Genomic DNA, 144,179 nt, shown 5'->3' on the forward strand with positions numbered 1-144,179 from the left:
AGACCACCTCCAGAGCGTGGCCATTTGCGAGGCCAATTTTGGCCTTGCATTTGGCCTTTTGCGCGTTTACACTGAAATGAAGGTGGGTTCAGCCGCGGCCGAGCCGCGGCCGAGCCTCGCACTGTAAACGGGGTCTATGTCTCTCTCTCAAAAAAAGAAGAAGAAAAAAAAAGGACATAGGAAAAATGAACCATGAGAAACCATACACAAGAGCAAAATCCTCCATCATTGGCACAATACCTTCATAGGTTACCACTGGACTAGGATCACAACAATGGATAATGAAAGAACTGAATGGAGCCAAATCACTTTAGCATTAAGAATAAAATCAGCTTTCAAACTTTTGGAAGCATTTTTTTTTTTTATTGGATACATAAAGTCATACTTATATAAATGTCATAGCATAAGAGTATTTCCACACATTGTTAATTTTGTTAGGTTGACCAAGGCATTGATACACAGAGCATAAAGCCAATATAACAATGACTTTTGATAATATTGCCACAGTACAGTGTATACATTTCACACAAACAGCAAGTACCTAGGACAAAAAAAAAAAATAATAACGATGATAATCATACTAATCAGAGCTATAGCAAAACTATACTTATAGTAACAACTCTTTCCACCAGACCCAGCTTTTTAAAAGATAACATTAGAAAGAACAGAGCATTTTAACAGCGTCTTGGACCATTCCACAGCACTGACTAAAATTCTCAAACGCATAGGACTTTTACATGCCACAATAAAGCATGCATTTTGCCTTTTTGTGGAATATGATGTATCAAAGCCTCGTTAGTATCCGATTCCCTACAATTTTGAATCAGGATCTATTACAAAATATTCTTACCACAAGAATATATTTGATATAAACGTACATGTATAAAACTGATTGAAGCATACAATCAGAGTAATGAAACTTTGCAACTGAGGACTTACAAACTTACATTTTGATACGCAAAATATATTATTGATTCCGTAAGACAAATATATTGGTATACTGGAATGTTGATAATTAATGCTGTTAAGATTTGTATGAAAGACTGGTAAAGATATTAGGTCACAAAATGTATTATTTCAGGGCACTACAATTCCTAAACAAATCATTATTAGAAAAATCAGCACCTAGGTTTCTACTTCATATGTTTGTTCTTCTGCTCGTTGTAATCTCCACTATTAATAGCTGATAACCTCTTTGGCAAAATCTAAGGCATAATATCCAGTACACATTGTTAAATGAATGAGGTCACATAAAATTCTGTACATGCATGAGCAATTGCCTATATATCATTTGATCTGAAAGACACCAGCAAAAAAAAAAAAAGGATAAAAAATCATTGTATCATACCTACATATTCAATTGTCATTACCTATATCAACATTGTTTGTGTTTTATTTATATTTCAATTCCATTTTAGTATACTTTTTCTCAATTTGTTCTGTTTTCGATTTGTTCTGTTTGAATATCACCATTGAAATGGAAGAAATCATTAGCACTTTTTGTTAAGATGATATAACAACTGTAAATGCATGGGAACCCCATCATTACAATGTTAATTGGAGTGCCAATCTTTTCTTGTAAGTGGCAGCTATTCATATTTTTTTTTCCCCTGGCATCAATTTGTCTTTATAGATAAAAAGAACTACCCAAAGAGCTTGTTAGAGCTCGTTATGAGAAATTAAAATTTCTCTTTGACTGACAAATAATAAAAAAAAAAAAACCCTCATACCAATAGCATGAGGCTTCTTGCTATGATAAGGTCCCCTGTATATATATCAATTTCCATTTCTCACACCTCAATCATGACTCGCTAATAAGTAAGAAAATGGCTATGATATAAATGTATGCAATATGTTGTATTCTCCAACTTCAGCACTGCCACCACAGGACGGATCATGATAATTAAATATAATAATTATAAAAAAATGAAGTAATGATGACAGAAGTGATGTATCAATGGTATCAAAATAGTAACACATTCACTGACACTGATTAGACTGAATCACATGGTTTACTTCACATATAAACACATTTTTCGTACTTGATACTTATGCAAATTCTATATGCTAACATGATCTCTGCATTCTTTTCACAATCAAGGTGATATGTGGCCATTATATTGCAATTCCTATACATTCACATGGTTTAAAAGCACTTCAGGAATACATGTATGTTGTATCTCATAATTGATGAATAGAGAAAAGGTACAAAATATGTCATATACTGTGGGAGAATACTACTTCTGTGAGTTGGGACAATTTTGAGAGCAGTTGAATTCGCGATCGTGATCACAGTGATGGAATGAGAAGTAAGCATTATACCCTTTAGGGAAAAAAATTAACAATTCCCACTGGTATGGAAGTGATATTTAGGGCAGTTTTGTTATGTGTTTGGAATAGTCAAAAATTGGCAAAGTCAAAGAAATTTTTTACCCAGACAGAATGAAACATGTGCTAATTCTATTGTCTATTTCAAATTTCACTGAAGTGAAAGGATTTTTCTCTGTTCCCTTTTGGATTTGACTTAGGTGAGGTTGACTGTACTGTGACTTCTTTCTCATCTCCATCATCAACTCTTCTGACTTTGAACTTGGAGCGATGACTGATTCGGAAACTACAATATGACAGACCCTACGATGTACCCTCTTTTCCTCTCAAAGAAAGTTTGACCTACAAAATGTGCAAATCGCTTTTCATACTGTACATTTAATGTCTTCTCTTCTTTACGTCTGCATCATCAACGGCATCAAACATTTGAAGGACAATCACCTTGAATGTTCTTTGAGTTCATGACTGGACCTTCCAAATGCTATGCCTCCTTCTGCCCCACCTCCCACCTTCCCTTCCCCCTCCCCTCCCCCTCCCAAGAGTTGACTACCGCCTCAACATCGCTTCCCTGACCGCGAGCCGAGCCTCTTCGATCTCCTTCACCGTCACCGGCTTGCCGACGATGTCCTTGTGGATCTTGAGAAAGAACGGGATGTAGGAGAGGAACTCGACGAAGTCGATGGTCCCGTCATCGTCCTTGTCGATGGTGTTGTGGATGTACTGGACGACGTCCGTGTCGGTGCCGACCTCGGTGCCGACGGAGAGGGAGACAATGAGCATGATCTCTTCCATGGACAGACGGCCATTTTGATTCTGGTCAACAGTCTCAAACATTTCCTACACAACGAGAGATCCAAATCCAAATGATGGCAACCACATGTGCAACTAGTACATCATTTATTCCACGTAATTTTCATTAACGATAACAAAAGATGTGGATATATATCAGGAGGAAAAATGATCACAAGTTATCTGAATTGTACAAAAGAATTTAAATGGAGTCAAAAGGGGCCTCAGCTTGCGATCCTAGCAGAATCTTCATCAGAGGCAAAATGACAAGTAGGGTAAGCGCACACATATATATGGACTAAACACTATCAACATGCACAGTCTGAGGGCAAGGGACACAGAAGAAAGATTTTTCTTCATATAAATTTGATTTATCATATCTTATTTCAATCTATCTCAATCTCATTGAATCAAGAGTTGGAATACAGAAGGTCATCTATGCAATGTTGCAAATATTTTGTGCCCATAAGCCACTCATCCACATCACTGCTTTGACCCTGAAGTTAATTTCAACGTGTGACTAACAAATTGAATGCAAAATGTTTTGCTATTCCTTATGCCTCAGATAAACCTGTTTTCTGCCTACAATATTCCACATACAAAATAGCAATTTTTTACAGGGATATTCCTGGGTTGTTGTTGTTGTCTTTTTACCTTGTATGCTGTGATGTGAAGAGAGAGTTTCTGCAAATTGAGTTCCAGTGGGTCATTCTCCGATTCAATCTCTGTACCATTTAACTTGTCGTTCAGCGCTGCCACGGTAACAAACTCTCTCTGGTCTATGGTCTTGTCCTTGTTCAAATCAAATACCTGTGAGAAAAAAGGGAATACATAGCAATATTTACTTACTGGAAGAGTCAACTGACATGGTAGTGGTTTTTTTTTTTTTGTTGTTGTTGTTGCTTAGAGTCAGGAAGCCATGTCATTTTGCTTCAAACCCATCAATGTGGCAGACGAGTTTGGGGGGTTTTTTTAGATATTTTTCTCAGATATCTAAATGGGAGTACCATAGACTGTTTGACTAGAAGGATACCCATGGTCAAAGAGAGAACACAGCAACATCCCCTCATGTTCCTCACTTTATCTGTGAAGTGGTAAAATTATTTGAATGCAACCTATGATAGAAACCTCCATCAATAAACTCTGACAGGATAGAAACAAGCCCATTGATTTATCTTTTGGGAGGGGGGGAAGTGCAGGAGAGTCATTCTAAAATGAAACTAGAAATGTTGCTACAGCGACTGGTTATACCCCCGCCAAACAACATTTGATAAGCTTTGGTCAAAACAACATTTCATAAGCTTTGGTCAAAAAACTGAGGAAGTAGTTAAATCCGCAAGATCTTTCCTTGATCTTCTGCCATTGATATGCCGTTACCATGGCAACGTACTTTCGGGTACTGTCGAAAAATGCGTCTTGCACATCTACAACCAAAGGCACACATCTGTACCAAGTTTCATGGAAATTGGGCAAAAACTGAGGAAGTAGTTTGCAACACAAATCTTTCCATCATTTTGGCTCATAATATGTGAGCTGTTACCATGGCAACATACTTTTTGTCACTGTCAAGAAATGTGTCATGCTGACCTATATCCTAAGACAAACATTCAATATGAATTCCATGAGAATTGGAAGAACACTGATGAAGCAGTTTTGCCATGAAGCATTTTGCCCTATATTTTACCAATAACATGCCGTCACCATGGCAACGCACTTTTTGCCACTGCGGAAATATGTGTCTTGCACATTAACATATTCAGATGAACATCTGTACCTAATTTCATAAAAATTGATCAAAAACTGTGGGAGGAGTTCGCGACGCAAGATTTGTACCCATTTTTGCCCATAATATGCCGTTACCATGGCAACGTACTTTTGGGTACTGTCAAAAAATACGTCTTGCACATCTACAACCCAAGGCACACATCTGTGCCAAGTTTTATGGGAATCGGTTGAAAACTGAGAAAGTAGTTCGCGACGCAAGATTTGTACCCATTTTTGCCCATAATATGCCGTTACCATGGCAACGTACTTTTGGGTACTATCAAAAAATACGTCTTGCACATCTACAACCCAAGGCACACATCTGTGCCAAGTTTTATGGGAATCGGTTGAAAACTGAGGAAGTAGTTCGCGACGCAAGATTTGCAACGGACCGACCGCCCGACCGACCGCCCGACCGACCGCCCGACCGCCCGACCACCCGACCGCCCGACCGCCCGACCGCCCGACCGACCGTCCGCTGATTCCTATATACCCCCTTCAAACTTCGTTTGGCGGGGGTATAAAAAAGAAAAGAAAAGAAGAAATGACTGAACAGAGAAGCAAGTGTAAATCAGGGTAAAGGAGGAGGGTGGTGAGAAAGTTCACGGGCCCAATATATATTTTTCAACTGCATCATGTCTTTTGGTCATGAGAACGTATTTGAATAAATCATTCATGCAGGATGCCGACTCTAACATGAACTTTTATGTGAGAGTCACATACATGGACAAAACCCTCAAGAACCCAATTCATTTCCCAGAGTCGTTACTCATCATCATCTTTTGATAGAAGTTGTATGCAAGACTGTGGTCACATTAAAAAAACAAAAAACAAAAAACGAAGACCGGCATCATACGTACATTCCCAAAGACACCCACAGCATCACAATCCTTCACACAAAATATGTGTATCTCTCCACACAAACTGCATATCAAGCTTGGCATGCAGTTGCCATGGCAACAGATGACTAACCTTGATGAGTTGCTGTGCGTCCTCCTTGGACGCCCCCTTGTGCATCTTGCGAGTGAGCTCCTTGACGGTGATCTTGCCATCCTTGTTGGAGTCCAGCTCCTGGAACTTGTGGGTGAAGATCTCTCGCTGCCTGCTGCTGATGAAGTTGTATATCTCAGCAATCTAAGAGTTAAAAAGAAATCAAAATAAGAGGAGATTTCAATGACTGGCTCACATAAATTGCACACTCAGATCCTATTCACATCCATGGGAGATGAGACAGCGTTTCCTTAAGGCAGCAAATTGCATTTTAAGGCTGATATACCTGATACCACATACTGAATAATGTGGTGTGGAAATCTCAATCAGCACATGTGGATCATAATGCCATGTAGTATCTTAGAAAGAATCAATAAGTCACAGACTCCCCAATTCTCTCACTTTTGGCAGGAAATCCCTTGCTTTGAGGCAAATTCGCAAAATCTCCCTCTTTCCTGTTTGAGAATGAAATGGTTCCACTCTTGCTGTGAGTCTCTGGCTTGAGACATGCTTTCTCGCACTTAACATGTAGCTTTCTCTCATCAACTTTTATTTCATCATGAATGTTCAAATACAAGGCTATAAAGATAACATAAAAGAGCATCTCAAACCCTAAAGCTTCCAGGATACTCAAGCAGGCCATGGAACCTGGCCCCAAGAGACATCACGCTTCGCACTGTGTGCATGACATGCAATCACAGTCGCCAGTTTGATTAAGAGATGCTTGGGATTGGAGTCTCTGATAAGTCAACACAATTAATATCCAGCAAATTTGCTCACAACAGAACACTGACTCCTGAGGCTCAACTCTCTAAAATGCACATATAACATACAACCTCCTCAGGAGCACTCTCCCACAATCTTCTGATGACAGTGTTTCGATCGGAGTCCAATGATTACACATCAGTCTCTATGCCAATGATTTGGCTGTTGGACAGCAAATTACATGGCCTCCAAACACTAATGCACAACAGGAGAACAGGAACACTATTGACCTCACTGCTTCTGTCACCATGTACTTTCAAATCTGCAATAGACCACTAACAAAATCGATTCTCCAAGTGAGGAGCTTGAATATAACAATACTCACCTTAAATTTGACCCTGGGAGTCCTCTTCTTGGCCCACGCACTCTCTGCCTTCTTCCTCTCCTCCATCTCCTCCTGGGCGGCTGCCTTGGCAGCGCTCTTCGCCTCCCGTCTCTCTCGTTTGAGCTGCTCAGCACGTCTCCTCTCCTCCTCGCTCTTCACCTTGGCGAAGACTCCGGCGTCGAAGCTCCGCCCGTTGGGATCCTCCTCGGGGTCAAAGTCGGAAGGGTCGTAGCTGGACTCCGAGAGGTGACCCACGTCGTCGACGTTCTGGGTGAGGGCGTCCACCCGCTGCAAGTTCTGCTCCATGCTGGCAATCTCGTCGTCATGGCTACCGCTGGCATGGTGATGCAGATCACCAAGCTCTACATCAGAATCTCGTCTGTTGGGGTTGGTAAAGTCTGTCAGGTACACGCTAGAATGAGAAATGGAAATCAGAGTTGATATATAAAGCACTATGTGACAGATAAATGGGAAAGTTAGGATGAGAAATAAGGTGTGATATCACATAATATTAAATGGGTTAGTCAAATACCGGTTAGTGATTGCCTAAACACAGTCACGTGATGGAGGAACATTGGTTATGTTCGCCCATGGGAGAACATTTTTGTAATGTTCTCCCATGGGAAAACATTTTCACGTAACAAATGACAGACAGACCCGCGCATGCGGGCACAGTAAATTTGGCTCTGCGCGAGCGATCGAGTGTGTTGTGCTGGTGGTTGACATTGACGTATTTGACTAACCCATATAATATAACAGATGATGACTTTTGTTGTCGGGAACACGTACCAAACGTTCCACCCGAAGGGTTTGAAATGCTATTGAGGGAGATAAGGGATGGCTAGTAACTGATCAGTGGGAATCAGTGGGAATGCTGGGGGGGGGGGGGGGGAATTGTCCCAATTCTTGTGGGATTCATTTAAGAGTACATTATATATCTATTGTTGTGTGAAAATTATTTGCTTCAGAACGGTCTCATATTCAAGTAATGTGCAGTTTATTGCCCTGTCACTGTACAGGCATGCTATTCTGGAAACATTAACCTGCACATTACTTGAATATGAGACCATTCTGAAGTAAATAATTTTCACACAACAATAGATATATATAATGTACTCTTAAATGAATCCCACAAGAATTGGAACAATCATCCCCCAGCATCCCCACTGATTCCCACTGATCAGTTACTAGTCATTCCCTTTATAACCTCCCTCAATAGCATTTCAAACCCTTCGGGTGGAACATTCGGTATGTTCCCTCCCCCGCCAGTCATCATCTATATAATGTCATAACCTGGCATAGCAGGATCACACAACATTCATATTTTGTTTGGGTGTTGACATCATTATATTGCTACAATGTGATGAGAAGAATATGATAAAAACATCAAAGAACGATTGATGATCCTTTTTTATACCATCAGTAGCTTCAGTTTCTTATGAAGAGATGATAAAGTGATTCTGATTAAAAACACAAAGATAACTTAAATCCACGAACTGAAGAAAAAAAAAAAACCATTGATCAATCAAACTGACAGATTTATTCCATATAAAATTCGATAGAACAGAATAACTCATATCTTCTTCTTGAAAGGATAAAGTTGTTCATACATAAGTAAAGACAATGTATCTTATTACAAACCAACTTGAATTTTTGTAATACCATTATACTGCATGACAGATCATGCAAATAAAATATAACACATTTTTGCATGAGTACATTCAGTAACACATTTTTGCATGAGTACATTCAGTCTAATCTTTTATCCTCACATCATCTATCTCACAAGTTTATTGATTTCTATTTTCACACCATTAGCACCTTACACTCTTGAATGCTAAAAAGCAATTACTGAGAAAAAAGAATTAGTAAACAATACTCAATGTCATATTATATTTAATACACTTACCCAGCTTTCTTTTTCTTTGATTTAGAGGGAGTATATTTTAAGGAAAATCATTAAATACATAGTAAATGCAAAGGGTGAAGAAAGGGACCCCCCAAAAAACAACAACAACAACAACAACAACAACAACAGCAACAACAACAAACAAACAAACAAGAAACTCACTCTGATTTCTTCAAGGTGACTGGTGTCTTGTCAAGCTTCAATCCAGGGGCAATGCTAGAAATAAAGATTTGAGTTATTATGATTATCGCTATTATTCTGCCAGCAATGTAAGAATATTTGCCCCCAAAAAAGTACACATTGAATAAAGAAAGGCCCAAGAAAACAGTAAACTCATATGAAAAAGCTTTCAAACTCTGTAGAATTATGTCACGACAACATTTCAACTTTGGGATCAAAATCTGAGATACTGTGACAAACCCCTTGTGAGGTCATCTTCTGCTTGCCCCTCATGTTTCTTTGAGAGCCAGATCTTCATCGCATTTCCAATGTTTAAAGCATTCTATTTCCTACCATTATACATTTAGACAGATATGTTTCATATTGCATAGGTTGGCATAATATATACATATTAAAATACTTCAGACATCGTCTGTTGAGAATATGAGAAGGGCGCTAAGTTGTCCCGAACACTATGGGTTTAGAGGCAGCTTAATGCCCTTATCATTCTCAACTGACGACATGAAGTATTCAAGCAACTGTGGCTGTTCTTGTAAAGATTCACTCTAAATTTTCATAAATAATTGTTATGTTAGAAAATTGACCTTCCACAAAGAAAAGCTGAAGAAAGGTGCTAGATCTCATTGTCACCAAACCATTTTAACACCATAAAACTGTATTTTTAGAATATCATGATCAACGAATGGAAGGTAGACCCTTTCCTGGCCTTGCAAAGATGCTAATGGGTCTGTATTACTATCTCTCCCTCTCTTTGAAACTTCCTTTGATGAGCACTAATGGAATCTTCATAATAAGATGTGATTAAATTACCGTTGTACACATGCTAATTATGACAGCATGAGTATATAAATCTTTTCAATGATCCTTACATGAGAATACCTCTTTTATAAAGATGCCTCAGGAAATCATTTTCTATGAAATTTCAATAGCGCTTGGAAAACAAATTACATGATTACATAATGTTGTCTTCTCACTTGTATCTTTTATCAAGTAGACATCAAGCTCACCTTTCTAAATGCTCGTCTTGTGGATCATCACCTGATGTTGAATTCTGGACGACACATTAGCAGCCAAAATTACACAAAAGGGGGGAAGGGGGGGTTTGAGGAGGGGCAAACAAATGGAGAAGCCGTACAAGGAGGAGATAAAAAGATAATTCAAACCATGCAGCAGAAAATCACACATTTAGGGCCTACATGTACAGTACATAGACTGGTAGCAGATAAACACATAAACACAGAGATATCATTACTAGTTAATTGATAGATGTATGGATTGGAGGGATAGAGGGCAAGATGTATTGATTGACAGATAGATGGATAGATGGATTGATAGATAGATGGATAGAAAGATAGACCATATGAAAAAGATAAATAGATAGATAGATATATAGACAGAAAGATAGATATATAAACAGATAAATAGAAAGATAGATAGATAGACAGAAAGATAGATATATAAAAAGATAAATAGAAAGAAAGAAAGAAAGATAGATAGATAGATAGATAAGATAGATAGATGAAAAGACTGATAGATACTATCAATAGAAATGTGTAGCTAGATGAATGGATGGATGTATGGAAGGACATTTTTCGAAGATAGATAGGTACACTGATGAAGAGATAGATTTGTTAAGAGGATGGAGCAACTGCCAAATTGCCAATTGAGTGAGTGTTAGACATGTCTTTTAAGGATAACAGGCAGGAGGCAATATACTTGATTATGTGCACACCAGAAGTACAATGTATGTGACATACTCATGAAATTTACTGAAAATGATGAGTACAGTTGGAGTAAATGTTAATACAATGTAGTTACAGCCATTTCAAGAGGTAAACAGAAGCAAATATATTAAAATGCAGTTACAGTATCTATGGTCAGGCAAGGGATAGAAGCAGCAGATTAAAGTAAAATTTGAAAGCAACAAAATCTATCATTATTATCTATCAATCTTTAAATCAAAGCAGCTAGGGAGACTATAGGATAAATCATCTATAAGTAGGCCTATAGATACCACCACCACAAACATCTAAAATCTATGGTCAATTTTATTCCTTTTGGCACCAATGTTACAGAGCCGAATATGCACAAGGAAAGATAAAGACAAAAGAGAAATGAACAAATAAATGTGAGAATATAGTATGATGTGATCGTGCTGGTGATGATGATAATAAAATAATTGCAATCCCACACTACCCATTATATTCTACAAGATCTACACCTTGAAAATAACAGTTTAAGCATACTTCTGCTCCTTAGTATAGATATTTCCATGGAGAATTGCACCAGAAACCATTGTACCAGAAAGCTTGGAATGGAAGAATACGGCTTGGTAATAAGTATGCACTGTGTTTCACAGCTGATCTAAAATAAAAACCCCAAATGATTAACCAAAATATGACTGTGACATTATAACAATGAAAATTGTGATATTTGTCATGCATAAACATTCAATACATACATGTATACTTGAATTGATTAATACATTTAGTAGGACAATTGTGACGTGAAGACTTGGTAAGGTGGGGATGCATGGACTGGGAAGGTTGGCCCAGCTCGGATACATTGGAGAATCCCTTTAATGAACTGTGTACACTTTTACCACTGATCTCTGTGTATTAGTACCCACAAACAGCTGAAGAATATCCACTGGATTTGACCATTACCAATGAGATCATGCTTTGCTGCATATATTCGCTGATGAGTGCTACATGTATTCGTGTTTTTTTAATGTACCTCCTTGGGCAGCAAATGATTGGACCATTCACGAATCCCCACGCTATCAGGTCTTTAAGCGTTACAAGTGATCGCAAATAATGAAATAGTCATGTCATGAGGAATTACGTGTACATAGATAATGGTAATAGAATGATGACTGTGCTGTGATAATATCAGTGGAGACAAATGCAACATCAATATCAAAATGGATACAAGAAACAATGGATGAAGAAATGTGCTCAGAGGACGTAAGGCACAAACAAATTACAATAACCAGTCAGTCAACCATATGGACATAAAAAGCAAGGCTATACAGTAAAATTCAATCCTGTACTTCCACAAGCCTTGTAAAATTCATCAAGGCAAATTTATATCACATTGGTTTAATTCTCAGAAGTCATACATGTCTGGTCTAATTCCCTTGACATACTACATAAGTATGCATCAAAATTAAAATGTCTGAGTGGTAAAGATTGAAATTCATTTGCAGTGAATCAACATGTCAATAATAACAATAATACATTGCTGGAAATACAGAAGTACAATTTGTAGAAGAGAAACTAGTTTGCCCCCAATGAGCATGGCAAATGCAAATGTACATTCAAGAAATTCCTAAGTATAGTGTTTAAAAGGATTACTGTCCACAGCACAACATAATATCTGTTATCTATAATCATTACGTGTCTAATACTCACCTCTCCTTTCTCTTCCTCCTCTTTTCCATCTAAACTGGCTTCTCCATCCTTCCCCTCACAATCTGCTTCTTCATTTTCCTCTCTGTTTGTTGCCACACCATCTGAGTCCTTGGAGTCTTCCCCGCCATTTTCCACATTAGAACCACCATCTCCTGCAGTGATGCTCTCACTGCCATTCTCGACGGTGTCTCCCGCTCCTCTCGACTCATCATCTCCCGCTGCGGATTTGTCCACGCCAGCATCATCATTGCTGGTAACTTGGTCTCCGTGACCACCATCCACTCCACCGTCTTCATCCCCGTTGCCGGGATGGCTGGCGTCAACTGTTCCCTGCGCATCTTGCTCTGCATCTGCATTTCCTTCTGACGAACCACTTTCGTTCTCCTTTCTCGCACTGTTTGACTCAGATTCGACGCCCGACCCCTCCCCTCTGTCATGTGCACCATCTCCGGAACCACTTCCATTACTGTCTTTGCTTGTCGCTTCTTCAGATGCACCGGTAGGTTGATGTCCATCTTCCTTCCTCCCATCCTCATCACCAGTTCTTCCATCGCCCTCTCCTCCATCTGTCCTGTGGGGACTTGTCTTGGCATTGGAAGCACTAGTACTCTGTTCAGTTCCTGAATGCACACTGTCCTCCTCTTTATGGGTTTCACTACCCTGCTCATCCTTAGTCTGATTTTCACTTTCTCCTGCATGTCATGAAAAGGGAGAAATTAATGAAACTTCAGAAAATGGAAGTGCTACCTAGTATATAATCATTTTACCAAACATATTCTTTCTATGGAGTTGAAATGGTCACAAAGAACAGGGAGGTCCAGACCAAGTACCTAGATGTGGAATATGATATATTATGCTGTTATACATGTACTGACACACATCATGCCACAAACCACTGATAACCACTATGGTATATGACTCGTTGTGTGCTGTGAGTGCTGATTGGCTCAGAAAACCCTGTAACATTCTATAACCTGACAACTACACTGGAACCTCGTTATTAAGAGGTTATATATAACAAACCCCTCTTATAGCAAGGTGTTTTAGGAGGTCCCATCTCTTTACACTCTTTTTTTTTTTTGTAAACTATCCTGATATAATGGGAAACCTAATACAACAAGGTGAACACACGTTTTTTAGCTCCTTGTTATGATGACATTCCTCTGCATGATGTACTCAACACTTACTTGTGCTTGACACTTTAGCGATAATTTGTTGCATATCTTTGAAATTAGCACAAATTTATTCAATCAATCAGGAAAAAAAAATTATTGTCAGTATCAAATCTCCCTGACCTTGATCGCCACTTTCTTGAGCAGCCAGACGATCCTCAGCCCCACCATCTTGGTTTTTCTGCGATGTTTCGTCAGATGCTATCCGATCGCTGGCCTCATCACTCTTGGGCGGAACACTACTACCCTGCACACTCAAATTAACACTGCCATCTCTTGACAAGGGCGTATAGCGTTCTGACCCACATGGTGCAATGACCCCCTGCATGATATGGAGTGCAACACACAGTAAATAGGGGAAAAAAAAGAATATCAGACCTTTAACTGCATGAACACAGTCATGTGCAGCAAATACAACATGCAATAACAAGTAATAGTAATTCACCAATTAAATCAACAGATATGTACATCAAAAGTGAGCATAGGCATTCATTCAACGTTGCATCAAGATGAATTCCATTCAAAATAACATACACATCACAGTAAAATCTTTTCAACACCAACAATCATCTCTGTAAGGGATGACTTTCAATAACTACACACCTTGTAAAGGATGACATTCAATAACTACACACCCTTAAAAAAAAAACAAGAATAAACAAAGTACCATACAATAAAATGAAACAAAACAAAAAACAAGAATTCTTCTTGATGAAGTTTATCTCTAGGACATACCGGTTCGTCAAACTCTGAGAGATAACTCGATACAGCATGGCTTCTACCACTTCTGACACTGGATCGGCCGCTAAGAAACCAACAAAGCACAAAAATCAAAACACTAGTATTAGTTAGAAAGCATAAGTCAAAAAACACATTTTCACAATATCTATTAAATAAACTGCCTTGGACACTGTAGACCATAGATCTATGAAAAGCCTACTATTTTCTTCATCAATAACATCCTCTCGATATTATGTATCCGTCAGGGTGAGTTTTTGTTAATCTAAATCGACACATAAAGCAAATATGTGGTATAACATTTCCACAATTACTCTTCATCACAAATCATAATAAATTAATGTAACATGGGGCCATTCAATAACTTATCCCTCCATTTTTTTATCTAAACACATATCCATCTATCTATGCTCTATGCAACAATAGCAATGCCCTGTTTACTGTCCATCTATCTATCAATCCATATCTTGATCTTTCAACTTGTCATTCAATCTACCTTCTTTCTATCCAACCTGCCTCAAAGTATCTCAAAACAGATTGGAGTCACAATACCTCCCCCCCCCAAAAAAAAAAAAAAAAAAAATCCATTTATGAGGTAACAAGAGATCAGGAAAACTCAATAAATGAGTACCAACAGAACTGATCAATTTATTGTCAGATTAATCCCTTATGTGCTCAGGTGCTTAGCTTTTCTTTATCAGCATTCTGTAATCCATCCAGACTTGACCTACATGTAGTTGTGAAGTTAGCAATTCCACTCAGGTGTAGCAATTTGCCTCAGCAGGACCAAAAGGAATGTCATAGTAACACAACAGCGATGAGGGGGATTAAGTAATCTCTATTTATTTACAATTTATGTTTCTAGATATCTGTGCCAAATGGTGAGAATTACAGCACTCTAGCATGTGTTCCAATCGGCGAAGAAAACATTTCCTACCTGTTCACTCTGTTGGCATTTCTCATCCTGGAATACTCTCTGAGTTTCTCCAGCTCCGCTTCGTCCACCTGATACTTTCCTCTGGCCGGGAGATTGGAGCCACACAGGTAGTACATTCTATCCACTCTGTGAGACAGGATCTACATAGCAAACAAGTAAACAAGACAATGACAGTATTGACATCTTTGCAATAAAACAATATAAATTCTCTTCCAACCCCCCCCCCCCACCACCATCTGCATAATTATCAAACAAAAACTTCTTCCATGCAGACAAATTACACACCTGAACGGCCATATCAGAGCAGATGGTGAGACTTACTGTATATAAGTATGATATATGAAAATTGAATGGCTATTAACATTAATAGGACAAATATGCCACGTGCAAAACAAATGCCAATTTTGAGGCATGCATGATCCTCTAGTAGTGAGCACAAATTGACATGTACAAAATGAAACAAAAGTATGTCTTCATATTGCAAGGTTTTCTTTACCATTCTATTGCCATCTTTTTGAATAACTCAACTCATAATACTTGGATGACTTTACATCGTATCAAAATCAAACCTAATTTTCAAAGGATGAACGTATTTGGCAAGTGCAACAAATACAGCTATTGAACCTGCTGCTGAAGTGGAACTTGAAACATTGCCCATATTTCGCAAAAAATGAAAACATTTTCTTTATATCTATAATATCCAAGAAATTCAACAAACAAATATTGTCATTCTGGTACTGAAACTAGAAAAAGGCCCACCTCTGATTTCCGTTTAAGGGTCCGGGAGATGTGGAGGTTGGACTGCTCATCCTCAAACCGTCGCACCTGTTCCGTCTTCGGCAGCGAGGAGACTTTGTATTGAGGGTAGGACTGATGAGTGACGGGGCTATAGATTGATGAGAGTAAGAAATCTTCATGGCATTCACGCTGTTATTGTTATTGTTTATATGCAGACAAAGCATGGTGTTAAATACACTTTCCAGATTTTCCAAACATTGTTTTGGATCTGTTTTGAATCAATGAATAAACATCTCATATGTACAATACTCTTGGTCCACACTTATAAAGAACTTTCTGAAAAGTCTTGTTAGGATAGCCTAACATCAAAGCAATACAGTTCTGTTGATTTGCATCTGAATTAGATAAATATTGCAAAGCAGTAAGATCTAATTCCATTGACTGAATTGATTAATTCATTATACATACACGTTGTTCAGGACAAATATATTACAAACTAAACCTTCAAATCAATAAAAGTGCACAGACTTGTCTTTCAATGATGATGTATATTTTCTAATGTTAACTGAATAAGTCCTCCATACCTATTCTGGATTGGCTGTGCCTTGACCGTCCCCAGATAGCGGTCACCACTGATGGAGACATTCTTCATACCCCTGGGCGTGGCAGTGCGACCAAACTCCTGGCTCTTCACCTGGGGCAACGGCACCTGCTTGAGTCTTGTCGTTGAGCTGTTACCATGACAACAACAATAACTTGGGTCTGATTACCTTTCCCCACATTCTGGTACAAGTTCTTCTCCTATCATGTCTTATCATTCATACTAAAGATTATCAATTTCTGTGAAAATATCACAAAATGTACTATTCCTCTTCATCTAACAAAAAAAAATCCATGCCTGTTGGGGTTTTGTGAGTGTTGTTTGTTTTTTGAAAGTCAATGTGAGATGTTTTTCTTCAGGTGATGAGACTATGAGGGTTATAACAGGCATTCGTCGCTAGGGTGACAAGACCTTGTATCTGCAATTTTGGTGAAAATGACTTTTTTGGATTAAAGGGTGTGTACAGTTCTGGTCAAGGTGAGGATTTAGCTTTTAAAATTTTGCGAGGTATTCAGAAACCACTCTATGAGATGTCAAAGAGCATGCAATTCTAAGGGGTATCAAAAGTTTATTTGATGAAAATCGGTTTTGAAGTGGCAGAGATATCCCAACACAAGGTGAAACAAAGAGATCCTAATAAAGTTGGGGCATGTAGTCTTTTATTATTATCACTTTTTTGGATATCTCAGCCATTTGAAAACCAATTTTCATAATAAATGTTGAATCCTTCTCAAGTTTACATGCTCTTTCATATTTCATAAGAGGTTTCTCATTATCTCACTTAGGAATGTATAAACCATGAATCCCCACCTCAACCAGTACTGTACAGGCCCTTTAATGGTCAAATAATGGGTTAAGTGATATTCTGTCCAAATCCCAACTGTCTTACTCGAAAAATGAAGCCACCACGGCATGTCAAAGGAAAGGCTATCCCATTCGCCACAGTGCATTGGCCGCCATGTTTTTTTGCTCTCCTGAACATTTGACATTTCGTAGATACGAGGTCTTGTCGCCCCAGCGACGATATATGAAGATCATAGCTTTCTTTTAACAGAAGCTCACACATGGTAAAAATTACATTTTTTTCCAATGGTATTGCTAAGGACTTGTTCAAACTAAATCAAAGACACCACTTTCTTAATGAAATAGCTTGTAGACTCTCACAAAGAGACCAAGTATCAAAACAATACTTCATGACGAGGAACAAAGTTGTAAATTCATTAAAGCGTTTGTGATACGCTGAAGAATTTGGCCACTCAAACGTCAATACAATTTTTTCTCCTGCTCTAACTAGGAGTCAAATGGTACTGATTACACTAGTAATATGACTTTCTTTCAATTCTGATCACCACTATGAAAAAAAAAATACAATGTTGGGTTTTCTGGTCATTGAGCACGAACTGGTCTCATTTCTGTTGCACTGCAATTCTTGCCTTTCTATTTGAAAATTATCTGACTTCAGTCACTAAAACAAAGATGTTTACCATAATTACATAAACATTATGCACACACATATATCAAAGCAATCCATACATTTTTCAAAGACCCACACACACACTCACACACACACACACACATACACACACATATACACAAACAAGAATGCAGACACATATTGCGTGCTTGCGAAGTTGAAAGGGTACTGCAAAATTTCACAAAAACAATCCAGCAAGTGAAACTCTTCAATAGAAAGTGTGAAAAACACACAATTTAAACAAAGAGGGATGAAAAGCAGTGCATATGGTACAGTGTATTGGTTGTGGACTGTTTTATCACACTCATAACCACACAATAAAAAACAAACGAATTTATGCAGTTGCAATATAAGTAGCTTTTTCACGGATTATGGTTCATTAGGCATGATGAATATTATTTAGTCAGCAATATGAACTGATTGGTAGTCATAAGTGAGGTGATAATGAGGTGAAATTAAACACACATTAATGTGTGATGTATGATAATGAACATGCATCCTCAGGGTTAGAAATGAATTGTATTACAATCCACAATGTAGTTGAAGACATCATTGATTAAGAGCTGTTATATGATGAGCTGTAACAGCATAATGTAATAATCAACCTTATAAAATTACAGTAAGCTAATAAAACAAAACATTTAAAGGGTGTGTACAGCTCTGGTCGAGGTGAGGATTTACAATGTAGCTTTTAACGTTTTGCGAGATATTCAGAAACCACTCTATGAGATGTCGAAGTGCATGCAGTTCTAAGGGGTATCAAAAGTTTATTCGATGAAAATCGGTTTTGAAATGGCTGAGATATCCAAAAACAAGTTGAAACAAAGAGATCCTAATAAAGTTGTGGCATGTCGCTTTTTATTATTAGCACTTTTTTCGATATCTCAGCCATTTGAAAACCAATTTTCATCAAATAAACGTTGAATCCTTCTTAAAATTACATGCTCTTTCATATTTCATAAGAGGCGTTTCATTATCTCACTTAGGAATATTCAAAACATGAATCCCCACCTCAACCAGTACTGTACAGTCCCTTTAAGCTATAGAAGACATGGGCATTAGGATGTCAGCCAAACACAGAATGATGTCAGACAAGTTGACATGCCAGTTGCAGTGAAACACTGCTTTCCATTCTTGGTGTACACAGCACAAAGTGAACCTTTGTGACTTCATAGATTATACAAAGCCTGAGAGACAAATAAAGAATAAACAAAAGTCTTGTAAACAGGCTAGATGTCAATTTGAAGACAGAACTCGCGACACGAAAACTCCACAAATGTGCTTCAAAGACTCCTCTTGCTTCCATAAAACAGTGATAACTTACTGAAAAGTCCATGGTACAGAAAGTGGGGAGCTGATGAAATCATGGATGGAATATATTTTGTCTGTATTAACCCAGAGTGAAAATATATAAACACAATATATCATCCCTACCATAAAAGTCATGTGATGACACTTAATACCATATACATATGTTCTATGTAGAAGTAGCTGAATTATTCAATCATAAAAGATTATAAAGAAAAGGGGGATTACTATTCTTTTTGTTCTATTATGATGATAACAACTAAATGTTGTTAGGGTGTTCAATTTTCGCCATCAGCTTGAGGAAGGAAATAAGAAAAGTCAATTCCTCATTTTCTACTGATGTAGCTGCAAATCAATTGCCTTCAATAAGCATCCTCCAAGGATCTAAAGAGATAAGGCACTGTAGCTCAAAAAACTATTGTGGTACTATGGACCCATCTTAATCATGCCTATGCAAATACTGATTATATTAGACTAAGAGGGTCATAAAGTATTCATTCATTGGCTTTTGGTATCTAATATTGTTTCTGAATGCACCTGTAAGAAAAACAAAACAAATACTACATACAATGTACCACATACAACTTAAATGGAATGTCACATACAATGCTTCAAGATGGCCATGATAAGAATTATGCTTGACAGGTTCCAAATGAAGGGATAAAACTATGAAATTATTTTGCTTGAATTAGTTACCATCTATCTACTGTGGCTACATATGGGATATGTGAATACTGTATGTTTCTAACTGTTAGTAATGATATGGTAGATGTAAACTCATACAAAGTCACTCTCTACAATGAAAATGAATGATGCATTTTAAAAAATCTAATGTTGTACAGCTATCATGAATTAATACTAAAGGCACATACACTACATGTATGTTGAAGCTTTGAAAGTGAATAGTAACTGTTATACAAACCAGTACAAAAGCTATATGAATGCACTAAATCATTGTAGGCACTGAAACATTAATACATGAATTCCAATAATTATAATTATTATATTTAATATCTTTGAGAATGAAAAGATGGTTGCTACTAGTAAGGCAAAAATGCAATTGCAGTTTAATATTGGCTGATTATGAATGCTTGAAATGTTTTGCACACACTATTGAAAAAAACTTCAGAAAACTGTGTGAGGGTGAATATGAAGAATGTACTTACATCACTGATAATAAATGCTCGAGTATATGAGTATAATGGGTACATATGTATGAAAACCAAAAATAAATAATCTAATAAAATAAAAGAGGATAGATTGGTATATATCTTACCTGAATGAGTTGGTAGCTGCTGTTCTATGCTGGTTTGATGCATCATCCTTATTTGGTTGGTACTGTATGTTGGAGAGAGAATGACATCAAAACACAATTTCCAGAACATGAGACATTAGATCTCTTTCAGTACAACTGGTAAGAGATATTAAACGCAAAAGATGTCTTGAAAAGTTGTCCTCCATTAAACATATCCTATTAAAGATAATAACAGTTCATTATGTATATAAATTTTATGTCAATACCATCAAGATTCAGGACTCAAAAAAGACTTGAAAACTTCGAAAACAAAGTTGTAAAACAATTAACCTCATCTCAACAAGATGACTAGACAGTGCACATTGTGTCAAACATATAAATGTACTGAATTCAAAAGTCATTTTGCACAGGCATGTTGAGTAAAGACATGTAATCCTTTGTGAGATATAAAATGTCAGATATCAATCCTACACAAAACATACATGGTGCCTCATTGTGGAAGAAATCAAGTTTGAGGCAGACATTGGTCCAGAGCAATGTCCGCCTCAAACTTGATTTCTTTGACATGTATTGATATAGGCCCTATACTGTATTTTCACACACGATCGGCCACATGACTCACAATATCTATTGGGTGAATATCATTTGCTGAGATTATTTTCAGTCTGCGAATGTACGCGGCCCTCTTGGCAGCATTGTTCGCTGCCTGCGAGGATCTCGCCTCCACGGCGCTCCACGTGCTTCTCGCCGAGTGTGCCCTCACGTGCATGCCCCTGACCTCCGCCGATTTGGCCCTTCTGTGTCCAATCATCCCGCTGGGCACGGCTGGCAGGGAATACTTGCCCTCCACCCTGCTCATGGTCCTTGATTTGTGTACACCACTGTGTTTCAAAATAATACCATGGCTGCGAGGTTTTGGTAACACAATGGTCACTGCCAACAGCTAGTGTTCTAGCTACGGTTGCGTCACGATCATGACTTTATCACATGCGTAATCCTGGTCGAGCCCTGGGTGTAAATTCAGAAAGTATTGAAGCTCACGTTCCCATCACCAACTTTGTGGACAATTCAAAGCACAGCAAATGTCACTTCAGTCGTATTCTACTGTCTTGAAGTCACAGAATTCAGGCTTTCCATGGTTGAAAGGTTATTATCACAAACTATTACTGTATAACTATAAGTTTCAGAATTTTGGTCGTGTCCCCAAAATTGATATAGCCACAGGTTTCCACTCACAGGAAGAACTATGGACAAGTATTAGAGGTAATATAATTAAGCTCCATCACACCAATAAGTGTTCTTCATTGAATCAATTACTGTCTTCTGCTTCCACTCTGCACGGTGATCTTCCGCACTTTGCCAGTAATTACCACAAAGCCTGGTATGGAGTGCATGCACAATAGTCATATCCACAGACAACTTTCCCTGCCACGAAGATGGGCGGTTATTCTTTGCCTTCTTCACACTAGCAGCATCCGGCTCATTATGAGCGTGACGTGCTGTAACCATTAATTACAATCCACGCAGTCAACTTTCAGAGACCCTCCTATTTATTGACAGCTGAAATTACACCGATGCCAGCTAGGTCCGCGTGAGTTTAACTCCAGCCCTTTCTCTCCCCTTCGCACTGTCTTCTTAAATGGCACATTAAACAGATTGTTGTCTTACAGCGGAGTCGCAAGCCCCACACAGCATATAGAAAGTCAAAAGGCAGGTAAAGACGCCGGCACAATAGCGCGCTCGGGGCTAAACCATAGTAACAAGGCTCAGGCTCTTTTGATGCGGGCACAATGCAAACACAAGGACAAATACAATTGATCCACCAAAATGCACAGGAGATTCTCTGACTGTCTTATCTCCAAATACCGGTAAAGATGGTCTACATATTGTGTAAAACAAGATCAAGACAGGGTCTTATACAGGAGGAGGGGGAGGGGCTGTAATTAAGGGCAGGTGTCCCTCTTTTGGCTTACACAAAATGCCTTTTTTATATATCTTTCAGACACTTTAAAATACAACATAGCTGTGTACTTTCTAAATGTCCCAGATGACTAACATATAATAGGTAATCTTCAGTAATCAAAAGTGCATCAAACTTAGAAATATCTTAAACATCTAGTATCAAGAGCATGCATATGGCTAAAGAGGGTACTTTTGCCCCCTTCATACACCCCTGATATACAAACAGATAAATTGTTCATTAACATAAAATTATACCTGTGGTAGACCTTGATCACCATTTGGGCATGCATATCAGAACAATAATTGTCTCAATTTCAAAGGTCAAATCGTAATAATGTCTGCAGAAATGTATAATACACAGAGGTTTTGCATGAAATTCAGGTTACACGAGTTCAACACAACTATATGTCATTACCGCACTACAAAAAGTTTATGAGATCTTTGTCAAGTGTATACGTCACAGTCAGTCTACAAGCATTTAGGACTATTCATAAAACTATTCAAAAATACATTTAACATTTTTATTGCTTTTGTTGTTTAGTGTGTTTTTCTTCTTTCTTGTCCTGAAACATGTCATAGGCACATTAAGAAGAATGAAAGGTAGCATACACTTCTGATAGTGGTGTTGTTTCTGTGGAGTCCTCTGCACTATTGGCCCATGTCATAAACTTTGCTATGAAAACCCTGCATCACACCTTGAAACATCCTGCACTCGAAAGTCCAATCTTGCCAAATTTCCACATTTCTCTTTCCAAATGATATATTTTCTTTCTATCGACTCACTTCAACCATTTATACACATCATAATTCCATATTCATGATTCTAGATGAAAGGACCAATGACAGACAACCTCAGCCAAAGCAGCCGACTGATGACTCCTTGGTGTTCGCTGCTGTGCAGAAGCTCCAAGGTGAAACCTACAAAGCACAGACGGGTGCGTCGCCTACTCACTTAAAGACGGATCAATATTTGGGGCGATGCCGTGAAAGAATTTTTTTCCTCAGGAGTGCTACAAGTAGTCTACTCTTGAAAAACTCCATTCTTTTCATCTTGTAGGCAATGATTCAAAAGAAGATGCAGAGAGTTTAAGAGTACTTGGAAGAGCTGGTAAACAACATGTCTGAAAAGACCATTTTACTAGATTTAGCAGGGATAATAACAGGTGAATCTCTTCCATCACCAAAGGAGTTGGGACTGTTAACATCTAAAACCCTGTGACACTGCAAAAATAGTAATCAAACAAATGATTAGTGTTGAGAATCTTTTTTCAAGCGAATGATTGTTTGTGGCACTTTGTGGTACAACAAAATTGTCATCCTATGACTGCAACCATCCTTGCAATGTACTCTTCAACAGATGTTTTGCAAGAAAAAAAACACACCAAAAAACATAAATATTGCATTTATATATTTGTTTCTTTATTCTTAAAAAGATAACTGTGTTAGCATTCTTCTTCAGTTAAGAAGGTTTTTCAAGGATACAATTCTAGTATTCAAATATATATAACTGGTTATGAATAGATAAATAAATCCTTGAAAACTTGAGTGACGTTTGTGACATTCTAACATTTGAGTAAAAACAGTTCTAAGGTTCATCACACTTATGATTACACAGCTCCTGTCTGTATAATGTTGAAATTTTTGTTAAAATTTATCAGATTTATACAGCTCTTGATTTAAAGGTCCAGTTTACCTTTGGGAGAAAAGATTTCAAAAATGTTCAAGATATCACATTTGATGCATATGTGTAGGTCTGTTGTATCACAAAACATCCTACCATATACAATTTTCGCGATAAAGCCTAAAATATAAGGAGATGTCAGTGTTTTTCTCAATAAACCGTAACTGTATGCGGTTTAGTCTGGAAACATTTTATTATAACTATTGTTCACATTTTGTGTATCTAACAACACTTAACATCGATTATACGGATTCACATTTTTACATTGGTTGTTTCTATCCCTAAATCACATTTTAGAACTATTTCGAAGCACTAATGCTGGGTTTTTGTTTCAAGGTCTGCAAATGGTAAATTATGCCTTTAAGCAAATAAGTGACATTGCATTTACAGTAATAACTTGACTTTACGCTAAAATGACCCCACCCCCACCCCTGCCTGATATAATAGATCATAAAACATCACATACATTGTAGCAACCATGATTGCAAATGTTCTAAGGTGTTCATTACACACCTGACGCCAATGCATTCGTGCATCAATGGTAGAAATATTTTGCCCAACTCAAGAAATATCAAGTGAACAGTTATCTTGACAATAGTAGAAAGCTACTATGACAAATATACGACAAAATATGCACAACAAAAGATCACAAATGACCTCACGCTGTCCATGAGGTGGCCAAAAGCAAAGGATTTCAGACTACGTGGGAGCCAATTATTGATTATTTCTGGGATTCACCTGAAAAGAAATGGCAGGTGTGCGTCTTGTTCGTCACAATGATAAGGTAAAGACAATAAAAGCCACCAATGCTCAATGCTCCCAGCTGCACAGCTGTGCACATGGCTTTGATCAGCCAATGGTGGGCCATTGTCTGCCAGCACATTCCATGAGAAAAGCAAACATATTGTGCTCAAGACTCTATGATCTCAAAAAAAGCAATGTTCATAGACCTCTTCCTGATGTATTCTCTGATTATTTTACCCTGAACAGTTCAATTCATGATTATGATACCAGAAATGGTCAGAATATCCATCTCCCATTAAATCGCACATCTTGTACACAGTCATCAATATTTCATAAAGGTATTATTTTATGGAATAATTTGAATATAGTTTTCAGGATCAGTAAGACCATAAGACAATTCAAAAGATTATTTTATAAACAACATCTTTTTGATGCAATTAAGTTACAAGTTGATGAATAGTTGAATATGGAGTTTTCTTTTTTTCTTCTTTTCTTTCATATACCACGTATCCAGTTTTGTTTTTTGGGATTGATTTCAAGTTGTGAATCTTATCGCATTTTGTATTTATGTTTGTTTCAATTCAATTACAAATGATTATAAATGATTACACATATTTACATCACATTTCTTAAGGGATCATTTTCAATAAGCGTACTTTGTGCTTCTCATGATTCCGCCACTATCATTATTTGACACCATGTATTTTTGTTTGTTTGTTTGTCTGTTTGTTTTTAATGCAAAGTTTGTAAACCAATTATGAAAGTGGAAATTATGGAAGTGACCTCCATATAGAAAGTGAGTCTACAAAAATATGTATAATGCATCTTAGATCAACTTTGACATATAAATATATACACACACATATGATAGATTGTACAAAAAACACAAAACACAAAATACAAAAACAAAAACAAAAAGCAAAAAACAAAGCCTGGCATCATTCATAGCAAACAAACCTCAAGTAAGAAAAAAAAAAGCTCATGCACACAGAGCTCCATGGAAATTGAGCCAGCAGTGTACATGTACATAGGAGATAGACTTTCATAGTATTATTAGTATGAAAGTGACAATATCAACAGACTCACACTAAATGTTATCTCTGAGATTGACGCAGCTTGTGAGAAGCACACTTGTAGATGTTTTGTGGGGTGGTTTTTTTTCCTTCTGAGTTTCAGTGAATGCATCTGGTAGGGCAATGCAACATCCAGTGACGAAAGCTGATTAACTGTTCCTTGAAATTAGAGAACTACATTGTATTGGCGGCGTGAATTCCCTGATATAAATGACTGCTCATGCACACAGAGTTCTATGGAAAGTTAGCCATGCAGATTATGCATAGCCTAGACAAAGTGTTCCCATCAAATTGTCAAGTAATCAACAGGCTCACGCTTTATGTTCCTCTGAGACTAGCTGGCAGTATGATAGGAGACAGTTTTCTAATTTTTTCTTTTGATTTTCTATGAATGCCCACAGCTACATCTGTATGCCAAGATTAACTAAGAAATGCCAGTAAACTTTTCAAAAGAAACGATACCACAATTTGAAAAAGAACCATCTGTGTTACTCATTTAAAACAAGGAATCAAAAGAAAGAAAGGAAACTACTTATGCACTCATAACTGCCTGGAAAGCTAGCCCACACTGACTTTGTACAAATGTTCACATTGTCTCCAAATCAACAGGCTATAATCTCCAGACAATAAAGTGAGACGACATCCATGTACTGGGGAAGGAGCATCAATCATGAACAATACATGGGGAGGGTATATCTCTCAGACCCACTCTCGCCAACCGTTTTCTGTGCAGCTACATTTTCTGTGACACAAAAGGAACTATTGATGTCCTGATCTCTAACATGAGACTTAATCTTTTGGCAAACATGAGGATTATCACACATCGCTTGCTGTCCATTGGATCCAACTAAAAATCAATCGGTGCCATTGGAGACCCGTTTCAGACTGGATAGATACATACATTGTATAATGAAGGCTCAATCTGCACACGGCTGGCTCCTTCATTTCTTGTACTTACTAATAAAATTCTTTGATGGAGGGTGCTCGAGAGGAGCAGACACCCATTATTGTGTGGCTCAAGATAATGACTTGCATGTCAGTGCACATTACAACATGTATCTGATTTAGAAATTAGCATTACTGGTGAAAGATGACATCTCATTAATATCAGCCCTTTCATCCTCCACAGACACAAATTTGCCCTAAGCATTCAAGATGTGTTAAAGGAATTTGAAAACAGATATAACCTTTCAATGTTAATTTGGAAAGACAAGTTGAATGAGATACACTTGTAAGTTAAAGCCGTTAAAGATATCACGTTGATCACCAGATATTTGATAAGAAGCATAGATCTGCATATGACGGTACATTGCAAATGTATTCATCTTGTAAAAATTGGGAGATGTTGCAAAGAGGGCTACCGATTACATGAACACCGGAAGTTGCCATCCAAGCAAAAAATGCTATCGAGCATTTACAGTGTAGGGCACTTCTCCAATATTGCAATTGTCTTACTTAAATAGTGTGAACAGGGCCACGGCTCCTGGTAGCTCTGCAACACATCCAGGACATGTATAGCATTTATCTGATGCAGTGTCATAAGATCGAAGAAGCTAGTATTTGTGGCACAATGAACGTTAATACATAATTATATACACTGCAATTGCAAGCAGGCACTTCATGAGCATATCAATCTGGTAAAGAATTGAAGGTGTACAGCTTTTGTTCACTACAAAAATCCTTTTCAAGTTTTCTAGGCTTTCTCCCCAAAAAGGCAGCCACAAAGTTTCTCAAAATTGGCATAGCAAATACCATACATTTGTAGCTGTTACAAAAGCAGCAGATAAATCTTCTCGCTCCAAGACACTGGGCAGTATTTGAAACGAAATTCCACAGCAGCAAGTTCTATCATCTTCTGAATACACTTAATGATGCCCATGGTCCATAGGGCACTAGTGTGGTTTCAATTCACACTGTAGGCCCTATTGATTTTCTTATTACGTATTTGGTAGGTTTCCCACCCTTGTTAATACCTGTACAAGTGGAATCTAGATAGGATGCAACATTTCAGTCCCTGATAGCTAAACCAATTCCAGGCAATCAAGATCCAACTTGTTTAATCTGCTTTGTCTTGAGATTATTGCTACAGAAGCTGATCATTAATTCTGTTGTGTAAAACAAAACTGCCATAAGGGAAAACATCAATTGACAAAATTAGCTTTTCTTTGTTTTGTTTTGTTTTTTCTGTACAGTGTTCTTTCAATATATGTGAGTTAACTTTCATTGGTGATTTTTAAAGGGAGAAAAGAGTTGATTCAAATACACATGACTAAAGTATTGAAAAATGTTTTATACTGACTGGTTGGAATGAAGCAATATTCTGCAAACCATAAATGAAGATTTCAAACCATTTCATTTCGGAGAGCCATACCTATAAAATGACATCCTCCCTGCAGACAAAACTACCTAATCTCTGTCATGTGCTATTTACTTCCATTTCTGTAACTACTTTTTACTTGCTTAGATGCATGTCATACAGATATAAAAGTGTATGAATTTACTTGTTTTCATGTGATAAGAATGAAAATAACATCCTACGCTTTTACACTAAAAATCAAGAGTTGAAGAGAATTACTAATCATGAAAAAGCAGTGCTTATGCATTCAACGCTCATGAACGGAGGTGCAATTGTAGAGTTTCATTGCAAATTGGGCTAGGCGCCATTTTTAAACATTTCAAAGTAAGTCCATCATCAGATAGAGCAGAATAAAACTTTCCCAGTGATACCGCACTCACAACATAAGGAATATTCTTGAAGTTATGATTAAAGATTTCCCATATTTTCTTATCATTTTATTTCATAGTTTTCTAGCATATTTAATCACAAATATCTCAACTTAAAAAGAATGGAGTTAGCTCCTTTTGCAATGAAAATCTCTAAATCTGGAGCCTACATGACAAGAACAAGGATCATTTGAATTGCTATCCAGTAACCTGCCAGACTTGTTTGTTTTACTACTACACTAATCTCTTTACATAAAACAGGAATAGATACACACAACATATCCATTTCAATGTCCAAGAGCGTATTGTTTGCTAGCAGCAGTTGCACTGAGCTTAACTGTTTGCTGTTAAAAACAAGCGCAAACAAATACAACAAAAAGCAGTTCTGGACTCTCTTGGATCTTGGATGCTAATAAAAGGTGCAGACTTGTGGGTACAAGAGACTTTGGAGATACGATAGAATTGGGGTTTCCCTTCTGAGATAAAGAACACACAGCAGTCCCTGTATTACGCGTGTGCTTTTACCAGACATGTATACCTTGAAGCAGAATTTTCACTTTAAATAGGATCTTACACATAACAGTGGCAATGTTGTTCATACTTCAAGAGGTGCAATGTATTTCCACTCATTCTCAACATTACTTCTTTTGCACATTAAAATTTTCTGAGAGACAAATGAGAAATGGACACATGTATAACTAAGGAAGATATACAGACAACAGTGGTAACAGTATACAGAAAATATCATACAAGGAGATATAAAAGCAGGGCACCCAATAAACACCTAAAATGGAGCAATTTGCTTCATGTGACTCAGTTTTAACAATAATATAATAAGGACTATTACACTGTAATCCAGGGTTGCCTCTTCAGTGTTGCCATCACTGCTCTACCAGAGGGTCCTGTCATTATCATTACCCCAGCGTTGCCAGGTACCCATTTATGCACCTGGGTCAAGTGGGTAAAATCATCTTGTCCAAGGACATAGCACTGGGCCGGAATCGAACTTGTGTCCTCCGATTGGAAGTCAAGAGTCTTATCCGCTATACAACAGTAGTATGCTACTCCTCTTTGCTTTGTTTTCTTTTCTTTTCTTTTCTTTTAGAATTAAAATTAAGGTTATCACATTCACAATGGTGAATGGACTCATTGCAAAGGACACTCTCTTCTTTTTAATTCCTGTGAATATATGACCAAGCACTGACTCTTGGTCTCCAAATGGAGGTAATATGGTGTACGTAAGCAAGAAGCCGGAGAACAATCACATTGCGAAAATCAAAATGGAAAGAAAGAGTCGAGATGATATATAAAACAAGCACTTTGAGATTTTTTCCAGAATATAGTGATGGTGGGGGTAAAAATTCACTTATCAGTTTGTTCAAAAAGGGTGACTATACCAACTACATTTATCACATACAGTAGCATCAGTGTTTCTACATGAGAACTACAGTTCATGCATGTTTTACATATATGTAAGAAAAAACAACCCAATTTCACCTTCTTCGTCCAGTTATAGGAAGCCCAAATTCTTATAGTGCCCTCTTGTGGTTAAATGTGTGCATTGGTTTAATATAGATCTCTTGAATTGTCTATAATTTCAACCCTGATTACTAACATTTGGAGTGTTTCCTTGTTCTACCACCTGTATGAATAACAAACAGTTGTTCTGCATAATGATATGCTCTTCAAGCTCAAAGGTAACAAAGTCAATGAACATGATATGATATATATCTATTTGGCAAAGCACTGAAAGACAAATTGTATGAGCTAGTATCAAGATGCCAAGTTTATGAAAATGTACTTTAAATATGAAACACAAAGAAGAAGATCTATGTTTTATAACGTCTACGGTTTCAAAGATTTCTAATCAGACCAAGCGAAACAGAGGTATCATCATTAAACAAAGGATTAATTTTTGCATACAGAATTATCTCTAGTATCAGATGCAATGGGCCCCTTAAGAGGGTTATAAGCTATAACTTCAAGTCTGATTTGATATGTCACTCCAACAAGGTAATGCATGAACATAGTACATTATGTACTCCATAATATAAATGTTTGATTGAAGGTGCTTAGTTCTAGGTTATCATAGTCAGAAAAGTATATTTGTCGTAAAATATTGTTGGAGAACTCCTTATATTCTGTCTTCTTTTAATGAAATGATAATCATACCATCATACCACATATATTTTTTATTATAGTTTAACCGAGGACAAGCTGACTTTGCTATAACAGGCATTTACCATAGACACCTACTTGAGAATACTCAAGACTAGTCTTCAACAGGTTGAGAAATAGCATTCTGTAAACTTAATCTATTATTAATCCTATTAGATCCCATTCTTTCTCCCTCTCTCTCTCTCTCTGAACTTTGCATTTTCTTGCATTTTCTCCATGACCTTAACTAACAAGCTGTACAAGTTGTTCAAGATTAATATACAAGCCTGTGGTGGCACCTATGGAAAATTAACACTCCTTATTTCTGTAAAATGTATTTCTTGTCTTTCTTTCTCTTTCTTTGTTGTTGTTGCTGATCATGCTACAAGCAAGCAATTGCAAGCACAGAGGTATACAGATTTTTGTTTTCATTATGGTGATAATACAACATTATACAGTGTATATGTCTTTTTTTTTAATGAGAAGTTTGTTCGTTCAGTTATGGTAATCATATCTAAATGCACCTAGCACTGCCTGATACTGTAAAACATGATATATTCGCGGCATGAATTTTTCGCAAATTGGAGCCGAAGGCCTTTTTTTCGCGGAATGGCATTCAATGCATATAGTGTAGACAAGAACTTTCGCATGCATTCTAATTTCACGAATCTTGGTGCTCGCGAAATTAGAATGCATGTGAACATTCCTCGTTTTACAGTACCGCATGACGAACAGCATAATGATAATCAACTCACCATGATTTGCCCAATCCCTAAGTCCATTGCACTCCGCGTCATTCTAGTACCAACTTGAATCTTTGGCAGTCTCGTCTCCGGAGGTACAGATGCAGGCCTATCGAGGGCGCTAGTCAGGATGAGAGAAGGGGCCGTGGGCGCCGGCAGGGCCGGCTGATGGCGGACATAGCTGTGGCTGGCGTGGGGTACGGCCCGGAAGCTACCCAAACTGGGCTCAACCACCTTCTGGTAAATCCGCTCCGTCGGATTGGCTGAAGGGTGAGAGACACCAGAATTTCTTACTGATTTTAATACTGCATTTTGCAGAAGACAACCTTTCCCATTAATTCTTCCTCTATATCACATCTCCAGGGCAGCAGGTACAACATCAAAATGCTTGCCTATACGGCAATTATCTTACTAAATGTAAAACACCTGTTGATATTTTATTTTGAACAATCAACTCTTCAATTTTTAGAGCCTAGATCTCGAACTACATCAACTATTTCATACAAACATCATGACAAACATATACTAAATCATGTCAATAAACACAAATATTAATTGGTGCAGGATATAGAGTCTAGTTGCAATTCAATGTAAGCCACAACAGAAAAGGGATATATACCAATACTTTATTCAACCAGCTGTTCAGCGAGAGAAAGAGAAAAGTCAACTGATTTTGGAGGAAAGCATCATGGAACTTCACATGCATTGTAAACCCAATACCAATTTCCAATGACCTCAAGAACCCATGCACTGCACTGCGCTGACTGTACAATGGTGTCAATGTATATATGAACAAGAGGAAATACACGAACTCACCTCTTTTATGCAACATTGTTGAACGAGAACTGTCACTTCCTGCTTTTGGTGCTAACGTTCATCATGTCGAAACATTTGCCATCGATAACTGGGGCAAGCAGACTTTCGCGTTTCTGAGGGCAAAAACATCGCAGCAAGCGAGTTGAGTTTACAAGAATCGGCACCAACAAATGGAATCAAGACCAGTTACACCAGCACAGGCAGGCAGAGCGTACCGTTGTCGACAGCAACGTAACGCTTTACCCCCGCGGTGCTGATGTCCTGATTTGCCAACATACACGTACACCTGTTATATGGTGACACCGAACAAGTGAAGTGTAGCACATGGGAGAAAATATCGGATACAGTTGAGCGGCGCTCAGCACACTCGAGTGTGTGCGAACAAATAGTTGATCGATATCGAGAAGTTGTTGCGGACTCTTCTATTCTTCTGTGGGGTAAATAAAAAGTTTGTTTGTCGGCTGTAGCACAAACAACTTATGACATGTCAGACATTATGCCAAGCTTTTGAAAGTCTTGCAAATAATCTGGGATTGGGAATGAAAGATGAGATTATGTTGATATTACAACTATAGTTAGAGATATGGGTCCCCTTAGATGTCAAATTTTTAGTCAATGATGTCATAATTTATATCATCGCATATTAAAGCAGAAGAGTCACATTGTTTAGTTCCACTGGCTAAAATGCAATTTTATGCAAATACATACAGATTTTAGGGTTCATATGAACATTTCGTAGTGTGTTACTTATGGGCCGTTGTGGAAAAAGAGAGCAAATAAACAAAAGCATAAAATCATTAGCAACCTCATATAATTTGGTCCCATACAAGCCATTTTATGTATTATTTTGTAAACATCAAAGAAAGCGGAATGAATAAATCCAAATTAAGCATGCAAATAAAAGCCATTTGATATTCATCCACAATTTGCACATTATTTTGACTTCAACATTAACCAATATTGAGTGAAATCTATAGCAAATTATGTTGATATTTTTGCACTTCATCATGAAATTGCCCGTACAGAAATATTATGAAATATGAAATTATGAAAACATTGCATCACATGCTTTCCTTTTATTTCACGATCAAAAGAACCCTTTTCCTACCAAAACCGGTCTCCGATCGGTATCTAGCCAAAATCTGACAACCATTAGCCGACGTCAGAACAACATTATTACACTGATCTCTGACAACCATGCAAATGTAGACCGGTGGTTTCAGAAGTTTTAGGTCGGCAACCGGTCTTCGCTTATGTGTGACTTATCTTGAGAAGAATTTATATGTTGATCACAAGTACGTGAAGGTTTATCGTCGAAACATTTTATGACAGATCTTGACATCATACCTAGGGGTGAGCAGAGTAAATTGCATATTTTCTCTCCGACGCGGAAGTAAACCAAATACATCTGCATGGTTAATATTTGTGTAATATCAGTGAAATGTATGACTATCTTAAGCTTTGGGAATGAAACATGAGTTATTCCGTGGTGTCAATCTACGATATTCCGGTTTTCTTACAACATATCTGCTGACAAGGTCAATAAAAATTGTTCTCTGTGTTTGTTTGTTTTTAATAAATAGGAGAGAACACTTAATCCCTTGCATGATATTATGATAATAAGGAAATCTTGGATGTGTTACGTGCTCTTTTACATCAGATCACCGGGCATTTGCTAAAACAATCCATAGATGAAGTACCCCTGATTTATATCATAAAGTATGAAGCGGTGAAATGCCAATGATTACAAATGCATTGGATGAAAAATCTGAGTACCCCCAACACAGTACATTGTGGCATTCATTGGTTTTCTCTGTCAATTGTCTCTCTTTCATTTTCCGTAAAGGCTTTGTGTGGAGATACAGGATAATGATGCTACGTACTAAACATCTGCATAGGGTCCTATAGGCCTACATGTTGCTGGCAGGTTCACACACTCTAAAAACACAAATGTTGAATCAGCATTTAAAAGGGCCGAGGAGAGACAACATTTTCAAAGTGTTGGTTTTCCTGCTAGATTCAACATTTAAAATGTTATCTTAAAAGTTGGATGCAACACTTCAAAAATGCTGTCACTCCTCGGCCCTTTTAAATGTTGATATTCAACATTTGCGTTTTTAGAGTGCATTATAAATTTTTACATGAGAAAGGTGAAATTTAGAGAAAGTTCTTACACAGAAAGGTAATGAGAGGGATAAGTAAATGATATATAATGTGTATGTCCGTGACAATTAAAAATGCATCGTCGTAATCTTATGTAAACGGTGTGTTCTGCATACATTATCTGCGTGGTAATCTATGTGATCTTAGAGAGTCCTTTCAAAATGTTCTTTCTTAGCGTTAGGTTTTTTCTGCTTCAGTATTCAGAATGTTCTTTCTCAGCGTTAGGTTGCTTCTGCTTCAGTATATTATGAGCAATTAAACAAAGAATTATAAGAAATACTTTTTTTTTTAATTCTCGCATGTTGTTTTTGCAAACCCCCGATGATTAGCATTACTATAATGGGTGTAACTGCAAAATTCATGTCAGTAATTTTGTTGTTGCTGTTGTTGTTGTTGTTGAACAGGACAAAGATAAGAATAAAGTACAGGTTATGATGTTCTCGTTTTCCAAGAAACAGTAAAAATCACATATGAAGACAAAACGAGGCGTATAAGTCATAGACTTATCAACTCCATTAATCATACAATTGTGTTTTTTAGGCCATGTTAATAACTTGGCACTATAACCCTGACTCCCCTCGTGAGTTGCTAAATCATTGCAACTGACGGCGTAATGACCAAATTAATTTATGTCACGCAATGTTGTGTAAGCATTTGTTATATAGATAGCTGTCTTGCAAATGAATGCGCATTGAATGGTTTATATTTATACTATATAAAAAGTAATCTAGCTCCTCGGTTTTCAATTTATAATTGAAAAATAGTTCGTTTCAATATATAAGAATTTTTAAAGGGTTTATTTGATAAAACCCTTTTACATTTATTATCATAATCATAGACAAAACCTTAATTCAAAGGAAAAGGAAATTTATCTTTTTCTCAAAATATAGTTGACCAAGAGATGGCAAAATTTCCTTGGACGACATAATATCACATAGCATGTCGTGACAGTGTCTGTGGATGTGTTATGAGTAAGACAAGCCAAAATAATGGTTGCAAATTTCAAAGTTTCTCGATTGTTATTCATATTCTTGATGGACATGGTGCAAATATTTCAGTGTGTGTGTGTGTGCGTGTGTGTGTGTGTGTCTGTGTGTCAGTGTGTCTGTCTGTCTGTATATGCCTTTGCCTGACTCTCTGTGATCAACTTCGTTGACAATGTAGAAAGAAATTATACACGTTGTCTTGAATTTCAAGAACAGCACGTACTGCATATGGTGACACATCCGCTTATTATAGTCGCTCCAACAAGCACTCATGCAGGAGAAGCGAGTTCATAATACATCAAAGTGACGAACGGGGGCCAACGAATACTCGGACTCTCCACTTGAATCACAGTGCCTCGCTCATGTAAAATCTATTAACTTTCAATTTGGTGCATGTTCATGTATTATTCTTCCCTTTCTGCCACTTCTTTTTCTTCTTGTAATTCCTTGCTCAATTTCGGGTTTTTTTTTTTAATACATTACATGAAATCGTTTTATATAATCTATCAAATTGTTATCAAAATTTGCTGAAAACTTAAACCTGTTTTGTCTTTGCTGCCCTTTAGCTTTCACAACCAGGTTCTACCATGCGTCCGGGGATGACGACCGAGAGACGAGTGTTTGCCCTGTTTGGGATATTTTCCGTCGCCATTCGCTGTATTGGTAGGATATTATGCTCTAATACACTACTTGTCATCGGAATCAGCTGTGGATTATAACCAGTGTCCATCTGTTTCATCTTGTGTGCTTGTAAATGTCAATTTTCCTTTTATGAAATTGTGCCTCCATGATGAAAAAAAAAAGATGACGCTATAGAAGACTACATTCAAAGACAAGATAGGACAGTATTACATCAAAAAATTGTAGGCCTAACAATCGAAATTTCACTTCACCTTAGTTCTTCCTGCACATGCATCTCTTGTGATTTAGATTTTCTTCTTTTTTTTTTCTTTTTTTTAGTCCATCAGGCCGCATCAGTCTCTTGTATTCTTATCTTTTACTGGCTCACATAGGCGGAATAAGCGTGACTCTCGATGTACCAAGCCCTCTGACACCAAACGAGGAAGTGACAGCTGTGTGTACAGCCGATAAAGTGTTTGGCTCACAACACCTGATCTGGTACCTAAATGGCGAACGGATTACCGATGGCGTGCAAACGACCAGTACCGTGGATAGTCTGATCCAGTGGAATGCCTGGGTTCTGGCTGCAGATCGGAGTTTATACTACAGATTCAGGGGAAGTCACTGCACAAGACCATGCGATGGGAGATCTGGTGACTCCCAGTGGTGAGTTCAGCAATTAAAGAAATTGGGACGATGTTCGTTATTCCGAAGGTTCGTTAATCCGCAAATGACATAATAAGGTTCGTTATTCCGAAATACGCAAATTCCCTATAGCCTACCTAGATGTTCGTTAAATCCGAAGAAGAAAAAAGGTTCTTTAATCCCAACATTTGTGGCGTTATTCTGAAGGTTATTTCGAAGGCTTGTTAATCCGAAATGAAATAGGGTTCGTTATTCCGAAGGTTTGCTTATCCGAAAATGAAATAACGTCCGTTATTCCCAAGGTTTGTTATTCCGAAAACGAACAGACGGTGCGTACTAACGAACCTTCGGAATTACGAACCCTGTTTCGTTTTCGGGTTAACGAACCTTCGGAATATTGAACTTTCGGAATAACGAAATGTAACCTTTACTCTAACAATGCTTTACTTTTCCTGGGTTCCAGTCGAGTATTTTGATCTACTTGTCAAATACTACACCGATTTCACTTCGGCTATTATATACAGAGTTTAAGGTAAATCAAAATAATGAGAAAACATGACTGAATCGAATTGATGCATCGCGATTGTCATGTGAAAAAACGTTCTGAAAACGCCCAGTCACCAGGAGAGGCACACATCGAGTTTTACGTGTTCCTCGAGGTGATTATAATTTAACATCGCATCACATGAGAGTTCATGTAAATATCAGAATCAAGATGTCATTAACCATCATCATTTAAACAGCAATCATTTCAAGGCAAATAGTGTAGTAGAATTTATTGACCTGTTGGAATTATTGCTCTCGTGTATATATCAGTAGATAGAAATTTGTGTAGACCTGCCCACTGGGCATTTTACCCGATATTACCCGGTATGATGTAACCGATATTTCCAGCATTTCCACTGATGTTATTACCACCCGATATTACTGCATTTGCCCAATATAACCCTGCTATTATTGCATTTACCCAATATTAGGCCTACCCGTTATAATGAAACTGATATTTCCGGCATTTCCACGTTGCCAATATTACTCCATTTACCCAATATTACCTGGTATGATGTACAGTTGTAACCGATATTTCCAGCATTTCCACGTTATTACCACCCGCTATTACTGCATTTCCCCAATACCCAGTATGATGTAACGGATATTACCCACAATACCATGTTATTATCACACGATATTATTAAAAATAAAGATTAAGGGTTGAATTGGGCATATTATTGCATATGAGATTATGTTAGACACAATATCGGGATTAATATGGCCTACTCCAGCCTAGTCCTGATCCTATCATCCTAACCTAACCTGTTCCTAATGTCTTACCATCTAAACCTACTATACATCCTATTCCTAAACTGCTCTATCACATTCTGTATATACACCTGCAAAATGTTGTAATGCGTGAAGACATGGTTACTAAAATTAGGTCACACATTTTTTCATTTGAATATTCATGAATATGCATAAATGTTACTGTAGTATATTAGTATATTATGTAATCAGGCTAGACTCGGACCAGACAGGGTGTCTGAGCTCTGTCGGCCAGAGGGCTTAATATCACATCACTCGTATATCGGAGGGATTAAAGGGACAGGTGTCCTCACATCATGGTGGACCACCATACTGGTAGTAGCAATGTACCGATGTATTTATGACCAGGCAGTCTCAGTGTTTTGGTCAGTCTGTCTCGAGCGTTGGCTGAATGCAGCTCTTCCAATAAAGTCAATCTCTCTCTTAACTCCGAGTGTGCCGATCGTTCTCTATTTGATTGTGCTCATAGCAGGTCACTTCACTGGCGACGAGGATATTTTTTCGAATGCACCTATATCTGTACTGTATAGGATGGCTCTCATCGGGAAAATTGAGGAGTTTCTGGAGGGGAGAGAGGAATGGTCGCAGTACGTCGAACGGCTGGACCTCTATTTTAAAGCCAATGACATTACATCTGAGGGAAAAAAGCAGGCGACATTGCTCACAGTCATTGGGCCTTCGTCATACAAATTGCTACGGAACCTGGTGGCCCCAACCAAGCCCTCTGCCATGAAGTATGACGATCTCGTAGCAGCGATGAACGCACATCATTGCCCGATTCCAAGCGAAATAGTGCAAAAGTGTAAATTCAACAGCCGGTTTCGCATGGATAATGAAACGATAGCGGGCTACATGGCGTCACTTCGTTCTCTGGCAGAGTTTTGCAATTTTGGGACGTCGCTGGATGTTATGCTACGTGATCGCCTGGTTTGCGGCGTGCGGGATGACCGCATCCAACGTCGGCTTCTTGCGGAGAAGAGCTTAAATCTCGGGAAGGCGGTGGAAATCGCCACCAGCATCGAAATGGCTGCCAATAATGTTCGGGATCTCCAGACAGCGCAAGCTCCAAGGGAGGAAGTACACCAAATGGCTTCCTCGCCTCAGCCGAAGCAAGCCAGGGCCAGAACGTGCTTCCGGTGTGGAAAGGGCGGACACACACCTGACAAGTGCAGGTTCAAGGACAGCAATTGTCATCATTGCCAAAAAAGGGGACACATTAGCAGCGTGTGTCTAAGCAAAAGACGCGGAATACCGCCCAAGAGCAGTGGCCAGGTAAAAGCGTTAAAAGCCGACGACGATGACGCCGGCACGGAATCGGCGGACGAGAGTTTGGCTTCACCACCAGCGGAGTACCGCAATCTCAGGCTGTATCGAGTGGACGGCAAGTCAAATGTGCCCCCACTGAAAGTAAACGTCAATATCGACAGCCAAGAGGTCGGAATGGAAATCGACACCGGTGCATCTATTTCGCTCATGTCGGAGACGACGTTCCGGACATATTGGCCTAAACGACGACTAAGCGCAACAACTATGAAGCTGCGGACTTATACCAACCACGAATTGGACGTCGTGGGCGTGGTCGAGGTGCACGTCGCTCACAATGGACAGGTGAAAACGCTCCCGCTCATCGTGGTCAAAGAAGATGGTCCCAGCCTCCTTGGTAGAAGTTGGCTGCATGAGCTCAGGCTGGATTGGGCAAGTGTGCATAACATGAACGCCGCAGCCACAACCGACGTCAACGACATCCTGCAACGTCACGACGCAGTATTTCGTGAGGAATTGGGCAAGTTCACAAGTCTGCAAGCCACGATTCACGTGAACAAGGATGCAGCGCCCCGCTTTTGCAAAGCACGGGTGGTGCCGTATGCAATGCGGGACCTGGTGGAGAAGGAGTTGGAGAAGTTGCAGCACGACGGGGTAATCGAACCAGTCCAGTTTTCGGAATGGGCCGCACCCATAGTGCCCGTGATGAAAGCTGATAAGCAGTCGGTTCGGATCTGTGGCGACTTTAAAATGACAGTCAATCGCGTAGCGAAGTTAGACAAGTACCCACTCCCGAGAATTGAGGACCTGTTCGCATCACTTGCAGGGGGACAAAAGTTCTCGAAGCTGGATTTGTCCCAAGCGTATCAGCAGATCGAGCTCGACGATGACTCTCGCCAATACGTAGTGATCAACACACACAAGGGGCTATATCGCTACAACAGGCTCCCGTTTGGGGTGTCGTCCGCCCCAGCCATATTTCAACGGGTAATGGAGAATTTGCTACGCGATATTCCCCACGTCACGGTATACCTCGATGACATCCTCATCACCGGAGTCAATGACCACGACCATCTTTCGACAATCGACATGGTGCTCGGGCGGCTGGAGGACTCTGGGCTGCGCTTGAAGCGAAGCAAGTGCAAGTTCATGCAGCCGTCGGTTGAGTATTTGGGTCACACCATCGACGAGCAAGGCCTGCATCCGACTTCGGGTAAAGTTACAGCGATCACGAATGCCCCTGCACCCCGCAACGTCACTGAACTGCGAGCCTATTTGGGGCTGCTCACATACTACGGCAAATTTCTCCCGAATTTGTCAACCACGTTAGCACCTGTGTACGCCCTCCTCAAGAAGGGGACACCGTGGAAATGGAGCTCAGCTCAGCAAACGGCATTCGACTCGTCCAAGAAGCTGCTGTTATCGTCACAAGTTTTGGTACATTATGATCCAAGCCGAGAGCTGGTCGTGTCCTGTGATGCCTCGCAATACGGCATCGGCGCGGTGATCGCGCATCGCATGGAAGACGGGTCAGAAAAGCCGATTGCGTTCGCCTCGCGAACGCTTGCGGAAGCCGAGAAGAAATATTCGCAAATCGAGAAGGAAGGTTTAGCTTGTGTGTTTGGTGTAACACGCTTTCATTCTTACCTGCATGGGCGCCACTTCACGCTCGTCACCGATCACAAGCCCCTCCTCGGCCTGTTCAACGAGGACCGCCCTATCCCTGCTCAGGCATCAGCTCGCATTCAGCGTTGGGCCCTCACTCTCGCGAGCTATGAGTATACACTCCGTTTCAAGCCGACAGGACTACACGCTAATGCCGATGCTCTCAGTCGTCTACCACTCGCCGATGTGCCGCCCACGGTGCCGTTGCCGGCGGAAACGGTGCTCCTCCTCGATACGCTTGCATCATCCCCCATCATGACAGCCGACATTCGGAAGTGGACGCGCCGTGACCCGGTCTTGTCTCGCGTGTTAACCTACGTAGAGCGCGGTTGGCCTGAGCAGCGAGAGGAAGTCGATGTCGACATGAAGCCGTATCATGTGCGCCGCGACGAGCTATCAATGCTAGATGAGTGTGTGCTCTGGGGAAATCGTGTGATAGTTCCTAGGCAGGGGAGGAAGCAAGTGTTGGAGACGCTCCATGCGGGACATCCAGGCGTGTCTCGGATGAAAAGTTTCGCGAGAGCGTTTGTGTGGTGGCCTAAAATGGATCACGACATCGAAAGTACATCGAAATCGTGCAGCAAGTGCCAGGAAAATCAGCCGATGCCGGCACCTACACCGCTTCATCCATGGCAGTGGCCAAATCGTCCATGGTCACGCCTGCACATTGACCACGCTGGGCCGTTCATGGGGAAATATTTTCTCATCGTGGTCGATGCGTACTCCAAATGGCTTGAAGTGATCCCAGTTGCTTCGACGACGACAACGTCGACAATCGCGAAGTTACGGCTACTTTTCGCAACGCACGGATTGCCAGATAAAGTAGTCTCCGACAATGGTCCCGCCTTCGCTAGCGCGGAGTTCAGCGTCTTCTTGAAGAAAAATGGAATCGCACACTCGAAGTCGGCACCATATCACCCAGCGTCTAACGGCCTAGCAGAACGTGCCGTTCGCACGTTCAAAGACGCGATGAAGCGCACGGGAGATAGTTCGTTGGAAACAAATATCGCGAGATTTCTTCTGCAATATCGCACAACTCCACACTCGACCACAGGAATCTCGCCCTCCGAAATGCTAATGGGCCGTCGTCTGACGACCGCACTCGATCGTTTGAGACCCGATATCGCGTCACGCGTGCGTGATCGTCAGGAACAGCAAAAGCACACGCATGACAGCAGCTCGAAGTCGCGTACCTTTGCTGTGGGAGACAAAGTGTATGCCAAAAACTTCACCTCGAAATCTCCCAAATGGTGGAGGGGAGAAATCGTTTCGCAGAATGGGCCGGTTTCATTCGAAATCGCTATCGCCGACAACAGCGGTCGGGCAATTAAACGTCACGCGGACCACATTCGCAAGCGTTACAATTCTGCGATATCGCCCTCGAGTGGCGGTACATCTCGACTGGCGGATACCGCACGCGACATCACCAACGATGAGGGACTAGATATCCAAGGAAGTGTAGACGCGACCGCGACGACCGACCCACCAGCGGAGCTACCACCCCCGGTCATGTCGCAGAACGACAGCGAGCTCCAACGGCAAGACCAGTCAGCGCCGAACCGTAAAACCTACCCGACCAGGCAGCGGAATCCACCTGACCGATATGGATTTCCATAATGCCGACAAACTTTAGGTGACACTGTGTTATATCAGTTGAGTTGTTGTTGTTGTTGTTTTTTTTTTTTCCTTTCCTTATGTGCTTTTTGTTGTCTGCATTCCTACACAGAAACGAAGAGTAATATCTAGGCATGCCTTCATTTATACTGTAAGTTCCGGATAGTATAATCCCAAATGCAGCGAGTATGTTGAAAAATTTACTTGAAAATCGGCATTTCATGTCAAGTTCATGTTTGTTTTAACTTATTTGTGCATAGTCATGAACATTTAAACATTATAACAATGCCTTCACCCACCCCTTCGTTCTGGGCGAGTTTATTGTAAAGGTGTACTTAATTGGCAACTACGTTTTTGTACACAGTTTGGGGTTTTAGTTTCGTTGTGTGTATACACGTCGTGAGTGTGATGGTTTGGAAGTTATATTCTCTCCCTCATCATCTCTTCAGATGCTATGATTATTATTATTATTTGGGTATGTTTTATTCATTCACACAGTTGTTATGTGATGACATCCTTATTTGGTTTGTTTGGGCAAATGTCTGACAAATTTTTTGTTTTGACTTTCTTTCGTATATCGGAGGGATTAAAGGGACAGGTGTCCTCACATCATGGTGGACCACCATACTGGTAGTAGCAATGTACCGATGTATTTATGACCAGGCAGTCTCAGTGTTTTGGTCAGTCTGTCTCGAGCGTTGGCTGAATGCAGCTCTTCCAATAAAGTCAATCTCTCTCTTAACTCCGAGTGTGCCGATCGTTCTCTATTTGATTGTGCTCATAGCAGGTCACTTCAGTTACTGTTATTACTTAAGTTCGCAATGTTATAACCAATAAAAGTCATTCAAGATTACCTATAGTACCCCTCATCACCTTGTTATAACTCGGTAATGTTGGTTTCAACACGGTGATGACAGTAATTTTTTGGAATGAAAAATTCGCTGGGATTGCTGTAAGTCAGTGGCGTAACTACGGGGGGGGCATGGGGGGGGGGGCACGTGCCCCCCAAATCCGCTGGTAAAAAAAAAAAAAAAAAAAAACCTACCAAAATGGTAATTCAAGGGTTAGTAAACTGCTTTTGAAATCGACATGAAAGGGTGATCAAGCAAAAAGATATTTTTCTAAGATTTCTTTTAACCATACAATTAATGAGGTACTTATAGTGAAACATTGTTCAAAAAGCCCGGAGACGACAAAAGATTGTGATTCAGCTTGATTCCTGGTTGGTATTTTGAATATAAGCAGGATGTGCGCAGTGTACTCAGAACATCGGAACGGCAAAAAGAGTCGCTGCAATGTTGCGCAATGTTTGATAGGTTGTACACATTTGCTATCAAAGCTAGATCATTGATTTTGCAGTGTTGCTTTACATACTCGTCTATATTAAAATGCCTTGCATTACCAATAATAAGACTTGACCTTGGCTATTTCCTAACTTTTCCATCTACAATGTATGTGAAACACACACACTCACAAACACAAGCAATTAGGGGATGCTCTATATAAAGTGCAGATTTTGGACATCCTTCTCCCGCTTGGTCACTTCGACGCCCCCTCGCTGGTCATACCTCCCCCAATCATGAACATAAACCGACACCCTTGACTACCAGTGGCGGATCCCCTCCAAAGCGAAAAAAAAAAATATATACATGATATTGTAGCTACAAACGACAGTTTTTGGACAGTAAAATGTCAATATTTTCAAGCTCGCTCGCTTCGCTCGCTCGCATTTAACCGTTATGCCATTCTCCTGATGTTACTGCCAGTATTAATGCCAGCAGTTGCCCCCCCCCCCCTGAATTTCCAAAGCGAAAAAATATAGCTAAAAAACGGCAGTTTGGGGACTGTAAAATGTCAAAATTTTCAAGCTCGCTCGCTTCGCTCGCTCGCATTTAATCGTTATGCCATTCTCCTGATGTTGCTGCCAGTATTAATGCCAGCAGTTGCGCCCGGTGCGTCCCCTCCCCTTAATTTCCAAACCGAAAAAATATAGCTACAAACGGCAGTTTGGGGACTGTTAAAATGTCAAAATTTTCAAGCTCGCTCGCTTCGCTCGCTCGCATTTAATCGTTATGCCATTCTCCTGATGTTACTGCCAGCAACTGCCAGCAGTTGCGCCCAGTGCAACCCCCTTAATTTCAAAAGCAAACAAATATATATATATATATATATATATATATATATAGCTAAAAACGGCAGTTTGGGGACTGTAAAATGTCAAAATTTTCAAGCTCGCTCGCTTCGCTCGCTCGCATTTAATCGTTATGCCATTCTCCTGATGTTAGGCCTACTGCCAGCAACTGCCAGAAGTTGCGCCCGGTGCAACCCCCTTAATTTCAAAAGCAAACAAATATATATATATATATATATATATATAGCTAAAAACGGCAGTTTGGGGACTGTAAAATGTCAAATTTTGAAGCTCGCTCGCTCCGCTCGCTCGCATTTAATTGTACCGTTATGCAATTCTGATGTTGCTGCTATGAGGTGCCCCCCCCCCCCAATATCTTGACCCACGGTACGCCACTGTGTAAGATTACCGTTATTACTGAAGTTTGCAATGTTATAACCAATCGAAACCAATCAACATAACCCATCTTACCCCGCATCACCCTGTTGTAACTCAGTTAAAGGGATGGTACAACAATGGTGGAGATGAGAATTGGGCTTCTAATTTTTTGCGAGATAGTAAGAGCATACCATTTTAAGAGGAATTCAAAGTTTATTTGATGAAAATCGGGTTTGGAATGACTGAAACATCCAAAAACAAAGTAAAACAAAGCGATCGTTATAAAGTGTGAGACCCACACTTTATTAGAATCGCTCTTTTTAGATATCTCAGCCATTTCAAAACCAATTTTCATCAAATGAACGTTGAATTCCTCACAGAATTACATGCTCTTTCATATTTTTAAAGAGGTTTCTCATTATCTCACAAAAAAAAAAATTGTTAGAAACCTGATATTAGGTCTCAACCAAAACTGTACGATCCCTTTAAATGTCGGTTTCATCGGGGTGATAACAGTAATTTTTTTTTATTTTTTTTTATTTTTTGGACTTGAAAATTTCGCTGGGATTGCTGTAAGATTACTGTTATTACTCAAGTTTGCAAGGTTATAACCAAACGAAGCCTTTCAACATTACCCATACCCTTCATCACCCTGTTGTAACTCTGTAAAATGTCGGTTTCATCAGGGTGATAACAGTAACAGGCATATAGATAACAATGTCAGCAGTAGGCCCTATAAAGCATCCGATTGAGTGGGATATAACATAGGCCTACCCTTGTAGTTGAAAAAGTTAGGAGACACAAATTGTTTCCCGCAGGTCGTGTGTCTCCTTAAAGTGATTATGAGCAAAAATGTCTCCCTAAAGCTGGATCCATGGTAATTATTTATAAACAGAGAGAGAGAGAGAGAGGGGGGGGGGGGGGGAGAAAGAAAGAGGCCCAGGGTAGAGAGTGAAGGATTGACAACATTCTAAGTACTAGTACAGTAATAGTATTGGCAATTGCGAACTTCACCTACCGGTGTACATACCACCATCGAAGGATGAAACATAACTCTCGTCGTTAGTGGCGCTTTTTTCAATCAAGATATTCACCGTTGATCATGCATGCGATCAACAGTTGTCAATATAACTCAAAATCCTATAAATGTCGAAAAACAATATCCTTTGACCTTGATTATAGGCCTAGCTAACGTTAGTGATCCATACAGAATACATACGAGGGAGCTTAACCTCATGAATTAGGAGTCGGAGAAAAGTACTCTCGTTCCTCGTTCCGTAACTTCCGTGAGTATGGAAAACAATATTTCAAATCATTCACCACTTTTTAAGCCTACACTATTAAATTTTATCGTACACATGTAGGCCTACTCTCGTAGGTCTAAACACCGGCGGGGCGCTTTGGCCGGGGCGCCGCAGTTACCGTGTAGGGCCTAAGCCTACTCGTCGTAGAGTCGTAGATCTATAAACGACGTACCGTTCTAACTTTATCTGTTACAGTACAGTAGTTAGGCCCTAACGTTTCGTGTTTCAAAGAGGGCATGGCCAAGGTACCAGGACAGGGATGCACATAGAAATCTAGTAGTAAATTTATAACGTTAGGCCCCAGATCTAGCTGCTAGTCTAACTTATGCCTCCTAAAAAATAGATGTTACTAGACCTACTTACTAAGACAGTACCAGGTAACTGACACTTGTGGATGTCTAACCAGTTAACACTTAACGTTAAACGTTAGTGGGCTGGTAGTGGCACGTGCAACAGTGTAACGTCAGAGACCTCTTACTCTTAGTCTTAACCATGTGTTAGATCTAACAAGTTATGTTAGGTCTAACGTTACTCATTAAAATAATAAGGGATGATTAAGGTTGGACACTGACACTCCATACAGTAAATAGTTAATTGCAACAACAAATTAATGATTAGCTCTAACTTGGGTTCTATGTAAATCTTAACTATTATTCTAGTGCTATAATGTCTTGAACTTTTTCACTGCAGACAATCTTTTACCCAGTGCATGCCGTGTTGCCATCTAGAGATCTAGCCTATTGCAAGTTTGATGGACTGGGTGCACTGCAATACATGCTTCAGGCAGCCAGCAGGGAGTGGGCCTAAGTTTGCCCTCACAAACTGTGGCCACATCTATTGCAGTGACTGTGTAGGAGCAGGTAAGTCTAACACGTTACTTCTGAATTAGTAGATAGTACAAATTTAAGATTTAGAAAATGTTGTGCAAATTTTGACTCATTGAATCGACATAAATGCATGTGTGCTACGAAGAGAAGTGCAATTTCTACAAAATGTTGACCCAAGTTTGCTGTCCCAAACTGTATCCACATCTGTTGCAGGGACTGTGTAGCTGTAGGAGCAGGTGAGTCTACATCTAAGTTAGATAGTAAAAATTTAAGATTTAGAAAATGTTGCAAATTTTAACTCATTGAATAATGTACTGCACGTGTGCTACAAGTTGACGTGTGGACCCAAGTTTGCCTTCACAAACTGTGGTCACATCTATTGCAATGACTATTTACATGGGAGCAGGTGAGCCTATGTCTAAGTTAGATAGCATTTCCGATTTCATGAAAAATGGAGAAAAACTATGTCTATAATTAGTACAGATTTAGAAAGCCAAATGAATCTTGTGCAAACTTTGACTCATTACTGATGTACTGATGTCCTGCACATGTACTCCATCGTTCATGTAGGTGTACTAATTAAGTACTAAGAGTAAGATCACAAAGAAGTAAGGGTTGAATGAGCATGAATGTTTGCGAAAGGAAAGCATCTAGTGAAGTGGATTTAAAGGAAACATAGGATGTAAAAATTGAGTGTGTGAAGGGGTCCAAGGACAAGAATGGATAAAAAAATATTGATACAAAATTCAGTGGGGCATCTACAATGATGAGCAACATGTAACAGCAAAATGTGTATACAGTGGAAATTGTGGGGTATTTTTTTTTTCCGCAATGCATAACAAATTTATTTTGGAATGCCTACATTTGTACATTAACTTTCTGTTTCCATTTTCTTCAGAACATTGTATAACAAATTAACATATTACTACATCTAATTGCTTACTACATCATGGTTCAGATGTGTGCCGAAAGTAACGGTACCGGTAAATAGCCTGTATGATAAAATGCTGTCTATGAATATTACTGATACAGATTGTATCACCTACACAAGGGGGGGGGGGGAGAGAGAAAATGGGGACAAAAAACCATGAGCTTTCTTGAAACTACTTTCACACGTTTGCTCACATGTTAACAATACAAAAATGTGTAGCGTATTTGTCTATTAATTTCCAGTTTTTGTCATTTGTTATCATGTCGCATAAGGTACCAAGGAAAAATGCAGGATGTGCGGCAACTCGTGCACAACAATGACATTGTCATCTCAGGTGAGATGTGTTTCCCTTTAACCTTGAAATATAAAATTTCTTTCTGAATTACTAGTTGCTGGCATTCTTGCAATCTGGATGGATATAATGAATTTTTTCACTATATGCTACAATGGTTAGCTTGTACATTTTGTTTCAGTTTTATGTTGGTTACCAAAACTATCAATTTCAAACCAGTAGTTTTACAAGCTTTCTGTACATTAATTGGCGCTTATTGCTCTGTATAAATGTATGTTCTGTAACCTGTTACCGAGGGACAAATGAGTATCATTATAATTGTGACATCCAAGTGCATTTATAAGTGGTAATTCACATTAAATGAGTATTATAGTTATGCAGTGTATAATCAGATAACCCACAAATACTTTAAAACAAGCACATATATGACATGAAATCCTGAAATATTTATGTGCTTGGCATTTTCAGATGAAGCCAGATGTTGAGCTGTTCTTCACCGATCCTGCAGAAATTGTAAAGAAGCAGCAGAAACAGCTTATAACGGTGAGCTCAAACCTACTCTTAATGAATACAAGATCTTACCAAGGTTTTGTGTGTAGGGGCAGCTCCATTTTGCATGATTGCTGCACACATGTGTGTTATCTTCTTCAAATGACAAATGACACTGAAATGTGTTGTCTTCTTGTATGTTTGTGTTTCATAGCAGGGCACTGTATTCAAAACATGAGCTTATCTTTGCGTGCCTTGCTAACTACCATCTCTCAATGAATCTCTTTGATTTTATATCTTCTCTTCAGGTTCTGGACTTCCAGAAGAATCACAGACAAAGACTTACTGCCCACAGGAGAGAAGTGGTAAAGTTCAATTATGCAAGAATCAAGATGATATCATCTTGATTTACAATATTGCAAACATGCATTCCAAACTCCACTTTAGAAAAATGTAAAAAAAATGCCGTCTTGCCTATTTGTAGAATAGATCTAGAAGAAATACAACAAAATTAAAGTAATATAAAGTTTAGCCATTGTTACTTGAGGATGTTCAATGACACACTCAAATAGTTTTATAGCACAAAGTTTATTAAATGTATGGTTTGTTCTTGCGAAGTGGGACTGCCCCAGTTACATGGAATATCTCATAATCCAGAGTTGTTATCTCACAGTAATACTTAATGTTTTATCCCCGTTTCACAGCAAGTGAAGCACATATCTATGCTGGAAAGTGCCAAGAACAGAATGAAAGAAATGGAATGGTGAGTATAGTACTACTATTAGTAAAGAGGGTTGCTGTTAAGAGCATATTATGGGATACGTTCTTCACTGTCTCGGTATGTATATGGGCATGTCCATCTGTCTGCTTGCATGTATATGTATACAACATGGTCTTCATACAGAATGTTTGTTTTGTTTAGACATCAAAATGCAGAACAAGTTTTTTTCGGCAAGAATTCTGTAATTCTATGAAAGAGACTTCCACGGATGATAGCACCCATGCATGCACTCGTTATTCGATGAATTTGATATTATGTTTGAAATGATTTCTCAAAGAAAAACAAAGCTTTTGATCTCTAATCCTTGGTTATAACATCAAAGTAAACATGAAAATAGGTCATGATAAAGGTAACTACTGAAATCAGCAGTTGTATCTGATCACTCTGATCATAATAGTATCTTTAGTGTGTGCTTGGTTTGCTTTGATTCACTTGTAGTGAAATAAACAGACTGAGGGAAGAGAACAAAAAACTGAGAAGCCTGATCGGAGGATCACCTGGACCATCAAAGATTTCACAGCGGTGAGAGATGACAAAACAATGTCACAATTTTTTCTTTCTCTATGAATAATAGGATGCAATGATAACAATCATCACCTCAGTTAAAGGGTGTCCGACTGTGTACAGTTCTGGTCGAGGTGAGGATTTAGCTTTTAACGTTTTGTGAGATATTCAGAAACCACTCTATGAGATGTCAAAGAGCATGTAGTTCTAAGGGGTATCAAAAGTTTATTCGATGAAAATCGGTTTTGAAATGGCTGAGATATCCAAAAACAAGGTGAAACAAAGAGATCCTAAAAAAGTTGTGGCATGTCGCCTTTTATTATCAGCACTTTTTTGGATATCTCAGCCATTTCAAAACCAATTTTCATCAAATAAACTTCGAATCCTTCTTAAAATTACATGCTCTTTCATATTTCATAAGAGGCTTTTCATTATCTCACTTAGGAATGTTCAAAACATGAATCCCCACCTCAACCAGTACTGTACAGTCCCTTTAAACTCAATATGATACGTATGACACAAATCGATCATAACTTATCACCATCACAGAGTACTTGCCAGTTATTAAACAGAGAGTGTTCACAATTATTTAACTATTGACCATCAACCCGTATATTAGAGTTTTCAACCATGTTGAAAAGTGTTGTTTAAAAATCTGATGTTAATGTTTTTTAATCACATACTGATCTAAAAGTAATCAAACTTTGTTGTTTGTTCAAGTTTTTTTTTTTCCTGGTTTTTTTTTTTTTTTTTGGGGGGGGGGGGGGGCTGTCCCTCCTGCAACCATTCATAATGATGTCATCTTCCATGCAGTTGTGTAAAAAGAAGCACATTTGTAAATACTTTTTTCTGGTGCTTTCAAACACTATCATCCTGCTTTGACAGGAGAGCATGAAAAGGAAAACAAGGTTAACTGTATATAAAAAGAAACAAAACGTACACAAATCTTTCATAAGCAATGACACTTATTCCTTTATGATGTTTCATGAACTTTGTGACATATTCATCAAGAGGCTGAAAATTTTTCCTCCAATGTAATGTCTGAGTTGCCTAACTTTGATGTCATCCTTAACATTTTTCAATTATTCTTTGTATATGTTTTTGTATGACTCTAGTTCCATTTGACAATATTTTGAAAAGAAACTCAGACTCAACCTACTTGAAGAACAATATGCAAATCATCTTGTTGCTAATGTTAATTCAGTGTCAAATTATGATTTGTCAAAATATGTTTGTAATACACTATGAATATGTAACAAATATTATTTCTTCTTTATTGTAATTGTAATTATTTTTCCTTTTATCATCATTGTTATTATCGTGACTATCTAAATTTTTACCATCATTATTATCATTATCATCATCATCATCATCATTCTTATCCTTATTTTCATTATCATTATTGTCTTGAATCTACTTGCCATTTAGACCAAGCTCAGGTGGTAGAACAATGAGAACCTCCCAGGCATCATTATCAAGCAGTGCAAATTGGATGGGTATGTCTTCCTCATAATTCTCAGTGCCAATTATGTTAAATAAACAGTGGTTGCTTTCATATATTTCATATCAAATTTTGATATATTTTGCACATTCTGTGCACTCAAAGCTTAAAGGTAGGGGATACCTTTTACAGACCTCCCAAAATGCAGCAAAACATTAAATATGAACCTCAGAGGACTTGTTTAGGCCACTGCTGAGAAATTTGGAAGTCAACATTTATCTACAATTTGAATAATGCACAAAACTCAACTACTCAGTAGTTCTGTGTGTCAGCCACACTTAAGCCTGTTTGTTGCAGTCTTCTGTATCTTTTATCTATAAACACAAATCTAAAAGTATAAGAGCTGATGAAATAACATATAGAGTGTGTGGCAAGAATGTATATAGAAATGTTTGTAAGTTTGGATGAACTTTCTTCACAAAATATACATGATGGACACACATGCAGTGCATGGGTCTGCAAAGGTAGCCTAGTAATGTACTGGAATTTACGGTGAGCCGCGAAAAAAATTCAATTCAAAATCTAACGGTCAATAAAAATGTACTAAATGTTACCTTCCACTTTCAATACTTCATGGGAGTTTCTAAAATGATACTCTCTTCAACATACCACTGTATTTATACAACTCTTCATTTAAGGCATGCAAATGGGATTCCCTACCTTTAAAGCCTTGTTTTCAGTATTGTACCAGACTTGATTTTTTTTTTCCTCAAGAAACCATGGAATGCAAACAACAACTAGAAATGTCTCTATGGTGACTGGTATGCCTCCGCCATAATACATGACTCTCCTAATAGGTCTATAGTACATGTGGACAATGTGTGATGAAATATTCACAAAATTGGCAAAATTAGCCAATTTTCACAAAATTGGCAAAACAAGTTTGTCACAAATGTGTTGAATGTTCACCTTCCTTGACCTAGGTTTAATTGGATGAATAGGAGAGCATGTATTTGGGATTTAAATACTTTAACTTGACTTTGACCCATTCATTTTTATGCATTGAGTAATTTTCAAGGTATGGAGAAAAAGTGCAATTTCTGTATTGAATAGTAAATTGTTACCATTTTCATCTGGCCTTTGACCCTAAAATTCATAAGATAATCACTGTCAGGCAGAACATGCATAAGTATGTAGTATGTTTCAAGATAACTTGAGCCACTTCCGAGATATGGAGGAAAAAATTAGTTCAGCACTTTCACTTGATCTTTGACCTTTTGACCTTTGAGGCAAAAACAAAAGAAAAAAAAAAACTTTCCAGATGAGAATCTCTGTTAGGTTATACATGCATACACCAAGTGTAAAAATAATCTTGCTGCCATTGCATAAACATGAGGGAAATAGTAAAATTTTGAAGCGTTGCCCTTGACCTTTGACCCCTGACCTTTGACCCCATGAACCCTTAATTAATTCTCTAGATAATCACTGCCAGTCAGTACATGTATATATACTATGTTCCATGAAGATACCAAGGTACAGAGAAAAAAGGTGAAGTTTTAATATTTTTACTTGACCTTATGACCTTCGACCTTTGACCTCATAACCCAAACTTTCACCAGAGAATCTTAATTGGGTAATACATGTATACACTAAGTTCCAAGAAAATATCTTCAGGCATTGCATAGATATGGTGGAAAAAGTGAAATTTTATGTATGTGACCTTGACCTTTTGACCTTTGACCTTGAGCATGTGCACCCAAAAGTTAATGGGCACTTCACCTCCTAATACACGTACATGCCAAGTTTCATTAGGATACCTCAAAAGGTTTTGATAGTTACCCTGTCCACAAAATTCATTACGGACAGACGGAAGGATGGACGGACGAACGGACAACCCGAATACATAATGCCTCCGGCACCACTTCGTGGCGGAGGCATAAAAAACCAGTACAGTGTACCTCTTTTCTCTGGTTAATTGTTGCTGTATATAAAGGCTGACTGTTATTCTGCTGTAATTCTGTGGTAAGTGGGGCATTGTCTGTTTTGCTTATGTTCTTTGTTAAAATTTTCTGCGGATGAATAATGAGTAAAGTATCATGTGATAAAAAAATCTCATAATTCTATAATTTTGGTTGTCATCATCATGGCAGCTTTCAAGACTCCTTCACCTTCCAAAAACAGGACATCCCCATTTAGCAAATCATCTCAACCTACAACGTGAGTACCACATTTGATCATACATCCTGGGCCTTGTTGCATAAAAAGATGCAATCAAAAAGAAGTCAGAAAATCAGTAGTCAGTTAGGTCAGGCGTCAGCCAATCAGAATTGAGTATCTGTAGACTTAGGTTTGATTTTCTGACTAATGATTGATCTCAACTTTGATGCTACAGGGCCCTGATATCAGTAGCAGCAGGGGGAAGTGGGTAGCTGCCTATGCTAAGTGGAACTCCACTGTTCTTTCATGTATGTACAGTGGACTCCCATTATAACGAAGTCCTCGGGACTGGCAGTTTTCTTTTATTATATCGAAATTTCGTTACAACTGAACGAATAAACAGTAAAAACCATAGAGCTGATAATTTTGCGACCTGGATTTTTATTTCATTATAACTGTGTTTGTTATAACGGGAGTGCACTGTACAAAAAGCCATGATTTACACTATAATACATAGGCAAGTAAGATTTTGGATGCAGTTTTTTGTTCTTGCAGTCAAATATACTGAAACACTTGTTTCTATACAATCAAAATCAAATTGCATTCAACCTCAAGGTAGAACCCTTTTGGTACTTTGAAGCTGATATAATCTTCCACACACTTTTCAGTTTTTTCATGTTGAATTTACTTTTCCTCATAAGGAACATATGGGAATTTCACATTTAGCCATAGAGTATTATATGGTTTCAGCAAAATACATAAAAGAAATAAACCGTGGAAACAGTCAACAACTTTCTGTTCATGGTAGATGTCTAATTGAGGTGACAAATCACATCAATTCATCCTATGCAATGTGAAGATGCCTGACATATTAGACAATAAAACAGAACAGTAGTCTAAGTATAAACTCCTTGCACAAGTTAAACAACAAACAAAAAGATTCTTTCAGCTGAAATTTGACATCATTGTAATACCACCATAGATATGATGTGATACCAAAGTATTTTATGATTGCACACAAGACATGACTGCTTCATTTAAAGCAGGGCTCGACACTAACAGTGGCCCGGTGGCCCGGGGCCACCAAAAACGCAAGTCGGGCCACCAAAATTTCAGAAATGAAGAATTTGGTGGATTGATCGGGCCACCAAAAAAGGTCGGATGTTTGCCTTTGGGCCACCAAAAATAAAAGTTAGTGTGGAGCCCTGTTTAAAGGCAAAGTTAGTCCAGGAAATAATCTTATCTATTACCGAGATTAGTGATATTCAAAATATGCAAGATATTTCTGTATGTGATAAGTTGGTCTGACACAAGGATTCACCTAATAGTTGAAATACATTAAACAAAAAAAAAAAATGTTTCTTTTATCTATTTCCCAGACCAAACCCTATGGATGTTTCCAGAGGGGTAAGTTAGTAAAGGCCTAAATGAGTTCAGTGCTGCCAAATAATTCAAATCAAACTTGAAAACACTTTATCTCAACTTGAGAGAAAGTTGAGATATCTTTTTGTTCCATGTCAATTCATGTTCAGCAGTGTATGATTAGTGATGAGTATTATTCATTTTACCCATTCATGGAGTGTTTTGTTTTCCTTTTGAATTTCAAAAGTCTTGGAATTGCTAGTGAGTTGATATCTAAACCAACTGATCAATTGTAAATAGTAATTGTTTGCACACTATGTGCAGTTTTTAACTAAACCCATGCTTGGCATAAACTTCTTCCTGTTGGAGATAATTCGAGGTACGTTAGTTATGTTGGTTGTCACCTGGTACATTTAAAGTCAGATCTTGGCTACCATGGGAAATGTCCTATGTTCTATCATTGGTACATTGTCATTTTTTATATAATATCTAGAAATACAACTTCTATCGTAAATTTTTTGCACTGTACATCTTGTGTCATTGATGAAATCAAAACTGATAGTGATCTGACCTGCACAATTACCATCAACTTAACAAAAAACAAACAAAAAAATCTCTCTACAGCCTAGCTTTGCAGTATGACTGTTTCGTGAACGGTTACTTTGGTCAGTTTGAAATAGTGTGCATCGCCAACTCTCTTTTCTTGTGTTCCAGAGTCCCCAGGTAAATGCAGGACCAGCTAGGTATAGTGTGCGAACACCGCCCTCAGGAGGAAGAATGGGTGAGTACTACAAAGCATTTGTACAGTATTTCTTCCTATATTGAAAATTCATTGAGAATATTTAATGTTTTTAAATATCATAAAGTGTTTCATCCCTGTTGAGTGATGAACAATTTATGTATGAATAATATATGAACAGATTTACAGTTCTGTGGCATGATAATCATACATTATTGGTACATGTTTCTGCTGTGTGTGTGTTTGTTTTTTCTTGCAAACAAATCATCAGATACCTGGGAAAACAGTTAACATGGAGAATATTAGAGAAAATAAAAGTTTGGTCTTCTGCAATTATGAAGTGTGCTATTCCTAAGATAAAAAGCTTTGGATACACACAATATTCAATTGAATCTTAATTCATGAAGAAAAGAGCAACCTTAAGCTGAAGAGCAAAATTTGCACAGCTCTTTTGAAGTTAGTGAGTCTGCAAGCATTAATAAGTTGTATACTGTATAAGCGGCTATTTTCGTGAGGGCTTAATTTTTGCGAATTTTGCGAATCATATTTGGATCACAAATTTAACAACACACGAAAATGTCGCCATGCACTCGGGTAACAATGCATGTAAGATAGCGTTGGTGTCAATTCGCGAAAACAACATCTCGCGAAAATATCTGTAACCCTCTAATTCGCGAAAATATCTGTATGCGAAAATAACAGCTTATACAGTACGTATTACCTTATATGTTTCATTCACGTGTAATTGCCCATAACTCCAGGGAGTGTTGATGTAATTGTACATTGATAAAGGCATGACACTTTCATATCATGACATGGAAATTGAAGAATGCTCATGACCTCAAATGTTGGCATCTGTTAACTCCACATTATTCCAAGGTTTGTGAGATGGAGTTTGATAACCTGTCTTCATAATATTAAAATTGCTGTATTTCACAGGAACCATCATTTCACCTATCGTGGTTGGAGGCTCCCAACTGGTTGTACCGAAGAGTGCCCATGTGAGGTATGGTGGAAACATGTAAATCCAAAGTGCAAGGAATCCCATTATAACAAGGTCATCAGGTCTGGCTGATTCATAGCATAGTATTTGGAGCCTCGTTTCTGTACACTACATACATAACATTGATGAACTGGTAAACGGGAAATGCAGTTGGATAATGCTTGTTAAGAGTATTCTCACAAAAATAAAGAGAGAAAAATACTATTCTCAACACTAAGCTTGTTGTCAAACATCACAGGTTTAACAGATGGGATGGGTGAACCTTATACAAATTAAAGGAGAATAAAACCCAAGCATACATGTGGATTGAGTGAATGCAGCAACATTAGTCAAACACATCAGTGAAAGTCGGAGGAAAATCAGACAATCCGTTCAAAAGTCATAATTCTTTTTCTTTAAGTTTTGGTGCTGCTACTGCTGGATGAGAAGACTACCACAGATCATGGTATCATATATTGAAACAATACACAGGAAATGTAAAGAAAATTCCACAAAATATCATTTTATATGAAAAGTGCACATTCCCTTGACTTGCTTTTGACGTATGTCAAGGGTAATATTATTCCTCCTGCTTTGTGAAAGAGGTTAGTGCTCGATATGCTAGAAAAGCATAATCAGAAAGTTGACTTTTTTTTTTTGCAGTTTCCCCTTTAAGTTTACTGAAAGTATTGATCAAGCCTACAAAACACCCACTTTTGATTTCTGTCTCTTTTTCTTTATTCCCATCAATCTTTATGTAATGTTCTCCAATATGCATGCTCTTTTCTGTGTACTGCCAATTATACCAGTCTGCTTGTTTCAATTAATATGCTCCTACTGGCATGAAGCTGAAAAATAATGAAAGCCATTTCCTCCTTTCGATGAACGCACAGCCGACACTCTGGGAGCATGGCATCTGCAGAGACACCTGGACGCCAGTCACCTAGGGGTTCCAGCCCTCTCCATCTACACAGGTCAGTGTGGAAACACATATATTCCGACTCTTTAGCGGGCCTACAAATAATCGTCTGGGGGTGGGGGCGTATGTTGGTTTGGAACTCTTGCATAAACATTACTAGACTTACTTCCATTATAGCAGTTATATATCTGATGGCACTTGTTGCTGTACAGGTTTTGTCATGGGACCAAAACAAATTCCATGGTAGAAGAAAAATATGAATAAAAGTTGATATTTCCTAAGAGGTGCAATATTATTCAAACAATTCCAGAGACTCCAACTCTCCCGCTTTCGACGGGAGATCTCCCGCCGAAAGCCAATTTTTGCAAAATCTCCCATTCTCCTGCTTGAGATTTGATTTCTCCCTCCCTGGCTCTGTGTCTCCTGTTGGAAAAGATTTCTTACTTATTGCCATATCTATGTTGAAAAATAAACCTTAGATAGCGCGAGAGAGCATCGAGAACCCTAGACTGGACCCTGGCCACAAGGAATTTCGTTCTTCGTGCACATCAACTTGGAGTCTCCCGTTTGCTAGGGGTTTCAGGCGGGAGAATCTCCAGATCAGAAGGTGCTTGGGGTTGGAGTCTCTGCAATTCAGCAGTCTTTTTTTTTTTTTTTTTTCTGACCAGAATAAGCAGTCTGATGGAAGGTCCTAATTGTTCTAAATTCTAATCTCCAGCATGTGCTGATTCCAGTTATTGATACGGAGATATGCCAACTCTAATACTCTTGTACAGTGTTTTAAACTGTTTTTAGGTAAAAAAAAACATTGCAGGTTTCATGGAAAATACTGTTTTTCCCAAATTGTATCATTAGACATGTCAATTGCAGGAGAGATGAAAGGATCAAAAATATGCTTTTTCAGCTCATAGAATATTGCAGTGCTGTTTACAAAGATGGTATCCATACAGCTGTTGATGTGAAGACTAAAGGAGCAAATGGCCTAGCCTGTTGCAAATTAAATGTGTGGACAGGAAACGTCATAGCAGAACATGTCTAATATGTGAATGTCTTTGGCATAGAAGTAATCAAAACCAACTTTTCACTTCATTTCTCTTCAGGAGCAGTAATTCTTCAGCTGACCATATGAGTGAGTAAAGTTTGTGTTAGAAAATAGATATGGTGCCAGAATAGTGTAAACATGTACTTTACTTTGTCCAGGATACCAATAATGCCAAATGGCATTGTAAAATGTGAACATCCACAGGCCTGGGCCAACAAATTATCTGCTTTAAATTGATCTTGCTGGTGAAGAAATTTGAAACTGTAACGGGTAAATTTTATCTCTTGAGATATGAGCTACCAAAAATTTTCATCCGGTTGCAGATGAGCAGTTTTTATGTCAGTAGCAATCAGGCTTTCACTAGACACAACATGGAATTGCTCAGTATAAGTTCTCAGTATGATTGCAGTCTGTGTAAAACAACAGAAAAACTTATCCGTAAAGCAGATGCTTTAAGTGGATCAAAGTGGAACAACCGTACCGATTATTAGGTGTGTATTTGTTCTCTAGAGCATGCTGACTGGTGCTATTGTGCATAAAATTGTCATTCTAATACACTTGGGGAGTAATTTACATAATTATATTATAACCATGTGTTACGGCAGAATTGCTTGTTTGGTTTAGCTTACTTTTTACTTTTGTGTTTGTTTGTGTTTTCAAGCAAGTTGGCCCTATATCAGAACAGTAAATGCATTGCTTTAGTAGTTCTCTAGTGACATCAAACTAACATTGAAGTATTTCTCATACAATTCTAGTGCGATGACCATGGATGGAATGCTATCATTACACAAGATCACACCATTTTGGCATGAGACTTTCAGGTGTGTTGTGCAGATGGGCGTTTCTGTGAAATACAGTATCAGTTTTATTCTTCATGATGTATTAGTCTGTTGTGAATAGTCTATGCTAATTCCTCCCAAACATTTTTGTTTTATGTTTTCTAGATGTGCCTGGACCTGGGGGTGATGCCACAGGAAGAAAGCAAATCCAGGTATGTGAGCTTTTTAATCTCTACAGAATGAGACTTTCTGCAACTGCATAAACTTCAGAGAGGGATCAACATAAAACTGCAATTAGATCTTGATGAAATAAATACACAAAACAGTGTAAATTGCAGATAAGTGTCTAAATTCTTGAAGTTGCTTTATTACACTTATGTTTTCTTTTTGTAACGTTAGGTGGAAATTGTAATTCAAATTCAATGAATTGTCTACAAGTAGTTCAGTTTCTTCATTAAAAAAGAAAAGAATATATTTTTCACTTCTGTGATGATGCAAAATCAAAGTTTTGTCACTGGGTCTTTCTTCTTCCAGCTTCTCCATACACCTCACACAAGAACTCACATGCTGTAAGTATATATGCTACATAAATACATGTATCACAGCTTCGGGAATGAGGTAGATACAGTGGACTCCTGTTATAACGAAGTCCTCGGGATCGACAGGTTTTTTTTTTTTTCGTTATATCGAAATTTTGTTATAACTGAACAAATAAACAATAAAAAAACAAAGAAAGAATATTCTTATGGCCTGATTTTTTATTTCTTTGTAACCGGAATTTCGTTATAACCATGTTCATTATAACTGGAGTGCACTGTACACATAATACAAGACTCTTGCTCACCCATAAAGATTTTAAGTACAGTTTTGCATGGTCATGGGTAGCAGACTTCAGACTTTCTGTGTATAGTTTTAAGTTTTCCAACTCTATGTTGTCAAGAATTTTCAATATATAGCACAATTAGTTAATCTTAGTAAAGAACATGTCATTGTGAAGCACACAAATGTGCAAAGTCTTTTAATAGCCTGTTTTATGCCGAAATTCTGGCAATCTTCATGCTGGAGACATTTCAAGTTTGCATTGTAATGTAATACCCTTTTCATAAACTCATCCTCCAATTATCCGCCTAAAAATTATGCGGACATTTCAATAAAAAATGCGTTCACAAACTCTGAAAATTATCCACACTTTTTTTTACGAGCGCCCATCCTGAAAAAGGCGGATAATCGTCATGGTGACTGCACACGTCCCTCCTGTGACCGCATCCCGGCAATTATCCGCATAACTTTGGATTTGCGTTCACAAACTCCAAATCTGGTCCCGATGCTGCTATTATGCGGATAATAAAAGCGTCGAAAAAAAGCGGATAATTCTTGCCCCGCTCCGATTTTACGACCAAATTATGCGGATATTATCCGCATAATTGAGTTTATGAAAGGGGCATCAGTCATTGTCCGTCTGTTCCTTGAAAGTTGTCACAAAAGTTAAGCAGGCCACTGAAAGCAGAGGCTGCCCCCAAAAAACAAGCTTGTCTGTTTGTTTTTGTTTTGTTTTTTATGGAGTCACATATCACTCCCATACACACACCATGGAACAGACGTGTCTAGAAAGGTATATGCACAACTTGTGCACTGACAGGCCCTTCTTACAACTACCACCTAAGCATTGTTCCATGTGTCTGTCTGTTTGTTTATTTATATCTCCCCATGTCCACATCAGAGCTACACCAGGAGGCAGAGAAGGAATGACACAGTCCAATCAGCATTGACAATTCTTTGGTGGATTGAGCTTGAGCTTATGGAGGTTTACGGAGAAATCATCAGCCACCTACGGGCAGGGATAAATGTTTTTACTGTACATAATATACATTTTGCTGTAGATAAAACGTATATACAAACGCAGACATGCTGGTCACACATTATTTGCAAGCACAGTGAGATGAATTGATATGAGTGGATGTCAGCAGAGTATTACAGTATGCCATCCATCCTGTCATATAGGCCTAACAGGTAATGAATATAGTGTTTAGAACCTAACCTCCTTTTTTTTTTTCTTTTTTTTTTTTTTTTAGTAAACTGAAGGTGGCAGTTAACATTTTTGTGATGTTTCATTTATGACAATGAGATCTAAAAGGTACATTTTATTGCATTTTCTTCTTTCTCCTGTTGAAAGTACTGTATGACTTTCGGTGAGTCCATGTTCACTGGTGATAAAAATGGGTGACCATTGTCAGTGTGCATGTGTTACATAGTACACATTTTGTTGCAATTTCAGTAGACATACATTGATGAATTGTACCTACTCTTATCACAAACATCATGTAACAACTACATGTACAAAAGTTAGTATGTGGTTTTTGGTGCTTTTTTTTTTAAAATCTTAACTTTGAATAAGTACAGAAACTGATCTTTGTCTCACTCAAGAGTCATGATTAAGCTTTAATTGTTTCCTGTTGCCAATCAGTCCCTGTTTTTTATACAACATGTATCTATTCATTTATTCTTTTTATGGAGTCTGCATAGATTGTTTAGGTTGTAAATTGTGAAAAGTGAAAGGTGAAATGAAAAAGAAATTTGTAAACGGCACTCGGGAGATACATCGAGGATTAAAAAAGTCAAGAGAATCATATGTGTTATGTACATCATTTCTTTTTTGGAGCTGAGGGAATTCCTGTGAAGATTGCGGTGGCATCCATCTTCATAAAATCTTCTTAACATTTAACAATCATAAGCCAACACTGGATGCACAGATGTTGATAGCCAGGTTGTGTTTTTTATTTCTTTGTGTACAATGAAGCAATGCATCCATTCAATGTTGTTACAAAGTGCTCTTTGAGAATGGTGGCATTACCTTGTTCCAATTTAAAGGGACTGTACAGTTCTGGTTGAGGTGAGGATTTAGGTTTTAACGTTTTGCGAGATATTCAGAAACCACTCAATGAGATGTCAAAGAGCATGCAATTCTAGGGGAATTCAAAGTTTATTTGATGAAAATCGGTTTTGAAATGGCTGAGATATCCAAAAACAAGGTGAAACAAAGAGATCCTGATAAAAGTGGCCTATCGCCTTTGATTATTATCACTTTTTCTGATATCTCAGCTATGTGAAAACCAATATTTTCATCAGATAAATGTTGAATCCTTCTTAAAATGACATGCTCTTTCATATTTCATATGAGGTTTCTCATTATCTCACTTAGGAATGTTATAAACCTGAATCCTCATCTCAACCAGTACTGTACAGTCCCTCTAATGTGGAAATTTAGTTTTGTGATAAGGATAAGCCAAAGAAATACAGAGTTAACGTAAACTTTGTTACCAATAAAATCCATTGGTTAAAATAAAGAGCTTGTTGATGAGTCATCTTTCATTGGCTATCCAGCAATTAAGATAATTTTCGTGTCTTTTTATACGTGGTATTAAAACAAGTACCACAGTGATGGTATTCAAATCAATACTGATACTGGTACTTTGCACAGAACTGACAACCACAGCAATTATACAAGCCTATGCAAGCAGTGACCATGGTCTACGACAAAGTAGGTAGGGCCTACAGTTCTATTCATCTTTTATGGGATTTCCAGCTAAATGACAGGACACTAATGGGAAGCAAAAACTTTGTGCTGCCTTTATCTCTTAGCTTGTGAGTTTAATGTTCACAGCATCAAAATAAATTTCAGCTTTATTCTTTACACACATTATGCTTTGAAGCTATACATCACATGTACAAATATATACTGTATACACTGTATACACTATGTACACAAACAAATACCACACTTGTAGATGACTGGAAGACACCAAGCGGAATTGTAGCATCGCTACTGTTTTACTGACCTAGCCTCTGTAGTGGTGGTTTTGAGAGATAGCAAATATGTTGACTTAATAAATTTCAGATTTGGAATTGGTAATATTTAATCAAAACTTCTGGGCCCCATTCCATAAAAAGTTGATATGATAGCAATTCTTGCTGGAATGGCAATTGTCATAGTAACGACAAGAATCCAGCTTCCTGATTGGCTGTTGCTTTTGGAAGTTGCCTAGAGCTGCTATCCTAACATCTTTTATGAAATGGGGCCCTTATATACTTTCATGCAAAAAATAACAAAAACAAGCTACAAATCAATGGAGTAACACAGTAGTACACACACATTACATAAACAAGCTGGTGTGTAGAATGGATATCCATATTGTGGGGGGGTGTGTCTTCAGGGACTTTTATCATGGCACAAAGCAGCTGCAGAGGATATTCATGGCAAGCAGTGATGTGTGTTTGGTTGCATCATATTCTTCTTGCTGTTTGTAAACTTATTGTTGGTCAAGACGGCTTCACCCCTGTGAAATTTGTTTAACAGATTATGGAAATGACTATACACTTGTTTTCATGTAAAAAAAAAAAAAAAAAAAAAAAAGAGAGAGAGAGAGAGAAAAGAAAAATCACCTATATTGATGCATAAAATCATACAAAACAGGCATCAAAAATGATGTCAAACAAAGATCAGTTTTCAACAGCAATTGTAAATCAATTTTTGCATATGTCAAAACAATGTGTCTCTGGAGGTTAGCTCAGACTTGCCACAAGCATGTAAAACTTTTGAACCATGGCCACTTCAAAGGCTCTGGGTTTGCTGTTACCACATGCCAGCATTATGTACTTGATTCATCAGAAAACCTTGCTCAACAGGGGGGTTTTGTGATTTTCTTACAGTCGAGATACAAAGATACTTTGAACTTCAGCAAAAAAAGAAAGCAACTTTGTTACGACAGTTCAAATGTAAGTGTTTGTTATGTCAATGTGTGACGTGTGGGGATCTTGTTATAACATGCTGCTTGGGTATCTCCTTATATCAGGGATAAAAACAAGAGTGTAAAGGAATAAAACCCATGAAATTTCCTCGTAATATCAGGTATCTCACCATATCACATCTTGTTAAAAAGAGGTTCCACTAAATCAAGAGTCCCCAGTAATCGTGTATGAAAAAAAAAAAAAAAAAATGTCCCATAATCTGCGATTGTCCTGCTGCATTGTAACCACCACAAGACACTACCCAATGATTGCATCACGAGGCACTAATTGTATCACAAGTCACCACTGTTATAACCGTCGTATCTAGGGGGTGGGTCTCGCCTCAGAGATTCAGCAGCGATCTTCCTCCGCAGCTCCTGCACCTCGTTCAGCAACCTTCTCTCCCGCTCCTCAAATGTCTGTCGCCCTCTGTCTAAGGAAACTGGAGAGGAGAAATAGGACACTGGTTAGTACCTCTGGGCAAATGTCAAGTGAAATGTGACATAAAGTAGCAATCTGATTTGAATTGGCTTAGGACATTGGCATCATGCCCAAATATTGGCTCTTACACACATGTATTGGTTTCTATTGTGGAAAATCACTAACTTTGCTTCTTCAGAAGGTAAAATACTAATCCCAATCAATAAAATTATCATACTTGCTACAAATATGCCATGTCAAGAATAAAGTTAAACATCTTATAAAACTTCCCATGAGGAGGATCAATTGTCGGCCAAGTTTATGGAAGTATTGGGAAAATGTGAATTTAGAAATGAAATAACTTTCAAAATACAATTCAAGAATGTATGATCTGTGATAAGAAACCAGTAGTAATGTCTTACTTGGAACATCCTCCTCTGTCGGCGAGTCCATGTCATTCAAAACTTGTCCTTGGATGACTCTGGATGCTTTCACTTCATCTGCAAGTAAACATGAGATTCTTAAAGTTGAAGGGATAGTACAGTATTGGTAGAGATGAGAATTGGGCTTTTAACCTTTTGCGAGATACCAAGAAAACACGATAAAGTACAGAGCATACAATTTTAAAAGTTTATTTGATGAAAATCGGGTTTGGAATGACTGAAACATCCAAAAACAAAGTAAAACAAAGCGATTGTAATAAAGTGTGGGTCCCACACTTTATTAGAATCGCTCTTTTTGGATATCTCGGCCATTTCAAAACTAATTTTCATCAAATAAACGTTGAATTCCTCATAGAATTACATGCTCTTTCATATTTCATAAAAGGTTTCTCATTATTTCCCCAAAAAATGTTAGACACCTGAAATTAGGTCTCGACCAAAACTGTACGACCCCTTTAATGACTGAAGCTTGGAACTCATGAAGCTGTAAGTCACAGGTTCTCTCTTGAAGCGATTTTGCTAGTAAGAAGCCCTTGGCTGGCGATTATACATTTGAATCTTGAAACCCTTATCTGCTTGGTTGCAGCTACAGTTGTATATGAATGAGATTTTCATTTTACAGCACTATAAGGGTAAGCAGACTGCCACTGAGTTGATTCAGTTACCTGGTTAAATCTGGAATTGGTTCACAAAAAGAGAGCATTATACAGTGCACTCCTGTAAAAACGAACACGTTTATAACAAAATTCTGATTACAATGAAGTAAAAATTCAGGCAGCAACATTATCCACTCTATGTTTTATATTGTGTGTTTGGTTATAACGAAATTCCTATATAACGAGAGAAAACTGCCTGTATCAAGGACTTCGTTATTACAGGAGTCCACTGTATGATCTTTCTGGAGGGTCTCACAGTCCAGAAAATGGGGCAAAGTTGGTGCTGCAAAGGCTTCAACTGGCCAAAATTGGACATGAATATTGACACATTTTTTTTTTTTTTTGGCACACTCGGATAAAGCTAACCAAAGCAAAGATTCAGATGCAAGTATTTACCGTGGCAAGATGGACACATCTGAACATTTTAAAGGCAATGTGCTCAAACTTGAACAGATAAACAATATGGATCAAGTTGTCATTGCAGCAATCTGTAATTAGCCAATTAAGGATTACCAGAGAAAAAAAAACAAACAAACAAACAGACACAGAGTTAAAGCAGAACCTTCCATACATCAATACATCATGGAAACAAAAAGTCTGGCAATTGCAATACTCAACAATCCGATATGCAGAGGGCAACGACAAAGCATTTGCTTTGTGTGCTTTCAATCAGCCATTTATGTGATATGCTGCCTTCATTAAAAATAGTGTTGAATGACATATACAAGCAACACACCTGATGTCCTGTAATGCGTGTATCCCGCCTGATGACGTGATTTCAGGGTCTCGTACTGACTGCTGATATGGGCTGCATGGTCTCGCTGCAGGATTCAAAGAAATACAAGGAACTCCAAGATGAAAGAGCAAAACTTTGGAACGCCCCACTTCTTTCTACTCCATCAATCCTTAGGCATGACGTACATCTGTATACAGATTAAACCATCTCTCTCTTTCCATATGTACATAATATATCGTCGCTGGGGCGACAAGACCTTGTATCTACAAAATGTCATATTTTAAGGAGAGCCAAAAAACATGGTGGCCAAAGCACTGTGGCCAATGGGATAGCCTTTCCTTTGACATGCCATGGTGGCTTCATTTTTGGAGTAAGACAGTTGAGATTTGGACAGGACATCACTTTAACCCATGATTTGACCATTACTCCAAAAAAATCATTTTCACCAAAATTGCAGATACAAGGTCTTGTCACCCCATCGACGATATACTATTACCTTCTCTCTCCATATCATGTATATGCCACTATCTTCTTTCTCCATATGTATACATATCTCTCTATCTACCCATCCATCTTGCTTCCTTTCCGCCCTACTATCTTTCCCTGAGTAATCCTAAAAAAAAATACATTGGTTCTCCAAGATACCTATCAGAATGTCTGATCACCCACACTCGGGAAGCACCATTAGTAGACACTGCTTCAGAGTTTATATGCATTGAGGATAATGAATTGTGAGAGAAAAGCTGAATAGAATTTCAGCATTAGTGATTCCACAACAAACTCTTCGTTCTACCATCATACAATGTACCGAAACATGCTCAGGGGGATAAAATGGTCAATGCACAAATGAGTTCACACAAACACACTGTAAATATTTTCATTTACCTATCCCGGCTGTTGTGTCTGAAAAAAAAAAAAAAAAATGAGTGAATATTCATAGAGGTTTGTACATGCAGAAATAAAAACTGCTAACCAAAAACATCACCTCATAGTCTTCTTATTGTAATGTAGATGACAATACCCCAGGGTGTGAACAAATGCAGTGTACTAACCTTGGCAGCTGCCAGCCTTTGAAGGGTTGACTGAACTTCTGTTTCCACTCTCCTATTCTCCTCATTTAAACGATTTATCTACATCAAAAACAAGGAAAAAGTAAGCCATCTTGTGACTCATGAGTTTTGTTGCAGAATAACAATGGACAGATAATCATGGCATATTTATTCTCTGACAGACTGAGTAAAGAAAACTCAAGACAGGTTTATTTCACAAGCTAGATCGATGAGATGGTCAACTAACTTTGCAAATCACCAAGTATGTGACAAACCGTGTGACTGAAATTAAGGGCTACATTCTTCACGATTTTTGGTCACTGTTTTGTTTGCATTTATCTGTGTGACTACACAATTATTTCATTACTTACATTCTAAAACAATTTTTTTCTTGTTTTTAATTATTTTTTTTTTCTTAGTACCTCTTTCTGTACATACAGTCTTTGATGAATCTGAACATTAGATGCTGTACCCTAACAAACTTTGGAAGTGAACGTGAATTCCAGTTTGCGGCATGACCATTCTTTTGATTCCCTGCACAAATTTCAAGCAGCTTCCACATAGAGTACTGAAGTGATGATGTCACAGTCTTTTCTTCAAGCATGGTTAGCAACCATTGTGTTCACAGATATTTGGGCTATGTGAGGTTGTTTAGAACCAGTTTCCATGGCAATGAATGGCTCTGATGTCACACTTTGCTACTGTTTCAAGTTGCTACCAATTCCAAATGGCAACACTAAATGAGGAGTGGAATGGCTCTGATGTCACACTTTGCTACTGTTTCAAGTTGCTACCAATTCCAAATGACAACACTAAATGAGGAGTGGAATGGCTCTGATGTCACACTTTGCTACTGTTTCAAGTTGCTACCAATTCCAAATGGCAACACTAAATGAGGAGTGGAATGGCTCTGATGGCACACTTTGCTACTGTTTCAAGTTGCTACCAATTCCAAATGGCAACACTAAATGAGGAGTGGAATGGCTCTGATGTCACACTTTGCTACTGTTTCAAGTTGCTACCAATTCCAAATGGCAACACTAAATGAGGAGTGGAATGGCTCTGATGTCACACTTTGCTACTGTTTCAAGTTGCTACCAATTCCAAATGGCAACACTAAATGAGGAGTGGAATGGCTCTGATGTCACACTTTGCTACTGTTTCAAGTTGCTACCAATTCCAAATGGCAACACTAAATGAGGAGTGGAATGGCTCTGATGTCACACTTTGCTACTGTTTCAAGTTGCTACCAATTCCAAATGGCAACACTAAATGAGGAGTGGAATGGCTCTGATGGCACACTTTGCTACTGTTTCAAGTTGCTACCAATTCCAAATGGCAACACTAAATGAGGAGTGGAATGGCTCTGATGTCACACTTTGCTACTGTTTCAAGTTGCTACCAATTCCAAATGGCAACACTAAATGAGGAGTGGAATGGCTCTGATGTCACACTTTGCTACTGTTTCAAGTTGCTACCAATTCCAAATGGCAACACTAAATGAGGAGTGGAATGGCTCTGATGTCACACTTTGCTACTGTTTCAAGTTGCTACCAATTCCAAATGGCAACACTAAATGAGGAGTGGAATGACTCTGATGTCACACTTTGCTACTGTTTCAAGTTGCTACCAATTCCAAATGTTGCCATGGCAACACTAAATGAGGAGTGGCTGCATCCTTTACCTCCGCATCCCTCAGTCCCTTCTCCAGTTCATCCAGTCTCCTCCGCACCTCCTGGTCCCTCTTGGCCGTGGCATCGGCCAGAGAGAGGTTTGCTCGGGCGACGTCAGACTGCACAGACTGCAAAAATGGGCAGGGGAGAGAGGGGAAAGAGAGAATGAAAAGAAAGCATGCACCCTCCCATGCATCATGCCATTTCCTTTGGTCAAAATGTGTTCAACCACTTCGAAGTTACTCATTTGAAAGCTAGAAAGCTCTAGAGATATATCAAAGGATCCTCCACTGAAATACAATAACTGCATATTAAAGGGACTGTACAGTACTGGTACAGGTGAAGATTCATGTTTTGAACATTCCTATAAAAGTGAGATAATGAGAAACCTCTTATGAAATATGAAAGAACATGTAATTTTAAGAAGGACTCAACATTTATTTGATGAAAATTGGTTTTCAAATGGCCGAGATATCCAAAAACAAGGAAAAGTAGAAATTACGCGGTGCGTAATATATGTCCCCGCCGGAAGTAGCATTTTGTAGCAAATGTACAATACAGGTCAAAAATCAAGGTCAAAGGTAAAATAAGTCAAAGGTCAAAATTCTGTGTAGAAGTTTTGAAGCCCTCACCTAATGCCATCACATAAAGCAAACGGAATCGAAATCGGGTTAGAAATGTCGAAGGAGTAGCATTTTGTAGCAAAATGTACAATACAGGTCAAAAATCAAGGTCAAAGGTCAAAGAAGTCAAAGGTCAAAATTCTATGTAGAAGTTTTGAAGCCCTCACCTAGTGCCATCACATAAAGCAAACGGAATCGAAATCGGGTTAGAAATGGTGAAGGAGTAGCATTTTGTAGCAAAATGTACAATACAGGTCAAAAATCAAGGTCAAAGGTCAAAGAAGTCAAAGGTCAAAATTCTATGTAGAAGTTTTGAAGCCCTCACCTAGTACCATCACATAAAGCAAACGGAATCGAAATCGGGGTAGAAATGGCGAAGGAGTAACATTTTGTAGCAAAATGTACAATACAGGTCAAAAATCAAGGTCAAAGGTCAAAGAAGTCAAAGGTCAAAATTCTGTGTAGAAGTTTTGAAGCCCTCACCTAATGCCATCACATAAAGCAAACGGAATCGAAATCGGGTTAGAAATGGCGAAGGAGTAGCATTTTGTAGCAAAATGTACAATACAGGTCAAAAATCAAGGTCAAAGGTCAAAGAAGTCAAAGGTCAAAATTCTATGTAGAAGTTTTGAAGCCCTCACCTAGTGCCATCACATAAAGCAAACGGAATCGAAATCGGGTTAGAAATGGTGAAGGAGTAGCATTTTGTAGCAAAATGTACAATACAGGTCAAAAATCAAGGTCAAAGGTCAAAGAAGTCAAAGGTCAAAATTCTATGTAGAAGTTTTGAAGCCCTCACCTAGTACCATCACATAAAGCAAACGGAATCGAAATCGGGGTAGAAATGGCGAAGGAGTAACATTTTGTAGCAAAATGTACAATACAGGTCAAAAATCAAGGTCAAAGGTCAAAGAAGTCAAAGGTCAAAATTCTGTGTAGAAGTTTTGAAGCCCTCACCTAATGCCATCACATAAAGCAAACGGAATCGAAATCGGGTTAGAAATGGCGAAGGAGTAGCATTTTGTAGCAAAATGTACAATACAGGTCAAAAATCAAGGTCAAAGGTCAAAGAAGTCAAAGGTCAAAATTCTGTGTAGAAGCTTTGAAGCCCTCACCTAGTGCCATCATATAAAGCAAACGGAATCGAAATCGGGTTAGAAATGGCGAAGGAGTAGCATTTTGTAGCAAAATGTACAATATAGGTCAAAGGTCAAGGTCAAAGGTCACGACTGAAATTCTGTGTAGAAGTTTCAAAGCTCCCATGTAGTGCTATCATATAAAGCAAACAGAATCAAAATTGGCTCATAAATGACAGAGAAGTAGCACATTGAAGATTTTGATCACACACGGACGCACACACGGACACACGGACACACACACATACGGAGCCCGTTTCATAGTCCCCTGCTCGAACTCGTTCGGCGGGGACAAAAAAGTGATAATAATAAAAGGCGACAGGCCACGCCTTTTATTAGGATCTCTTTGTTTCACCTTGTTTTTGGATATCTCGGCCATTTCAAAACCGATTTTCATCTAATAAACTTTTGATACCCCTTAGAATTGCATGCTCTTTGACATCTCATAGAGTGGTTTGTGAATATCTTGTAAAATGTTAAAAGCTAAATCCTCACATCGACCAGAACTGTACACACCCTTTAATCCTTCTGAGTGCTGATTGGCACAAGAGACCCATAGCGTTGTACACACCCTTGGAACAGAAAGGGTTAACAAGATGGCAAGAGTGAAAAGCATGTGACAACATTCGACCCACAGTAAGAAAATCCACAAAAGCAAATACTGGCATTGTATCGTCTATACCTCCTGAAAATGGATGGCTTGTCTATCATAGCAAAACAGAAATGTGTGCTTGGATCAAACTGATCCATGATTGAAAACTTCATATTCTAATGTCCAAAAGTTATCTCTAGATTCATTTGTGCAATTATGTGATCTTAAAGATCTTAAAGACACAAGTTCCTTTCTCTCCAGACCTTTCCTAAAAGGAATTGAGCCTACACTGCCTTCCTTCCCACTAGCTGGATTTGGATACCAGCTACACTTCTAGTTTGACCCTGTAATGGGCCCACAGCCAACCTGGGGTGGCACATCATGTGATCTCTATCACTCCTAAATACTATTAAAAATCATGACAGAGCCCCCGCCCCGCCCTGTGGACCAAAAATGGACTCGCAAATGATGAGCACAAATTCCGCTCTGGAGCATCACCTTTCTGGCCGAGTGCAGCTGGTCCATCTCGCGGTCCTCCGCCCTGCTCTGATGCTGCTCCTCCATCTCTTCCCTCTTTCTCCGCATCTCCTGCTCTGCCCGGTGCTGGAAATTGGAGGATGCTGCTGTGCGTGCCAGTTCCTGTCAGACAAGGTCAGTAAGACATTACAAACGGACCTCATCACAATTATTTTTTGATCTCCTAACATTCAACTTCCACAGGTGTGGGATACCAAGAGTAGAGGCAATAAGTTCTTGCTTATGTAAAATCATTCATTGTTTGCAACAACACTGATATGGTATTCATAGTACTTGTACTGCTTCAACTGACAAGAGCTAGTCTAATACAGTGGACTCCCGTTACAACAAAGTCCTCGGGACCGGCAGCTTTCTTTCATTATATCGAAATTCTGTTATAACTGAACAAATACGCAGTAAAAACATAAAGAGTGGATAATGTTACAGCCTGAATTTTTACTTCGTTGTAACGGGAATTTTTTTTTTTTTTAAACTGTGTTCGTTATACCAGGAGTGTACTGTATCATTATACAGTTGTAGTAAACGACCATCCTTATCACGACTTAAAATATCATCAACACCACTACCAAATCACCAGTATGATATTCATTATTATGTCATTGCCACTATCATTGGCCTAATCACCAATGTAAGCATATCAACAGCAACTTAATCACCATCACTGTCACAATTTTTATCATCATCATCATGAACCAGATACCTATCATTACTGTCAAAGTGGAATTTTTTTTCACAAATGATTTTTCGCGATCAGCAAGGTAAAATATTTTTTGAGTGTTTTTAAAACCACGGAATTGGGAAGATGAATTATTAATATCAGAAGCACAAATAATTGTGTGCTTTTTATTTTTGCTCTAGTTTGATGTGGCTTCAAATGCGTGAAAATTTTCCACTTTTACAGTATCATTATCACTCCTCATCATCATCGGAATCCTAAACACCACCTCTATCATAATATTCACTGTTATCATCTTCCCATCTTTACAAAGAGTCTTTAAAGGGGATGGCTAGTAACCGATCAGTGGGAATCAGTGGGAATGCTGAGGGATGATTGTTCCAATCCTTGTGGGATTCATTTAAGAGTACATTATATATCTACTGTTGTGTGAAAATTATTTGCTTCAGAACGGTCTCATATTCAAGTAATGTGCAGATTAATGCCCCGTCACTGACCAGGCACGCTAACCTGGAAACATTAAACTGCACATTACTTGAATATGAGACCATTCTGAAGCAAATAATTTTCACACAACAATAGATATATAATGTACTCTTAAATGAATCCCACAAGGTTTGGAACAATCATCCTCCAGCATTCCCACTGATTCCCACTGATCAGTTACTAGCCATCCCCTTTAATACTATAAGGAGTCCTACCTGCTCTAAAAGCCTCTTCTGAGCCTCCAGTTCCATCCTCCTAATCTCAATGTCCTCCATGGCTGACTGGGTCTCCTGCTCTCTTAACATGCTCTGAAAACAAACACACAAGCAAACTATGAAGATTATCTAAAACTAGCACACATATAATAAACAAATAAACAAAAATCAATATCAGTACATACACATATTTACACTGTGAAAGAATAAAATAGTACATTCTTAATAATAGTCCTTGACAGAGAAGCTTAAATGTCAAATACTTCTCATTAGACGCATTATTTACCATTTGCAGATGAAACGAAAACCCAGCTTTAGTGCTTCAAAATAGTTATAAAATGTGAGTTAGGGATAGAAACAACCAATGTAAAAATTTGAATCAGTAGAATCAATGCTAAGTATTGTTAAATATACCAAATGTGAATAATAATTATAATAAAATTATTTCTAGAACAAACCATCTACAGTTATGGTTTATTGAGAAAAAATAGTGATATCTCCTTATATTCTAGGCTTCATTGCAATTTTTTTTTAAGGTAGGATGTTCTGTGATACAACTGACCCACACATATGCATCAAATGTGATAATTAAGATTTTGCAGCAATGAGGGAATGTACAAAGTGACAGCTAGCATATTCTAACATAGGAATACTTGCTCTGAAGGTTAACATGTCCCTGGATTTGGTGGCACCTACTCAATTTACTCAATTTGGAAGAAAACATCAGCGTAAAGTTCAGATCATGTGACTGCCGTATGGCCAATGGGCAATTTATCATAGTACACCATGCAACATGATTCAACATCCTGTGTCACATTACGATGCTCACAAAGAAAAAGATGAAGAAAGAAGGACCATCCTCAACCTGCTGATATGAGTGGACAACCGTGTCCAGTTTGGACACTTCCTACCTACCTTTCTTGTGATCTCGTCATCCAGTCTCCGTAGCTGGGTCTCCTGCTGTGTCTGCTGTTGGTGGATGAACCTCTTCTGAGCTCCGTCCAGCAGCTGTAACTCTTTCATCCTCAGCTCACGCTTCATGGCCTGCAGTCTGGTGGGAGCAGGGGGTCGAGTCTGTTCTCAGCTATTTTTTTTTCTTTGCTTTTACATTAGTATAAGCCTTTTTAGATGTCTAGCATTTTAATAATAATAATAATAATACATACAATTTCTATAGCGCCGTTCTCCACTTTGATTAAATGCTCAAGGCGCTTTACAATAGGTACATCAAAGCGAACAGATTGAAAATACAAGTACATCACAGTAATAGAAGAAGATGAAGAAGCTTTTAGCAAAGCATTTTAAAAATCTAGAATTCTATTTTACATAGAGAAAGCACTTTATTGTGTGGTTGTAGAAGATGATGGGATGGAGACTAAGGGAAATGAAAACTTTGAATCATTCTGGAATCTAGGAGCTTTTTGTTTATTTCTTTCTTTCTTTTTAACATTTTGTTGAAGTCCTTACCTGCAAAGCAAAGTCTACTTGTAGAAGATGAAAAAAAAAAAAACAAACAAACAAAAACTACCGCAATGAGACTCCTCTTGCTCAGTAGCCACCAGTATCTAAGAATGATACTGTCTGAAGAGACATCATTGGCGTTGCCCTGGAGGGGCTTCCTAATACCTCCTGTACAAAGGTCTGTGAAACGACAGCCAGTCCAGCCTAATCAACATCAACAGCATATAAGTATGAAGGAAATTTTCTTTTTCCTTTTTTTTATTGTTCTCGAAAAGAGTGCAGTTACAGAGGGTTTTTTTTTTTTCCTGTTTCTCTCCGTGAATGAGATTGTATGCTCAATCTCTATCACTGTGATCACCAAGTGAAAAAAGGAGCTAGAGGCTAATGAATTATGAATAAGACCAAGAGAAAATGAAAGGGAGATGAAGCTTTAGGTATTACTCAAACATCATCATGTCACTGCCATGAACTGGCTTCAGCTCAGTGGTAGTGCCACTGTCCTGTAAGCAGTTCGTGACGAGGATTCAAATCCTGGGCTAGTTCCTTCTTTTTCCCTTGGTGTTCATAACAATGCAGATTGAGATTACAATCTCATTTACAAAGAGAAACAGCACAAAAGAGTAAAAACACGTATAACTGTTGGTGTAGTTGTGCTGCAAAAGGTGATCTTCAGAGCATGGGTCCTTCCATGATCTGAAGTTTCCTGCAGTGCCCTCACCCTACCTGATTCTCTGGTCCACCAGTTTCTGCTCCTCCTCTGCCATAAGAGTCCGCCTCTGCTCCTCGGCTTCTTGGAGGAGCCCCTGCTGCCGGTACCAGTTCTCCTCCTGGGCCCGCCTCCTGCCCAGCTCCGCCTGGAGCTCTGCCGCCGCCTGCCTCTGATGGAGGTACTCCAGCTCATCCTGCCGGATACGCTCTCTCTCCTGGGCCTGGAGGGAGGGGGTTGGGGTGCAGGGTGGGAACCAAGAAGGAGGAGAGAGGAGGTCAAGAAGGAAGGAAAGAATGGGATCACTGTAAAATATTTACTTCTTGCTTACAGTATTGCGCTCACTATTGTTCCCATGGAATATTCCTTGGGCATCACAGCTAGCATTACTACATACAGTCAAACCTATCTTGTTTATAGTGGCCACCTGCTGTATATGACCACTAAACACAATTCTCTCTGAGAGAAAAGGCAAGTTAAAGAGCCTGTCTACAGTGGCCACCTATCTATAATGGCCACTTTTCCGTCTCCCTTGGGTGGCCGCTATCGACAGGTTTGACTGTTCTGTGACTTCAAAGAATCACAAATACATGTTGTGCCAACCTGGTAGTCGACGATAAATTTGGGGTACTTGTTGAAGACGGGATACTGCCCCCGGGTGAGCGGGTGGAGATCTTCCAGCAAATTCTTGGGGTGGACGTCGTCAGGGGTCCCCTCCTGGATGCGGTATGCCTCCAAGATCACTGCATTTATGTCGACAGCATTGCGATGGTGGAAGAAATACTGTGGTATTGAGTGGAGGTAACAAAAATTACAACATTTTTCATTGGTTTTGAATTTATTAGAACACTGATTTACAACTATGCATATTATATCAAAGACCATTATTTTCTCTTTACCTTGATGTACAGTTTTCCATACTTTATTTCTCCTTGGGTGTCAGTGATATCAATTTAAAGTTAACTCTTCATGTGCCACGTTTGCACGTCCGCCTCAGTCGACGGCTTGCCAACTTCGCATATTCTGCTCAACAAACAGAGCCGCCAAAACCGATCGATAAATTGCTAATCCCGCGGCACAATCAAAGCGTTTCTCGCGCTTTTGTTCCTCTCACATACGGCTTGCATTCTATGTGGTGATTGACTATCAAGCGGTGTTCCTAACTAGATTTGCGTGTACATTCTAAGTTTCTGTCACTATTTTATGTGAAAAAGTCATGCCTTTACAGTAATGTAGCAACTGGTAATTCAAAAGAAAAATTGAAAATAGAATTGTTATACATTGTATATGGAAGCAAAGTTTGGCATTCCTCTTTAACTTTGCTCACTATTATGTCCAGCTTAACAGAAATTTGTAGAAGTAATACAAATTGGAAAAACAGAATTCTTTCTCAAAGCATGACTACAACCTTCGTGTCTCAGAATAACGTGGCACACAGGGGGTTTCCACCATGGCACATAAAGAGTTAAGAGAGCACAGGTGAGTGAACATACATGAAATAACCTCCAGCACAAAGAGTGACATGACATTTGCTACTGTGACAGCTGCTTCAGTTTTTTCTCCAAGGACCTATGGTAAGGGTTAGGGTTGTGATAGGTTTTTAAGTTCAGTTTGATGTGAGGATTAGGATTAAGGTTAGGGTTATGTTTGTGGGTAGAATTTATGTTTGGCTTAGCATGCAGATATTTCATGGGAGCAATTGTCACAGGAGCAAATGTCATGGAACCAGCATAAACAGCTTTCATGGACTGCATTATGCGACTGGCGAACATGGGTCAAACCTCACCTTGAAGTCATCCTTGTTTGTGCATGCCAGCAAGGCACCCCTGGAACCGATGAGGTAGGCCACCACGAGGAGGAGGAGGAACGAGGGGTGGTTGGTGAAGACGTGGTCAAACACTTTTAGCCACTCCTCCTTTGTCATCACCTCAGAGAAAAGGGTCTGCATTACTGGCCATGCATACAGCTACATGGGGGAAAAAATAATGGTGCACATTTTATCTTATCATAGTCATATTTCCCAGTATACACAATGTACCTTATTTGATGAATCCTCGATCCTGATTGGTTGAAATCAAGGGCATAAATTCAACAACTGCCTGTATCCTCATAGTATCCGAGCTGCCCCATAGTGCCAAACTGCCCATGACACTAAAATGCCCTCTTTTTGGGCATGTACGTGGATGTGTGTACACATACTCCAAACGCTTGGCTTCCATAGCATGTGAGGCAACCTGTGCCCGATGCAACTGCAATGTAAACGTCTATGGCAGCACCTGATGTATGAACTTGCTAGTATAATCGTGATCGACAGAGTAAATATTCTTTTAATTCTATTCGGTACATAGAACAGATATAGACTACATGTACGATGTACATTCATTCAGGGCATTGTTAATATCGCTGCTTTCAGGATCGCAACTCTATGCTATGACCTTGGGCAAAGGCAACAATACAAACAATGCACCTGAAGGAGGTCCATGTCTGTATACCACATAGACTAACCACACACTTAAAAAGTTTAAAATTCTTTCTATATCTATCAGTACACGGATGTGCAGTTGCCCAACTGGTGGTTTGGTTATTCCATCAGAATTGGTACATATTTGGCCCATGTGTTTGAAAACTAGTCATATTCACATGTTGCCATTGTAGTATGTATTTTCATACTTATTGGTAGTATAATTGGACACATTTAGGCACTGTTCACACAAGTTAGCAGGTAAGATAACAACAGCATACATATCTACAGGCCAGCAAAGATGACTACAGCCTCAATGCATCTGCAATAATTTTCAAAGTTGATAAATACCATTATACATCAAATGTGTCTCACAGTACACAAGCACTAAGACATGAGCTACCAAACAATGTTGCGATGAATGAAATGCTCGTATACGTAGTGTATGTGATATTTCTTCCCTTTTGATGACGACGTACCTGCGAGGTGACTCCATACAAGACAAAGTGCTCCAGCAGCTTTCTGTCGTGGCAGGCGAGGACATTCTCCACCATGCCCAGGACGTTGATCGGAGGGTTGGGGAAGTACTCAAACCAGTGCTGACACCAATTGACTGCAAAAGTAGAGTGGAGGTGTTGGTGTGACACGTAAAGATAAAATGGATTCATATGTATTCATTACTGAGGTTTGTTGGGCATTTAAACATTCACAAAATGAAATACAAATGCACAGTCTTGCTCACCTTCGTTACAAAAATGAATGCCATGCAATTAATGTACATATCTAAATCAAACTTCGTAAACATCAAAGTTTATGAAGCAGTAAAGAAAAGCAACATAATTAAAGACATATTACAGTTTATTATATTTGCACATTGTCTATCTCTCTGAAAGTTTGAAAAATCAGTAATATACACGTATCAAAAAACAAAAAACAGAGACCCAAGAAAAAAATAGTCTCTGGCAGTTCGAATATCAATAGCATAAGCAAAATTTGGCGCAGACATTTGTCACACTTCAGCAATGGGAAAATAAAGCAATTCAAGAGGTAGTCTCAAATCACCATAAGCTAAACATTTTATCCCATCAAATGTGGGCAATTGCATGGAGTTACACATGTTTGATGAAATGTGCTGTGAATGGCTATGGCAGGACAATAAATTTCTTTCGGCTGAAAATGACCGCTCCTTCTCAGTTTGGCCAGACGGGGGGACTGGCAGTTCTCACCAAGGATGGTTGCTATGACTTCAAAGCAGACCAGCTGGTTGTTCTGGAAGAGCTTGATGAACGGGAAAGCAAGGAGAGGCAAATAATCCATCTCACCAAAGATGGCTGACCAGTGGGCCAGACCAGACAGTGTCCTGAAAAAAAAACAGAAGAAGGTGCGTTAGTGTTGCAGTTTGGGAATGCAAACAGTAAGAAAGTGAGATATTTTGGCACCACTATTCAATGGAAGTTTCTCTTAATCATAAAGTTATTTATGCTAAAAGCATCATTACAAAGGTACAGAGCAGTGAAAATTTGACAATTATGACATTGCAAAATTACAGCATTAGCATGTCACAAGTCAGTGCAAATAACCATCCATAATACCACTGAGTTTGGCATCCTCTAAACAGTCACTATGATCATTTGGCTGTCATGACACTTGAATTTTACTCATTTAACTTTCTTAATGAAATATCATCTATCTAATAATCTGAATTGTCTAAACAATTTTACTCAAAAAACAACAAACAGAATACATCCTTTACATTTAAAAAAGGATTATATAAATCTCATCTTGTTGACAAAAGCCCACACGAAACTTGCAAGATCAATATGGTTTACAATGGGGGAAAGTCGAGTACATAAATAATGGACATAAAAAGTGTTTTTTTATGTCTCTTTGCCTGATGCTATCCTCTCTAAAGATCAAATCCCATCCACACAGTGCTGTCGACCCTCCTTACCTCTGTAAGACCCGCAGGAGTTTCCTGCTCTTGATGGGGTAGTCTTCGTGGACCTTGGCCCAGGCGATGTGGCTGCCCTTGTCGACCAGAGTGCTGAAGGCTGCATGGTTCTCGGGCAGTCTGAGGATGGAGCGCCAGATGAACATTCTGTAGCAGAGAGCAAAGAAAGTTGAATCCTGGAGTGCTCCACAGTGGATCAGCTTCTCATATTCTGGTGCAATATTATTCAATAACCATTAGACATGTGGTACATTGATAAATCTGTACTTTGCAACTAATTGACAAATTGCCGTACATCGACATAAATAAGCACTGAATTGATCAGTGTTTTAGAAGTAGCCATGATAAAAAATCATGGGCGTATATACTCGAGCGGGATTCGAACCTACGACCTCCTGATCACCGGACAGGGGTCATCTCCACTAGACCACCAAGCTTTCGCTTGACAGCAAGTGTTGGTTCTAATCCTTATAGCATGCAGCAGGTACTGCTTTATTATTCAAATTCATGAAATTCTTCCGTCAAGATTAGAACGGATTAGAACCAACACTTGTTGTCGGGCGAAAGCTCTGTGGTCTAGTGGAGATGACGCCTGTCCAGTGATCAGGAGGTCGTAGGTTCGAATCCTGCTCAAATATTATGTACGCCCATGATTTCTTATCATGGCTACTACTAAAACACTGATCAATTCAGTGCTTATTTACGTCGATGTAGGGCAATTTGTCAATCAGTTGCATTGAAAACACCTCGACGGAAGAATTTCATGAATTTGAATAAATCTGTACTTCTATACAAAACATTACTTGATATAATTTGTTCTAAGTAGTGCTCTGAGACAGGTACATGTAACTTCTGGTTATCATTACCCCTTTGAATCATTCTGATTATTTTTTGTTGCTTATAGTTATTTATGAAATTTCCATTTTTATTTTACATCGTCCACCATTGTGTCTTATGCATGGACCCCTTTGAAAATAAGTCATCTACTTAAAGTGCTGTCCACCCTGTGAATGGAAATAATAAAAAAAGAAAGAAAACAAAACAACAAAGACACACGTGTACAGTATGCTCTCTAACATAAGACATGGATGGTAAAACTCCAAGTGATCAAGGGCGAACCACAGTGATACAAGTAAAACAATCTGTTACAAAGTTCAAACATGAATGCATGAAACCCAGAGACATTTACAATGAACCATAATTACATAAATGAGCATTTTGTGACAAGACACAAACGATTGGACAAAATCTTGGTGATGCGAGGGGAACAAAAAGATGCACACTGATATGCAAAGGTTAAAACCATGCACTTATCCACATGTTGAAATACAAATGATTTGATACAGATACAAGCCCTCATTTGCATCACATTACTGGGGTCTCCATGAAACATGAGGTAAACATAAATCATTGCGGGTTAATATTAGAACTCACTCAGAACTCTCACAGAAAACATATCACAACATCAAAGCCATGATCTCAAAGTTGGCATTCACGTGATAGATAGCGACCTTTTTTCAAATTCAAATTCAAATTCAAATTTGACATGTATGGAAATTCAAATTTCACATGTAATATAAGGACTTGGAGACACCTCACACATTCAACAATAAAAAAAAAAATGTAAGATATGACCTACTTTCTCATGGCCAATTCTGACACTCGGCCAAGCCATTATACAACGTTCAAGTAGATCCTTGTAATTTGATTGGAGGATTGTTGGTGACGTGATATTCAATAAGTACTCCATTCAACGCGCCGTGCAATTTTGGTTCTATTTTTGCGTGCAACTTGGTTCAATTTTTTCATTCTATTCCACGGTTCGAGAAATTGTATGGTACTGCATGTACTGTGTGTTGCATATTGAGGATCGCATGCAGCTACCACAGTGTACGTGTGCGGTACATGCATGCGCGTATGTAGGCCTACGTAGTTCTAGTGTACGTGTATGAGCGCTAGCTGTGACCTGTATCTACACCGATTGCACAAGCCAGAAAGAGAATCGCAGTGGATCCACATGTAAGTATGGCTATATTTTTCATACATATATAGACTTCTAGGCCTACTTAGACCTACCCAACAATCCTCCAACCAAATAACAAAGATCTACTTGGACGTTGTATAAAACAAATAGTGTATGGTCTTTACTCGTGCAATGGAACAAGATTTCGCACTCGGTGAAAGATGAGGCGCACTATTCAACTCGGCTTCGCCTCGTTGAATAGAGCGCCTCTATCTTTCACCTCGTGTGAAATCTCATACCATTGCACTCGTGACCATTCACTATTTGTATGATATTTATCATAGCCTATTCTGATACCAAGCACTATCTACACATAAAATTTGGCAGAAAATTAGGGTAGGAGTAAACAGACAATTACGACCATAAAGTGCTTTGTTTTCCAATCTTTGATGGACATCGTATCATAAAAGTCCATTCCTGGGATTATCTTTTTCTTTTTCTCTCACCTGTACTTGGCAGGATACTCCCCATAGCCTTTCAGTATGGCCGTCAGTCTGCTCATACTCAGTCCTTCTGGCAGCGGGGAAATCTGGTTGACAACAGAAACAAAGAAATAGAACAAATGAATTTAATATGACTGCATATAGCATTAGGACGCTATAAATGTGTCTAGACTATCTATCACAAACCCCCTGGCTGTAGCAGTCATGTCCCTAGGCAAGGCACTTTATCCTCATTGTCTAGTTCTTTAGGAGGGGACCAAAGCTGCTTGCTTAAAAATATTCACCGCTACCTTAGTAGTCACGTAAAAACAAGGCAATGCAAATCAATTCTGTTTAAATCAAAATATTTTGCAAATCTCTTGCCCACTGCACAAACAAATAATGAGCACTTTGCAAGCAGATCTTCACTCATCACTCATGTATTGCAAGACAAATGCAGAATATTGCTCCTGAAATTGACAGAAAGCATAGGCAATCCAAGAAATGCTTTCTCCTGTTCCAGTTGGGAGGGCTAAAAGTGTAACTCATTTGAGTAGAAATTTGACACACTCAGTTGCAACACAAAAATGTCCATTTGTGATAAAAATCTCAAAAGAAATCGCTGAGGCCTCATATTGGGGATTACTGTACACGCCATATATTTATTAAGTCGAATAGGGACTTCCAGACAATTTCGCGACTGGTTAAACTCGTGATCATGGAGTACTGTACTGAACAGAAAAATGCATACGTGTGCATCACATTCTTTTCGGGATCAGAGTCATTATTTTCGTGTGTCTTTAATTTCGCGAATGGTACCCGACTCGCGAAAATAAAAACCTCACAAAATATATTCAGTGTATACAGTACTATCTTGAAGTCAATCTCAGCTTGTGGTACATAATTTCACTGCAGTGATGATAATGGCAAAAACATATTGTGGTAATTCATTGCTACTGGAAACCCACTTCCAAGGAAAGTTAAGTTGAAATTCTTACCTGGCTGTCATCAGCATCGTCATCATCCCCATTCACTTCCACCCTGACAGTGGCATCTAGTCTCCTCCCAATGCCATTCCCTCCTTTGGGCTTGCCATCTCTGCCTCCTCCCCTTCCTCTTCCTACCACACTAGCTGCACCAAAGGACTGGGACCCAAGACTACCGGGTGTCATTGATCTGAGGGTCGATCTCTGTCTGCGGGACGTTGCACAGCCTTGCCGTTGTGACGTAGCCTTCACCAGTGGAGGAGGTGGCTAGAAACATACAAACATCAAAGTACTGAGTGACTATTTTGAGTGATGCCCTGTTCCTACATGCTAGCAGGCTGTGTTGTCAGGAACTAGCCATTTGAAACTTTGGTAGTGATTTGAAATTATGAGAACAGAAGTTCTTCAAGGCATATATATGGAATGTCACTGGAAAAACACTCATGCACAAACACATATTAAGAAAAGCAAACTATGTGCAAAGAGGTGGAGTTGTCAATGGATCCAATGACAATGATTCAAAAATAATATGTTAAAAGAGAATGAAAATGGCAATACAAAGACACGACCTGATTATGAAATTATCAGCAGAGAGAATGTAAAGAGCCTCTCCTCATTTCCTCTTCACAGGCAGCGACTACTCCGGCTAGAATTCACATCTGGCAAGTGATAACATGAACTGCAAGCCAGGAGGGCACAAATTCTTCTCAGTATCTTTTTAATGAATATTACTTACTCTCGACTGATGATATCTTGTCAAAAACACCAAGATATGCAAGGACACTAGCTGTGCCATACTAGAGTTTCCATGACATTTTTTCACCCTCTTACACTTTGTTTGACTTGTAAGTTAATCTTATTTCTAAAACATAGCCTATACTTACTACCAGGTAATTCACTCTTAAAATACCATAGTAGGGCCCCGTTTTATCAAAAGATATAATCGATTATAAATTTCCTTACCACACAGGCTGCCATAGACTTATGATAGAAATCAACTATATAATCAATTATAATTCTTCATAAAACAGGGCCTAGTAGTTATATATGAGAACAATATGAAAACTAGACACCTACAACATCCAAACAAAACTGACAGTACAGTATGTCCCAAAAAAAAATTACAATCGAATTTTCGCATTGATAACTCCCTATATGATTAAACTGTCTCAATGCTACTTCAGAGTCTGGAAATAAAACATCTCAGCTCTATTTTGCAGAAAACTCCATTCAATTTGGTTAAGTAGTCACAGAGAAATGTGGATTGTTGTAAAGCATGTCATGGGTCTGATTCTTCCAAGTTTAGCACTTGGATGCTCTTGGAACTGCATATTGATGTGTGAACACAATGGACAGAACTTGGAGGGTAGGGACTCCTGACATGCTCTACAAAAATCCTCATTACTCTTTGACCACTGAAGCAAATCAGATGGTGTTTTCCTTTAAGATGTGGGCAGTGAGTTATAGTTTCATACCCTGTAATTGTATTTGGATTGATTGACTATTTTTAAAGCTATCATTGCTGAGAGTACCATTGTAGTTTTTTGTTGTTGGTTTTTTTTTTTGAGGGGGGGGGGTGGGAGGGGGACATACGGTACAGACACATGAAATTTTGAAGCTGAAGTACATTACTAATATATCCCACCTTGTTGAAATCTGATAGGAGTGCCGCCACACTGTATATGTTCAGTCTTCCACTCTCCATCACAGCCACTATGTTGCGGCCAGAGGGGCTGACCGTAAAGTGGACTGCTCTGTCGTCGAGGCTGCCGAGGTCAAACAGTAGCCGACAGCTGTGGATGTGGACAAACCTGACCAGTCCGTCCTGGCTCAACACACCAACCATCTGAAGTGCCAGACATTTTTGAGAATTTTGACTGAGGGAACCACTAGGGTCGTGCTTTACAAATAAATAGCTGCTATATTATGAGTTAATAATAATAATAATAATAGTCAGTTCTTAGAAACGCATAATACCATACAAATAGTCTCTATGCGTGTACAAAATAATGAAACAAAATCTATCACATATTTCTCTAATTCAAACATGTAATCAACAATTGTCAAAAAGGTGAGTTTTTAACACAGATTTGAATTTATCATAATCTGTAATGCATCTAACACTGAGAGGGAGATTATTCCATAATGAGGGTGCCATTTTTCCAAAAGACCTATCACCATATGTCTTAGATTTGACACTTATTTCAGAGAGGAGATTTTTTGATTTTGAGCGCAGATTACGACTAGGATGATATGGCTTGATGAGTTCACTGAGATATGCAGGGGCATTTCCATGAAAACATTTGAATGCAAGGGTCAAAATCTTAAACCTGATACGAGCTCTTATGGGCAACCAATGAAGACTACGAAGAATGGGAGTTATATGATCAAATTTCCGTTTGCGTGTCACAAGCCTTGCGGCTGAATTTTGTATCCGTTGGAGTCCTTTCAGGTGAGAGTCTGGAACTCCAATGAGTTCCAGAGTTACACTAATTGTAGTTATCATGGCAACAATTAATACATTCACAGCTAATTGTTTGTTGCCACTTCATCCTACAAAGACGGAAAACTGAAATAATGGCATGTTGAAAGAAAAAAAGGAACCCAAATTTTCTACATACTCTTTTTAGCTTTGTGCTACATAACAAGATCTGGGCTTGCTAGAGTGGTAGGTTATGAAGAGAGAGAAGTTGGTTTCACTGAATATCAAATTCAGCCTTACTTCACAAAGTAAGATAGGGTCCACCATTTAAATGCCTTTATAGATATTTTGACAACTGTGCTGAAGATGCATCATGATTATGATCACTGCATTGCATCTAGACATGCTGCTCATGCAAGTTTCTTTTAGTGTGATGAATGTCAGAGGCTGACATATTACTGCACGTAGTATGCACACTATGATCATGAACAGGTGACATTTCGTAAAGTGCTGACCAATAGAAATCAGTGCAATTACATGGCAAGGGCTCCCTCTATTGCAGTAAATTGCAGGGCTGGAAATGACCTATACCTGTCTGAACGAATCTCTTAATTTCTGTAATGGTAGCACTCAAATTTTTACTTTAATAGTAGCTCAAGTTTACCCCTTTTCAGATCAGTCTTGCTGACACTGAAAAAAAACTAGAAATGTCGCTACGGCGACTGGTATGCCTCCGCCATAATGCATAGTTCTCCTAATAGGTGTATAGTACAATGTCTTGACAATGTGTGATGACAGTTTCACACAATTGGCAAAATATTAAAATGACAGGTTTGCCACAAATGTGCTGAATGTTCACTTTCCTAGAACTAGGTTCAATTGGATGAATGATTAAAACGTCAGAGTGCAGGTATTTGGGGAACTGACGACTTTTACTTGACTTTGACCCTTTTATAAGTTTATGCATTAAGTAATTTTCAAGGTATTGAGAAAAAGTATAATTTCAGTATCAAATGGTAAAGTAGTATTATCTAAACCTGGCCTTTGACCTTTGACCTCACAGTTCCAAAGAGAATCATTGTTTGGTAGAACATGCATAAATATGTAAGTTTCATGATGATACCTTGAGTTACTTTCGAGATATGGAGGAAAAAGCGCAATTTAGCACTTTCACTAGACCTTTGACCTTTGACCTTTTGGCAAGAAACTTCCCACAGAATATATATTGGGTAATACATGCATACATCAAGTTTAAAAAAAAAATCCTTCAGGCATTGCATAAATATAAGGAAAGTAGTGATATTTTGAGGCATTGACCTTGACCTTTGACCCCCCGACCTTTGACCCATGACCCCCAACTTCCCTAGATAATCACTGCCCATCGGTACATATATATACTAAGTTCCATGAAGATACCTTGAACCATTGCGAGATATGGAGAAAAACATGAAATTTCAACCTTTTCTTTCACAAAATAACCTGTGACCTTTGTCCTTTAACTCCTTGACCCTAAAATCCAAACAAAGTATTATCCCCCCAGGATATACCCTCATACCAAGTTTGATGTAAAACCACCACACGGTTCTTGAGATATTGACAAAAACAAAACGGGACGGACGTACGGACGGACGTATGGACAGACAGACGGACAGACGACCCAAAAACATAATGCCTCTGGCCACTTCGTTGGCAGAGGCATAAAAAAAAGAATAATGTCAGACCATGGAAAAACAGGAGTTTAAATCCATCACAGAAGAGATAAATTAAAATCTCCTCGCTAAAGTTACCTGACTAGCGCCCCCATCGAAACTCTCGGGCAAGAAATGGAGCTGCTTGACAGCCCTGACTTTGGGCGGCATCTCAACAATCCTGAGGAGCCGTCGGCTGTCCAGGGCCCAGATGTGCAGGAACTGTGACTTGCCGCCAGCCACAAGAAGTCTCCCATCCCTATTTAACAGAAGTACAGTGAAACAAAAGACATGGAGAATGGCTGCCAACTTCCTATACCCCGACGACAGACTTGAAATGAATGGCAAACGAGCATACTTGCCAAGGTTCTACAGGATGACAAATATCTGTAATTTCTGGCAATAAATATACAGCTAAGTGTTGGGTGTGAAGATAATGTTGGCACAATCTAAGGATGTTCATTCATTTGTGCCTACAGGCATGTGGATCTACACTCGTTTGACTATTCATAGGTTCAGCTCAAGTAAATGCAGTGCATGCACAGAGCATATGATATCTATGAATGAGTGTGTGTGCATTTGTGTGTGCTTACCTATTAAAAGATGTGCTAACATTTTTTGTTATATAGCTGGTGAAATTGAGTAATAAAACTTTTGCTATGAACACAGTCAACAAAATAGGCCAATATGACACACTTTCTGCCAAATTTCAGGGATGATATTTCTGGGCCTACACAAACTGTACATCATGCAATTTCTTGTGTTTTAACAGCATAGTCCATCCATAACTTAGATAAATGCTTTAAAGTTTGCCGGAAGTTCAACAGAAAAAACATGATCACAAAATCTGTGTTCTCATAAAATCAAAAATTATCTTCACAAGCAATCACTGGTTCTTATTGTCATACAAACAGACACCCGGTGCAGAAGCTAATATTTTGAATATAAACTCCTCAAAATAAGTTCTGCAACTAAAGTTTGATATATCATATTTCTCTTATACCTACATAACCTTCAGTAAATATGACATCATAAGAAAGCCTGATTAATTATCTTTAAAATGACATCTCACTTGCTATGATTGGGTGTTCCTGGAATGTGCTAAACAGCTGAGTATGGGGACAGATCAAAAGTGAAAAGTCGCAACAATTCTGCTATTGATAATGTACAGTTTCGATGAAAAAAGGCCACTGGAATATTAAAGCAATGCCGAAATGACAGCACTTTAAAGAACTCCCATTTCCTAGACATTAGATGACTTGTTTGGTCAACCTTTATGTTTAATTTTAATCTGCAGATACTCCTGCAGTTTTTAATTCACGGATGAAGACTGGAATCTAATGATAATCTCACAATGTATTCTTTTCAAGCACATTCCTTCCCTGAAACGACAAAGCAAATGGGAGTTATACTGTTTGACATCACGTTTGCTCTATTTTGCAACATTTCACATTTGACCTTTCCTCATACTCAGTCATACTGTGCATTCCAGGAATGCCTAATGTAAACAAGTGAGTTGTCATTGTAAAGAAAATTAATCGGGTTTTCTTATGATGTCACATTTGAATGAAACTAGAAATGTCGCTACAGCGACTGGTTATACCCCCGCCAAACAACATTTCATAAGCTTTGGTCAAAACAACATTTGATAAGCTTTGGTCAAAAAACTGAGGAAGTAGTTAAATCCGCAAGATCTTTCCTTGATCTTCTGCCATTAATATGCCGTTACCATGGCAACGTACTTTCGGGTACTGTCGAAAAATGCGTCTTGCACATCTACAACCAAAGGCACACATCTGTACCAAGTTTCATGGAAATTGGGCAAAAACTGAGGAAGTAGTTTGCAACACAAAATTTTCCATCATTTTGGCTCATAATATGTGAGCTGTTACCATGGCAACATACTTTTTGTCACTGTCAAGAAATGTGTCATGCTGACCTATATCCTAAGACAAACATTCAATATGAATTCCATGAGAATTGGAAGAACACTGATGAAGCAGTTTTGCCATGAAGCATTTTGCCCAATATTTACCAATAACATGCCGTTACCATGGCAACGCACTTTTTGCCACTGTGGAAATATGTGTCTTGCACATTAACATATTCAGATGAACATCTGTACCTAATTTCATAAAAATTGATCAAAAACTGTGGGAGGAGTTCGCGACGCAAGATTTGTACCCATTTTTGCCCATAATATGCCGTTACCATGGCAACGTACTTTTGGGTACTGTCAAAAAATACGTCTTGCACATCTACAACCCAAGGCACACATCTGTGCCAAGTTTTATGGGAATCGGTTGAAAACTGAGGAAGTAGTTCGCGACGCAAGATTTGTACCCATTTTTGCCCATAATATGCCGTTACCATGGCAACGTACTTTTGGGTACTGTCAAAAAATACGTCTTGCACATCTACAACCCAAGGCACACATCTGTGCCAAGTTTTATGGGAATCGGTTGAAAACTGAGGAAGTAGTTCGCGACGCAAGATTTGTACCCATTTTTGCCCATAATATGCCGTTACCATGGCAACGTACTTTTGGGTACTGTCAAAAAATACGTCTTGCACATCTTCAACCCAAGGCACACATCTGTGCCAAGTTTTATGGGAATCGGTTGAAAACTGAGGAAGTAGTTCGCGACGCAAGATTTGCAACGGACCGACCGCCCGACCGCCCGACCGACCGCCCGCCCGCCCGACCGACCGCCCGCCCGACCGACCGTCCGCTGATTCCTATATACCCCCTTCAAACTTCGTTTGGCGGGGGTATAATGATGTAGTATGATACATTAAATTGGAATTGCAGGACTTTTTTTGAGGAGTTTATATCCCAAACACTTCACTGCCTTACCTGGGGGTGGCAAAGGCCTTGTAGTGGGCCCTGTCGCCTGGCGGAATAGGCAGCTGGTACTTGCACTGGAGTGTGTCCGACTCCCAGGCAAAGATGGTGTCGTCACGGAAACAGGTCATGATTGTGTTGCTGAGCGGGAGGAAGAACACCTACACAGAGAAACAAAGAACCATGGTGCATAACAACCAATCAGGAAGGTAATATTACCAACTACATAATATTGGTTTAAACTATTGATACAATTCAAATATCATGAAATGTATTGACAATGGTCACAAAGAACTAAAAATCATCACAAGCATATGATCAATAATTACATACAGGACAAATGATAAAGATAATGATGATAACTGCAATAATAATGATATCAAACTTAATATGATAACTGGTATCACCAGTGGGGGGCAAACACTTCATATCAAAGGTGCTCAAAGCAGAGCCACAACTTTGGCGAAAAGAGGATGAAGCCTTGTACCAACTTTTAAGCACACCGAGTGATATCATGGTATTACAAATACACACATTCATGATTTATACTGTTGACTTCTTTTTCAAGTTTTGGCAAGTGTATGGCATCAGTCTTAGTTTGTACTTTACTTGTTACCTTGGTGATATTGACATCATCTTTGACATTAAGCTTCCTCTTCCGCGTGAAGGTATCCAGATCCCACAGGAGGGAGGTGTCGCTGGACGTGGTCAATGCGTAGCGGCCAGAGGCGTGGACAGAAATGGAGTGAACTGGAGTGTCGTGTCCCTTCATCCAAGCGACCATCTCTTTGGTATCTACATCATTCAAACAGGCAGCACTGAGTCTATGATTGGGGCACTGGGGGCAGCTGGCAATCCCCTAAAATACTGCAGAAACTACAGTAAGTGTGAAGTTTTCATGCAAGTACACGGTAATTTATCATGCTCAGCCAGGTAAAGATGAATTATGGGTGTTTGTAATTTTTGCAAAAGATCATGGCAATTCTGGAAGCACTTCAAACACCTCACTGCTGCCATAATGGCTAAGGGCTTAGTAGCACATACTGTATACGCCATATATTATGTGAGTCTAAATTTTCATAAATCGAGAATTCCCAACGATTTCGCAAGTGGTTAAATTCGTGATCGTGGAGTCCTGTACTGAACGGAGAAATGTACACGCGTACGTCACATCCACATCGGATTAGAGTCAATATTTTCGCATGTTTTTAATTTCGCGAATAGCACCTGACTTATACGAAATTCGCAAAATAAAAACCTCGCGAAATATTCGGCGTTTACAGTACTAGAGTAAAAGGTACAGTATCTACTGGTAGTCTGTGTTATGACAGCAAATTTAATCACCCTGCAGGACTAGAGAACATGAAGAAAACTACAAATAACATAGCAGCAACATCCTACACTATATACCAAATCTTGCCTATTCCAACAGCTAGACTCATAATCAACCTGACATGGGAGAGGGGAGCACAGAAAAAAAAAAATTGTTGATGGGGCAACTTTTCATGTCCGAAGAACGTCTCATTCTACCTGTGTCATAGCACTTCAGGGAACAATCCGACAGTGCCACAAGGTACTCCGTTTTGCGGCGCAGATTGAACGCCAGGGCTGTGCATGGCACTCCAGTTTTCTGGACGAGCTGGAACCTTGAAATGGAAAAAAAGAAGAAGAAGCAAACAATCAAACATTTTTTTTTTTTTTAATGGATCAAACATGTGAGGCTTCCTGTAGATTAGGATGAAAAAAATGAAATAAAACAACAACAAATGAATATATGTGTGCACCAAGACACATCATATTCATCTAAAATTAATAGAGAACAGCTAGGAAAACTGGATATTACAGTCATAACTAGGATTTTCCTAGACATTTAGAGGTCAAATCTTACTGTAGATTTTGTTCAAAATAGGTTGTTCAGTTTGTCACTCATCTTACGATAAAAAAAAATTAGATTTTTCTCCTATTCAAAAATGAAACACACACAAAAACGCACAACCCAAAATGGACTAAACAGATTTGTCATCATCTTTTCCCATGCATCCACGAACAAATAAAGTAAAAATTAAAAACCAAAAGGTCCATAAAACAATTTTTTTATGAGACACAAAACAATCATATACAATACCTGTTTTTATGCAGATCAAACACATAGATGTGGCCCTGGTGGTCACCGGCGACAAAGCGCTCCCCACCAGCATCAAAGGCTGCTTGTAGGAATCGGATAGCATGGCCCTGAGATGTCAATGTGCCACTGGTGTCTTTGCTAATCTGAATCATCAAGCTAGGGTGAGCAGGGAAAAATAACCACATTGATTGTTAGTTTACTACAACATTTGTCCAAAAAGAGAGAGAAACAATACAGAAAAGACAGTTGTATTACCAACAGTACATGTACAAAATGAATGTGTCAGTAGTAGTTTATCAGGGTGTGTTATGGTACAGTTAGCAATAAACGAAACAATATTTTTGACAAAATTACAGCCACAGGGAAAGTAGAAAAGCTATTCAAGATATGATAAATATAACATGACCTTAGGGGATCTTGTAAGAATATGAAAAGACAGAGATGCTGAACTTGGATAAAAACTAGGGATGCCACATGGTAAGGTAAAACTATGGAAAAAAGTGGGAAGGAGTTCCTTTTAGTACTGCACCTCACAACTGAAAAAAAAAATGCAAACACTATAGTCAACTTGCGGTACATACTACATTCTGAATTATTTTTCTTGTATCCAATTTCTCACCTTCTAGGGATTTGAACAGCAATCACTACATTCAGTCTCAAAATATTCTTATTTCAAAACTTTCTTTCTCTCTCTCTTTCTCATGCAAGTGTGGTCATAGCTACACTGTACACTACACATGTACAGTATGTCCCATAAAAAATTACAACGGGACCCCCCGCAATGATATCTTTAAAGATAGTAAATCAATCTGAATACAAATTCAGGGTATGAAACTATAACTCATTGCCCACATCTTACAGAAAATCCCGTTCGATTTGCTTCAGTGGTCAAAGAGAAATGAGGAATTTTGTAGAGGATGTCGGGAATCCCTTTTGTCCAAGTTCTGTCTATTGTTCACGCACTAGAGCATTGAATTGCTAAAATTGGAAAAATTAGACTCATGACATGCTTTACAACAATCTACATTTCTCTGTGACCGCTTAACCAAATTGAATGAGGTTTTCTGCAAAATAGAGCTAAGATGTTATAATTTAAGGCCCCGAAGTAGCACTTAGACAGGTCGATCATTTTGGATGTTGTCAATTCGAAAATTTGATTGTAATTTTTGAGGGACATACTGCAGTATGTCCCACAAAAATTACAATCAGATCTTCGCATTGATAACATCCAATATGATTATCTTTTTTTCAATGCTACTTCAGGGTCTTAAAATATAACATCTTAGCTCTATTTTGCAGAAATCCCCATTTGATTTGGTTAAGCAGTCACAGAGAAATGGGGATTGTAGTAAAGCATGTCATGAGTCTGATTCTTCCAAGTTTAGCACTTCGATGATTTTGTGTGTGAACAATAGACAGAACTTGGACAAAATAGATTCCCGACATCCTCTACAAAATTCCTCATTTCTCTTTGACCACTGAAGCAAATCGAATGGGGTTTTCTGTAAGATGTGGGCAATGAGTTATAGTTTCATACCCTGAATTTGTATTTAGATTGATGCAATATTTTCAAAGATATCATTGCGTAGGGCCACATAATTTTTTTTGGGACATACGGTACATGTACTACTAGACCGATCTAGATCAATACATCATATCAGACATCACTGCGTGCAGCTGCAGCTGGGTAGCATGTAGGCCCTAACCCCAGGGCACACTCCATTGTACACTTTGTGATCGGGCTGGTTGCAGTTAGGTAGCATGAAACGATGCACAGTTCCCAGAATGCTGTCGTGTCTAAACAGAGTTAGTACACAGCTATTTAGGGCTGATTTCACTGAGCACTCAAGCGAAGATGCAAATGTCAAAAACAAAACAAAAAAGGCAAATTCCAACATTCAGAAAAGTTTTTTTTTTCCAAATGTGTTCCAACAATGCCAATGGAGCTGAAAACCATCTTGAGAAATTTGTGGGGCTCCATTCATGTGTGAATGTCATGTGTACCATTGCTAAACTATGGCCAGTCGAATACAAAAATGGCAATCATGCACTTTTATACAAATAGTGAATGGTCACGAGTGCAATGGTACGAGATTTTGCACGAGGTGAAAGATAGAGGCGCTCTATTCAACGAGGCGAAGCCTCGTTGAGTAGTGCGCCTCATCTTTCACCGAGTGCAAAATCTTGTTCCATTGCATGAGTAAAGACCATACACTATTTGTTTTAGACAACACCTCGAACGTCAACGGATTTGGTACTCACAGATTCTTGAATTTAGCACAGAAATGTGAAAGACGAATGAGTAGCCTCACAGTCGCAGTCACCGTGTATGTACATGTTAACGTGTACGTAATGTATGCGAAACAAAGTTGTTTACAAAAAATGAGTGACAAAAGTACGCGTTTGTAAGCGCGCTTGTAGTTGTTGAGTGCGCGCGGCATATGTTTGTTTATTGTGACATCAGAGCGCATGCAATAGAACATTTTGATCGAACCAAAATTGCACGCTGAGACAGCCAGAGCGTGCAATAGAACCTTTCACTCAATGTCACGTGATGGGCAATCGACCAATCGGATAGCTACATTCTAAATAGGAGTTGTTTAAAAGGCCCTAAAAAATTATTGGCCGGAGCCATGGAGGTATTCAAATTCGCAAGAACTGCTCGATTAGACTAAACATAGAGCAAAACCTTGCACCGATAACGTTTAGGGCCCTAAAGTGCACGATTGCCGATTGATCGAAAGATCAGTCTACGGAGGAGAGAGCTCTGATAAAGTTTTAACAAAAAAAAAAATGATAAGACTCTTCCAGACAGACAGATTTTTCTGTCTAACATTAACACGTTAAGGCCCGGTCACACTGCCCAAAAGTCGTGTAAATGCTTGAATCACGCAAGAAATTTGGTCGTGCGTGCTTGTCCGTTGAGAATTTTCGCTGATTTACGCGATGACTGTCACAGATGAATTGCACAAGAACTACACATTACGGAAAGATCACACAAAAATCACTAACGAACCCCACACTTTCAGCCCATAGGCACGCAAAGGCCCCAAATAGGTCTAATTTGTAGTTGTGCGCAACGACCGAGGTCCACGGAAAACCACACATAATCAGATAATCTGCGCATTATCACTAAATGAACTGCGTATGAATCCGCATGATTCGTACATGAACGCGATAGCGGCAACATTTTCGCGAACGATCACTGATATTCCACGCATATTTTGCACATTGTTCGCGGAAGAACTAGGCAAACTACGCAAAAATTACGTACACAAAAACCACTTCAAAACAGCTTGAGTTTATTGCTGATACTGATGTGATATAGCTGTCTTGAGTTGAGGACAAATTTGTTCTCTTTTCCTTCTGTGACATTTTTCTCTGTTGTTTGTAATTCATGCACGCATGCTTGAATTTTTTTGTAGGTACTTTTCTGAGGACGTCCCTCCCTTGAACAGTTGGAGGCCCCACATCATGCACATCACCCTCCACCATGCACAACCACCAATATGCAATCCAACCAACCATTCATTGACATTGCATGTATTAAACCAGGCACTTCACTTGACACCACCAAAAAAAAGGAATGAAAATGAAGGATATATTTACCCATTATCGCTCGACGGACTGGGCTTTCGGTGCCATATTTTGCCCGATTCCTTCCTATCGAGCTCTAAATATTGCATGGTCAACGGCACAGTTTTGTTGTCAAGTCATGGCAAATCTTTTCAAAATGCAATGCCAGGTTTCTGTGCAAAATCCGAGCTGTGTGTTGACAACTTGTTGTGGTTGTGACTTTTATGTTGGTTGGTTCAAAGTTGCCGCATTTACACACACAAATGGATGGCTGCTGCAGATCTGTTCGCTGATGTCCATCCATTCGTTTCAAGGGATTGTCAATATAGCGCGCTAGGCGTGTGGCTAGGCGAGCTATTTCAAGAGAGGCTCAGCAAATCGAGAAGATACACGTACGTATTATTTTCCTGCGCATGGCAGTGGGGTTAGTTGGTCGTCGATCGTTGTTGTTCCCCCCGAGGCTGCTGGCTTGTGTGTAGCCGCTATCTCGCTCAGCTCAGTTTTGACTCGTGGGAGCTGGTTAGCGTGTGCATGTAAACTCTCAGCTGTACCTGCCGGTGATTCACGGAAGATAGAGTGAGAGAAGTGGACAACATTCGAACACCGTCGTTTATTTCACTATTCAACTAGAGTGACTAAAAATTTTCAGCAAAAACTGCCACGATTCACGCGACTTTTGATCTAAGGAACATCTTCTTTGTGCGAACTTGCAATTGCTCGGACGGTCGTTGCACGTTGGGTGCGGTTAGGGCAAGTTCTGAGTTGGGTTGTAATAGGCCCTAGCCTACTCCATATACTAGTCGTGATAGTCTAGCCTATTAAGCAGTAAAATTGCTATAAATTAGATTGATAAATAATTCAACATTCAAACAATTCATTACTTGAATACTACTAGATGATAGATAGAGTGTGGGGAGCCTTGCCATTGACGTTTTGTCTTCCAGGAAAGCAGAAGGAGCACTCAGGCGTCTCCGCTTCTATTTTTGGCTACTGGCAATTGAATTATCATCACACTCTGATTCCTAAACTCTTTTTTTCACCTTGTCCAGTGGCAGAGGCAGGGCAGGTGTAGCCCCTATTATCACACTCACAGGTACTCTGTGTCTGTTTACGTTTATTTTGTTGGAATCTCCTTAAAACAAGCCAACGTAACATAGCAAAATGTCGCAGAGTGATATCGGTGACTGGTATCGGGGGATACCACCAGTGACTCGATTTTGGTTTACTGGCTCGATTGTCGTTCCACTCGTTGCAAGATTTGGATTGGTCGGTATGAGGACACTGATCCTCAGCTTTGAACTGGTATTCTACAGATTTCAGGTGAGAACTGACCAACAATGACTTAACGAGATATTCCAAGATAAACTGCCACGCTGCGTTGCTGTAGTAACATGTAGTAATGACACTATCTTCGTAAATTGTATGCATTAAACACTCAATTTTCACATGGGGAGCATAGCAATCAATCGTTTCTTTCTAAATAAACACTATTGCCAATCCCCAAGCATTGTCATGTAACTGCTAGACCTTTTTTTTTTTTCATTAATAAAAGTTGGGAAACATGGCTGTAGATCAAAGTGAAATTTGTATTCATATATCATTACTCCCACATCAGAACATCCTACCACAATGATGCCCAAAACTCTCCTGAATGTCTTATGCTGTAATGTTCACCAGCAAACCCATTAGGTTTTTGCAATGTACATGTTTATTAATTTGTGAACAACATGCATTGAGTGAGACACCATCCCAAAAGGTGGACATCCTTTGAAGTCATTTTGAATAGGATAGGACCTCATGTGTACAATTTGTATTTTGTAGCACACAGTGCAGTATATTGCAAGAAGTATTGAAATTGGATACAATCCTGACTTCCATACATTTTCATTGAAGTTCTCACTGTTGACTTGAGTTTTTAGAAAATTATGTACATTCAAATTGATGTCATATATGTATGATACTTATCTACATTCTCCTATATGACTACTTGATTGAATGTCGGTGCCATGATTTGTAAATGCTGTGCACATCATCTATTATGAGTTCACATGTGTACTCAGCAGATTAAGTAAAACAATTTTGTTTCCTTAAATTTGGATGATACAGTACCTGTACCTCTCTTTCTCTTGATATCTCCCAGATATGGAGACCTGTCACAGCACTCTTCTTCTTCCCAATATCTCCGATGACGGGCTTTCACTACTTGATCCAACTTTACTTCCTCTACAGCTACTCAACGAGATTAGAAACTGGTAAAGAATGCAATTTTTTATATCATTGAGTGCTGTGTTCTGTTGATTGGCAGGCATTTGTGATTTTCTTTGAAAAATGTCATCTTTAAAAGACTGTTTTTGGTTTGTTTCTTTCTTTCAGTGGTGCATCTGTCTTAACTGCTGGCAAAACAAAATAGAATAATGCTGACATATTTGCTTGATCGCACTTGATATTTACCAGTTTATATTTTGGCCACATACAAAACACCTGTATCATTTCACCCACATTGTAACATATAGAGAAAACTTTGTTTTCTAGCTTGTAATTCTCGATACCAAAACAGCTCTTCCATGAGAAACACTGGTTTGGCATAGTGTACTTTGTATTAGAAGTCCCAGCAAATGTTTATTTTTTTTAATGATTTCTGAGCAAAGTCAAGAGTGTGTGTATAAAACGTATCTTACCGATGCTAAACATGACTGATCCGGAGTGGAAGCTAGGAATTTGCATAATTTGGATGTTCTACTCAAAAAGACCTCAGCGATCTTCCAAGTAAGAATTTTTGGGAGAGGTCCATCACGAAAAGTCATTACACAGATGACTCTAAAGACAAAGTTTGAATATATAATGATGCAACTGATTTTCTCTTCATGTGACTTTGAACTGCAGGTATCTTTGATGGCAGGCCAGCTGACTACATTTTCATGCTTGTCTTCAACTGGATTTGTCTTGTGGTATCCTTTTCCTGCATGTTGTGCAGTGATCAGTGAAAATTCTGTTGCATTTCGTGTTATTCTAAATGAACGACTCACTTCCCTTCACACTATGCAAGGTAACCAAAAAAAAAAAAAAAAAAAAAAAATGGATTGTCAATCAAATAGATGTTGGCAAAGATTTTGCCACATTTTCAGGTGGCAAGGATTTCAGATAAATTCTGTATATTTCATGTCAGAGCTACCCATAAAGTAGAGCCATATTACGAATGTACACTCAGCAAAAAAAGAAAGTAAACACTTTTTCCAGTTAATATTTTTCATAGAAGCTTTAGATAAATATCAATGTGTCATATACCATATCAGAGATTTTGTAATTGGCTATCAACCTGGTAGGTTCATACAAAGGGAGATGAGTGAACACATTCGTTTTTGTCCTTCAAGGCAGAAAAGTAAAAATTGCAGAATTGGACTTATTGAAATTCATTTGCAAATGCCTTCCAAGATAGCAATGATAAAAAAAGATCAATTTAACGCAATGAGAGACGTGAATGAAACAGCAGAAATAAATTTCCGTTCCCTTGTTTCCCTTTGTATTCAAAACAAAAACATAGTGGGGAAACTGAAGGTGGAACATAAGCATTTTCCATCATTTCAAACTTTAAATGACATAGGGAATAAGCTGTAAAGGTGATAAAATCGACAGAATTTCTTCATTTTACCTTTTACTTAAGGAATTTAAGAATGCATGGGACAAATTCAAGATCCAAATATTACTTAAAATTTTCTTATTTTGGAATAACGTTTCAAATTTAACTTTCTTTGCGACCGTAACTTTTCTCTTATGTCTTTTGACTGCAGATTTGACAGAAGATTCTTCATTTTCCTCCATTATTTTTTGCCTTTCTTTATCTTTGGAGGGTTACAGAGACATTATTGAGATCATAGGTTGATTTTTGCAAATTAATTTGCATTTCTATTGTGTTAAATTTGTCTTTTGTTCCCATTATTATATTGAAGAGGAAATACGCTTGATTAACAACATGTCCATTTTGCAATTTTTACTTTTGTGTCTTGGAAGAGAAAAACTAGTGTGTTCACTCATGCGTAAAGTTAACATTTTCATTTACCTACTAGGTTGATAGCTAATTAAATTACCTTTAAAGGTATTAGCCCACATTTGTAAACCTGCAGCAATTGGTCTCATAGTTAGCATGGAGTTTGGGTATGATTGCAGTAACACCAGTGCAAAATTTCGTTCCAATTAGTCCATTACTTTCATAAAAATAAATGAAAATGCACCGTATGCATGCGTATAAAAACGCTCGCTAGCTCCGGTCCACGCACGTACTACATGCATGCGATACATGTGTAAGTTAATGTGCGTAGCTAGCCCGCGCTCGTAATTTGATTTTGGGTCGGGTTGACCCGGTTTGAAAATTGATTTTAAAACGATGATTTTCTCTCTTTTATCGAATGGTATAGACAAAGAGCAACAGGTGAGGTATGTTACTGTTATAACTTGTACTTGAAATCATATTGGACCTGTTTTATGCAGTTTTGATTTTCGTGGGTTTGCAAATGTGGGCTAGTACCTTTAACATGGTATATAAAACACCATTTTTAGCCAGATAGTCTATGAGAAAGATAAACTTGAAAAAGTGTTTACTTTCTTTTTTTGCTGAGTGTATATAAACTGAGAAAAAGTACAGGTACTTTTTGTTTATCGTTTAAGATAATGCAGTCATTATGGATATGCAGAACATGGTGTATTATGCAACATTCATATCTCATAAATATGCTCACAACACTCAAAAGAATTTGCATATTGCATTAGCAAAACAGGAGACGTAGATTTGATGTGATGACATGTGAACAATAACACCAAAACTTATTGCTAAGAAGGAGTGAAGAAAGGGAATATATATAGTGTGTACATAAATGCTCTTTTAATTCTGAACTTTTATAGTGTGTTATGCACTTGTCAATGTAATGACGCACCCCACTACCCCCGGACATGGGTGCGTCATGGTCATTTTTTGACTGACCACACGGGGTTTTTGACGAACACCACGGTCACTTTTTTGACGGACAACACGTTGAAAGTGACGAACACCTCGGTCACTTTTTTGATGGACATCCTCGGTACATTTGACGCACCCCCGAAAATACTGAAACGATTTTTTCATACGTTTTATTCAAGCAATTTCATTTTCTTTTGGTTCGTAAACATAGTTTGTAAAAGTTTCGGCAAGTTTCCCTTACCCTGGCCCTGCAAGCACCGTACCGTCATTCACCGTACATCACGCTGCTGCTACGATATTCCGTACAGTAGGCCCTAGTATGTATTCTGTGCATGCAATCCATCCATACGACAATCACAATGTGCAGATGCGCTGTGTGTGCGCGGCCATTGCTAGTCCGGTGGATGCATACTGCAGCGCAGGTACACACCACGCCACGGCATTCCCGCGAGTATACACAGCCTAGCCGGCTAGCCCAGTCGCTGTACCTAGAGATTCGCACAGCGTACTAAGAAATTGTTACATCGCTAAACAAGTCCCTGGTTTGACTTGAGATTGACTATGCGTGATTTCATGGGTTTGTTGGATAGAAAATGTGAGGAGAAAGGGTGGCTTTTAAATTATTTGCTTGCCAGATTCTGGCAAGCATTTTTCCCTCTTATTCCAAAATGCTTCCCGACTTTGATTTTCACTTGCCGCGGGAAAACGTTCACCGTAATTTCACTCGCGGTACGTGTATACGGTACTGGTAGCGTGCAAAAATGCGTGCAGTTTTCCATAGGCTGTAGCCAAGTGACGCACCCCTCGGTTCAGAATAATGCGTGTTATTTTCCATAGCCAAGTGACGTACCATGACGCACCCCTCGGTCAAAAATTTGACCGACAATGATGGGATTTTGACGCACCCCTCGGTCAAAAATTTGACGGACAAAGCTGGTAAAATGACGGACACCTGGGTCACAAATTTGACGGACCAAACGAGGAAATGACGCACCCATGTCCGGGGGTAGTGGGGTGAGTCATTACATTGACAAGTGCATTATGTTTAAAGATCAGGGCCCCGTTGCAAGAAAGTTGCAATCAATTGCAAATAATTGCTAATTTTGAAACAACCATTCTGATTGGCTCAGGGTCTGCCCTATTAAGAAGACATGCATGCAACAATGATTTTGATTGGCCAGTGACAATCAGTTGCAAGTTGCGTTTAAACGCAAAGTTTCTAGCAACGGGGCCCAGAACAAGCACATTATTGAAATACTAATGATATCACCTCTTTTGTGGCCTTTCTGTGTATAGTGCTTGTTTGCATTCTAATATTACAAGTTACCATTATTTTCTTAGCTGTGCATTATTGATATTATATTCCTTAATGGTGACTTCATAGATCATTGGATTCATTGCTCCATTGATGGTAAGTCAAAGGATTTCTGTGTCACATTTTACAGCGCCCTAGTTACCACATGAACAGTTGAAAACTGTCATATGAATGTAAATTGTCACAGATGTTTAGCAAACAAGACTTCAAGGGGATAATCAAAAAGGGGTTTTGTTTTCTTTGTTTGGGTGTGAAGAGGGAATGATACCACAAACCTACAGGGTGAACAAACCTCTCTGCAGTACAAAGTGGTCTGGGTATACAGGAAGTTATGTAGGGTATCAATACATGTGGCTGTACCATGCTATGTGTGCGTATATGTCAATGAAAAATGAACAAACAACTGACCAAAACCTAAATGACTGCTCTCATACATATTCATCTTTTAGTACCAGCAAAGATAGTATGGAATTCCTCATAATTTTTTGACATCAGTATCAGAACAGGTGAATTATCTAAATCACTTGCAGTGATACTCTATGTTGCCTTGTATTTTAAGAAGTTTGATACTGACATGTGTGTAGTGGTTACAGGGCTGTCAGCTTTGTATCATCCTGATGCATTGATGTTTTATCTCTCATATCTGTTCATTGACAGTTAAGTCTCTTCTGTCCATTTCTTGTGCCTCAGATGCTGATGGAACCAATGATACTTAGCGCCCTCTATGTCTGGTGCCAGCTAAATCGGGACACCATCGTGACCTTCTGGTTTGGCACCCGATTCAAGGCCATGTACTTGCCCTGGGTGCTGGTGGCATTCAACTGGATCCTTCGTGGAGGGTGAGAAGTCGAGCTTTAGAGATCCTCTGAGGCCAAGGTCACTTTTTGTGCCCAAGACCAAGAATGCTACTGGCAGTATTCATCTAGTTAGTTAATCCTTTGTGTGTACACTGTACACAAAGCCTGCAGTGCCACAGTGATTAGAATACAATGCATTTTTACTGAAGAGCATGTTCCATTATGTCAATAAGCAAATGGAGCATGCTGTGGGAAATGTTGCAAAGCTATATATATGAAGGGTTATCAGTGAGTTTCAAGCCATTTTGTGCTGAAACAGATTTGAGTTCTGCCACGAGAGAGAGAGAAAAAAGAAAATAACCAAACAAGTAATCAATTGTAAGAACCAAGATGTACAGGTTGAAACTTACAATGTCTAGGTACAAGCTGCCCTTTGATAGGACCAATATTTTGCTCATTAGGCTACTGAAATGATTACTCAGATCAGAAATAAAGAACTTTGAATTCCTGCGATGTCAAAAATATTCCCATCAAAAAGGTATTGATAGTAGTAGGTCCTATGGTCTTTATCAAGTTTTCATTTAGTTTCATTACATTTTGTTGGGTCACTCACTTGTTCTAGGGGTCGTTCACAATTATCAACATTTTCACAAGTGTACAAACCATACACTTTTCAAGACCCCCCCCCCCCCCCATTAAAGTGTATGAAGAGGAATGTTGATTTTTTTGACTTGGAAGAACGATTTGATCGTTCCCCTCTGATTGTTAACATGCTCCATCTTCAGCAGGGCTTTGTCAAGAACTTCGGTGAAGAGAGCACATTCCGCAGATGCAGTCCGCCACAACTTTTGACCTTCCAACACGGCATCTGCTCATTTATGGTCCTCATTCACGAACACAAAGGCATTTATAAAGTTCATGTATCTGTTAATGGGATTTTTGTGCACAATGCACCCTTGCTTAAGGAGGAATTTCGTGAGATTTTCCAGGTCACTAGTTCTATTGTCCACCTTCTTTGACATTGTTTCCACGCGCGTATTTGTGCTCTACTTCTTGCACTGCGGGTGCGCGGGCATACTAGCGCGTGCGAGCGAGACGAGAGGACGTGATCAGACGGGATGGGCGCGAGAATATGGATCGAGATTTTTTCAAATTGGAAAGCATACGCCGGGTGTTGACCCCCTCCCCCCCCCCCCCCCCCCTCAGCGTACGGTTTGTATGCTTGTGAAAATGTTGATAATTGTGAATGGCCCCCTTGACACCACAAATTTTCCTCAAATACTGTTTTGTGGGTAGACCATACTTTTTACTCAAATGCTGTGAGTAAAAAAAAAATATATATATCTTTTGAAATTTAGCTACTTGTTTTTGCCTTTGTTCCTTTGCATTGGTGCAGGTCATTTCTATTTATTGAAATGATATGTTCGATGAATAATTAGTCAGCAATGCTCAGCAAAAAAACCAAAAAAAAGTCAGGACATTAAAATTCTCAAACAAGATTCAGTCTCATCTTATCATGCTGTGTTTGGTCATTTTCAGCGGACTTGCAGAACTGATCGGGATCGTTGTCGGACATCTGTACTTCTTCCTGATGTTCAAGTACCCTCAAGACTTTGGCGGGACTGCTTTCCTCTCGACACCACAAATATTGTAAGCCAGCCTTTCTCCTAAGATAAATTCCAGCCTAAGTCCATGCTGCAAAAGTCCATCATGGTGGTCAGTGAGGGCTTTTATCATGTTGCAGTGGCATGCTTAAGTTTCAGCATAGCATCCCACAAGCTGCCCCAAATTTAAAGGAGCATGGAAAAGATTGAAATGGATGGATTTTCCAGATGGAAAATCTGCAAGCAAGTCACACAAATCTGCAGACTTATTCAAAATCTAGCAAGAAATTTTTCCTGTATTATAGCTCAGTTACCATGGTCAGATGCCCAAACATGAGGCTAAAGTAGCACCAGAGAGGATGTTGATCCCTGGAGCTTAAAAGACTGGGACATCTGTTGCTAAGGACTCTTCACACTCCTATGCACTTCATACACACCCATTCATGCTGAGTACCAAGATGTTTTTTGTCCATATATCATACAAACATTGCAAGTTGTGGACTACCATGAGGTCAAATTGATATCTATTTCGTAAACATTCACAAGTATTCTGCTGCTCCTTGTACTAATTGTTCTCTCTGTGTTCCCTCCTCCTCCCCCTCCTCCCTTCTATCCTGTGTCCAGAAATCATTTGATGAATGAATTTTGCTGTTGAATGTTGTGGTATGTTTCACATGTTTCATAAAGGGGAGGTATTTTTGTTGTCATGATGTTATTAGCAGTTCATGAAAATCATACATGAAATAGAATTACAGGCAAACCCTGTTACAATGAACATATATTGAACAAGATTTCATTGATACAAGAGGACGTTTGCTAGCAAACTCTCATATTTTTTGTAGTTTACTTGGTCTGGTTTAACCCTAACTAGGCCGGGCTATTTAGGTAGATGATAGAGCCTCCAGATCTCGGCCGTCGACCGCGCGATTGCGACAAAAATTGGCACACACATTGCCTATGATGTAATGTAAAGTACCGTGAAGTTAATTTTTTAAAAGATTATCATTTATGCTAAATTATGCTAATTTATGCATAATGATGCATGAAATCAGGCAATTTGGTATAAATCACTAAATAAAGCTCAAAACAGGCACGTTTTTTGTGTGTAAATATTCTTTTTAGTGTCCTTAGCAAGTGTAAGAGAAAAAAATTGTGTAATCAGAAAAAAATTTCTTAAGTATTTTATTGTTTTTTAAATTTCTTATGTATTTCTGTTTTTTCGACTGTTTGTTTTTCATTGTTTTTTCAATGAAATTTGTCCGCGACATTGTGCCAAACAAGAAAATATGTTATTTATTGATTTTACTTAATAAAACCCCAAAATAATCATGCTTTTATGAAATTTGCCTGTAAACACAGTTTGCATTGAAATTGTACACAAATTCACGTTTTTGAGCAATTTTTGGTCTGACATGCACATACATATTTATGCACAACTTCGGAAACGTGCGCCCGGGCATCGCAAATTTGGTGTCAAAAGATGCGGGAGACTCGAAAGAAAAAAGTCATGAAATGTCGCAGCGATAACTTTTCGCGATAGCGATACATCGTGCGAAACGTCGAGGGGGGGGGGGGCCTCAGAGGCCCCCTGGCCTAGTTAGGGTTAAAGAAATTTGTTCTGATGAGAAAATTTTCATGGTCCAGACTATCTCATTGTAACAAGGGTTGTCAAAAGTCAAATCTGGAAAGAAAAAAGATACATGATCAACCATATTTCAATTCTTGGGTTTTATATAGTGTACTGCTAAATACAGAAAGTGTTGGGCACAAGATTCGTTCGCTGAAATTTCCTATAAGAACAATATAATGAATACGGTGTGCCGCTAAAGTATTCTAGTTTGTGTCTCCAACGTGAAATACACATATTTGAGTCATGAAAAAGAAATCAACCTAAATAAGATTTTTATCTTGATTTGTGTGTATACATGCAATTTGTTTATTTTTGTTAATATTTTGAATGCACTCTTGAACTCGAAGATATACTCACCAAAATCATGTAATCTGAATATTTCACCCTTTTACTACAAGCACCACATTATTGGTATGTTATTTACTCCACCTACCAGGTATTTTATTTTAAAGCACAACTTATAAGAATAATTTTTTCTTTTTTCTTATGTGCATAATCAGGTACAAGTACTTCCCGAATCGCAGAGGTGGCGTGAGCGGCTTTGGCGAGGCGCCCTCTAGCAGGAGAGAACGACCCGACGACAGAGGGCAGGGACAGGGGCGTCACAACTGGGGGAGAGGAAACGTGCTGGGGGGTGGAAACTAGAGCAGCGGAGGACTCGTACTTCACCATTTCATGGATGGCTCAGTGATGAACACCACCAGCGTGCTTGCAAACAGTGCACATGCAATCAAACAAAAGCAGTCATTCCTGAAATGATATGGCATTTTTATGCCTCAGCCCCTAGCATTGCCTGTGGCATTATTCAGTGAGAAATCTCGCACTGTTTTGCAACCCTTTTTTCTTACTCTGCCTGAAATTTTGTTAAGTGACTGATGAGCATTAATTTTCTTTTCCTTCAATCTTCTCAGTTGATTTTCAGATGTGTGTTTTTCTCATTCTTATTCTTTTCTGACATGCTGAATAAATCTTCACCCTTGAAATTACCTCTAATTTGTCACATTGATTATGTGGTGATTTGCAATGAATACACACAAAAGAGTTCCAATATTGTGCCTTACAATGATTAAGCAGGATAGCAAGATATCTGTGCTGTGGGATATGCTCCCAGTTGTTTCTTGTGCCAGGTGTAGTTTATTGCATCGGAGATGCATCATTCCAGCAAGTTAGACATGGCACTTAGCAGGATTACTTTAGTCACGGTGGCAATATCATTCTTTTGTGCTTCAGTCAAGCTCAAAGGCAATTTTACCCACAGAGAGAAAGTTGTTCTAATGAGGGCAGGGGTAGCAAAGCACCACATGGCTGAAAATTAGGACAAGATTGACAAATGAGGAACGTATTGATATCTTATGAACCTTGACAAGTCATCCTCATCCTGTTATACCATTCTATATACAGTTGTACTAGTAAGTGGCAGCTGTGTTGGTCCTGTGACAAGGTTATCTGTTACGCAGAACTTCTCATTTGTGACATACATAACTATGAATCTATCTTCCCCTTCGAACATTTGGTGTAAAGGCTTTGGCATCTTGTATCTTTGAGGATATGTCACAATGTACCATCTGTAGAAATACTTCATGTAGAGTCGTAGGAAGCTAGGGACAATGTTTATTTCAGCTACTTTCACCAACATCAGAAGAGGAATAAAGATGCATGAAAGAGTGATACAAGTTTGTTACATTACTAGTGATCAAGTGGCCATGAAATCTTTCCATGATTTTGCTCCAGTTTTCAGTCGACTTCTACTCTTGCCTCCGTGCTTTGATCTAGAGCAAGCCTTCTGTGTAACATTTCCTTCAAGGGTGTAAAGTTTGTGAAAAAAACTGGAGGTGACTTGGCAGTTAAAACACCTAAGATTTTTGTAGTAGTAACACAATGGATATGCTGTATGTGAGCAAACTCCAAGAGGTTGATTTTCCTTCTTATTTTGATGATACATGTATGAACATTGACTGCACAAACAGCAAAGATTCCTGGTGTGTGAGCTTCTCCGAAGTAGCAGGGTGTGATCTCCATGACAAATATTAGGGATACACTGTTGGGCTAATCAACAGCAAAAAAAAAAAAAAAAAAAAAAAAAAAAAAAAAATTAAATTAAATAAAAAAAAAGAATAGAAAAGAAAGGAGTACATTGCTGAAACACAAATAGGATGTGAGAAGTATGAATCTTTGCCTGCCCTGCAGAAGGACCCTGAGGCTTGCACAATGTAAACTTGTTTGGGCCTTTCTGGAGGGCAAGCGACAATAATGTCATTGCACTATGACATAGCCATGAATGTGGCCCCAAATGCACAAGGTCCATGCGTGCACGCTTTATACTTCTCCCAATTTCAGAAATTAAGGTACGACATCAATGGCAATGTGACAGTACTGCAGAGATTAACCCTGTGTGTCTAACATTATACAAACTGTGTTAAAGTGTGTGCTTGCCTCTATTACTTGCATGCGAAGGCCAACAAATCTGCAGTAGATATTTATGGAGGGGAAAAAAAAAAAAGAGTTGGCCCATCAAAGATGCTTGTCACATTTTATTCATTGTCTTTATACTCCATAGAACACAAATAAATTTATTCCAGTGTCCAGGCTCAACATTAGCAATGGCCTAGGACAAAAAAAAAAAAAAAATAATAATAATAATAATAATAACAATAATAATACAATACATTTATAAGGCGCTTAATACAGATGTTTCTAAGCGCACAGTCTACCGGAAAAATTAATATTTAAACCAGAATAATACAAAAATACCAAAATACAAGTACAAAAATACCAAAAAAAAAAAAAAATAGATACAGTGTATAATTACGATAAATAATGAAAATCAAAATCAGTGTGCACCTCCATCGACCGACCCACAACTGGACTATTCCAAAGGACTATCTACTAAAAAGATAAGTCTTCAGCAAAATCTTAAACTGATTAAGGGAAGTGGCTTGATGTATATAGGCGGGTAGAGAATTCCAGAGAGAAGGGGTAATTGTAGAAAAAGCATGATCACCGTATTTTGTGGAAGTACGTGGTTCAGGAGTCGATTGCATTGTAGAGGATGAACGGAGGAAGTAATGGAACGTAAAGAAACAAGATCTGTGAGATACCTGGGGGCTTGCCCATTCAGAATTTTGTACGTAAGCGAAAGAACTTTAAAAGATATGCGGTGATGTTTGGGAAGCCAGTGGAGAGAACGGAGGATTGGAGTTATGGGCTCGGATTTCCTGGAGAGGGAGACAAGTCTTGCGGCAGAATTTTGTACCCGTTGAAGTGGGAATATATGTGTCTGCAGACCACAAAGTTTCCACAAAAAAGGGTATATTATGGCGGCCCGATCAGGTTGTTGTGTTTCCTCTATTTCTGCCCACTACATTTCTTTTTCAGGCCAACAAAATTTCAGACTTAAAGATTTTAGTGGCCAAAGTGAGCAACCAGAGAAAAAAAAGTTGGAAAAAAAAGTGTTTATGCCTAGGTGTGTTTATGCCTAGGTATACAAGTGTGAATGTGAGCTCTGACATTTGGGAAAACTGGTTGAACCACCTCTTTTTGGTTTTGAAGGAGTTGTTTCCATTTGTAGTGTTTACTTTGAAAATTCTGTGACTCTTCTTTAAAAAAAAAAAAAAAAAAAAAAGGACATTTTATCAATAAGCAGCATTGTTCAGTATGATGTATCTTCAAATGTTCTGGAATAAGTTCTGTGTATGTTGTGAGAGTCATCTGTTCTACCAGCAATTAGTGTCATCTGTTCACATGTCAGTCCATGTGCTAAATTTGCTACTTAAAGGGATGGTACAGTATTCGTGGAGATGAAAATTGGGCTTTTAAATTTTGCGAGATACTGTAAAAGTGGAAATTTTCGCGGCGTTGAAATTTTCCCGCATTTCGCGCAACCAGAAACTAGCGCGAAAATAAAAACACGCGAATATTTTTGCTTGCCATACGTTCCTGTGCGTGATGTCTTGATTCCGCGGAATTAAAAACACGCGTAACTCTTCTGACCCGGCCTAGCGCGAAAAATTAGTCGCGCGAAAATATCCACTTTTACAGTAATACCAAGAAAACACTTTAATATGATATGGTACAGAGCATACCATTTGAGGAGGAATTCAAGTTTATTTGATGAAAATCGGGTTTGGAATGACTGAAACATCCAAAAACAAAGTAAAACAAAGCAATCATAACAAAGTGTGGGTCCCACGCTTTATTAGAATTGCTCTTTCTTGGATATCTCAGCCATTTCAAAACCAATTTTCATCAAATAAACATTGAATTCCTCATAGAATTACATGTCCTTTCATATTTCATACGAGGTTTCTCATTATCTCACCAAAATATGTTAGAAACCTCAAATTAGGTCTAAATCAAAACTATACGATTCCTTTAAGATATGATATATTAAATATCTCCAAACATTTACCACTTGGGCTTCTCAATCCACAAAGCTTTATTTCAGCTTTCGTACTGGGCGACGATACCTGTGTATGTTTATTCTAGATGGAACATCAATAACTGTCAGTTTGTAGAAAAATTCTAATATTTGAAGTATATATGAAATTACAGATGCTTGTGTACAGTATGTATTTGATTTTTTATGATACTGTATACACTATAATTTTCGCGTACATAAATTTTCGCGAATTGCCGCTGTCACACATTTTCGCGAGTGGTTAAATTCGCGATTGGGGGACCAGAGAAAATATGAAGTGGCAAAGAAAGTGTGAATTTTCAACTTACTAGCAAATAAGAACGATACTAGTTATACACTGCATGAAAAAAACTTACCAAACTCTGCGAACTAGTAAGTTAGAATTCAACATTTTTGAAAATGGTTAAGTCCATCGCGCTAGATTTCTGACGAGTGGTACGAGGGTTGCGATAACGGATTGGCTCTACAGTATTCGTAAGTAGACGTGGACTAGCCCGACCACCCGAGACGCTGTTAATACGCTGTGCTGTGCGAATGCTACTTACAGCGACTGGGCTGTGTATACTAGTTAGTAGTTAGACGTGGACGTGCTATATGTACGTAAACAAGCTTAGCCAGTATGGTCTGTTCGGTAAGCCGTGACATGGTATACTAGTACTGAAATGTTCGTGTCATAAAGGCAAGGGATTCATTTTGGAAGGTAATATTTTCGCGTGTTGTTAATTTCGCGAATAGCTCCCGACTCGCGAAATTCGCGAAAATAAAACCCACGCGAAATATATAGCGTATACAGTAATTAGATTTTCTAGAATTATTGCACAAACATTGCTGAAGTGGTGCAATTTCTTGACCTATTGAAATGCATCCATGCAAAGTTGTTGCCCAACAGTGTGTTAACCCGTTGAGGACGGACTGATTTTGCTACAACATACATTTCCCATAGACACTTGCCCGAGTATACTCGGGACTCGTCCTCAACGGGTTAAGACCAAACACTGTGTAATGAGTACAGGTGACTCCCGTCATAACGAAGTCCTCATCAGGACTGACAGTTTTCTTTTCTTTCATCAAAATTTTGTTGAAATGGAAGGGAATTTTGCATCATAGACTTTAATGATTGTGATTTTGTGACCTGAATTTTTACAATGTTGTAACGGAATTTCATTATTACTCTCTTAGTTGTAACAGGAGTGCCCTGTATTGTACCAGGCAAAGGTCTCAGCATCCTTTTGTTATGTGTCTGTGCATGGGATTGTGTATGGTATACTAGTGTAAATTAATAAATGCCATACTCTAGTATGGCTCCTCCACTTGCTGAGTGGACTTCATGTAGACTTTTTGTGAATACAGCTGTATCAACAGAGAAATAAATGGTTGGTTAAATCATGTAAGATTCAACGCGAGTCTTTGTGTGGATATTTAGCGAGTATGTTGAGTTTTTAAATGTATCTTTAGTTATGTTACATTATTGTGTGGATTTGTCAAGGTGATTTGAGATGTGCAAAGTTGTACAATGGTCTATTTTTCAATGAACCCTTTACTGTACAAGGAAAACTTGTTCATCCAGAAAAGTGCAAACCACATGTCACTCCAGTACATTGTCATAATGAAATAAAGAACTAAACTATCTTGAGAACAATCAAATCGTTGAAGTCATTTCGCACTGTGCCAATGTCATAATGCCAAGATAGCAAATGTGAAAGAAGGTACACAGACCCCGCGTTCACATTGGTCCCCGCGACGCGGGGACAGCCACAAGAGATCTTATCTTTTTAACGACTGACCGTTCACATTGGTATCTCATCTGTCCCCGAGCTGTGGGGGCATTTTGGGGCTCGGAGCGAGCTCTGCCACTTGAATCCAGGCACAGCGCATGCGCACATTTGATGACCACAGCTGGACGCTATCAATTGCGCCCCAAGGTCACTCTCCCCTCCAAATCTTGTCCCCGTACCCGACTTGCTTCGCGGGGACGAGGGGACAAGTCCCAGCGAGCGTTCACATTATGGTTTTTGAGCAGAAAGTCCCACAGCTCGGGACTTTCCCCGCGTCGCGGGGACCAATGTGAACGCGGGGTCTGTCAACAATTCCTTCATTTGTTTTGCTCCACAGGTAATTCGGTACTGTACAATACAATGCAATGCAGTAAAATACAATACAATGCAACACAGTTTGTAATAATAATAATAATAATAGTGGCTACTTGTATAGCGCACAGGTCCACTTTTCAGTGCTCATTGCGCTTCATATACATACATATATATATTTATATGTGTGTGTGTGTGTGTGTGTATATATATATATATATATATATATATATATATATACATGCTTATACAATACAATACAATACAATACAATACAATATATGCAATACAAAACAAGTGCATTCTCCCTCCTGTTGGAATGACTTTCATGATTTTGCCTGTGTAGTTATGAACTGGATCCTTAAAGATGGACTCTTATTTAGATTTCCCTCGGTGATGAATGGGGGGGGGGGGGAGGGCTCTGTACATGCACCCCCTCTATTTTTTTTTTTAAACAAGAGAAATAACAAGAAAAAATGGGGGTGTATGTGCCCCCCTCCCCTTTACTATATTCCTGGACCCACCCTGACCATTAAATCACTGGAGATACTAACACATACAAAACATTTGGTTTTCAGGGAAAAGCAATGAATCAATTATTTTTTTCTCCCATTTTTGGAAAATGTACCTGTCTTATCACGTTATTCATTACATTAAACATGCTTACAAGTTGTGTAGCCCGACCAGACGCCGTGATTCATACAGCGACTGGGCTGTGTATAGTTACAAGTTGTGTAGCTAACGTACCCTCGATAAAAGGAGGGCTGTCTTGAGTTGTTGTGGTTATGCGGAAACTCAACTAGTTGCTTTCCCCATAAACATGCCAACAAGTTTGGTATGCCCTAATTGATGAAAAAACGGAGGGATGTCGGAGTTATCATCAGGGGCGGACCCCAGGAATTCCGTAAAGGGGGGGGGGGCAAAAATACTTCTGGGTTTCGCCTCATTCTTGTTCTTTTTATTTCTTTTGTTCTTAAAAAAAAAAATAAAGGGGGGGGGGCGTGCCCGGTGCGCCCCCTCTGGATCCGCCACTGATCATGGATGTATAGAAATGAATTGCTTGCCTCGATCGGGCTTCACGTCCAACACCCTGATGTGAGTAATTTCAGGGCATCTATTTGGAGCAGAAACCGAAGAAAGTATATACATGTTTAAAACAAAAGAAATAAAAAGAACAAGAATGAGGCGAAACCCAGAAGTATTTTTGCGGCCCCCCCCCCCCCTTTACGGAATTCCTGGGGTCCGCCCCTGATGATAACTCCGACATCCCTCCGTTTTTTCATCAATGAGGGCATACCAAACTTGTTTCCCACCCCCGAAATCTAACACTTTCACTGGGGAAAATGAACACTGGGAGGGAAGTCCAAAGTCTCCGGTCAATGACCATGTAGCGAGTAATTTGGGTCGTCCAATCAGGCCTGTGTATCCAGAGGTCAACCAAATTTGATCCAAAAGATGACTTGCGTCTGCCCTTGTATATTAAATGATGATTTATCGCGGTGGTTATGAAGGCTAACTTTTATAGTGGCGATCAATTCTCTCTGGAATTCGGAAAAGTTACGAAGAAGCGTTGAGAAAACACCCTCGGTCATATTTAAAAGTACTTTATACACTGTACTCGTGTCTTTGAACCTCGAAGGATTTTTTGACCAAGTTTGGTAGGTAGTGGTCTGCCTTGGATATGAGGTGATGAAAATTCTGTGTGTGCGTGTGTGTGTGTGTGCGTGTCTTTTTGTTTGTTTGTTTCTATTTGATTTGTTTAATACATGTATAGATCTTCCAACTGCAAATACAGTGGATCAGCTCAAGCCCCATCACTTTGTTGTACCAAAGATACTAAAATAAGTCTAAGAAAATTCAAGCACTTATCATGTGTAGCTGAAAAAGTGATTCTTCTTACAAAATCCATCTCATTTGGATGCTGGACACGGATTCTTTGAGAAATAACGGGGACTATGTTTGTTTCGGTGTAGATTGAAGAAAATAAAAATCTTGTATTCTAGGGAGTGGTGAAACCACCGTTTGTCTTGAGTCATCTCTGTGTTTAGTTAGAGCTGAAAAAAAAAGAAACAACACCATGTTCTTTGTGAATATCTTAAGTACTGAAGCGAGAATAGTTGATTTGCTTATTGTGTAAAACACGAAGCACTTTGATTGCAATTCTTATATACCACATTTTGTTTTCCGACACGTGCATATTGTAAGTACATATGTATAATGGAGAGAGTTTTACCTAGACTCTGCAGGTGTTTCCTCTTGACATTAATTGATCGTAGAGGACGGTATTCCACCATTGTCAACTTGGCATGGCATGACATTGCTCTTCAAGGGTCATATATTTCATCTTCATTTCATTTATTTCAACATTAAAGGGGCCCTGAAATCCAAATGCATGTTGATTAGTCTATGATACCCTAAACATCACTTTTGCGGTAAAACAAATATCTAGAAACATTTCATATATTTTTAATGATTTTTTTTTCTTCTATTTTCTTCAGATTACGTGGGAACGGCCACAAAAAAATCCTTCCAAACCAATTAATATTAATATTCTTGAGATGACCTCATCTGTCAATCATTGCTAAAGTACTGTTTAACAAAAGACATTGGAATGCACCTTCCCCTCGACTCAGCATAATTTGCATATTTCTGTCATATTAATGTGACTAACAAAAGACATGGCGAGGGAACATGGCGAGGGAAAATAAAAGAAAAATTTGTTCAAAATATATGGAATATTTCTAGATATTCGTTTCACCGCAAAATTGATGCTGAGGGTATCATAAATCAACACAAATCAACGTGCATTTGGATTTCAGGGCCCCTTTAAAAACAACAATCATTATATATAAACATATTCATTGTGGGGGACCATTTTATTAAAGCCTTCGGTTACAGCTCGTTATTCCGAAGGTTCGTTATTCCGAAGGCTCTTCACTTACCGAAGATTCGTTATTCCGAAGGTTCGTTATTCCGAATTTCATTTTCGGATTAACAAATCTTCGGAATAACGAACCTTCGGAATAACGAACAGCACCCAAGCCTTCCAGGCTTGTTTGGAATAGGCCCCATATCCTCTCTCAACTGCATTCTGGGATCTCGGAAATATCATACGGCCGTAAAAGATGTTAAATGTAACTCCAGTTACTTGCTAAAACACACAAACATTAACTTGAGAATAGAACTGAGGAAGCAATTATAGTTATGTTTACATTGTAATGTATTCTCGCTGTCTTCCAAACCCTTTACTTTATCTACACCGACTTCCGAATCCTAAACCGTCCCAGTCTCCTATTCTACCGTCTCCACTTCAATAGTGCAATCTCGACTTCCATCTCGCCACTGCCCTTTGACTGTCACTATTTTCCTTCCTTACAAACATCGCCTTCCTTCCTTCATTCTCCGCTTAGTGGGTCTTCTTTCACTGAACAATCATCAGGTGATGTTGTACCGCAGACCTCTCTTCCTCAATATCATTGCCGTCGTCCGCGATTTGAAAACAACCTAGTGTCAAAATTGGGAGGGAATGATACACAAAAACTCCACGAGATAGTGACAACCATAACTGTATATAATAGGGTTAATCGAACCGGACCGGGTTAATCGAACCGGACCGGGCAAATCTGTGACACTAAGAATGGAGAGCGCGCGACCATTATCAATAATCAATCAGTATTATTTTGACGGCTTATCGTACTTCACGCAAAACATATAGCCCACTTCATGTTTTAGTAATTGACATTACTGAACAGCATGGAGCCAACATCAAATCACTATAAGTGGAAGAAACAGACAAAACAAGGAAAATACGGATTTGACAATTTTGCAGTTTTAGTGTTTGTTTGTTTTTTCCCATGCAAACAATGTATGATCATTTACACTCACGTGATGTGTAAAAATGAGACGGTAATATCAATCTCCGCAAAAAAAAAAAAAAATGTCCTTTTAGATTATATATAAAAGAAAACGCAATGTTGTAATATGATAACCTTGCGTGCAACAACGACTTTTAGGAGGTCGAAGGGGCTGATGTCGTTGTTTAGTTATAAAGACCGATGATATCCTGCAAAACATAATTCTATAATACACTTGTATCAGGTATATACAGACCGGTGGAAAATCTCTGAGATCACATCATGGAAACTAATGAACTGTACATGGATGCATGCAGTTGCAATATTACATGTATATTGTTCATCGTGACAACACGGCAAACCTTATAGTATAAAACGCTGTGACGTTAATTCAAGATTGACTTAACATATGAGGGGGTCGGTGCAATATAGTGCTAACCCACACAATAGTCATTCTGAGATAATCGCTGTTGAATATTTGGAAAGTCCATACATTGTACATTAATAAAACATGAATGCATGCATTTTTACCATCTTATTGGTTGAATTCAAATATGATATTTTCACGGAGGTTAGAGTGAAGGATAAGGATTACGAAAATGCATGTAACTCAATTTTGACAAAAGTGTGTGTTAGCACTATATTGCACCGACCCCTTCATATATATTTTTCTTTTAAATCATTTTGTTAACTTGCCCTTCTCCTTACTTTACTTCATTTTATTGTAATGAAGTCAAATAACGGAGCTACACTACCAGGCGTTTAGGAAATAGAATTACTTGATGGCTTTAACCTTAATCGTGACTTTTGACTTCTACAATAAGTATCAAGAAATTTGTTATACGTCAACAGAGTGACGGATATAGATTGACATAAAGATTGCAATCTTACAATATTATTATATGACAAGCTTTGGTCGTTATCAAATTGGTCTCTTGGAAACGTTAAAATTGTATATCCGAAGTTCCAGTTCCGCAGCGTAGACCTATTTCATTAATACATTGGTACTCATCGTGTTGATTTTGCTTTTGCACGTGTCTGCTCCTATTAAACTGTTTTCCCTACCACAGCCTTACAAACGAACAAACATACACGCACACACATAGGCCTGATCATATTGAGAAATCATGTCGGGTCTAGTTTGATCTGAGAGAGAGCTTGCGACAATGCTGATGGATGATTTGACTTCAGTCTCTCTTTGATGGCGGGACTGCGTTTTAGAAAGCTTTGTCATCTGGAAAGTCAATTGTGATGGGGGAAAAAGACAACTTGAGCAATATTCTGTTATCACATTGGTGTAGCCTGTGAGGCTAAGCTGAATTTGAAATGATTGATGCGTCTGGAACCCATTAATTATATACTAAGTAGTCCCATAAATATCATGAACGTAGAATAGAATTATTGTATTGTTCAACATAGACGACTCGGCTGGACAACAACCATCTAATGTCTAGTGTTTGGACTGCGCGCGTGATGTTATGACACATGCTGTCACACAGGACGTCCGACTCTTGCAAAAAAAAAGTCTCTTTTTGAATACTCCTCCCAAGTCATTGTTTTCTGCGTTATTTTTCTTCCGCAGCGTGAATATAATCACTCCCCGAACCGGATTTTCGCGTATATACCAGGCAGGTAATCGCACCTGACAGTTACATTGTATCTATCTATAATGTTCCGTTACAGAGCTCACTACGCTGCGGCGTACTAGATACTGTACTCGGCACGCCGTGTCCTCAATGCCCCCCCCCCCCCCCCTGTCATGTCGCCTAATTCTGATTGGTTGAAAGTTAAGATGTGGTCCGCCTCCTCTGCCCTCCCTCTTCATTTCCAAGAAATGGTGCCTGTGTACTGTATCTTGTCCATTTTAGTGACCCGTTATCGAATCTTAGCACAGGCCCGCCTATGACAAGCTCACTTAATTATAGGCCATGTCCTCTCCATGCCCCCCCCCCCCGCCCATCTATCATGTTGCCTAATTTTGATTGGTAGAAAATCAAAGTATGGCCCGCCTCTATTCCCCCTCCATTTCCGTTGTATGTAAAATGGTACCTGTGTATTACTCGTTGATTGGTTAGACCCGTTGATAGATTAAACCCATTTTCGATTCTTCTTTCTGTTGAAATAAACGAATGAACAAATGAATGAATATATGAATAAAAAGTAAACAAATATATAAATATACATGAATCAATTAAAGAGTAAATAGATTCAAATCTCTGAACATACAATTTTCCAACATGCGCACGTATGATATATACATCTTCATAAACATCCAGCAGGCTACCCCGTTTCTCACAAGAATGACGCTTGTTTCAACTTGCGATCATTACAAATATCTGTCCTATAAAATATAAAACTATAAAACTCAAAATTGCGATCAGTCCGAACATAACATAATTCTTTCCACAAACCCAAATGATATGCGTGTCCGAAAGTGGAAGAAAAGCAAACGAAAGAAATAATGGCATGTTGAAGGACAATAATCACACTATAAAGCTTTTCCAGAAATGAATTACATTTCTTATCTGCAGGATCTCATAGAGTGACATAATATTATAATGTTGATAATATACAAAGATGATCGAGTGCCGCTGCATATCTTTGGTTCATATTATCTATACTCACATGTACTCTATTTTGATTTGATCACAACTTCATTGCTTTATTTTCCCAAATGTACGTTAACATCCGTATAGGCACTGCTTCCACTCAGAGGATCATTGCTAGATGAAAAGAAAAAAACACCTGAAGTTTTACTTTCTTTTTTATTTCCGAGAAATTGTTAAATTGTAAAAATTTACAGGTACTTGTTGTCCTTGGAAGCAACGCAATAGATCTCCGTTGCCGGAAACAATAGAACAGAATGTGGTGCTCATGTCGTCGCCACTTGCCGCCGCCCCCTTTTTATTTGACGATCGTTTTGTTGGTCCATTGAGGTACACTAGTCATCGGTTGCTTTTCGTGTGCTGGCTTGTATGCGAGGCTGACGAATGATAGCCGGTAAGAGTATCGAAGCGGAGGCCACCGGGACTCTTTCGTTATCGTGTTTTGGGATCGGCGCCGGGGCCGGGGGCGGAGAGGAAATCAGCTGTGAGCATTCATTGGTGTGTAAGTGTGGACGTGTGTCGCTCGGGCGCTGGTTCACGGCGTGTGGAAAGCAGGAGAGAGACTCTTCTTAGGGTTAAATATGTATATTTTTGCCAAACAAATGCTACATTGACAGGCTACATCGACTGTTCTTGAATTCTATCATTGTATGGAGCACCAAGCAAGGTAGGTAACCTTTATTTACTAGTGTATTGTAGGTATGCCAAGTACGAGTAGCTGCCAGGTCCTCTCGTTCATCATAAACAACCGGGAGAGACTGGGGCAGGACGCTCAACAGTATCGTTTGTGGTCAGGGATCAGCTTTTCTGGCGATAAGATGAGCTCGTGCTGGCGTAACCAGCTGCGCCTGCTGCGGCTCTTACACTATTGAGCACCAGTGCGATTTGGGGCTTTTGCTTTGCCTTTGCCTTTGGAATGAGCTGACAAATAATAGATGAATAACGGCCATTTTAATTCCCACATGATCATGACATTGACATGGGTCACGTTCCCAGTATACCGCTAGCCGCTTTTCTTTACACCCACTGTAATCGGTGCATAGTGATGAATTCAGAGCTACCAAGTCTCACGCATTCTGCGTGAGACTCAAGCATTTAGGGTCTGTCCCACGATCTCACGCATGGCACCCATTTTTCTCACGCATCTGGTGAAGTCTGCAATTTGGGCCAAAAGTAAGGAGCATAGATCAAAGGATTAAAGTGATAGTTGCAATTGAAGGTATATTTCCCTTTTGCCTTTCAAAATTAGTAAAAAATAGTCACTTAAGTATGCACCAGATCGCATCATTAAGAGCTAATAATTAAAAAAAAGCTCCCTACCATGGGAGGGGGACACCCTCCTCGTTCGCGTGCGCATGCGCGCGAGCGCCGAGACGCCGAGTCATAAAAATCTCTCATAAAAGTTTTTTGAACTTGGCATCTCTGTGAATTAGGTATTACCCTGGTCACTCCTGGTGGTTAACGATCTCACATCTATGGTGATTTAAGAACAAGGCCATTCAAATGTGTGATAGAAGCGAGCGTTGATCACCAAGCTAATTGAAAAGCTTACAGTAAATAGCATTGAATGCTCTCTTTAGTTTATTGCTGGTGATCTGCTTCTCTGATACAATGAATAGAGTGCGTGCCACAAAGGGATATTGTTATATCAGGCCTGGTAGATTGATTGATCCCCTGAACAGACTGCAGCCACTTTCGTTTCTTTTCTCTGCTCCATAGAGCATGTTATGTACAATGATAAAAAGGCCTGCCAAATGTCCCAAGGGAACATGTGATCACGCAGTGAAAACTTGCCACTCTGTTAATAGCAAGGTACTGTGAAAGTGGAAATCTTTGCGCATTTCACGCGACCAGAAACTAGCGCAAAAATACAAGCACACAAATAATTTTGCTTGCTGTATTAGTGTATGTTCCAGTAGTTGATGTCTTGATTCCGCAGAATTAAAAACCTGCGAAACTCTTCTTACTCAGCCAAGCGTGAAAAATCAGTCGCGTGAAAATATCCACTTTTTCAGTACTATGGAGAAGGATGCAGCACCTTCTAATATTATATTGCCAGTTTGTAAGTTACAGTATTGCTACATGTAAGCTTAACAGCTTTACATAAGGACTACAATATACTTGCCAACTCTACAAATTTGGGCAGTACATTAGAACAATTTTTCTTAAAATTCTTGTTGACTGATTTTGTTGCAAACCTGCCATAAGATAGAATGAAAGTCACAATTCTCCTTCCTTGTGGGTGTGTTGATTCTCTCGAAAACAGCTAAATGTTATGTTCATGCACCAAATCGCATATTTTGATTGGAGTTGAAAAACCAAAAACCTCCACACCATGGGAGGGGGAACATCCACATCCCCCCCCCCCCCCCCCCGGCACTTTGTGTGCACTGGGGGTCAGTCGCTTTGCTCCCCCACAAATTTAGCACTTCAAAATGTTAGCAAGTACTGTACGAGCTGAAATTTTCGCGGTGGTTTTATTTTCGCGAATTTCGCGAATCGCCTCTGAATCGCGAAAATGACAACACGCGAAAATAACAACACGCAAATAAGTAAGTTTAGTTAGACCCTCGCAACCGCGAAATTAAGAACACGCGAAAATATCCTCGAAGTACCAATTCGCGAAAATATCTGTACGCGAAAATTTCAGCTCGTACAGTATACTATTATCTACCTCAATCACTGATCATATCGCCAATCACAGTAATACCAATACGTAGACAGTGGTTGCTAGCATCACAAGCATTTATCGGTCAGTCCGCAGCACGTATGCTAATGAGCCGATCCGGCAAGATTTATTCAGCACTCTCGTTGACGATCTTTGTGTTCGAAAGGTGTCTCGTCGTGCGAGATTTTGCGAGACTTTGATAGGGCTATGGTTTTCACAGTGTAGCGACTTGTACATACATTCGTCATGGCTACAAGTCACGGTAAATTGTTCTCCAGACTTTGATCTTTATTTTAATACTAAATTTGCGTATAACATCGGATCTTATCATGACTATATAATCAGTTGAATTTGCGTAAAGTTTACCTCCTTTTCACGGAAGATTTTGTCGTCTAAAGTTCTTTTTTGGTTCCTGACCGGATTAAGAAACTGTTGTTTCTGATTTTGGCTTTTTCGTAGAGAGGAAACTTAGATGCTCATCATATATTGAAGTCAAGGAGACGCAAGCATGATTTATACTAGTTTTTCCGTTTTGAAATGTCTGTAAAATTCACTCCTAAGCCGGAAGTATGCTCAACACAAAGTGTACAGTGGCGCGAGAGAGCTCTCTCATTGGACAGTGCTTGCGTCCAGCACTTGAACTTGGCTTGAACTACACCCGTGCCAAGAAACCGCAAGTGGCATGAAACCGTTATGTAGCAGCGTAATAACGTAATGCAAGCGCTGAATGCAAGCGCTGTCCAATGAGAGAGCTTACTCTTGAGATTGCACGGTTTCAAGCTGATCAGCACTGATATCGATGTATATTTTACTGGTTCCTGACCGGATTAAGCAACAAATTGTCAAGATATTTACATGGATACAAAGATTTGGAGATGGACTACCAAATAAAGCATTTTCATTGAGACGCAAGGTGAATTTGGTATTTTTTGAACGTCTTGAACGTGTACTGCACGAATTACTTTTTTCATCATTTTTCAAGCTCAAATTACGCTATGATATTTTTCATTTACAATAATTTGAGTAACATGTGACGATAGTTTACATATTTTCCTTGAATTTGATACCAAATTTGTGAACATAAGGTGTATTTTTGTTGCCGAAAGCCCAAGGACAAAATCCCCTTATGCAGCTCATTACGTATGCAAGCCTAGAGCGGGCTTGCATACGAGTTGAATAAATACGAGCGAATTATCGGGTGCTGCGGACTGACTGTTATGCTCTTTTCAGAGTGACTTTGAATATGAAAAAATAATTAAGTTACAAGAATCATCTTAATCTGTCCGTCATGGTAGAAACTGGACCTGGCTCTTCTGTAATATTGAACATTGTGCCCCTTGTTTAAAATCTCGAAAATGATGATAAAATTTGCTTGAAAAGTACACGTATCCCAGTCAGCATGTGTATCACATTCTGCCTTTAAGTGAATAAGCTGATGTATTGTAGATATTCAGTCGTAGCTGTAGATTCGGAGTAGTTTGTACATGTGTGTGTGTGTGTGTGGGGGGGGGGGGGGGGGGGATAGCATCCGGTATGGATTGGTGATGGAGTCAGTGTGGGGGGGGGGGGGGGGGGATAGCATCTGACATGGAATTGTGCTGGGGTCAAAGAGGTCAATGATTGTTCGAGTGTTATTCTTTTAAACAATTAACAAGTTGAAATTTACCTTTGAGGAAAGAAACACTATCAGTTGACCACACTTGTTGATTTGGTAGCTGAAAGCAGGTTCCAAATTCTAGTCTTCCTACATAGAGGGTCTTAATAATATGATGTAGGCCTACTTTTTTTTTTTCAACCAGCAGTTAGACAATTAAAAGGGACTTAACCTATTTTTATTTCGGTAAATGTCTACACTGCGTCGAAATACAATGGTATGATTCCTGTGCTCTTTTCATCGGCGTGTGTGCAGTATGGCCATCTTATCTGGAGTCATACTTACTTAGTACTTCATAGAGTGCCGTGTCATTCATCAGCAAAGAGATTTTATCACTTGTCACACTATCGATAACGCGATAAATACAATCAGATCTACAGATCTACAATTGGTTCAAGGGCATCTCAGCTGACACATGCACAATATGGGTTCTATGCTATGTAATATCAAGGAGGTATGAGGATACCTCCTTGGTAATATGAAGCCTGGAGGCAGTAACATAAACTTGTGCTACAGAACAAACATACTTAATTAAACACTTCATATTTTATACATCATGTTCTGACAAAAGATGTTTATTGACAAACTGGAAAACTTGCCTGAGGCTTGCAAAAATATATGGCAACAACTCATGCATGCAAATGCAATTCCAAGCATTTTGTGCATTAATTTATTAAAAATGATCACAATGATAATTTTTTCATGTTCACACAGACGAATTAATGTTGTTGTTGTTGTTTTTTTTTTTTGCAGTGTATTGCAAAACTGGATCTTTAAAAACATTATTTGAGATGAGTGTAAAAGTGGCTATTGTTTTTTGGAATTAGCCATGTTTAGGTTCTGTAACCATAGAGACAAATGAGAATATGGTATTGAAAAAAAAAAGAAAGTCCATGCAAACTTGCAATAATTAACAGTTAAAAATCGCCAATCAGTAAATCTTGCAGGCTCCTCTGTCAAAAAGTACCCTCAACATTACCCCCTCCAAAAATAAAAAAGAAAGAAAATCACATTCAAAGCGTGATTTTTCTAACTTTATGTGAAGTTTGCTGTCATGCTTTTCAATGTAAACCTTCTCTCCAGAAAGCTTGTTATTGTAGCACATTATTTCCATGTAATGTTTTCCAGTCCATTGTTTCCCTCTGTGTCACACAAAATATGTACCAGGTACATGTAGTTAGCTGGTAAGGCTTTTGTTCATTCATTTTGTGTGCAATGGCAAAATCTAACTTATTTTTTTCCAAATAAAGTAGTGTTGGTGTAATTTCCCCAAACTTGGCCATAAGATAAGCAATGAGACTCAGGTTGAGCAACGGCTCACAGTCCAACCCTGATGCCATCATGACGCAATAGGGTTCAACTGAATTGCATAATTCTTGTTCCTTAACAAATTAAAGTTTCAGGATGTTTGTGCCAATGATGTAACAAAATTAATTGAGCAGTTTCTGTGATAATTGAGTGATATTTGTCTGTCTTTTCAGGCTTCTACACTTGGTTCTCACTCAAGGGAGTAGTGCAGCAATTGAATTGGGCATTAGTTAGTGGCATAATTGAAGTCTCCACTGAAGTCCAAATGAAAATGAAAGTATGTGCAGAATATGTGACAAGCTCCACCTAAATCAAAAATTTCAGGCACATGTATGCCAGTGAAGGGCTTGGGTTCAAACATTCCAAGGCTAGCAAATGACTCATATCATGACACAGAACAACACACAAGTTGATGTGCTGAGAACTCCAAGCTTACTCCCATGCAGCTAATTTTTAATGGTCACTTTTCTTATCATGGACTTACATGTCATTCAAATTACTGATTGGTATAATAAATATTCATGTGGTGAGTTATCCTTACCAAACATTCTGATGTATGCAACCAAAAAAACAACAACAAACAAACCAAATACAAATGTAAATAAATGAAATAGATACATAAAATAATGACTGGTCCTCAAATGCTGTATTCATTATGCAGTTAAGGTTGTGTAAGCTGGGTGAGTTTTGTAGATATTTGGTATTATGCAGACCAACTTTGAACAGCCAATAATTGTACCTTCCAGCGTGACAAAATTGACGAAATGATCAGATGAGTTCATTTAAGTTTATTGTACATACACAATAGTCAGTAGAATGAAAGTTTGTTTATTATAATGTCTTATGGGTATAACTTGTTTGGGTTTAATTCTTTGATTATTTCTTCAAGTCTCGCCAAGCATTTAGATAACAGAGTTATTCATAGAAGATTTCAGAGAGGTCGTAATTTATTGTATTCCTATATATTGCGCTTCTACTGTATATTCTAACATGGTTCATCTTCATTTGTATATATTGGAAAAAGGGAAATGAAATACCAGTATATTTGGCATTTTATCGTTGTACCCTAGATGTGTGTTTGTGTGTGTGTGTGTGTGTATGTGTGTTGTATGTACATGTATGCATATGTGCATTTCATTAATCATTGGAAATGGGGTTAAGGAGGAGTACATTTTACATATTGGGAGAAAATCAGAATGTATACTGGTAGTCAGAGCTGACTATTGAAAACAGCTTTGTCTCCAGAAGGACCACCTTTTGTTTGGTGACTCAATCATAGCTCACTGCTGAAAGGGTCAGCTGCATTTGTTTACTATAACTCATGGGTGCATTCGTGTTTAGGTAGTGCTATGTGCATCTATGCCTTCTTAACCCTATGTATTTTTTTAACCTTCAACCCTAGAAAGTCCAAAAATATAAGAAAATTATATTTAACAAAAACACTTGTAAGTCAAGGGCTTGATTAAACACAATCTTTAGAATAAACAGCACTTGTTGATTCAAACACTTAAAGACAATGAAGTTACAAACTTGGTTCAGTCAAGTGTTGGTGTTGCATTGCATTGGGTCTTCTTCACATAAGTGTTGGAAAGTTGCTGAAATGAAGTGAAAGTGCCTTGCATCACCAAACAGTTATTATTTTTAGGCTTCTGTATGGCCGACTTCATGGGTTTGAAGTGGGGGGGGGGGGGGGAGTGAAGAAAAAAGATGGCGTCAAAACTTTTTGCATGCCCAATTAATACATTGTAGAACAAACATTTTTTCTCATAGTTTTAAAACACTTGCTCGACTTTGATTTTCACTCGCCCGGCGGGCAATCGGGCAAGTGCCTTTGTAGCACCTTAGCTCAAGTAGAGCTGTAATCCATAGATTTTTCTTTTCTGGAATCCCTCATAATTCTAAAGCAACTTTTGGATCTGTAGTTGCTGTTTCATGAAGATGACATGACTTTTGTGATCTGTAAATCAGTTGCAATGCGAAGAGATCTTATTCGCAAAGAAATCTGCTTGCAATGTAAAGGAAGTGAATCCATTTTGTTGCTGATGTGTAAGTTTGCTTTTGTAAAACAGTTTTCTGCTTTTCTTATTTATTTCTGTTGCAGAGGATTTGAGATAGACTTTTGGTCTATGTCATTGTTTTCTGTGAAGGAAAACACAATCAGGTCTGTGTTTATTCTGTCTCATAGAGACAGAACATCTATAGACTCCCTCATCTTGTGAGCTGCAGTAGGCTCCTTCATCACATAAGGGCCATTGTGAAAAGAGGCAGTGTAGGGGGTGAGATGTCTCTCTCATAGACAATCATGAGACCCTCCAGTGTTCTGAAGTGGGATAGGTTTGATGGACACATAATGTCAGATGCTCAGGGATCAATCCCCAGATTTTGTGTGGAGGTGCCACATTGGGTGCAGTGGATGTCAAATGATCTACAATAGAGATGAGAACAGTGATGGGATTGAAGCCCAGTCACTCTTTGTCTCTTATCATCATGTGTCAATATAGAGGGTAGGGTAAAATATCGTCAACTAGCATTCGAAGCTTGAGTCTGCCTTCTATTCCTTCATCTTTGTACCATAAGCTTTTGTATAATGTCTATATCATAAAGAGTTTGAATGCAAATACAGATATACATCATTTTCATTTCTTTTTTAAGTGAGGCTGTCATCATCAATAGGGAAAAAATAAAATCTTTTCAATGATACTGCACTCCTTCAATAATAAGAAATAGTTTTAATATAATGATTTATAAGCTTATCACATATTATTTAGTAATTCTCTGTTTTTCAGCAGTTTTAGTGTACATGTACTCATAAGTTGGGAAATTTCTGCTTGTCATTTTTTTTTCTCCAATGGACTTTCACCTCCCAAATCATTGTCTCTCCCCGGTATGTCATGCTGTAGAGTAGGAAATGAGAATTCCCAGGGGATTATGTGAAATCTGTAAAAACATAGACTTTATCTTTAAAGCTGCATACTTTGTGAAGATGAATTACAGCCAGTCACACTGAGTGGTAATGAAATTTTGTGATGTTAGAGTTGCGAATTCATGGGGAAAGTTTGCTCAGACTTTGTTTCACAAAAACGACCTAAAATGTTGACAAAAAAAAAAAAAAAAAAGACAAAAAAAAGAGCACACCAAAACAGTTCCAGTAGGTTGCGATAAACAATACTGGAATGCCGAAGAAACTTGAGACTTCCATGTACACTAGTCCAGCACGTATGGCTTTTTTTCTTATTTTTGTTCCCTCTTTTTTGTTCTAATTGAAATAAAGAGAATGGTTGGATATTTCTCAAATTGCATGTTATTGAATGGTATTGAGTTGGGTGTTTTGGAAGTCATCCTTGACGAGTACTGTACATGTGTATGTCATGGATCTTGGTACCGGTATTCTGAGTTCAGATGCAGACATATGAAATGAGAACAGCAAGATGAAAATCAAGGCAGGTGCAATGTAGAATTTGGAATATTCATAATCAAAGTAAAATGAATTTGTCCTAATATAAGGTGGGACCCACCTTTTATTAGAACCATTTTGTTTTTTGATATTTTAGCCATTTTTAAACTAAATTTGATCAAATAAACTTTAAATTCCTTTTAGATCCTCATCCCAACCAGAACTATGCCATCCATTTAAACCAGTAGCAAAATCATCTCACACTGATCAAAGCTAGAATTCAGTGATATTTCATATCTGAGATACAGTCTTCAGACTGTATGACAAGATCACTCCCAAATCAATAGGGAAATGTCACAGTTCATCCGCATTACCTGTCTGCACTCGCCGTTAAAGGGAATCTTCAGTGTATGCATCTACAACCTAGCCTTCATATTGAATGTAAACACATACCTTTATACACTCAATATGGTGCTGTTGTAATAATGACTGAACTGGCGAATGAGCTAACACTACCATGGTATTTGCACTTGAATGTCACAAGCATTTCATCCAATAAGGTTGACCTACAAACATCATAGATGGTAATGAGATAAAACACCCTCCTCCCCCCCCCCCCCCCATGCTCTTGACGGAAAACTTCTTTAGTATGCAATGATGCCAGGTTAGTATACTGTATACGCCATATATTTCGCGAGTCTAAATTTTCGCGAATCGGGAATTTCCCGACGATTTCGCGAGTGGTTGAATTCGCGATCGTGGAGTCTTGAACTGAACGGAGAAATGTACACGCGTACGTCACATCCACATCGGGATCAGAGTCAATATTTTTGCGTGTCTTTAATTTTGCGAATAGCACCTGACTCGCGAAATTCGCGAAAATAAAAACCTCACGAAATATTTGGCGTATACAGAGTATAGGCCCTACAATGTAGTTAGAGCAGTTAGTGTGATTAATTTCTACCTTCGTCTTCACTCACTTTTTTCTGTCTAGAGATGAAATCTCTTGTTACATAGCAAATCTTCCCCTTCACACTTAATTCTGTGAGATAATTGTCTCAAGGATGTGTGTTCTATTCTCTCTTTGTAATGTGCGACATTATCTTCCTTAGCAAAGCGTGTCTTATCTGCCTTTTCACCCACCATAGACTGTCACCGGAGCGATGCTACTTTGTACTTCTTTGCACTTTGTGAGGAGCACCGAGGCTGTGCAACAAAAGTGGGAACATTTATCGCCCAAAAAACTAAAAGCCCTTGCTTGTAAAACAGCTGACGATGGCCTTTGTGCTCTTTTTAAGCTCAGATGTATACAGTGACACACGTTACATAGTGTATGTCACTCGGTAAAGCCTTTGCTTTCTCTATAGTCCCATCTGCGGTATGCCATTACTGCTAGCCTAGCAGGATGGTAGGGATAATTCAATTTACTTCAAATCTTATTGTGCGAGGTACAATTCCTTGAATTATCCATCTCTATCTGTGAAATTTGTGGCCGCACTTGTGTGTCAGATCTGCAGGATTATGTTATGTAGCAAAATCTGGGAAGCCTTGCCACAGCTTTAAGTCTATGGATTAGAGTTGGTTTGATGTGGTTTAAACAGTGTGGAGTATTGCCCATGAGAGAAAAAGAAGAAAAAGAGAAGATCACCCCAAATTATTTTGTTGAAGCTAAAACTTCATATTTCTTTGAAATGCAACCTGTTTGTGGAAGATGAGAGGAGTTTTTGTGCTGCCAGTGATTGCCCTTTTTATGCCAGCATTAACATGTCCCTGCAGTTAGAAGGTAAATCCAGCTTAAAAACTGGTAAATGCAGAAGATCAGAGCCAATTAGACACAGACTGTTCAAATCCAGTGCTATCTGAAGGACCCTGTTCCACTGGGATTGGCCTGTGTCATTTTTTTTTTCTATTGTTGCATTAAGTTGGCAGAGTTGTAGGCCTATGTCAAGAAAATACATTCTGTTGAATGGAAATGGGGACTGGAATCCGTACTGTTGAAGTGCCACATTTTTGCTGACATGGTACATTTGTATGTAAAGAGTCAGTTTGGGCCAATTTATCTACATCCTGTTGCATTCTCAGTTAGATGTTCAAGACGTGACCAAATGAAAATTAACAAGGTCTTTTAAAAATGTTTGCATCTTTAGTCGCTGAAATTAAAGCTTTGCTTGGAGGCTTGTAGTTGTTTGCACAAGAAACAAGAAATTTTATTCAATGACTTGAAGGTGACAGTGGTAACAGCACCACACTCCAGCATAAAACTTGAAAAAAAAAAGTACACCCACTGTATTTTCTTGATATTGTAAGCATGGAACATGTCACTGAGCTCTGCTGAACAGATGTGAAAGTGTGAATACTTTTGAGATACTTAAGTATACAGAAAGACTCATTTGTGAATTCATAAACAGGACAAGTGCACTTCTACTGGCCTCGTATGAAAATTATGCAAAAATTCCTTGTTGTTACAGTGTATCATGACATGGACTTGGTAATAATTTTAAACCCAATCCGAAATAGTCTTTAATTTTTTTTTTCTTTCTTTTTTTTTTGGGGAGGGGGGGGGGGGGGGGTGTCTCAACATAATATATCTCATGCTGAACAAAGTAGTTATCATTTTATAAACAAAGTTCAACATGATAAGGATTCATATGATATACATGTACATGTTGTATTATCAAGTCCGCTTGCATATAACAATGTGCAGTATGTATAACCTTGTATGATGAGTTTAACTTAAATGTTGTACAGGCTCTACACTACCTCCGAAGCAATCTTCATTTTCCTTTGTCTGAGATATGTTTGTTCCTGTGTCTATGTCTATTGACTTGTGCTCTACTCATACATTGATGAGACCTGGGGCTCGCAAAGAGAAGAACCTTACGCTATGGGAAGGTGGATTCAAGAACTGACAACAGTTTTCTTGGAGAAAAAAAAATTAAGTTTTGTGCTATGGTGAAGAATGCCCCTGTGATAACCCATCATATCATTTCAATGATATTTATTTTCCTCTTAAAATGGGGTGAAGTTTGCTATTCTGAACGTTTGTTGATCTGATAATGAATGGTTTGTTATTCTGAAGGTCTGTTATTGTGAAACACACAAATTTCCTTTACTTCTACAGATGTTTGTTAATCCGGAAATGAAAAAGGGTCTGTTAGTCTTTAATCTGAAAATATGGGGTATTTCTTTTTTCTGAAGGTTCATTATTTGTTTTAATCCAAAAATGAAATTAGGTTTGTAAATCTGGAATTTTCAGATTACCAGTATTGAAACTCAGGAATAGCTGACTTTATTCCATTGTCCTACTGACAAACCTTATTTCATTTTTTGAATTGACAGACCTTTGGAATAATGAACCTTTTTTCAAATTATCATGAGGGTTTCTAACCAAAAATCAAGATGAACAGATTCTTGCATTGCTCTGCAGATCAAGATAGTCAGTGATTATTATTATCATTATTATCATCATTGTGTGTGTGTACATAAATGTGTATGAACGTCCATCTACACACCAGAATTTGAAAACTTTTGATTACTCAGACATGAGTGAATGGTGCTACCATTTGGCTCTTTGCAGTGAGAAAAACGACTTAAAGGTCACAGTTTGGAATACAAATTGCACCTGATGTGATGGTTATAGGCCTATGTAAACTGAGTTAGAAACTGGGATTCAAGTTCACTCATGGTAAAAATATACAGTGTATGTCTGTAGATAAAGTTCAGTTGCTGGTCACTGAAACAGTTTCTAAAACTAAAAGGAACCTGCACTGATCATGTAAAGGGCATCAGCTGGATGGTGGAAATGAAATTTTTAAAGTTCATGTGTCCCTTTTCCAACCCTAACTATTAGACTCCTTTCATAAGTTGGTGTACTGTAGAGGTAGGTAATTCAGACCTTTGCACAGAATGATTAAACTGTAAACTTTTTTTTTGTGATGCAGGGGGAAACAATATAGATTCCCAGTGACTTTTTTCCACTGCTGAAAAATTTCCAATCATTATTTTTGGTACAAAAGGGGAGTGTATTTTCAAGCAGCATGGGGTTACTTTTCACATCTATCTTAAAAATCTGTAAGATGTATTCTTACTTGTAAGATTTCATTGACGATATTTGGAGACATTATTCTTCAACCATGCAAAATTTTGTGGTGTTTGCAAAAGGGATTACCGTGACTTTTAAAGGACAAGTACACCCTGAAATAGTGTGGATTGAGTGAATGCGCTCAATATTAGAGCATGATAATGAAAATCTGAAAAAAAGCAGACAATCTGTTAAAAAATTATGAATTCTTAAAGTTTCTGTGCAGCATTCGCTGGATGAAAAGGCTACTACAGTATGTAATGTCACATATACTGATGTGCAATGATATAAAAAAAATGCGAAGAGAATTCAACAAAATTCAATTTTTTGATGAAGAGCACACATTTCCTCGACTTCATACTGACACACATTGAGGGTAGTATTGTTCCCCCTATTTTCTGAAAGAGGTAAATCAAGCTCTCTTTCATTTTGCTAGAAATATGAAAATATGTTGAATATGTTTTATTTTGAGCATGTTGCTACTCGTGAGGATGTTGCATAGTTGCTGGCTTTAGAGTATGTTGCACAAGAATTTGAGTATGTTGCAATAACATGCTCAAACTCCTCCGTGGACCACCCTGCATATATGTTGATGAACCTGTCGCTTTAATAGGGCAAAGTTTTATCTTTGAAACATATGAGCTTATCAATGACAGGAAGAGGGGAGGAAGTTATTTGAGAGGGCACCGCACGATTGACTGTCCCTACAGCCTGGAAACAACCCACGGCCATTGTCTGCTTTTGGTGTTTTTCCTACGTTGCCTCTTCCTTGCACAAATCGGTGGTGACAGTGAACCACATGCTCAAGGCATTGTTAATTTCGTGCAATTACAGAGAGAGGAGTCAAGGGGGGAGGGGGGAGAGGGGAGAGGGAGGGTCCATGTCAGAATTGGAATAGAATGTATTCATTGAATGTGTCTCTGTGTGTGCATGCTAATGTGTGTGTGTATGTGTGTGTTTGTTTGTCTGTTAGGAAGAAATACAACACAAGAGAGGGAGAGATTAATAGAAAAAGAGAAAGAAATACTTCTGGGAACAATAAAAAACATATGAAGAGACAAGGAGAATGATGAGAGAGAGAGAAAAAAAAAACATTATGTATATAGTACATGATCACTAACATGCTCATCCAAATTAATTATCTGATTCTGTTACAATTCATTGCTGTCACACTGTCAGCCTTTCAAGAACGCCTGAACAGTGTCTGGACAGGGAGGTGAGTTGTCTCACCTCCCTGGCCTGGATCAGCTAGCATTGGTAATTTAATCAAGTATTCTGTCTGAAATGACTGAAATTGAAGTTTTTGCAATCATATGCTAGTGCATCAATTCAGAGCAATTACAGTATCACAGAATGTCATTTTGTTGAGTTCTCAGTTGGCTTTATTGAAACACCATCTTTGCTGGAAATCTATCAGTATTTTTTTTGTGTGTGTTAAAATGACTTAGTGTTGTGTCAATTCTATAATATCTGAAAGTGTTTGGTATCGTTCCTGTAAAGAAGGCATGGTCACTACTAGCTCTGAAACTCTGTTCAAGGACAACTGTTGAAGGGCAAAATTGCAAGATGTGTCCATATTCTGAAGTGCATATCATGAGATTGGGAACACAAGTTGAGGTTTCACACAAGAAGGCAAGTGAGAATTCAGTATGTTCACTTCTTATACTTGATGTGCTTCCACTAGGAAAATTGATGTCCAAAATGTAGTGAGGTTTGATGGTCATTGCAAAACCTTTACACAGAAATCGAGCACTGCAAGGCAATTGACTGATAAAGTGTTTTGCTTGTCAAACTGTGTTTTATTCCAGCATGGACTCGAGGGTCCATGATATATATATATATATATATATATATATATATATATATATATATATATATATATATATATATATATATATATATATATATATATATATATATATATCCCTAGTTGGCACCTTAGGGAGACATATTGTGTCACATAAAGTGTCTTCATTAGGGAGACAACTGGTCATTAAGGAGACAATTTTCGTGTCTCCATTGCGTAAATTGCCATTGAACATGTATTTTAAAATTTGCATATAAAACAAATGGAAATGTCTTCCAAATGACCCATCTAGGAGTATATATATATATATATATATATATGTGTGTGTGTGTGTGTGTGACCCGCTACAACAAAAGGATCCTAAAGTCGCTGACGGGCGAGCCAAACATGGCCCAGAAAAATGCTATTTTCAGGCCTTTCCTTTGATCATTTAGCTTCGAAATTTCGGCAGAAGATAGAAGATACATTAGACTACAAAATCATGTTAAAAACAGAAATCCGAACGTTTTGACAGATTTTGGTGATCTGACTTCAAACTTGATTTTCTCGGCTCACCCGTCAGCGACTTCAGGATCCTTTTGTTGTAGCGGGTCACATGTATGTATATATATATATCTCAACAGACATGGATGAGATGAAGTGGTTTCTGTGGAGACATAGCTGTTGAGATAATGAGATCTGATTGGTTTGTTTTGTCTGCGGTTTATTTCCTCTTCAGTGATTATGGCACCAGTTGATAGATGGGCCCTACATTCATACTGAGGCTTATCATTTATGATAGCTATTATCGTTATCTTAAAAAGATTATCCTTTAAACTACGACTAGCATTTACATGACATCTTATTCAAATTTAACATTTGAACGAGAGTCCCATCCGATTGAACCACAGAACCGGAAGAATTATATACATGCTGGCAGCACAAGCGATAACCCTGGTTATGTGACAAAACATTGTACTGCACATGTGTGTATTGTTTACATTCTGGACATTCGCATAGAAGCTGAGGTAGGGGGAATGGGGTTCATGGAGAGGCCACACTACAATAATCGTAACTCTTGAGTTAGTTGATTACCTGGTATCGTGTCCACACAACTAGATATTGGCAAGTGGGAACCCCCTTGGCTTGTGGATAGAGGGTAAACCATGAGAAATCTTGCAGTATTAGTCTTTGATCTTAAAGATTCACATTTCAGTCGGGTCCGTATACATGGGGCTAAACTGCCAACTAATCATCACAGTTTAGATATTTGAATTAATCTTAAAGATTGGCAATGTCATGTGAATCTAACTATTGAGAGACTCTTAACTTTGCAGTATCTTTATCTTGTGCTTAGTCTAGCCAACTCAGATAAAAGAGACAAGAAAAAATATAATACATCAGCTCTCTAATCTTGCCCCCCCCCCCCAATGACAACTTTAAGTACTGCAATTTGACATTGCAATTCCTGACAACCTGGTTTTACATAACCAAGGAGGTACTAGGCGTAGTACCTCATTGGGTAATTAACAAGGTGGATGTTGCAGTGGAATGGTATGGACTTGTTCCAATGGAAAGTGAAAGTGTAGAATTTCAATCTAAATCCCTCCCACTTGCCATTGCTTGTTCATATTGTAGGAATTTTGGCTTAGGGGCAGGACAAGTTTAAACAAGAAACAGACAGAACTAGGAAAGCACTCTGAGAGCGCAGACCTCCGCCAAGCAGCTACTTTCCACCGATGATCTTGCTCTTCCCAAAGAGATTTTTCTCCTCTCCACCCCTGGGGAAAGCTCTTTGGGCTCTACCATAGAGAGCACTGATATCCACCCATAGGTATACATGCTGAAAAATCGCCCGATTTCCCAATATAGAAGCCTTTGTTATGTCATAAACCCTCAGCTGCACGGCGCGCGCCTCGCCCGAGCAGAAACTAGAGCATGCACTTTAGTGTGGGTTTGAAAACCTCAAAAATGCGCAGCTTGAACTCCCAAGTTCATTGACCCTACCTGTCAAAATGTCAAAAATCCTTCATAAATTCCCCAAAAATTCTCGGATCACTACCAAAATTCAATCATTTGTTACTTGTGTCATTCTCAACCTTTCCTGTTAGTTTCATCCAAATCCATCAATTACTTTTTGAGTTATTTTGCACACGGACAAACAAACTAACTAACAAACAATTAACAAACCAACGGGAACGAAAACGTAACCTACTCCCTTGGTGGAGGTAATAAATGTAGACTGGCAGATACAATGACTACTTCATCTTTCGCCTCAGCTCCAGAGGGCACTGGGGCCATTATTGACTTGAATGTATTTCTATATGAACAAGTGTGTAAAACCGTCTGCATCATTTTCCTGAAATCTGTTAACGTGGAGGGGTTTCGTACAAATTGCAGAAGAAGTCATTAGTAACCCTCTTTTCCGAGAAAAATTTTCGAACATGTTTTCAGAGACAGAGTGTTCAGATATTGGGAGACAAAATCATGCTAAGCCTCACCTCTCTTTTTTTGTGTCTGTTTTTAGCGGTCAAATGTTAAGACTTCAAATGCACACCCAAAACCAAGCAAAACTTGACTGGAAACCACCTCTAATATGCTTGGAGAAGCATTTGGGAGGAATACGATTTTAAAGGACAAGTTCACCTTCATTAACATAAGGATTGAGAGAATGTAGCAATATTAGTAGAACACATCATTGAAAGTTTGAGGAAAATTGGACAATCCGTTCAAAAGTTATGAATTTTTGAAGTTTTTGTGCAGTCACCGCTGGATGAGAAGACTACTGCAGTGTATGATGTCACATGCGTACAACAATATAAGGAAAATATAAAGAGAATTTCACAAAATTTCATCTTTTGAAAAAAGTACACATTCCCTTGACTTGTTACCGACATATGTTATGGGTAATATTATTCCCATTGCCTTTAGAAAAAGGCAAGTCAAGTGCTCTTTTATGCGAAAAAAGTGAAAATATGTTGAATTTTCTTTACATTTTCTTTATACTGTTGTACTCATATGACATCACGAGCCTTAGTAGTCTCCTCATCCAGCGGTTCCAACACAAAAATGTTTAAGATTCATAACTTTTGCATCGATTGTCCAATTCTCCTCAAACTTTCACTGGTGTGTTCTACTAATATTGCTGCATTCTCTCAATCCTTATGTTAATGAAGGTGAACTTGTCCTTTAAGTTGCATTCACAAAAACTCTTGTGAGTGGTACATGTGAAACTTGTTTCCTCAGTTGTTTGCGCACAAGTTCCCTGGTAATCTGAAATGGCTTGTGGGAAAATTTCTGAAATCTGATGAGATTGGATGTGTACAATTGTATTCGATACCAGTAGTCTGTGCGGGGTCATCCCACAAGACCGACACCCATGAGTCATACAGCCCAGTTCGACATTGAAAAAAGGTCCATGAATCATGCAGCCCAAGAGTCATACAGCCCATGAGATTGGCATTATAGGCAAATAAGCCCCAATCAGTCCAACACTAGGCAAAACAAGGCCCATGGGTTCAACACTAAGCAAAAAAGGTCCACAAGTTCAACGCTAGATAAAAATGGCCCACGAGTTCGACATGACATCACATTTTATGTGTCGGTCTCTTGGGCCTTGCTTGCATAGTGTCGAACTCATGGACCTTTCTTGCTAGTGTCAGACTCATGGGCCTCATTTGTGTAGTGTCGAACTCATGGGCTGTATGATTTGTGGGTGTTGAACTTGTGACATGCACCCGTCTTTAAAGACAGTGTGAAGGGAGCAACTCTTTCTGGGCACTTCCCTTCTTCCTGAAGTCTCCTCTTTTGATGCTACTTGTACCATTCTGTGCTGTTCCAGAAATTGGCACTACATGCTCTGTTTGGATAGTGTTTTGAGAAGGAAAGGGGGCATGAACTCCTTAGACTTTGATCAGTAGCATTGCTTGTAAACTTCCCCTCAAGGCAATATGATGGAGGAGGTACTACAGTCGCCGAGCACCTCCTTGATATGACAATGGGAAGTACTTTCAGTTTGTCTGTTTTTTGTGTTTTTTTTTTTTTTCATGTCTCAGCCTCAAAGGGTGCCAGAGGCAGTAGGATTTCACATTTCCCATCTCAAATCTCATTATCGTGATGCAAGGAAAAATGCTGAATCAGTTTACTTGATACCTGGTCCAGGTAAGTATGCTAAAAAAAGGGTTAATTTGGCAAAATCCCTTAGGGGTAAACATGTAGGATCATTGAACTTTAGTAGCAAAGCATGGCATATTTTGTCTGGGATGGTTCATGCTGATTGCTGGATTGGTGTGGTCTAAGAGCGTGTTTCTACTGAGAGCACCTCACATCCCTGGCATGGCCACGAATTTTGTCCAACGCAGCACCTCGTATTTTACGACCACTCGAGCTGTTTCTACTGAGCGATAAAATACGAGGTGATGCAAAGGTGACGTGCAAATGCGGCGATTCCGGAAGTCAGGTATTTTTAAGTCACAGATTGGGTCACGCGCGCACTGCCTGTTAATACGATCCGAACCCTGCCTGCTTTGCTACTGCATCGGCTATTTTTTGATAAGCCATTTCTCTTCATCTCCCCATCCAATATACACCGAACTAACATACTGGTATCCTGCCACTGACTGATGAGAAATCTTTGGAGATCGAGGGTCCAGTTGAGATTTTCTCAAGGCTGCGACATACTAATGTGGTACTCTCGCGATTCCAGACAATATAAAATGAAATTACACGGTGTAAAATCAAAGTAAGTGATGAGGGCTTAGTGATGCAGTAAGTTAGGCTGTTAATCACGCGAACAATAGACGATGAATGCCACGATTCACGTGTAACGTAACATATAGGGCCTATAACACGTACAAAAGCGAGTTGGTACAAACAAAGCATGATGCGAAGACTGTCGCTGTGTGTACACACGTATTTTGTACACATGTGTCAAAGGAGTGTGTGCGATGAACCGATTGAAAAGCGCGGGGAGAAATTCTAGACGTGCGGTCCGATACACCACAAATTTTGCTACCCGGTGTGTTTCTACTGAGAATCGTCCATCGCGTCAACACGCATCGACCACCTCAATAGGTGGACGACGGAGCACCTCGCATCACCCGGCATCGGCCACTACCCGATCTGTTTCTACTGAGGAAAAATTCGAGGTGTCACCACGCATCCGCCGGTATCGGCTGGCATCGGCCGGTATCACCACACATCGGCTGGCATCACCTCAAATTTTCGTCGCTCAGTAGAAACACGCTCTAAGACAGGATCTTTGATAACTTTTTAATAGCCATGTGAGATTACTTTAAAAGAATGAGTCAGTTGTGCAGGCAGGTAGTAAAGACAAACTCTAGCCATTGCATTTATATGTGATTATTGAGTGTCTGGTCATCATGTTTGACATAATCTAGTCAGGAACCTTCAAGTACAGGTAATGAAGAAAGGGTACTGGTATATCTTTACCAAGTGATGCAGATATCCTGCTGTGAGCTGAGGTCTCTGTGGCTCTCGAGTACATTGATGAATGATTTCTTGTACGATATGCGATGTCACCAACTCTGGACCCTGCCAACTTGCGGTTGTTGGCATTCGTCAGCCTCTAGAACCTGTCCAGCTCCCACCTGTCTCCAGCCTGCTTCATTTCCTGTCTTCAAGATGCCCTGATTTGACTGTTCTCCTCCCACCCTACCCCACCCCACCCCCATTCTACCTCATTCATTCCTCATCAGTCTGATAATTTTATCTCCTTGGTTTACACAGATATCCTATCATCTTTAATGAATAATAGTATCGTCCAGTGATAGAGGAAATGACGCCCCATTCACAGGATCTGTCTGCAGTACACATTGCTTATCATGAATAATATTCAGATAAGAAGTTTTTATCACTGAGTACCACTCAAGTGGTGGCTGGTGATTATGTTTCCACTCATAGCATGTGTTCCCTGAAAAAGAAAAAAGATTCTTTGTGGCAAGTGCATTCACCTTCCACAACTCACAAGCATGAGCAAAAAACAAAACAAAACAAGACTAACTAACTGATAAACTAACTAACATATTAACTAACTTATGAACATATGTTACACCTGTTTCTTCAATCATAAAACACAACAATATATCATGTGCATGTAACTATAGTGCCACCATGTGTACAAACATTTTGTTGTACCATTGGTATTTATTTATCAGGATTATAGTAGTATCCAAAAAGCTAGTCATGTATTATGCTCATATGAATTAACCACAACGCTTTGCAGCATATATACTAGGTAGCTGTTATTGAGCTATCAACAGCTTTGCTATGAGACATGTGTGATTACTGTAGTTTAGAGTGAACTTAAAAGAGAACTTAAAGATAATAAAAAGTTTTGGTACCTCAAAAGTTTCCCTGAATTTCCGTGTTTCAGGTTAAAGTATCTATCATATAACTAACACTGTGAGACTTACTCGCCCCAAAGTGCTCTCATTTCTTAGTAATCATGCAATTAACTGCGACCAGCAGCCCCATACGCATAGCGTAATGGGGCTTTGCATTGAGGCATTCAGGATCATGACAGATTTAGTATCGTGGGTAAATATCAACTTAAAATCCACAAAATTCTTCAATTTGAAGACTTACCAATTAAGTTGAAGTCTTGAAAACAGGCTTCGGGCAACGTTTGGTTCTGCCAATAGTCCCTTTCTGTTTGAATTGATGACTGAATGTGACTCTGTCGAGAGGACCTTGGGAGAGCTACATACACTGATTACTACGGCCAGCGCATACGCACACATCACATGCGAACAAATTTCAAATCCATGAACGGATAAGATGTTTGTGTGCGCATGCGCTGGCCGTCAATTTAGTGTAGCTCTCCCAAGGTCCTCTCGACCGAGTCACATTCAGTCATCAATTCGAACAGAAAGGGACTATTGGTAAAACCAAACATTGCCCAAAGCCTGTTTTCAATACTTCAACTTAACTGGTAAGTCTTCAAATTGAAGAAATTTTTGGATTTTAAGTTGATATTTACCCGCAATACTAAATCTGTCATGATCCTGTAAGCTACAATGCGAAGCCCCATTTAGCTATGCGTATGGGGCTGCTGGTCGCAGTTAGCTACACAGTATGCGTATGGGGCTGCACGCTGCTGGTCGCAGTTATCATGCAATAATGGTTTCGCACAATACGTGTACTACCTCGCCGCCGCCATACGGCGGCGGCTCTGATACGAAACCATTATTGCATGATTACTAAGACATGAGAGCACTTTGGGGCGAGTAAGTCTCACAGTGTTAGTTATATGAAAGGTACTTTAACCTGAAACACAAACTAAGACAAGGAAATTCAGGGAAACTTTTGAGGTAATACCAAAACTTTATATTATCTTTAAAAGTGAATAGTATAGGACAAGAGTGTTTGCAGGAGGCCCTATAACTTAAGTTTTAATTCCCTTTGGGCTCCATCAGCCATTGAAATGAGCTAACCTTGAGATACCATGAAGTAAAGCTTGCTTTTAGTACGCTGAACCTCATCATCCATTGTGCTTTCAATGTGGGAGGGGGTATGAAGGAGTGGATATGAGGGAGGTACATGTAGACAGGCTGGGAATGGATAAATACCCAATCACCAATATTTCTATTACTTTTTCTTTGACCTGTATTTGCTTGTTTGTGAATGGCTGCAATCCACTCATGAAATGCCTTCTGTTCTGGCATGACTCTCGCTTTCTGACTAATTTTGCCATCAGTTGTGTGATGAGTCAAGGGGTAGACCTCCCTGAAAAGCCAGTTACTTTGATGCAAAAACTGTGGAGACATCACTCAAACATCATCATTAAATATAAGTGTAACACCTTTATTCTGTCGTTGATGTTCGATGGCGTATTGGCGGTGTTACATTGGTAATGTTTCTCGACAGCACACAGAAGAGACCAAGAGACCAGTTCATATAAGCATCCAAATCCAGGCTCTTTATTTAGTCACAAGAGGATATAACGCTTTACAAGAATATGATATATTAATAGGTACTCCCCATCAAACGGCCATATATTGCCCCTAAAGAGGGATGGCAAGGGAGACCAACGCTTTATGTGTCTCTACCCGAAGAGGGTGAAAGAGAGAGCTCTTGACCAAAGCACATGGTCACTTTTATAATACATCTATACTCGAAGGAGGGGCTTAATCTATAATATTCAAATATTCAGAATAGAGGGATTCAGATTATAATAAAACAAAGGTGTAGGTTAATAATGACCACTGTCAATCCATGGGTCACTGACACCAGTGACTCACATTTTACATGATGGGGATGATGGGGGAGAAACTTAGCACTGGTAGACAATGGGGAGACAAGTTATCCAGAAATGTTTATGGGAGAGGTTAGGCTCCTAGGGAGGTAGGGTGTGTAGACTGACCACAGGATGTGATGACCAGTCGGGGTGGACAAAATTCTGGGAATAGCAATGAAGGAGTTTTCCCTCATGTCTGTAGTGGTTGAAGCTTGGTTTTGCAGCGACAACGCTCCTACATTTGATATATTACATTACTTCCATCTTTCAAAATGAAACGTCCTCGTTTCAAGGAGGTTTATTACAGTGGGACAGGTGACCTAAAAAACAATTGAGAGTATTCTCCAGTGAGAACATGAGAGAGGGACTGGATACAAAATGTATCTTATGTGTACAAAATAATAAAACATACAGAATAATACAGCATGACTAAAGGAATGAAAGAAAGTGGAAAGAGGTAGAAGGAAACAAAAGAACATAGAAATATCAAATCCAACATGGTGTTAACATTACTACTAAAATATCAAGAAATATCATAGTTAAAAGGCAACGAGCATACGGTTAAAAAAAACCATGAAACATGTTCCTGGTTCTGTGTTGGAATACTGAAAGTTGTAAATTGTAAATCACATAAAGCTATGAAGAAAAAAAATGTGTGCACAGTGAAGTTAAACAACTTAACAAAAACCAACTTCATCTGAACAATGTACGAAAACTACAGTATTGGACACATTAATCCAAAACAACTAACTCCATGTGTAATAGGGTGTAGTACACCGGCGAACAGGAATAAAAAATTCCACCAAAATGGAATAATAACCAAAGAGAAAGTGATTGCATTGATCACCCAAATTCAGCAAATAACTGGTCAATAAAATAAACACATCGAGATATAAATAAAATTAGGTCAATGTCTCGAATAAGCAGGAAAAATAAAGCCAACTTGAAATAATGGAATAAAAATATAATAATCTTGCATTTATGGAATGGAAAACCTGAAACCAGGATATTGTTAGCGTAACATAATAAAAAAAAAAAAAACACACATTCAAACAGATATTTGAAATAGGCCAATCTAGGTATGGCGACAAGGTCATATAGAGACATGTGTGAAATATAGAAATCTTACAAAAATGTGCAAAGGAAGTTTAGTAATTGG

General features: G+C 38.8%; 5 protein-coding genes across 7 annotated transcripts in view; 3 read left to right on the forward strand and 2 right to left on the reverse strand.

Annotated features, from left to right (window-relative positions):
- Nucleotides 1-2,874: 2,874 nt before the first annotated feature.
- LOC140233231 (uncharacterized) lies at nt 2,875-32,763 on the reverse strand. Its single transcript, XM_072313342.1, has 15 exons — nt 32,587-32,763; nt 31,783-32,033; nt 20,708-20,769; nt 16,633-16,779; nt 16,070-16,196; nt 15,311-15,450; nt 14,371-14,440; nt 13,759-13,957; nt 12,464-13,155; nt 10,058-10,101; nt 9,033-9,086; nt 6,962-7,373; nt 5,854-6,015; nt 3,772-3,927; nt 2,875-3,165 (listed from the first exon to the last, which is right to left on the reverse strand). The coding sequence occupies exons 1-15, from the start codon at nt 32,600-32,602 to the stop codon at nt 2,875-2,877; spliced, it is 2,823 nt and encodes a 940-aa protein (XP_072169443.1). The 5' UTR covers nt 32,603-32,763.
- Nucleotides 32,764-46,400: 13,637 nt separating this feature from the next.
- On the forward strand, nt 46,401-63,262 carry LOC140233060 (probable E3 SUMO-protein ligase RNF212). Of its 3 annotated transcripts, none has more exons than XM_072313178.1 (17): nt 46,401-46,655; nt 47,364-47,533; nt 48,704-48,765; nt 49,192-49,266; nt 49,521-49,577; nt 49,917-49,975; nt 50,432-50,515; nt 51,926-51,993; nt 54,089-54,155; nt 55,475-55,502; nt 56,172-56,238; nt 57,136-57,202; nt 58,072-58,152; nt 59,198-59,226; nt 60,084-60,130; nt 60,453-60,487; nt 61,639-63,262. In XM_072313178.1, the coding sequence occupies exons 2-17, from the start codon at nt 47,425-47,427 to the stop codon at nt 61,685-61,687; spliced, it is 984 nt and encodes a 327-aa protein (XP_072169279.1). In that variant the 5' UTR covers nt 46,401-46,655; nt 47,364-47,424; the 3' UTR covers nt 61,688-63,262. The 3 variants fall into 3 exon arrangements, with proteins under 3 accessions (XP_072169279.1, XP_072169280.1, XP_072169281.1); XM_072313179.1 differs by having other exon boundaries at nt 46,401-46,646; XM_072313180.1 differs by lacking the exon at nt 46,401-46,655 and adding an exon at nt 46,898-46,918.
- LOC140233062 (TBC1 domain family member 31-like) lies at nt 63,211-96,798 on the reverse strand. The gene is made up of 23 exons (XM_072313181.1): nt 96,645-96,798; nt 93,036-93,191; nt 92,441-92,556; nt 91,527-91,705; nt 90,923-91,071; nt 88,165-88,324; nt 85,601-85,801; nt 83,968-84,222; nt 82,994-83,076; nt 80,525-80,671; nt 79,800-79,933; nt 79,053-79,186; nt 77,899-78,078; nt 76,716-76,895; nt 76,130-76,335; nt 74,861-74,996; nt 73,946-74,038; nt 72,530-72,670; nt 69,692-69,808; nt 68,011-68,088; nt 66,959-67,043; nt 65,546-65,623; nt 63,211-65,145 (listed from the first exon to the last, which is right to left on the reverse strand). Exons 1-23 carry the CDS (start codon nt 96,719-96,721, stop codon nt 64,997-64,999), a joined length of 3,234 nt encoding a protein of 1,077 aa, XP_072169282.1. The 5' UTR covers nt 96,722-96,798; the 3' UTR covers nt 63,211-64,996.
- A 714-nt stretch (nt 96,799-97,512) lies between these two features.
- On the forward strand, nt 97,513-112,716 carry LOC140233501 (derlin-1-like). The gene is made up of 7 exons (XM_072313620.1): nt 97,513-97,931; nt 98,752-98,863; nt 99,495-99,559; nt 102,947-102,973; nt 103,568-103,716; nt 105,214-105,324; nt 107,409-112,716. Exons 1-7 carry the CDS (start codon nt 97,773-97,775, stop codon nt 107,551-107,553), a joined length of 768 nt encoding a protein of 255 aa, XP_072169721.1. The 5' UTR covers nt 97,513-97,772; the 3' UTR covers nt 107,554-112,716.
- A 7,722-nt stretch (nt 112,717-120,438) lies between these two features.
- The window catches only part of LOC140233140 (multidrug and toxin extrusion protein 1-like), a 101,019-nt gene continuing 77,278 nt past the window's right edge, over nt 120,439-144,179 (forward strand). The window contains exon 1 of the mRNA XM_072313256.1: nt 120,439-120,539. The gene's annotated coding sequence lies outside the window, so the exon portion shown is untranslated. The remainder of the gene's footprint in view (nt 120,540-144,179) is intronic.

This window comes from Diadema setosum, chromosome 9 (genome assembly GCF_964275005.1).
Source record: "Diadema setosum chromosome 9, eeDiaSeto1, whole genome shotgun sequence".
Classification (NCBI taxonomy): Eukaryota; Metazoa; Echinodermata; class Echinoidea; order Diadematoida; family Diadematidae; genus Diadema; species Diadema setosum.

Bases quoted from the DNA above. Each gene is read 5' to 3' on its own strand.
- LOC140233231 (XM_072313342.1), bottom strand. The intron at 13,958-14,370 runs GTATGTCCTAGA...CATATCATGCAG, and splicing joins TCTCAGAGTTTGACGAACCG to GGGGTCATTGCACCATGTGG. The intron at 7,374-9,032 runs GTGAGTTTCTTG...TTCTCATTCTAG, and splicing joins GTCACCTTGAAGAAATCAGA to CGTGTACCTGACAGACTTTA.
- LOC140233060 (XM_072313178.1), top strand. From the start codon at position 47,425: ATGGACTGGGTGCACTGCAATACATGCTTCAGGCAGCCAGCAGGGAGT. The intron at 49,267-49,520 runs GTGAGCTCAAAC...TCTTCTCTTCAG, and splicing joins AGCAGAAACAGCTTATAACG to GTTCTGGACTTCCAGAAGAA. The intron at 49,578-49,916 runs GTAAAGTTCAAT...CCCGTTTCACAG, and splicing joins CTGCCCACAGGAGAGAAGTG to CAAGTGAAGCACATATCTAT.
- LOC140233062 (XM_072313181.1), bottom strand. From the start codon at position 96,721: ATGCAATATTTAGAGCTCGATAGGAAGGAATCGGGCAAAATATGGCAC. The intron at 74,997-76,129 runs GTAGGGTGAGGG...TGCTCCCACCAG, and splicing joins CTGGTGGACCAGAGAATCAG to ACTGCAGGCCATGAAGCGTG. The intron at 65,624-66,958 runs GTGTGTTGCTTG...GTTTACTTGCAG, and splicing joins CACGCATTACAGGACATCAG to ATGAAGTGAAAGCATCCAGA.
- LOC140233501 (XM_072313620.1), top strand. From the start codon at position 97,773: ATGTCGCAGAGTGATATCGGTGACTGGTATCGGGGGATACCACCAGTG. The intron at 99,560-102,946 runs GTATCCTTTTCC...GTGACTTCATAG, and splicing joins TCAACTGGATTTGTCTTGTG to ATCATTGGATTCATTGCTCC. The intron at 105,325-107,408 runs GTAAGCCAGCCT...GTGCATAATCAG, and splicing joins CTCTCGACACCACAAATATT to GTACAAGTACTTCCCGAATC.